Source organism: Bos mutus, chromosome 15 (genome assembly GCF_027580195.1).
Source record: "Bos mutus isolate GX-2022 chromosome 15, NWIPB_WYAK_1.1, whole genome shotgun sequence".
In the NCBI taxonomy this organism is placed as follows: domain Eukaryota; kingdom Metazoa; phylum Chordata; class Mammalia; order Artiodactyla; family Bovidae; genus Bos; species Bos mutus.
The window spans coordinates 34,017,258-34,161,436 of NC_091631.1; the positions used below are offsets into that span (position 1 = coordinate 34,017,258).

The 144,179-nt window shown below is 38.6% G+C and overlaps 6 protein-coding genes and 1 pseudogene across 9 annotated transcripts in view; 4 read left to right on the top strand and 3 right to left on the bottom strand.

Moving 5' to 3' along the window:
* The first annotated feature begins 4,420 nt into the window (after positions 1 to 4,420).
* Positions 4,421 to 5,368, top strand: OR10A4 (olfactory receptor family 10 subfamily A member 4). The gene has a single exon (XM_005887783.2). It carries the CDS (start codon positions 4,421 to 4,423, stop codon positions 5,366 to 5,368), a length of 948 nt encoding a protein of 315 aa, XP_005887845.2.
* Positions 5,369 to 6,728: 1,360 nt separating this feature from the next.
* On the bottom strand, positions 6,729 to 7,676 carry OR2D2 (olfactory receptor family 2 subfamily D member 2). Its single transcript, XM_005887795.2, has one exon. The coding sequence runs from the start codon at positions 7,674 to 7,676 to the stop codon at positions 6,729 to 6,731; it is 948 nt and encodes a 315-aa protein (XP_005887857.2).
* A 19,244-nt stretch (positions 7,677 to 26,920) lies between these two features.
* OR2D3 (olfactory receptor family 2 subfamily D member 3) lies at positions 26,921 to 27,907 on the top strand. Its single transcript, XM_005887784.2, has one exon. It carries the CDS (start codon positions 26,963 to 26,965, stop codon positions 27,905 to 27,907), a length of 945 nt encoding a protein of 314 aa, XP_005887846.2. The 5' UTR covers positions 26,921 to 26,962.
* A 5,673-nt stretch (positions 27,908 to 33,580) lies between these two features.
* On the top strand, positions 33,581 to 59,767 carry ZNF215 (zinc finger protein 215). Its single transcript, XM_070383859.1, has 6 exons — positions 33,581 to 33,743; positions 41,866 to 42,423; positions 47,639 to 47,727; positions 49,131 to 49,263; positions 49,806 to 49,901; positions 52,583 to 59,767. The coding sequence occupies exons 2-6, from the start codon at positions 42,024 to 42,026 to the stop codon at positions 53,449 to 53,451; spliced, it is 1,587 nt and encodes a 528-aa protein (XP_070239960.1). The 5' UTR covers positions 33,581 to 33,743; positions 41,866 to 42,023; the 3' UTR covers positions 53,452 to 59,767.
* An 8,691-nt stretch (positions 59,768 to 68,458) lies between these two features.
* On the bottom strand, positions 68,459 to 92,851 carry ZNF214 (zinc finger protein 214). 4 transcript variants are annotated; one of them, XM_070383855.1, is made up of 6 exons: positions 92,258 to 92,295; positions 91,570 to 91,658; positions 83,693 to 83,740; positions 77,381 to 77,541; positions 74,658 to 76,280; positions 68,459 to 70,385 (listed from the first exon to the last, which is right to left on the bottom strand). In XM_070383855.1, exons 4-6 carry the CDS (start codon positions 77,505 to 77,507, stop codon positions 70,330 to 70,332), a joined length of 1,806 nt encoding a protein of 601 aa, XP_070239956.1. In that variant the 5' UTR covers positions 77,508 to 77,541; positions 83,693 to 83,740; positions 91,570 to 91,658; positions 92,258 to 92,295; the 3' UTR covers positions 68,459 to 70,329. The 4 variants fall into 4 exon arrangements, with proteins under 4 accessions (XP_070239956.1, XP_070239957.1, XP_070239955.1 ...); XM_070383856.1 differs by lacking the exons at positions 68,459 to 70,385; positions 83,693 to 83,740 and adding an exon at positions 92,663 to 92,851 and having other exon boundaries at positions 72,336 to 76,280; positions 92,258 to 92,316; XM_070383854.1 differs by lacking the exon at positions 68,459 to 70,385 and having other exon boundaries at positions 72,336 to 76,280.
* Positions 92,852 to 99,280: 6,429 nt separating this feature from the next.
* NLRP14 (NLR family pyrin domain containing 14) overlaps positions 99,281 to 144,179 on the top strand; it is a 45,221-nt gene continuing 322 nt past the window's right edge. The window contains exons 1-11 of the mRNA XM_070383191.1: positions 99,281 to 99,504; positions 106,427 to 106,786; positions 108,038 to 108,109; positions 112,216 to 113,812; positions 116,127 to 116,297; positions 119,153 to 119,320; positions 129,479 to 129,649; positions 130,068 to 130,238; positions 132,579 to 132,749; positions 134,795 to 134,965; positions 143,363 to 143,533. Of these exons, the coding sequence (XP_070239292.1) occupies positions 106,495 to 106,786; positions 108,038 to 108,109; positions 112,216 to 113,812; positions 116,127 to 116,297; positions 119,153 to 119,320; positions 129,479 to 129,649; positions 130,068 to 130,238; positions 132,579 to 132,749; positions 134,795 to 134,965; positions 143,363 to 143,533 (3,155 nt within the window). The 5' untranslated portion in view covers positions 99,281 to 99,504; positions 106,427 to 106,494. The remainder of the gene's footprint in view (positions 99,505 to 106,426; positions 106,787 to 108,037; positions 108,110 to 112,215; positions 113,813 to 116,126; positions 116,298 to 119,152; positions 119,321 to 129,478; positions 129,650 to 130,067; positions 130,239 to 132,578; positions 132,750 to 134,794; positions 134,966 to 143,362; positions 143,534 to 144,179) is intronic.
* On the bottom strand, positions 101,336 to 102,191 carry LOC102286427 (large ribosomal subunit protein eL6 pseudogene; annotated as a pseudogene).

Here is a 144,179-nt window from a genome sequence, read left to right on the forward strand (position 1 = left end):
GAATCTCTAAGAATTTCATGACAAAAAACTCCATTAACTTTTTAAGATATTAGTGCACATGGACATGTTCAGTTGCTCAGTCTTCAGACTCTTTGCAAACTTATGGACTATAGCTTGCCAGGCTCCTCTGTCCATGGGATTCTCCAGGCAAGAACACTGGGAAGGGAAGAAGGGAAGGGAAGGGAAGATTCCCTTCTCCAGGGGATCTTGCCAACCCAGGAATTAAACTTGGGTCTCCCCATTGCAGGCAGATTCTTTACCATCTATTTACTGTTATTTTGTGGGTACTAGATAATGTAATGTGAATATAGCAATGAATACCTTTTGGTTTGTGGCTTAAAGAAGTGTACAGTTTGCAGGCAAGGGCACATATAAAGATAACTGTGACACAAAACCATTATTATAATAAGAGTATTTTAAAATCCTGGTGAAATACAGGGAAAGAGTAATTAGTTATATCCAGTTAGGGGTTGGGAATGATCAGAAAAAGTTTTATTAGGAACTTGACATTAGACTTTGGGTTAAAAAGTAAGTATTTATATGGTTTACATGTGTTTCACCTAAGGCATTTGATGAACTTTTTATGAGACCTTTGTTACTATTTTAAAGAGATGTATTCCAGATGAGAGTACATATAACTCTGTTTATTTATACCCAATAATGTCCAAAATGATTTAAGTTCGCTGATAAAAATATAAGGTAGCTTTGCTATTTGTCTAAAGAGTAAAGAACAAAAATTAGTTTCAAACCATTTGGGAATAAGCCTTAAGTTACATGCCTTAGAGTCTTGGCTCTGTCCTAAGAAATATTTTGATTAAATATGTGAGGGAACCAGACTTTAATGGCACACTGAGTAATGCAATGCTGTTAAAATGGAGTAAAGCCTTAAAAATGTCTTCTCAGTACACAGCAAAAATAAAAATAAACAAAACAAATATAACTTGGAAGATAAAATCTAATGTATCAGTTAGGATACACACACACACACACACACACACACAGGCCTTATATGACTATTGGTTCAACTAGAGATCCAATAGTATCATCAAACTGCTTTGAAAATAGTTAAACCTTAGGCTACATTAATTGTTAAGCACTTAGAGTTAAGCAATGGCAAACCACTCCAGTACTCTTGCCTGGAAAATCCCATGGACAGAGGAGCCTGGTAGGCTGCAGTCCATGGGTTGCTAAGAGTCGGATATGACTGAGCGACTTCACTTTCACTTTTCACTTTCATGCATTGGAGAAGGAAATGGCAACCCACTCTAGTGTTCTTGCCTGGAGAATCCCAGGGACACAGGAGCCTGGTGGGCTTCCGTCTATGGGGTCGCACAGAGTCAGACACGACTGCAGTAACTTAGCATAGGTTAAGCATTCTGCTAGTTGCAAAAGATACAGTGATGAATGAATACATTTGTCCTCATGATGTTAATAATTATATAACAAAACAGATGCACACATACACAATTATAAAGATGCTCTAATAGCAGTTTACATCAAGTGTTGAAAGAATAAAAGAATAATCCCTTGATCTGGCCAAGGGAGGACAGGGAAACTTCACAAAGAAAATTATGTGTCCACTGAGACTTGCAAAATTAGCAGAAAGTTATACATGGTTGTGAGAAGAGGTTCCCAGAGTAGAGAGCCACAGGCACAAAGGCAAGGAGGGGTGAGAGAGCACCATGTGTGCACAGAACAGAAAGTATTTTGGTGTGATTAGAGCATCAGCTCTGTAGGGGATTTCAAACTGGAAAAATAAGCAGAAATCAAAGAAAAAGACCTTTTAAGAATTTTACTTATTCCAAGAACAGTATGGAGTGACTGAAAGACAGTTAGCAAGTAAAGAACCTTGTTTGAGCCACTGTCAGATCACATCCAAGTCAAGAATGGATCGAAGAGAATGAGATAGAGTCGGATTCCTAGAAGATTCTAGGCCAAAGGAAATAAGAGCCAAAACCTAAAGCCATGGTGATAGAGATGGAGAAGGTGATGTTGAATCAGTGTTTAAGAAGAAAAATAATCAAGTTTGGGGGATGAATTAAGAATTTTTAAGCCAGTTCCTGGGGACACAGCCAGGTGGCATCATTTCCTGAAATGAGGTAGATGAAAGTGGGGAGGAGAGGATGACGGAGGTTGGGCAGGAGGGAGATATGACTCATCAATGATGTATGCAGTCTTTTGTGTCTAAATTCCTTATAAATGTGGCTCACTGTGCCTACACACTGCCTGTATAGGTATTTCCCTAATTATTTTCATATCTTCTTCATTCTTCAATTAATAATAAATTACTGCGTATCTGCCTTGCAAAGTGTTGGGATAAAAAGTTAAATAACACAATTTCTGCTCTCAAGGAATATACCCCCTAGAATATGAGATGGAGACATATATTCATGATTATTCTAAGAAAAGGATTGTGAAAGTGGTATTTCAGGTCTCCAGAGGTGCTAACACCTTGAAATATTCTGCCCTTCTAGAAGTAATCTTGCTTCTTTTCTCCTTTGCTACCATCCTATGCTGAGCACTCGAGCTTAGTCTCACCTGTGAGTTCAGATTCATTTCCGTTCTCAGAGAGGGGCTGAAAGTTCCACCTAACAGGCAAACCCATGGTTTGCAGTCAGATGCCAAAGCTTGCTGGCTGCCTAACTTTAGGAAAATGACGCCCTTCTCTGGGCCTCAGATTCCTTGGATGTAAAGTGAAGCTAGTAATAGTCCCTACATCTTCTGGTAGTTTTGAAACAACCACAACACTTGCAAACACTCGGAGTGCTGTCTAGTACTGACTTGGTGCTTGATAAATGTTCATTTTTACTATGAAAATAAATAAGATTCAAAAAGTTTCTACAAAGTAAGTAAGTGATGCCCAGCTTGAGATTTTTAAAATGAATAGGAATCAGGAAAAAAAAAAAAAAACTTTAAAAGACTCTTTCTCACTATTTTTGCTCTTTACCTCCCTCTTTCTTTCACCACCTTGACTTCATGCCTTGCACCTGCTCAGGACTTTACTCAAAAATCATCTTCTCAGTGAGACCTTCTGTGACACACCCCACACCCTAAATCCTGTCTTCTCCACTGCTTTATTCTTCTCATCATCTAACATAATAGACATTCTGTTCATATAACTTAATATAACTCACATTTCCTGTTAAAAAGTGAGTTATATGAGGGTGGAGATTTTGTTTGCTTTATTTACTAGTATATTATCTTCAATATCTAGAGCAGTGTCTGGCACACTAAAGATAATATTTATTGAATAAATTATTTTTTTCTCTTAGGGATTGAAAATAAAAGGCTACAGTGATTTGGGGCAATAGATTATATAAGAAGTAGGTTTTAGAAGGTAGATCTAGCTTTAAATCATCATAATTGTAATGATTAGCATTCACTGAGTGTGTATTGTAGGCCAGTCACCATGCTACATGCTTTAGATTTATTCCTTCATTTAAGTTTATAGTCATTGAAAAAACTTTCAGGGTTCCAATTTTGAAGCTTAGTTATTGATACAATGGTGAAACCTTCTGATTCTTTTTCACAGGATTTAACATTATTAGTCACACTTGCATATTTGATTTGGTCTTTATTAATGTGTAAAATTTGTTTCATATTTCCTGAGAGTCAAGACCCAAGATAACCAGTAGAAGCTGATGAAAGGGTTCATTCATAACATACCTGGCTGCTCTCTATGGTCTGACAGTATTTTGAGTCTATCTTCTCTTTGTCTGATCACATATAGCCACATGCAGGGTATTTAGTCCTGTGATCAAGAGAAGCCACAGTTCCTATATTATTCATCTTCTTGTTTAAACTACAATTGTCCAAGTTTAGAAATGTCTGAGTTTAGAATTGATTGAGTTTAGAAATGATTCTTCCAGTATACTGAACTCTTCCCATGTATGAGCTGCTCCAAACTGGGACACATTCAGGTTTCCTCCTCAGGGATCATTGGTAATGGCTGACTCACTTTCCTTGACTTTCTCCTTCCCTCTTTCATTTTGCAGAAAACACACCCTCGCCATCTTTCTGTGCATTAAGACCCTTCTCTTCAGAAATGGTTGGCCTGGCTTCTTTTTCAGCACTACTGACTGTTGAAGACAGATAGGATAGAAGCACAAAAATGAAGCTGTGTCTTTGACCATCCTCTATTGAGCAAAGAAAAATTAGGACATCTATAGATATATATGGTATGCCTCAGTTCAGTCTGAAAAAAAAGTTGGCATTCTTCAAAAAAACAAGTGACTCCCATAATCAGACTTGTTTTTACCATTGGAAAGTATAGCTGTTTGAGCTTCAACAATAATAACAAGAGGATGAAGAATGAGGCCATGGGAATTTCCCTTTCTAAGGGTGTAATAAAGTCTAAATAACATATGGAGACTGCCACCTTCCTGGGGTGTGAATCTCCAGTGAAATCCTGAGCAGAGGAATGATGCAGGGAAACTGGACAGTTGTCAATGAGTTTGTTCTTGTGAGCTTCTCATCCCTGTCCTCTCAGCTACAAGCTCTGTTGTTTCTCCTTTTTTTGACCATTTACCTTGTTACCCTGATGGGAAATGTCCTCATAATCCTGGTTACTACAGCTGACTCTGCCCTCCAAAGTCCTATGTACTTCTTCCTCAGGAACTTGTCTTTCCTGGAGATAGGTTTCAACTTGGTTATTGTGCCCAAGATGCTGGGGACCCTGATCATCCAGGACACAACCATCTCCTTCCTTGGCTGTGCTACCCAGATGTACTTCTTCTTCTTCTTCGGAGCTGCTGAGTGCTGCCTTCTGGCCACCATGGCGTATGACCGCTATGTGGCCATCTGTGACCCTTTGCGCTACCCAATCATCATGGGTCGCAGGGCCTGTGGCCAGCTGGCAGCTGCCTCCTGGTTCTCAGGATTCCCAGTGGCTACTGTGCAAACCACATGGATTTTCAGCTTCCCTTTTTGTGGCCCCAACAGGGTGAACCACTTCTTCTGTGACAGCCCCCCTGTCATCGCACTGGTCTGTGCTGATACCTCTCTGTTTGAACTGGAAGCTCTAACAGCTACTGTCCTATTCATCCTCTTCCCTTTCTTGTTGATCCTGGGATCCTATGTCCGCATCCTCTCCACTATCTTCGGGATGCCCTCAGCCGAGGGGAAGCGCAAGGCCTTCTCCACCTGCTCCTCCCACCTTCTGGTTGTCTCCCTCTTCTACAGCACTGCCATCCTCACATACTTCCGACCCCGGTCCAGCAACTCTCCTGAGAGCAAGAAGCTGTTGTCGCTCTCCTACACGGTGGTGACTCCCATGTTGAACCCCATCATCTACAGCTTGAGGAATAGTGAAGTAAAGGCTGCACTAAGGCGGGCCATCCGCAGGACCTTGGGCTTTCGGAAACTATGACTTAGATGGAAACTGAGGGGTTAGAACACATAGACAAAGGAAAGAAAAGCAAGGTCCCCAAATATGCCTTTGGTCTCTATTCTTTCCAAGAGCCACGGTATACACACTGGGACTTTGGACTTTTCCATTGGGATCCATTAATGAATGAAAGAACATGCGTGATGCAATAAAGAACTTCCGTAGGTCCAGTATTCTCTGGGACTAGGGTACCGATGTCTCTGAGGATGCTATATTGGTTTACACAGATTAGCAGTCTGGTGGTTGACAACTTCATTACTTTTTGTCATTTCTTATTTGCTTTAACTTTTCTTGAACTTCTTCATGTCATTTTATAATTTTCTGCTATATTTTCTTTTGTACATCCAAGAATTCCACCAGTAACTTTCAAAGATCTTTCTGTTTAGGGGATAAATTAATGATAATTGTGATAATAAACAGTAGAGTTTGCTTCATTCTTTCACTTTTTTTTTCAAAATCTTTGGGTTTAAAATCAAACTTTCAAAAATTTAAGAACTCAAAATGTCAACAGATTTTTATTCAGCATATGTCAGACCTTATTTAGACCCTGAAGACACATGGGTGAATAAAACAAATTTCTTCCCTCATGGAATTTATATTCTAGTGAGAACGAGAGAAAATAAAATGATACTTTAAATCCTCCATTTGCTTGTAAAGTACCCATGTTTAGAAGGGTATGATTTCAGGACTTCCTCTGCTACCATAATTGGTCTGTGCCTCATATGGGGAAAACTAATTCACTACATGGAAAACTGCCTTAATCTCAAACTATCCACCTTGGATATGGGAGTTGCTTGACAGAAAGGGTGTAAAAGAATCCCAAGTTAAGTAGATGTGGACAGATTATGGGAAACTACTGTGGATAACCCAAAGATTTTTTGTTTCTAGATTTTTGGGGGGTAATGTCATTATGATTGGATGGAATCAACTGTCCTTCTTAAGCTTGCATATCCCTCAGCAAATTTTGCTGCCCCTTTATGACTTTGTCAGTGAACATAGTTCACTTCTAGACTCTTGGCAAAGAGCAGACTTGGGACATGGGCATGGTAGCTTTGTGTAAAGTATTCATAAGAATTTATTGATAATTCATTGATATATTTATTGATATAAAATGGGAATGTTTCTCAGGTGATTTTTTTAAAAGACTGACCAGAAGGAAGCAGAGCATCCTTCCTGATACTCCATGAATTATTGTCTTTCTTCCTCTACAAAGGGAGTGCTGGATAAAGGATGGAGCGCGGGTCCACAGACAAGTACCAAGGATGAAAGTTACCATATTCCAGTCTTGCAGAGGCACCTACTCAGCCAGTCTTAGAAGTAAACAACCAGGAGGTTCTCGGTGTCAGTGGAAAACTCCAAACCTGCATGGGAAATTCCTTATGACTACTTTCCTCAGAGCTCCCTTCACATCCTTGTTCCTCAGGCTGTAGATGAGGGGATTAAGCATGGGGGTCACCATTGCATAGAACACAGATACCAGCTTTTTCTGTTCTTTGTAAGACTTTGGTGTCATGTAGGTGATAATTCCTGACCCATAAAAAAGGATGACCACCATGAGATGGGAGCCACAGGTTGAGAATGCCTTGAGCTTGCCCTCAGCTGACCTCATCCTGACCACAGTCACTATGATATGGCCATAAGACACCAGGATTAGAGAAACCGGTATGAGGAGAATCACAACCCCCATGAGGAAAATGGCCATCTCTGAAGTGTGGGTGTCTGTGGATGCCAGGATCAATATTGAAGGGGCCTCACAAAAGAAATGAGCAACATTATTGCTGCCTTGGTAGGGCAGCCTTAGTGTGAAGGTGGTGTCCACCGCAGACACCAGAATGCCACTGGTCCATGATCCTACAGCCAGCTGGATGCACACCCTCCAAGTCATGGTGCTAGGGTAATGCAGAGGGTTGCAGATAGCCACATATCGATCACAGGACATCACCGCCAAAAGGGCACACTGGGTACACCCAAAAATGAGGAAGAGTAGAAGCTGAGCTGCACAACGTGTGAATGAAATCACTTTCTTTCTGGATAGCAGGTGGACTAGGGCTTGAGGAACAATGTTGGTAGAGAAACAGAGGTCAGCCAGAGATAAATTGCAGAGAAAAAAATACATGGGTGTGTGAAGCTGAGAGTCAACCTGAATAAGGAACATGAGAAGCAGATTTCCAAGCACAGTGACCAGGTAGACACCTAGGAATAAGGTGAAAAGCAGTTTCTGGGTGTGTTGGTCATCAGAGAGTCCCAGAAGGAGGAATTCTGTCACCTGCGTTTGATTGGTCTGTCTCATGGTTTTATCAGTGTGAAGTCACTATACAGTATATATAGGTGGGTATAGCCTATACGATTATACAATTCAGAACTGGAAGGCTTAGAAATTGCCCCAAGTCATACCAACTATTTTAAGAATTCCCTTTATTAGGCTGTTAGAAGATGACTATACTGCTTTTTTGGAATGTTTTCAATGTTGCAAAATTTAATACTTCATAAGAAGGTACATTCATTTCTAGTGTCATCTGACAAGCATATGATAGATCAAAAGAATCATCTTCATCATCTTCTCTATCTGAACATCATACTTGTAATGATAAAAACAATAGGTTGAATTCACCTGTAAAGTCGTGAAATTTAATTTCTCTTTATTATCAGCAAAAATATGTGAGTCTTATTTTGCTCTTGTGACACCTCCCCCATCTCATGATGGTGTAGATATTTTTTTTAGTTTTTCAAACACTCAAATCTTCCTATTGTTTCTTCCCTGAAAAACAAAACAAAACAGTCACCCACCAAGGTATAAGTAAAAGAACCAAAGTACCTTGTAGAATTGATTTTTTTTTCTTGGACAAAATAGCCTATTTTGAAAGAGCTAGGAAACCAAGGGATAACTCTGCACGGTGTGCTATAATCTTTCTGACAGTCCTGTCCCCCACTTCAACTGGAGCTCCTGAATATAAATCTTAGCCATCAATGAACTTTCAAAACACCATTATAACATAATTTCCATTTTAAGCCAGCACCCTGTCTGGTTTTGTTCAGACTAAACAGCACTAATCTACCACTTCCAGCCCATCATCTCTTGCTTATTATTGCATTATCGTCTGTCTTGCATTATCTGTCTACTCTTCTCAGAGACTAAAAACTCCTTTGATAACTGTGTCTATGTTTTTTCATTTTTGTGTTCTTTAAAAGACATAGCATAGGACTGTATTCAATAAATTATGTTTCATGAAGTAAATAAAAATAATTTGACCGCATAGTTTTTAGTCGAGTTGTTTAGAAAGCCTAGAGAGACTTACAATAATGTGGGAACAATAATAAAATTTTTTGTGGAGCTGTTGCAAAAAAGAAAGGAAAGAAATTTACTGAAGACTAAACTTTAGAAGCCTATGCAAGTTTCGGTCTACAAGTCCTTTATGTGTTTGGTAAAGGTGATTCAAAGTATTTTTAAAAATATATCACATTAAAAATAAATTTAAAAATACATGCATCAAATAGAATGCATAAGATTACCAAGGAAACAGTTACCAAAATAGTTTTGGGGGAAAAAAACTATGTGATATAATAATACTTGTGGCTCTTTAACACATTAAAACTTAGGCAGATCTAATAATCACCTTAGTTTCAAAATGATGAGCTTAAATAAGATTTTGAGGTAACTTCAACAACTGCAATATTATTTTAAAATAGTTCCAATTTCTGTTGGTGATAAAGTCATGGATACTGCTACATCCAAACAAGAAAGAAATTTCAGTTAAAGTAAAACAAAGAAGTAGCATTTATATCTAAATTGAAGAACCCTCATGGAATTGAATTTCAAGTTAGGAAGTTATGGGCTAAAGGAATTCCCAGGAGTTTTCTCAAAAAGTCATAATTACATTCTATGTTATCAGATAATGTCTTAGGTTTCTGGATGGTTCTAGATGGGTCAATATGATGAAAGATTTCAATTCAACATTGAAATAATAAGTGAACAAATAAACATTAATAAGAACAATCTCATCTCTGCTTGATTTATGGCTTCCTTATCCGACCCCAAGTCACTTTTCTAGCTATTTTTCCTGCCACATACCAGGATACCCAGGACACTGTTGGTTTTTTTAAACCTCATTTGGATTTTGCTCAGTGTAGTCTCTCTATTAACAGGCAAGCACATGCTTAGTAAAGGGGATACAGATAGAAGACCCAAAGCAGAGGCCCTCAGAGGGATAACATTGTTTTCTCTAGTGCATTCAACACTCGTGGTTTAATGAATTGCAATATTCAATTACCTGATTTCAAGCATTATTGGCCTAAAGGGAAATATAGTCTTAGTAAAGGGGATAAAACAGATAGAAAGACTATGTTAAGATAGCAGAGGCCCTCAGATAGGAGGGACCAAACTATAGCCGTGTTTCATCTCTAGTGCCATAGTCATCCCTAGAACATAGATTCACAGCATAGTTCACTCAGACTCACATTCGAATGAATGAATGCACTGGGCCAATCCCTCCCAGCATTAGTCTTTGTATCACCTAACAATTCCTTTAGCATCATCAAACTGATATAGACTTGTCTTTGCAGTCCAAAGGGAATATAGTCTGTTGTCAAAACAGCTGATATAAAAATAAATTTTGAGAACACAAGCTATGTTAAGATAGATACTTTTAGAATTATCACCCATTTAGTGATTTTGGAGCCCAGAAAATAAAGTATTACTGTTTCATAGGTTCATCTATTTTAGTCTCCAGGATATGAGTTCAGTTTGGCCAACTTTTTCCTTTAGACACTTTTAAGGCTTTTTCTCTGACTTAACACATCCTTCCCATCCTCCCAGAATAGAAATTAGTGCAACTGTATCAATCATGTGACTAGATCTCAGGGAAAATTAAATGGTAAGCAAATATCTTTGTGTTTTGATGCAAAGAAGTAGAGAGCATAGAACTAAACACTTGTTGCAAAGTTCAAAGTGATGCCTACAATCAGTGGTTAACTTATTGAATGGGCAGTTACAGGATATTGGTAATTTCTATGCCTTCTTCATCTGCTACAGATTTTTCAAGATCCCGTTTGGGAAAAAATATTATTTTGGAACATTTTCTTTTCTGACCCACACATTTTCCCCACTCCTCATTCCCAGCCACTCCCAACAAAACAGATATAGACACACACACAAATACACACATTCTCAAACATCTAGTCTATCCTAGATACATAAGTGTACCTATAGCATCATAACTCTTAATGAATTATATTGAAATTATTTTCTTTCTCTGAGACTGTAAAATGTTTGGGGGCAGGGAGCTCAACTAAGTCATCCTTATTTAGAGTAAATAAGATAAATCCTGGTACAGTAATAATTAACTCAGCTTTTTCAAATTGATATGACCTGAGCCAGAGTAGCAGGAGACAGAGAGGGCAATGTGAGTCAGAGCTGAGTGTGAACTGTCAGTGGGCAGCAGCTCCCATGGACCCAGGGAGGCAGCATTAGAGGGCTACACTCTGACCTTGCTTGATTTATTTTTAAAAGCGTGTTATTCTCCCATGCAAGCATGGAGAAGAAAATGTTCCCCCAGGTGACTGCAAATGCGCCCCTAGGGTCAGGAAGCCTTTGTAAGAAAATGATGTTTATTGTCAATCTTTCTCTTGTGTTATTGTGCCTTTTCCTCAGATTCAACATAAGATTGTAAGTTCATTTCTCTAAAAATGACATGTGTTACTGGATATGGAACAGGACAATAGGGTCACAGAGCCAGCCATTGTCTAATCTGACATTTCTTTTAGGAAGAGGATACTGAGGAAATCCATAGGAACCAACAAAAGAATATACTAAATTTATTTTCTGAGGCCAAGATCTTTTGGGCTCAAAATCACCTAGTCCCTGTTTCCCATAGCTATTTACCGTCTTCCATGCCCAGCTCAACAGAAGCATGAGAAGTGTAACAATCCCCATGGAAGTCCTGCTTATGTTTCCGTCAGGTAAGAACCACAATTCCTCGTCACAAAGAATTTGACATTGTAATTGTGGTTTGATAAGGTAAATTCACTGAGGAAAAAACCTTGCCTAGATCTATGCCAGAAGATTTAGCAGTAAGAATCAGACTGTTGGGACAAAATTATTAATAGTTGAATTTTAAAAATCGAATCTATGAAGAGATTTAAACCAGTACACTCCCAATATATGGCAAGTTATCCCCTTTGTTCAACTCATACCTTCTCTTTTCCTTCCTCTAACAATCATATCAGCATTTTCTCATCCAGTGGAGAAAAAAAAAAAAATCACGTTAGCATGTTAAAGCCAGTAAAAACATCTCACTGTTGAGGGGGAAATTGCTGCAGGTGTATCGGTTGCAGAATTAGAAGAGTGGAGACTGGGGTATTGTGTTATCAAGTTAAATTGCTCAGTAAAATCTCTGAAGTCAAGATCAAGGACAAAGCAGGAAAGGGAATCCCCACATCTCCTGTGTCCTCCTGCTCTATCCAAAGCTCTTATTGATCTGGGGGCATATTGGCAACAATAGTTCCTTTTAAATGAGCTAAACACCAGGATACCAGGAGCAGCCTCTGGAGCAGCTGAAGTGCTCAGGAGAATTTGAACCATTAGGGTGGATCCTGAGCTGCATTCCTCTCAGAAGGTTCCCAAATGGTTATAAGGAGAACAGAAAATAACATTTAGTAGTAAGTACCCACATCTCCATTTACAAGCCACATTACCAGTTCTTCTAACATGTCTTTTCTTTGGAGAAGTGTTGTATTTTGTAATTAAGTATTTTCTGGGGATTCCCTGGTGGCTCAGATGGTAAAGCATCTGCCTGCAATTCGGGAGACCGGGGTTCAATCCCTGAGTCAGGAAGATCCCCTGGAGAAGGAAATGGCAACCCACTCCAGTACTCTTGCCTAGAAAATTCCATGGATGGAGGAGCCTGGTGGGCTACAGTCCATGGGGTCGCAACGAGTTGGACATGACTGAGCAACTTCACTCACTCACTCACTCATTGTTTTCTGGAGGAAAAATTATCAGGTTGCAACCCCAGGTCTATCACATAGTCTGTGTATGATTTTGAGGAATTTTATAATTTACTCCTTGGAAGGAAAGTTATGACCAACCTAGATAGCATATTCAAAAGCAGAGACATTACTTTGCCAACAAAGGTTCATCTAGTCAAGGCTATGGTTTTTCCTGTGGTCATGTATGGATGTGAGAGTTGGACTGTGAAGAAGGCTGAGTGCCGAAGAATTGATTCTTTTGAACTGTGATGTTGGAGAAGACTCTTGAGACTCCCTTGGACTGCAAGGACACCCAACCAGTCCATTCTGAAGGAGATCAGCCCTGGGATTTCTTTGGAAGGAATGATGCTAAAGCTGAAACTCCAGTACTTTGGCCACCTCATGCGAAGAGTTGACTCATTGGAAAAGACTCTGATGCTGGGAGGGATTGGGGGCAAGAGGAGAAGGGGCCGACAGAGGATGAGATGGCTGGATGGCATCACTGACTCGATGGACGTGAGTCTGAGTGAACTCCGGGAGTTGGTGATGGACAGGGAGGCCTGGCGTGCTGCGATTCATGGGGTCGCAAAGAGTCGGACACGACTGAGCGACTGATCTGATCTGATCTGATAATTTACAGAATGCAAATGTAGTATGTCTCAGAAAATAACTAGATCCTCTAATTAATAACATTTAATAACACTTTATTTTCACATACAGTATTTTAATAATTTAATAGTAAGCTATAGACATGATGCCCAGAATATATAAAGAACGTCTACAAATTGATTAGAAAAGTCAGACAATTCCAGTTTTTAAAATGGGTAAAAGACCTGAATATGTGCTTGCAATATAGAAAATTGTTCATAAGCACATGAACAGCATAATTAGACACCAGAGTGTATAAATTTAAACCATAGTGAAATCCCACTAACCCCTAATAAAAGTCCATAAAATGACTGAGGATGTGGAAAAATTTTTATTGCTGACTGGAGCATAAATTGGTACAATGAATTTTAAAAGTCCATTTGGAAGTATCTTTGAAAACTAACCTAAGCATATGTCTTCGCTCCAACAACCTAGTAAATTTTTTCCTGGATATATACCATATAGAGATGCATGTTTATATTTATTGCAAGATATGTACAAGGATGTCATAACTCTATTCATAATAGCTACAGGTGGAAACAATATAAATTTCCATAGACAACAGAAAAGATACACTATGGTACAATCAAGCACTGCAATACTATTAAATAATTTTAAAAGGAAGAACTACTGCTATATACAACCACACAGATGAAACTCACAGCATGATGTTCTGTAAAAGAAACCAGACATTCAAAGAAGTATGCACTGCATGGTTCCATTTATTTGAAGCACAAGAACAGAAAAACCTAATCTTTGCTTTTATTTTTTTATTTTTTTTAACTTTACAATATTGTATTGGTTTTGCCATATATCAACATGAATCTGCCACAGGTATACACATGTTCCCCATCCTGAACCCTCCTCCCTCCTCCCTCCCCGTACCATCCCTCTGGGTCATCCCAGTGCACCAGCCCCAAGCATCCAGTATCATGCATCGAACCTGGACTGGTGACTCGTTTCATACATGATATTATACATGTTTCAATGCCATTCTCCCAAATCATCCCACCCTCTCCCTCTCCCACAGAGTCCAAAAGACTGTTCTATACATCAGTGTCTCTTTTGCTGTCTCGTACACAGGGTTATTGTTACCATCTTTCTAAATTCCATATATATATGTTAGTATACTGTATTGGTGTTTTTCTTTCTGGCTTACTTCACTCTGTATAATAGGCTCCAGTTTCATCCACCTCATTAGAACTGATTCAAATGTATTCTTTTTAATGGCTGAGTAATACTCCATTGTGTATATGTACCACTGCTTTCTTATCCATTTGTCTGTTGATGGACATCTAGGTTGCTTCCATGTCCTGGCTATTATAAACAGTGCTGCGATGAACATTGGGGTACATGTGTCTCTTTCCCTTCTGGTTTCCTCGGTGTGTATGCCCAGCAGTGGGACTGCTGGGTCATAAGGCAGTTCTATTTCCAGTTTTTTTAAGGAATCTCCACACTGTTCTGCATAGTGGCTGTACTAGTTTGCATTCCCACCAACAGTGTAAGAGGATTCCCTTTTCTCCACACCCTCTCCAGCATTTATTGCTTGTAGACTTTTGGATCGCAGCCATTCTGACTGGCGTGAAATGGTACCTCATAGTGGTTTTGATTTGCATTTCTCTGATAATGAGTGATGTTGATCATCTTTTCATGTGTTTGTTAGCCATCTGTATGTCTTCTTTGGAGAAATGTCTATTTAGTTCCTTGGCCCATTTTTTGATTGGGTCATTTATTTTTCTGGAATTGACCTGTAGGAGTTGCTTGTATATTTTTGAGATTAGTTGTTTGTCCATTGCTTCATTTGCTATTATTTTCTCCCATTCTGAAGGCTGTCTTTTCACCTTGTTTATAAAGTTTACTTTGTTGTGCAGAAGCTTTTAAGGTTAATTAGGTCCCATTTGTTTATTTTTGCTTTTATTTCCAATATTCTGGGAGGTGGGTCATAGAGGATCCTGCTGTGATGTATGTCAGAGAGTGTTTTGCCTATGTTCTCCTCTAGGAGTTTTATAGTTTCTGGTCTTACGTTTAGATCTTTAATCCATTTTGAGTTTATTTTTGTGTATGGTGTTAGAAAGTGTTCTAGTTTCATTCTTAGAATTCCAAATAATGGTTACTGTTGAAGGAGTGTTGACTAGGTGCATTTTGATATGCTGTGAATCTTCTACGTTCCGACCTACACAATGGTTATGTAGGTATACATATATGTAAAAACTTCTTGAGCTATACTTAAGATTGGTTCACATTACTGTGTGTAAGTAACACCTCATTAAAAGAAAGAGAGGTGAGAGAGAGAGAGGAGACAGAGAGGAGAGAAATAATAAAATGATGCATTTAATTAAAGCTGCTGGGGGCAGAAGTGTGAAGTGGCAGAGCAAATTCAAATTCAAAAGAGGAGATCAATTAAATAGACAACAAAATATAAACATGATAAGATTATCAAAATACCAAACTGGTTCTCTGTAAAGATTACTAAGATAGTCAAAGTTCTGTCCAAAATTATTTTTAAGAGTGAAACAGTAAATAGAGGATCCCAAAGGGCCATCCCGCCAAAGAAATATAAAAGAAAAAATGACAAATACTGTCAGAAAAAAAAATCTTTATCTGGACTCTAGAAAACACCAGAAGCTTACAATAAACAGTTGCACGTTTAATCAAGAAAAAGACAACTGGAATCCAATTAGGAGAGCTTTGTGCTGTTTTAACCAAGAAACTGAAAAGGACAACCTATAGAATAGGAGAAAATATTTGCAAACCATATAGCTGATGACGGTTTAGTATCCAGAATGTATAAAGAACCCAGTCAACTTAAGACAAAAACAACCAACCTAATTTTAAAGTGGACTAAATCAATAAAGTAAAAATGCACAAAGCACTTAAAAGGCATGTCTCCAAAGAAAATGGCTAAGCAGAATATGAAAAATGCTCAACACCATTAGGCATTTGGGAAATGGAATTTAAAACCACAATGAGATATCACTTGACACCCACTAAGATAACTATAATAATAATAAAGACACGAAGGAAGGAAGACAAGAACCAGGATTGGTGAAGATGTGGAAAAATTGGAACCCTCATGCATTGCTGTTGGGAATGTAAATTTGTGCAGCTGTTGTGAAAAGTTTGGCAGGTCTTCAATAAGTTAAGTATAGAACTACCACACATCTCGGCAATTCCACTCCTTGGTAAACACCGAAGAGAACTGAAAACAAGAACTCAAACAAATACTTGTGCATAAATATTCATAGCAGCACTGGTCAAAATACCCTGAAGTTAGAGACAACCCAAATGTCCACCAACTGAAGACTGAAGAAGCAAAATATGTTATACTCATAGAAGGGAATTAAGTACTGATATTTGCGACAATATGGAAGGACTCTGAAAACATGTACAAGGCTCTCAATACCTTTATCAGCCTATGGTTTGCAAATATTCTTTCCCATTCTGTGACAAATTCATTTGAGGGAAAGAACTAAGAAGCCCCTATCCCACTCCTTACATCCAAATACATTCTGGATGGAGCAAGATATAAATGCAAGCAAAAATATGAAAATCTTAGAAGAAAGAAATTAATATTTTTAAAAAGCATAATGATTTTAAATATCAATAGAGACCTTTTAAATATTAAAAACTGATTTGGTTAAATTATAAAAACACGTGTGATATAAAAATCCATAAAGTAGGTCAACCAACAAAATGGAAAAATACTTATTTCTGAGGGAAAATCAAAGAGTCAATTTTTCAAAATATTCAAGGGTCTTACAAAGCAGTTAAAGAAAGTTGGGGTTTCCCTGGTGGCTTAGCAGTAAAGAATCCTGCCTATGCAGGAGATGCAGTTTTGATCCCTGCGTCAGGAAGATCCCCTGGAGAAGAAAATGGCAATCCTCTCCAGTATTCTTGCCTGAGAAACCCCATGGACAGAGGAGCCTGGCAGGCTACAGTCCCTGGGGTTGCAAAAGAGTCAGACAGTACTTACTGACTTGACAACAGAAAGAAAATTGAACAACCTAATAAGAGAAAATGAGTAAATAGTCCCTTTACAGAAAAGGAAATGAAAAGGATGAATAAACATATAAAATTATGCTCATCCTCATATATAATTGAAGATTATATAATAAAATAACAGTGAGGGTTTTTTCCCTAATGGATTAGCAAAATTGAAGAGCATGACATACCAACTGTAAGGAAAGATGTAATTAAATAGGAACTTGAATGCAATTAGGATGGAAGTATAAATTAATGAAACTGACAATATTTGTTAATATTTTAAAGAAATATACTTTTAGACCCTCAGGAAACTTACTCATCAAATATATTTGAAAAGGACACAAAGATGTGTATTCAAAAGTATTCATCATAGCACTGTGTTGATATCTAAAGATTGGAAATAACCCAAAAGTCCATTAACGTGAATATAGTTAAATAGATCACAGCATATTTATTCCACAAAACAAAATCCATTTATTTTTAATGAGTTACATTTATATGTTCTGTGAAACCTCAACTAAACTACCAATAATGCCTAAGCCACACCACAAAGCCAATAAAACTATAGAATTCAAATTAATAGCATTTCCTTAATGTGACAGATGATGTCTTGCTGAAACTAAATTGCCACTTGAACTATGATTGGAGAACTAACAGCTTCAGGACATTTTCTAGAATCTTATATGCCTACACTATCCTTTGATAACTCGATTCTTACATCATTTTTATCTTGCATTGCTTGGCCTTTAGATAATATGTATGCTTCATTTAGATACATTTACTTTTTTTTTTCTTTAGCTTGAGAGAACTGTAGCAGTAGTTCCATTTTCACATAGTCAAAACAGTCTTAATAGTTTAAGAAACAAAGCTAAAGTTTCATTCTACAAAACTGTCTTTTGATTGTAAATTTTCTTCACAAAAGAAAAGCTTTGACTTTGTGTTCAGTAAAAGTATACAATTTTAATACAACAGCATACCCTGTTCTCATGTGATATCAGACAGCTCTAACCAAATTAAACTCTACCACTTAAGGTGATCACACAGCACCTAAACCACCATAAATTGAAATGAAAATACAAGCCCTTCACCCAAGTTGCATAACTCAATTAGAAAGCTAGCATCTGCATAGTCCAGTATCTGCTCATTTTCATTTCTATTTAATTATCATATGAACGAAGACATAATTTTTGATGACTTATGAACCTCTAAGACTATATGTGCTGACATTATTTGAATAATATTATAAGGTTTAAAAGAGAGATGATTATGATTTGAAGGCTTTAGTCTGTGATTTCAAATATAACATGAAATGCACTAGGGTGCCTCAAAGGATGGAAAGTATTAAGATAATAAGGTAAAAAGGCTGAGGGTTCTTGGACTCCAGGGATTGCCCTGTTTACATCACTTTCAGGACCTCACCTTTAAATATTCCCTGGAAGGAAAATCATCTGTTCGGAACTGGGACATAGAGAATGGGAATTCGTACCTTGAATTAAGTGAGGCAGAGAAGCTTGGGTTGGAGTGACACTCACAGGATGACTCCAGTACGGACCTCGAGAGGCACTGCGTAAAAGCCTACCTACAGTTCTTCAAGAAGGGCTTTGCAGGCTACAGGAATCGCTCCTTCTGGCTCTTGATCCTCATTTCCTTTACCAATGACTCCTCAGCCTTTTTCTATTTTCTCTCTGCTCTCAGGTAAGAGTAGGAAAGTCTCTGATGGACCTCAGTCTACAGTTCTGCGATACAGGTTGGGGACTGGGTTGTGGGCATGGTGTTGGCAAAGATGAGCTTTGTCACTTCTCTTACCCATTAATTTTTTCCTTGCTAGGCTCCCAGAGACAATTCTATCTCCAGTCTTCTCCTCCAGAATCCCAGTCCCAAATCCTCTTCCAGAATTTCTCCTTCTGGGATGAGGTTGTTTCCAAAGATGTCACATGACTTCCCTTTTGCTGTTGACAAACAACTCTGTTTGATTCTCCCCTGCCCTCTGCTGTCAGCCCTTTGGTCTTCACTTTTCCCCCACCGTCTCCTCTTGAATAGGCAGGGAGCTGGAAGGATACTGGGAATCTTGCTTTGAGGAATTCCTTCAAGAGTTTCTTGTCTGTGAACATGCTCTGGGTGTAGGAGACGTGAAGGAACCTGGACTAGGAATACACTGTTCTAGGAATGCTAGCACTGCCGCCTCCAATCCCCTTGATGAGTCGGAGCAGATGGAGGAAAGCTACAGTCAGCACTGTCCTTCCAGGCTGGAGGAGGACACTAGCCCCCACTGCTGGGCCATCACACGTATACCACATATTCCAATACTCTTCTCATACGGTCAGGCACAGTGACTTCCCATATGACCCAGCCTTGGTCAGGATCCAGTTGGCCCAATACTTACTCTGCAACTCCTTTTGTTATGGTAAAGACTTGGGGGCTATGAGAGTAAGTATATAAGGATACAAAATACTCATGTGAGTCTATCTGTGATGTGGAGCTGTCTGTGTGTTTGTGTGAAGTTGACTGAGTAGGTATGCATAGCATCACTATCTGTGTATGACAAGGAGTCATTCCCAAGTTTGCAGTTGTGTGTACATAAGATTAAATCACTAAGAGAAGATATCTGGAAAGACCATACTGGTTATGATGTTATTAGGGCCTCAGAGATATAAAAGATTCACTGCCTGTCTTTTTTGTTTGGGAAAACAGCCAGACTTACAGATGTCCTCCCTTTGCTTTTCTCCACATCTCTGGCTTCCTGTCCTCTATGTTCAGCCTCCCCTCCCTACTTTCTTCTGACTTAAATTCCCATTAATATTTTTCCCATCCATTTTTGCTTCCTCATTTTCTATCTGTATTTAAGAGAATTATTTAGTCAAGTTGACAAAGTTATATGAAAATTTAGAGAGTAAAGGAATAATTTTCCCTGACCTTCCTTGGGATATAAAGGTACTACATTTCATCTTATTTGGCTCTTTTCTTCACTCATTTATTACTCTCTCTTTCTGCTTGGAGATTAAACCAAATTCTTCCCCAACCCACATATATACACGTATGTTAAATGTACAAATCCTAGCTTAGATAGAGAGATAACCATTCTTCATATATACAGTACAGTTTCTACCTGAATTCCTAGTTTTGTTGTGTGTTAAGTTTATCAATGTGATAAGGATGTTATTTAAAGGATTCATAGAGATACACACACACACACACATGTTATTTTGCAACCTACTTTTTGATGCAACAGTGTCACACATCTTCCTATGGAAAATATAAATCTACTTACCTTTTAATGGTTTATCGCATCATCATCACCCTAACGGTAGGCAGGTATTTCTTTAATGTAGTTGCCAGACATGAGCAAACCATTTTCCATTAAGTTCTTAATTTAATCTTGATAATCATACAGTGAATTTGTGTTATGTCCATTCTATGTTAGGAAACTGTCACATGCAAGCAAGAGATAAATTGTCCAGGGATACAGAGTTAAGAAATAAGGGGGAAAGGACCCATTACATCTGCGAGACTCAGACATCTTTACTCTTACCTGTTTCTCTTGCTATATTGATTACATTAAATAGTAAATCTAGAATTTACTTAACATATCACCTATTGTTAGACTTTAAGTGGTTTTTTTCTGGAAATAATTATATATGTGAATATCATTTGAGACAAAGATGTTGAATATCTATAATGATTTCCAAAATATAAAGATCTAAAATTAGCATTGTTCAGAAAAAAAGATAAGCTTATTTTAGAATTTTGTGATATTTTGAGATTACTTACCAGGGATATTTTGGTAAATGTACATGCTACATACTTCAAATCTGTTTGCCCCACTCTCCAATACACAGTGGGTGGCTTCAATCTATTTTCACTTTTGCTAATCTTCTTATACGGGATTATATTCTGAGTTGGCTATTGTCCAATGTCTGAAAAATGATTGTTCTATATTTTGTTTTATATTTGCTTCCAGCAAGATGACCAGTTCTATACCACTTATTTTATCAAGACTAAAAGTAGAAGCAATAAAATGACCTTAGTTTAAACATCCTCAGTTAAATACTGAGATTTTCCTATTTTCATATTTTTTCCTATACTGTAACTATGTGGCCTTTAAAGAACAACTTTAAAGCATCACAGTATTAGAAAAGAAGAAAAATAAGCCACCTACAATTCCAGTACCTGGAGTAAACTGCTCTCAACATTTTGGAAAATTTTGTTCAATATTTTCTATACATTTTGAATGTGCGTGTGTGTGTGTGTGTGTGTGCTCAGTTGCTCAGTTGTGTCTGACTCTTTGGCAACCCCATGTTCTGTAACACACCAGGCTCCTCTGCCCATGGAATTTTCCAGCCAAGAATACTGGAGTGGGTTGCATTTCCTACTCCAGGGGATCTTCCCCACCCAGGGATCGAACTTGCATCTCCTTCACTGACAGGCAGATTCTTTCCCATTAGCACCACCTGGGAGACATTATTTTTCTCTCTCACACCAACGGAAGATTATTGTCCTCATTACCATTATTGACACTCACTGTTTGTAGGGTGTAGAAGAAATGGTGCTCAGATAACACCTAGACGAGAGAACGGAGAAAAGAAAATGACAGGCTTGACTTTGAAGCTGAGCTGCTGAGAACAGGTGAGTTATTCCCTGTGGAATTTCAAAAATAACTGGAAAAGGAAATATTTCTTTGAATAACTACAAGAACTATGCTATACAGTACATCTCTAGGACTTATCTTGTCTAACTGAAACTTCGTATCATTTGACTAATACTTCCCCATTTCCTCCTCCCCACAGCCCCTGGCAACTCTCTGCTTCTATGAATTTGACTACTTTATATCCCTCATATAAGTGATATTACCTATTTGTACTCCTGTGTCTGGCTTATTTCACTTAGCATAATGTCTTCTCAGCTTATCCATGTCATCACAAATAGCAGGATTTCCTTCTTTTTAAGGGTGAATAATGTTCCACTGTGTGTATATCCAACACTTTCTTTATCCATTTTTTATTGAGGTATACTTGCTTTATGATATTATATTAGCTTCAGGTGTACAACACAGTGATTCAGTGTTTTTATATACAGATTATACTCTAAATTTACTATAAAATGTTGACTATATTCTCTGTGCTGTAAAATATACGCATGTAGCTTATTTACTTTATACACAGTATTTGGTTCCTTTTAATCTCCTACTTCTGTCCTGCCCCTCCCTCTGTCTTTATCCCCTTCAGCGACCACGAGTTTGTTCTCTGGATCCGTGAGTCTATTTCCGTTTTGTTATATTCCTTCATTTGTTTTATTTCTTGGATTCCACATGTAAGTGAAGTCATACAGTATTTGTCTTTCTCTGATATATTTCACATGATACCTTCTAGGTCCATCCATCTTGCTGCAAATGGCAGAATTTCATTATTTTTCTGGCTGAGTAATATTCCTTTGTGTGTATATACTACATCTTCTTTATCCATTCATTTGATGGATATTAAGATTGCTTCTCTATACTGATAAGTAATGCTGCTATGAACATCAGGGTGCACTTATCTTTTCAAATTAGTGTTTTTATTTTCCTTGGATATATACCCAGGAGTAAAATTGCTGGATTATAGGATAGTTCTATTTTCAGTTTTTTGAGAAACTTCCATGATGTTTCCTATAATGCCTACACCAATTTACATTCTCACAGTGTTGAAGTGTTCCCTTTTCTCTACATTTTTAAAAACAGTTACCATATCTGTTTTGTTTTTTTTAATAATAGCCATCCTAACAAGGATGAGGTAATCATTGTGGTTTTGATTTACATTTCGATGTTGATTAGTGATGTTGAGCACTTTTTCATATACCTGTTGGCCATTTGTATGTTTCTCGGAAAAACATCCATTCGGTTCCTTAGTCCATATTTTAATTGTGTTATTTGCTCTTTTGACATTGTGTGTATGATTTCCTTATATACTTTAAACATTAACCTTTTTTCTAATAGATGGTTTGCAAATATTTTCTCCCATTCCATAGGTTACCTTCTCATTTTGTTAACTGTTTCTTTTGGATGTAGAGGCTTCTTAAATGTAGTTTCACCTGTCTACTTTTGCTTTTGTTGCTTGCGCTTTTACTGTCATATTCAAGGAATCATTCAGTTCAGTCCAGTCGCTCAGTCGTATCCGAATCTTTGCAACCCCATGGACCACAGCACGTCAGGCCTCCCTGTCCATCACCAACTCCCAGAGTTTACCCAAACTCATGTCCAATGAGTCGGTGATGCCATCCAACCATCTCATCCTCTGTCATTCCCTTCTCCTCCTGCCTTAAATCTTTCCTAGCATCAGGGTCTTTTCAAATGAGTCAGCTCTTCACATCAGGTGGCCAAAGTACTGGAGTTTCAGCTTCAACCTCAGTCCTTCCAATAAACACTCAGGACTGATCTCCTTTAGGATGGACTGGTTGTATCTCCTTGCAGTCCAAGGGACACTCAAGAGTCTTCTCCAACACCACAGTTCAAAAGCATCAATTCTTCGGTGCTCAGCTTTCTTTATAGTCCAACTCTCACATTCATACATGACTACTGGAAAAACCATAGCCTTGACTAGATGGATCTTTGTTGGCAAAGTAATGTCTCTGCTTTTGAATATGCTATCTAAGTTGGTCATAACTTTCCTTCCAAGGAGTAAGCAACTTTTAATTACATGGCTGCAGTCACCACCTGCAGTGATTTTGGAGCCCAGAAAAATAAAGTCTGTCATTGTTTCCATTGCTTCCCCATCTATTTGCCATAAAGTGATGGGACCAGATGCCATGATCTTAGTTTTCTGAATGTTGAGTTTTAAGGCAACTTTTTCACTCTCCTCTTTCACTTTCATCAAGAGGTTCTTTAGTTCTTCTTCACTTTCTGCCATAAGGGTGGTGTCATCTGCATATCTGAGGTTATTGATATTTCTCCTGGCAATCTTGATTCTAGCTTGTGCTTCTTCCAGCCCAGTGTTTCTCATGATGTACTCTCCATATAAGTTAAATAAGCAGGGTGACAATATACAATCTTGATGTACTGCTTTTCCTATTTGGAACCAGTCTGTTGTTCCATGTCCAGTTCTAACTGTTGCTTCCTGACCTGCATACAGATTTCTCAAGAGGCAGGTCAGGTGGCCTGGTATTCCCATCTCTTTCAGAATTTTCCACAGTTTGTTGTGATCCCCACAGTCAAAGGCTTTGGCATAGTCAATAAGGCCGAAATAGATGTTTTTCTGGAACTCTCTTGTTTTTTCGATGATCCAGCGGATGTTGGCAGAGGTTTTCCCCCATATTTTCTTCTAGGAGTTAAGTCTTTATTTTGAGTTAATTTTTATATGATGTGATATAAAGGTCCAATTTCATTCCTTGGTGTGTAAGTATCCAGTTTTCCCAACAACATTTATTGAAGAGACTATCCTTTCCCCATTATATATTCTTGACACCTTATTAACCATATATGTGGGGGTTTATTTGGGGCTCTCATTATTACATTGCATTGGTCTGAATGTCTGTTTCTAACCATTATTTCACTATATGATATGAGAATGTACTTTCTTGTGAATATTTTCTGAAATTTAGAGTATTTATTTAGAATGGACTCTTAGAGTCGGATTTAGAAATTGGGATAATGTTTGGGGGAGTTAGAAGATATTAGGCTTAGGAGGCCTTAATACTACTCTATTCCTAATAAATCCTCCCCTTGCTGCTGCTGCTCAGTCACTTCAGTCATGTCCGACTCTGTGCGACCCCATAGACGGCAGCCCACCAGGCTCCCCCGTCCCTGGGATTCTCCAGGCAAGAACACTGGAGTGGGTTGCCATTTCCTTCTCCAATGCATGAAAGTGAAAAGGGAAAGTGAAGTAGCTCAGTCATGTCTGACTCTTAGCGACCCCATGGACTGCAGCCTTCCAGGCTCCTCCATCCATGGGATTTTCCAGGCAAGAGTACTGGAGTGGGGTGCCATTGCCTTCTCCGAATCCTCCCCTTAGAATTCTATAAAAGAAATACGAATTAATGAAAACTAAGATGCCACTTTTTATTAATCAGGCTAGTCCCTAATGCCACTGAAGTTCAGAGCTCTGAAGAGCATGGATTGGGCTACATGGTCTAGTCTAAAGTTCTTTAAAGTTCCCTTATGGCTTAAATCCATATTGTATCATAGTTTTGCTTTCTGGCTGGCAAAGTGATGATGAGTACACCAAGGAACTAGTCAAAAACGAGCAAATAGAGCAAGTAAACTTCTAAAGCACAACCTTGTTCAAGGTCCATTAAGGGACCTTAACAGTCCTCTCTTTGGAAGAAGAGAAAAAATAGAAATGAGCATGGCGTTTTAAAGCACAATAACTCTACTTAGTAGTAAACATGAACCAATCAACATCCTCAAGTTACAAATCAGATTTTACTCCTCCTGGGGAGAAAGGACTAGTAAAAAACTGTTTCTTCCTTACCCATACTACTGAAAACTGGGTCAAAGCATATGAGTATTTGAGTCATTTAATGTACTTAACAAAATTGCTTCTCAGAAATACAATATTAACTTTACTACTTACATTGTACAAAAATGCCTTTTTCTCTGCATTTTTGTTACACAGCTAATTAAATCTGACATTTATTAATTGGGTGATTTAACCTCTTTGTGCCTCAGTTTTCTCATTTGCAAAATAAGACAGTGTCTACTTCAAGATGCTATCAGGACAATTTTATCAAATAAAACACTTAAAGGAATGCCTGATATGTGTTAAATGCTCAATAAAATACTAGTTATTATTTTTTGTTGTGACTTTTTCTGTTAAAACCTTAGCTAATTTCCCAGGTAAAAGCTGTATCTCTCATTGTTGTAATTGTACTTAGTCATAATAATATTGAATTTTTTTCTTGTAGTTAGTATTCGCATTTTTTTCTTTGTAAAGAGTCTGTTCATGTCCTTGGCCCATTGTTTCCTAGACTCAACAATTTTCATAGTGTTTTATATAGAATCATAATGTAATAAAGTATTTTAAGTTTTTTTCTGATATCTCCCTCAAATATTTTTCTCAGTTTGTAGTTTAATTTTATTCATGATTTTATTCACTGAAGTCTTTCAATTTATGTTGTAAATTCTACACTTTTCCTTCAAGGTTTCTTAGAAGGCTTTTGTGATTTTCAAGTCTAATCCTAATCATATTTCACAGCTTTAGCCTATTTTTCCTTTTTTGTGTTGTTTACTTTTACTATTTTGTTCTTTAATCCAAACAGAACTGTCCTTAGTGCTGACATTCTAAGGCTTTATTTTTAAACCCAAGAAAGGTTTGCTGTTTTTTAAGAGGTCAAATTAAATTTGGTGCCTGAAACTGTTTCATGCTTTTCAAGCATATGTTATAATTTAACACATAGTGTTTTGAACAGTTAGGGTACAGTTGTTACACACAGTGATAATCCTAAGAGTACACACAGTCATTTCCTAATAATCTGTGTATAGCCATTTAGTAAAGTTCATATGAACTTTAATATCCTCATATCAGAACATACAAAACCCAAGAAGGTTTTAACAACATCATATTTTATCTGTAAATAAGTGGTACTGGGAAGGGAGATTTGGGGGAAAATAAAGTGAATTTAAATCATAGCCAACTAATAAGAATAAAATATTCTACTTAGTATCAATTAGAACAAGTTGGATAGCAGAAAGCTAGAAATATCCAATTAGGTCTTTAAACTGAGCTTTAAATGAGCCTTTTCTACAGGTTGTTGTTTTAAGTGAGTCCACCTCTTTGCAACCTCATGGATAATAGCCTGGCAGGCTCTTTCTGTCCATGGGATTTCCCAGGCAAGGATACTGGCGTGGGTTACCATTTCCTTCTCCAGGGCATCTTCCCCACTCAGGGATTGAAACTGTGTCTCCTGCATGGCAGGCAGATTCTTTACCACTGAGCTACCCAGGAAGCCTAATATCATAAAGCCAAAGTTTATTATTTCTGTTTGTGCCAAACAGGGAAACAAACATAAACTTCAATGGGAGAAGAAAACCACACTTCTGTGGCAGAATTTATCTTCCTTGGCCTTTCACAGGACTCACAGATCCAGATCCTGCTGTTTGTTCTTTTTCTCATCATTTATCTGTTAACTGTGCTTGGAAACCTGCTTATCATCATTCTCATCTTCATGGATTCTCGACTTCACACCCCCATGTACTTTTTTCTTAGAAACCTCTCTTTTGCAGATCTTTGTTTCTCTACTAGCATTGTCCCTCAAGTGTTGGTACACCTCCTGGTGAAGAATAAAACTATTTCTTTCATGGGGTGTATGACACAGGTCATTGTCTTCCTCCTGGTTGGGTGCACAGAATGTGCACTTCTGGCAGTGATGTCCTATGACCGGTATGTGGCGGTCTGCAAACCCCTGCACTACTCCACCATCATGACCCAACAAGTGTGTCTCCAGTTGGCCACAGGGTCCTGGGCCAGTGGTGCAGTAGTGTCTCTGGTAGATACCACCTTTACTTTTCAACTTCCTTATCAAGGACAAAACATTATCAATCACTACTTTTGTGAACCCCCTGCCCTCCTGAAGCTGGCTTCAGCAGATACTTACAGGACAGAAATGGCCATCTTTGCAATGGGTGTGGTCATCCTCCTAGCTCCTGTCTCCCTGATCCTGGCCTCCTACTGGAATATCATCTCCACTGTGATCCAGATGCAGGCTGGGGAGGGGCGGCTCAAGGCTTTTTCTACCTGTGGCTCCCACCTCATTGTTGTTGTCCTCTTCTATGGATCAGGAATATTCACCTACATGCGGCCAAATTCCAAGACCGTAAAAGAGCGGGATAAAATGATATCTGTGTTCTATACAGTGGTGACTCCAATGTTGAATCCCATAATTTATAGCCTGAGAAACAAGGATGTCAAAGGAGCTCTCAGGAAACTGGCTGGAAGAAAGTCCTTTTCTCAGAGACGGTGACCTTTAGGTTTGACTTTTGGAGGCATAGTAACATCCTTAAAAGAACAGTCAATAGTTATGAATTAGGTTATTTCAGGAAGAAGGATAAAATTAAGGGACACATTTCAGAAACTGTGACTATCAACAAAGGGAAGAAATAGAAGGATGAAAAGTTAGGTTACTTCTTGATTATGAAAAGGATTAAGTGCTATTTTGAAGGTGCTTTTGGTTAATTCAGTTAACATGGATGTGTTCGAAGCATAGTCACTGTTGAATCTACAAGGTTTAAACTGGATTATCCTGAGATAATATCTAATATGAGTTGAATACATTATTTTAACATCAAAGACATTTCAAATTTGGATGTCCCTGTCATACAAACCTACGAATAGTCTGATCAAAACAATCAACGTGTTTGGAAGAGTCTTTAATACTGGGATCATTCACGGCCCAGAGCATTCCAGTTGCAAAAACATTCCAGAGGCAACACTACTTCCTAGCTCATGATGTTCTTTTCTGAAAGCTCTAGAAAATTTACTTCATTACCCCAAAGTGCATCTAGCACAGATTATCAGAGTAAAAAGGGAATTCAGTCATCTAATCCAAACATATGTCTGAGGCTTAAACTACTCTATAATATTTCTATTAATTGTCCATCATCTGTCTAAACAAGAATGATACAGCTAGCTCCCTATGCTCTAGGATCATTCCCTTTCATATATAGACAGTTTTTTCCTATTAGAAAGATCTTCCTTCAGTTTTCCTATGTTTTCAACCAACTCTCACTAGTTTTACTCCTAGAATAATTTTTCATTATCCTTCTATACTAAAACTCACTGAAGTCAATTTCTATATCTACCCAAATTCATTTCTCACAGCCGATCACCCACTTGTTCTTTTAAAATTCCTTTATCTAACATTCTTTGGTACCTTATATTCATTCGGATCATCTTCCTTTGAATGATCCCAATTTACCCAATGAATATCTCTTCTGAAAGTAAAATAGAATTAGAATTTTAGAAATTGGAGTTTACCAACTCTAGGTTGGTACCTCCATAAGCTTAGCTGTCTCTAACTACATCTCACCGTGGCTCATCTTCTCTAGAATGGTCAATTCTGGAGTTCACTTCAGGTTCTCGTGAAATCTTAACCCAAATAAACTGGCTGACAACTGCTTGGCTCTCTTACCCAAACTTTAATCAGTTACACATTTAGAGGAGATTCCATGGTAACCATTCCACAGTTACCATAAACATGGGTCAGGAACAATATGCCTCAGATTGATTTTGCAGAAGAATATCTCCCCAGTGAAGAGATATCTAGCAGCTAAAGTTCTTATTTCTTTCATTCATGTATCCATGCAATCATTTTAAAACCATTTATTGAGCTCTTAGTTCATTTTATCTTATCCAACTCTGAGTGTATGCAATACACCCAAAGAAATGACTGACATGTAATATGTTTTCATACACATTTTTTGCATTTGTCACTATCCTTTTAAAATTACTAGAACTGCACTACAATAGACAAACTCTAACTGGAGAATAAGGATCAGAGAAAACCCCTATTCAAGCTTGTGATAATTGAGGTGATACAGAAAAGGACAAAAAATTAATAGTTGAAGTTTGTGACTTGGCTTTGTGATGATCCAGATGAAATCTAATTCAGTAACTGGAGAAAAAAGAAAAAAACAGAAAGTGTACGCAGAAAATGCAGACACTAATTTGGACAAGTTTCGCCATGAAGGCGAAGGAAGAAATAAGATATGACTGAGAAAGTGGGATTGTAGACTTTTAATTTTCCTTTTTTTTCTTTTATTTATTTTTTTAAATAATAAATAAATAAAAGATATGACTGTGAAAGTGGGATTGTGGATTTTTTTTTATTTTTTTTAATTTTATTTTATTTTTAAACTTTTTATTTATTTATTTTCAAAATTTTAGATGTCTAGGCCCATCCTTCCCTTTTCCTTCAGACTTTAACATCCGTTTCATTATATTTTCACATGTTTGCCACTTTCCTAACACACTGCTCTTTTAAAAGCTCTTCCATACATCAGTGTTACTTTAATTTTTACACAGAGAATTAAATATCTTTCAGATATTTTGCATTCTCAGTATATTCTTTGATTTTCATTTCTTCAATGATTTCAACTGTGGTTCAAATATCTTAAATATTGTCATAGCTTTTAAAAGCTCTTGGTTACTTTAACAGAATTAAATATTCATCCTTTGATCTTCATTCCTTCAATGATTTCAACTGTGGTCATATCTTAAATATTGTCGTTGCCAACAGTTGTCATTTCCAAATTGTGAAGCCGCAGAATCCTGAGCAAATAAAATGCTGCTTTAAGGCACAAAGTTTTGAGATGGCTTGTTATGCAGCAATGGATAACTAAAGCTCGAGAGAATCATGCTCCATCCCATTCAAATAGATGTCTGCGGGGCTTTTTCACATTACCAATGAAAACTACTACCTCTCCTGCTATGGAGGGAGATGGGGATAAAGGACCAAGAAGCTTCCAAAGAATTATAACAAAGATGATGTATCAGTCAGGGTTTTTAGTTGCAAGTAACAGAAACTGACTATGTATGAGTTAAGCTAAAATGAAAAATTACTGAATAATATTAATTCCTATCTTCAGCCAGAACCACAGGTCTAATTCATTTATCACAGAATGGGTCAGAATCCCATGCACAGAGGAGCCTGGTGGGCTACAGTCCACAGGGTCACAGAAAGTCAGACACGACTGATAACTGCACGCACGCATGCACACACTGGTCAGCTGAGGACATTACTGCCATTCAGCACTAGGTGGCGCAGTTTACACAGTTCAGGCTGGCGCAGCAATTCGCTGAACCTGGAAATCGGAATATTGCAGCTTCCTCTACCGCTGATAGAAAAAAAGAAATTGCTGACGACACAACCTCAACCAAGTGATCAAGGTTAACATCAGATCAGGTTAACATAAATAGTGTTAAATCCTGTTAACAGTATGTTCCCTTGAGATGATGTGATGGAAAAAGCACTTTATGATCGGAAGCTCTTCAAATCCATAACCTCAGTCTCATCAGGAGAAAATTATCAAATTCTCATACATGGGCTTCCTGTAAAATGTATAACCTTTACTCTTCAAAACTTTAAAGGCCCTCAAAAACAAATCCAAGAAACTGTAACACCCAGGAGGAGCCCAAGGAGACATGACAACTTAATGTAATATGGTATCCTGAGTAGAATCCTGGATCAGAAAATAAGGATAAAAAACAAAACTTAAGGAAATCCAAGCAAAGTGTAAAGTTTAGTTAATAATAAGGTATCATTCTTATATTCTTAATTGTAGTAGATGTGCCATAATAATGTAAATAATAACAATGGACTGTGGATTGTGACTGAAGCCATGAAATTAAAAGACTCTTGATCCTTGGAAGAAAAGCTATGGCAAACCTAGACAGCATATAAAAAAAGCAGAGACATCACTTTGCCGACAAAGATCCATATAGTTAAAGCTATATTTTTTCCAGTAGTCATGTACGAATGTGAGAGTTGGACCATAAAGAAGGCTGAGCACCAAAGAATTGATGCTTCCATACTGTGGTGCTGGAGAAGACTCTTGAGAGTCCCTTGGACAGCAAGGAGATCCAACCAGTCAATCTGCAAGGAAATCTGTCCTGAATATTCATTAGAAGGACTAATGCTGAGGTTGAAGCTCCAACACCACAGTTCAAAAGCATCAATTCTTCAGCACTCAGCTTTCTTTATACTCCAACTCTCATATCCATACATGACTACTGGAAAAACTATAGCCTTGACTAGACGGATCTTTGTTGGCAAAGTAATGTCTCTGCTTTTTAATATGCTGTCTAGGCTGGTCATAACTTTCTTTCCAAGGAGTAAGCGTCTTTTAATTTCATGGCTGCAGTCATTGCTGCTGCTGCTAAGTCACTTCAGTTGTGTCCGACTCTGTGCGACCCCATAGACGGCAGCCAACCAGGTTCCCCATCCCTGGGGTTCTCCAGGCAAGAGTACGAGAGTGGGGTGCCATTGCATTCTCTGGCTGCAATCACTATCTGCAGTGATTCTGGAGCCCAAAAATATAAAGTCTGACACTGTTTCCATTGTTTCCCCATCTATTTGCCATGAAATGATGGAATGATCTTAGTTTTCTTACTGTTGAGCTTTAAACCAGCTTTTTCACTCTCCTCTTTCACTTTCTTCAAGAGGCTTTTTAGTTCCTCTTCACTTTCTGCCATAAGGGTGGTGTCATCTGCATATCTGAGGTTATTGATATTTCACCCAGAAATCTGGATTCCAGCTTCCTCCAGCCCAGCGTTTCTCATGATGTACTCTGCATATAAGTTAAATAAGCAGGGTGACAATATACAGCCTTGACGTACTCCTTTTCCTATTTGGAACCAAATATAAATTAAATAAGCAGGGTGACAACATACAGCCTTGACGTATTACTTTCCTGATTTGGAACCAGTCTGTTGTTCCATGTCTAGTTCTAAGTGTTGCTTCTTGACCTGCATACAGATTTCTCAGGAGGCAGGTCAGATGGTCTGGTATTCCCATCTCTTTCAGAATTTTCCACAGTTTATTGTGATCTCCACAGTCAAAGGCTTTGGCATAGTCAATAAAACAGAAGTAGATATTTTCTGGAACTCTCTTGCTTTTTTGGTGATCCAGCGGATGTTGGCAATTTGATCTCTGGTTCCTCTGCCTTTCTAAATCCAGCTTGAACATCTGGAAGTTCACGGTTCATGTACGCTGTACTATAGCTTCTCATTTTTTCATTAACTCTAAATCTGACCTAAAAAATAAAGTCTGTTTTTTAAAAAGCAAAGGAACTGATGCTCTTCCTTTTTAATGTCACTAGCTCTTAATTTACAGTCTAGAATGGGTATATCTAATTGATTAAGTCCTAACTCCAATGCAGACCAAGGCATTTAATATCAGATGTATTCAATTTCTATGGACAGAGACAGACTCTAACTTTCCACAACACTCAACAGAAGACTATAATTATAGAAAGGTTATTCAAATGATCAGACGCCTAAAACTAACAAATATCCATGACACATACATAGCCCATGAAACTACCCCTTCTCGTATCTTGACAATCTACAAATTCCTGACTGCTTTTTGATTCCAGAAGAAAGGGGAGATGAGTAGGTGGGGCAGTGAAAACGTGTAAGAAAGATATCCGCCAGTTTTAGATGTAGATGGAGGAAGCCACATAAGTTTGATAAGCCGTTTTCCCACCTACCCTAAGGGCGGCCCTCGGTTCTAGGCCCTAGAGTTGGACTCAAGTCTACAAAGTGGGAGGGGCCTGGGAAAGGGGCGGGTCTGGGAGAGGCCCCACCCCCTGATCAACGTTACAAATAGGTCGCGGGTGCTGCGGGGGGCTTCAGCTAAGCCCGGTGAGCATGTGCAGGTGTGCCGGCCTGCTCCTGGAATTTAAGAGGTACGGAACCGGCGCCGGCGAGTAACGGTCAAGTGTGACCCACGGTACTTCAGTTCTGGAGTGTTTACCAACGCAAGCTCCCTTCCCCGACCGGGCGGGCGACTTGTGCGGCTCCTCTGAAGTGGCTCCTGGGTGTGACTGAACCCAGCCCTGGCTGGGAGCGGTACTTGGAGGTATCACGCGGCTCAGCGGGCAGTGAGGAGGCGGGTGAGTGGAATTGGGAATCTCGCTAGAGGGCATCCAGGAGGAACGCACGGGCCTCCGGTTTGTTTGCAGTTGCTCGGATTCCAGCTCTGCAGTTTCTGCTAGAGACGCTGGAGGAGGGCGCGACCAGACAGGGGTGGAGGCCTGGGCTGTGGAAGGAAGTCAGCGCGTGGGAGAGAAGTAAGCAAGGTATGGGTGGGCAAGGCTAGGTTCCACGTCCAGATCCCCTGTCTCCCCTTCAGTTCTGCGATGCGGGCGGTCTCCAGGCGCTTACCCTGGTAAATATATCTTGCGCACGCGCACCTTGATTTTGGAGTGAGTCTTGGATTCCAGATCAATGGAGGAAAATTCATTCCAACTTGCCTTGCTTTCTCAGTCATTCCTGGCCACGCGCTGAAAGTAACTTAGTAATTTTATATTTAGTAGTAAATATAATGAGTAATTTATTAAATTTTAATCTATAAATCCCTATTTTTTGTTTTTTTTCTCACTTTAGAGTTGAATGTGTAATTCATCTCATTCTTGTTTGTTTATATACGTAAGGCTTCGCCATTGCCTAACAGTAGAACTGGAGCTGTGCTATATAGATTTTGAAGTGCAATGTTTGAAGTGTTTTTAATTTGAGTTGTGTTTTAGAAGCAAAAGTTAAATTTCAAAGTAGTTGAGATTGTTTTTTCTATTTCTACTTGGTGTTAAGATCTAGTCTTCATTCTGGTAATAAACGTGGTTTGTACAACTTTTATTTACTTTTTGTTTATTGAAGAATTTTTTTGTACCTTAATAAAATAGCGGCTTTTGTAAGCATTCTCTTTATTCAAATGCTTATTGACACACTGCTTTATGCTCCTTTTTACAAGCTAATCTCGGAAGATAAGATTCTCCTTACCTCGGGGTATTGCTCTGCCTATGACGTATTGGATTAAAAACAACCCTTCTTACAGATACTACCTATTCCTCATAATTAGCGTCTGTTCCAGTTCCTTGACGCTGTAAAATCATTTGAACTTGTGTCAGCTGGCTATTTAATCTAACTCCCAGATTCCTGTCACCTGCGCCTTACTGCGCCCTTCCTTTAGAGTTACTGGCTTAGCGCCTTAACTCTTCATCCTGAGTTAACCATCGTCCCTAAAGGTGTCTGTTTAGTACTTTAGAGTTTAAACTTAAACAGTTCATGACTATTCCATTGCTCGTCCCTTAAACAGACCACTTAAGCTATTTGCAGTCATGGCGGTACCTTGGTCCGTTTATCATCCAGACTGTTCCCTCCTTTGAAATCTTTAAGAGCCAGCATGTCATCCTGAGCATCTCTAACCTGCCCTCTTAGCTCTATAATTATTTATACTGAGTAATTTATTAATTTTTAATCTATAAATCCCTAGCGTATTTTGATGCTTTTTCTTTGAGTTGAATGTGTAGTTCATCTCATTCTTGTTTAATTATATATGTAAAGCTTCACTATTTCCTAACAGTAGAACTTGACCTGTGCTATATAGATTTTGAAGTGCGGTGTTTGAAGTGTTTTTTAATTAATTTGAGTTGTGTTTTAGAAGCAAACGTTAAATTTCAAAGTAGTTGAAATTGTTTTTTCTATTTCTACATGGTGTTAAGAGCTAGTTTTCATTCTGATAATAAATTTGGTTTGTACAACTTTTGTTTACCTTTTGTTTATTGAAGAGTTTTGGTACCTTAATAAGTAGCGGCTTTTTTAAGCATTCTCATAAGAGCTTGAATAGAAATTACATTCTATCTGGTTTTATATATCAAAGTAAGCGTATTCATGTCCACTGTGCTGTTAATTTTAGTTTATTTGCTAAGGACTGAAAAAGTTGTCTTAGTCTCCTATTTATATTGTGCTATTATTGATCGCCTCTCTTATCTGAAAGTTTTGCTATAAATATATTTCAGTTATGTGATTTGATACAGATAGTAGTAGTCATAATGTCATGAGTTGTGCCTTCAATCATTTAAAAGTTTCCTCCTTGTCTAATTTCATTCATTTGAGCTTTCAGTTCAATATATATCTTAATTCAGTTTATCCCTGCATATTTTATTGTTTACATTTGCTTGTTATTTTTGTAATCATCCCTTTAAGCTTTGGAGTTCTATTGGATGTCTCTTGAGTTTTTATGTAATTGAGTTAAATTTTTACTCAGTGCATTTATCATTACAATGGATATTTTTGTTTGTTAAATTTACTTTTTTTTTTTTAATGCTCCCTTGGTTTTTGTTTTTAACATGTGATCTGTGAACTGTTTCTTCTTTTTTCTCCTTGTATATTATTAATTCTTAAAGTGTCTGGGCCCATAGTTCATTCTTCTGCTGAAACTCAGTGAGTGGTACCTCTTCAGCACTTGGAACTTTTTTTTTTTAATAAACCCGTACATTCCTAAAGTTTTGGAGAAGGTTTGTGTTGGATCAAAGAATCTTTCCTTAGTTGATCCACTTTGCCCTGTGTCCCCATTTAATGGGGATCTTAATGAGTATATAAATGGTTTCAAATATTTCTACAAGACAGTGAAAATATGGTTTAAAGAAACAGTTTAGCAAAGGCTACCACCACAGTGAAGGTGGAAACTCATCTGCCTGTGTGAATCCTAAACTTTCAACAGAGCAGGCAGGCCGAGTCAAAAAGAAGATAGGGATTGAGTGAAGGGTTACATGTGAAACATCTATTCCAGTTATCTCCCCAACTCCCAGCCCTCTTTTCACATGCATAGAGAAGCAGTTTAGCTCCAGCACCTTCTTCCCACAAAAGGTTCTTTGCTAAATAAATTGAATAAACCATCTGAGGATAACAAAAACTTTTAGCTTTGGTGTTGACATTTTTTATAGTAAAATCTTTTCACTCTGTTGTGTAGGGAGCCCATAGCTTGACAGCCAGCTCCTCCTCTCACCCTAAATCAAAGCCTGCCAATGTGTATGTCTCACTGATATTCATATCAGTTCAGTTCAGTCGCGTCCAACTCTTTGCAACCCCATGGACTGCAGCACACCAGGCCTCCCTCAAACTCATGTCCATTGAGTCAGTGATGCCATACAACCATCTCATCCTCTGTCGTCCCATTCTCCTCCTGCCTTCAGTCTTTCCCAGCATCAGGGTCTTTTCAAAGGAGTTAGTTCTTTGCATCAGGTGGCCAAAGTATTGGAGTGTCAGCTTCAGCATCAGTCCAATTCAGCAACCAGTCTAATTCAGGACTGGTTTCCTTGCAGATTGACTGGTTGGATCTCCTTGCTGTCCAAGGGACTCTCAAGAGTCTTCTCCAGCACCACAGTACGGAAGCATCAATTCTTTGGTGCTCAGCCTTCTTTATGGTCCAACTCACATCCGTACATGACTACTGGAAAAAACATAGCTTTGTCTATATGGATCTTTGTTGGCAAAGTGATGTCTCTGCTTTTTTATATGCCGCCTGGATTGGTCATAGATTTTTTTCCAAAGACCAAGCGTCTTTTAATTTCAAGGCTGCAGTCACCATCTGCAGTGATTTTGGAGCCCCCCAAAAATAAAGTCTGTCATTGTTTCCATTGCTTCCCCATCTATTTGCCATGAAGTGATGGGAACAGATGTCATGATCTTCGTTTTCTGAATGTTGAGTTTTAAGCCAGCTTTTTCAGTCTCCTCTTTCACTTTCATCAAGAGGCTCTTTAGTTCTTCTTCACTTTCTGTCGTAAGGGCGATGTCATCTGCATATCTGAGGTTATTGATATTTCTGCTGTCAATCTTGATTCCAGCTTGTACTTCATCCAGCCCAGCATTTCTCATGATATACTCTGCATTTAGGTTAAATAAGCAGGGTGACAAGATATTCACATAGCTCTTGGTAAGTCTCCCATTCAGGGCAAATACCCATTAGGAAACCAGTCTATTGATACAGAAGAAGTAGAAATTCATATGACAATCTAGAATAATCAACCTAAAGCTTTATTCTTAAATATGAGCAGAAAACTGGGGAACACTAGATGTCTAAAAACCATGATGATTAAAAACCTTGATCACAGAATCAAAGGGAATTTAGGAAACAGGAAAATCTTCAGAGAAATTTGAAATGATATTGTAACTGTACAAGCACAATGCTATGGGAAGAGAACCATCAGTAAGGAATAATTTATAAATTTAAAGTGACTAGCAGAAACATTTTTTGTTTCTTCATAAAAATAAATTCTTCAAAGTGAAAGAAATCCCCCGTAACTCAAAGAAAAAAACATAAAAGCTTTCATCAGTTAAAAAAAAAAAAAAAACAAAAACCACTTCTGTGGAGTAAATCTGGACATAGAAATTAAGGTAAGATGGAAATGGTTGATTTTTATCATAAAAGTTCTCATGCGCCATTTGATTGTTTTCCTTTTGCCATGTGCATGGATCACTTTGATTTGAAATTTTTTTCTCCTGTTTTACTTTTTACCGTAAATTTTTTTTCTCCCTTTTCCTCCATATTTTGGGAGACATTTTTAGGCTTTTCTGTCGTATCATTGGTTCGATGAAGTGTCACTTCTGCTTTCTACTGCTTCCAGTCAAGATTTTGAGTCTGCTAAGCTACTTTGATACTTACTTTCATCTCATTCCTGTTTTACCAACAGGATTTTTAATTCTCTTTTGTTACAATACATCCTTTTGAATCTGTAGACATCAGGCAAGTGTCTTCTTATTTTTTTAAGTAAAGATTGTGTTTTAGAACAATTTTACATTTACAGGAAAGTACAGTTTCATATACCCAAACCATTTCCTCTATTAGTGACAAATTAGTATGGTACACCTGTTTCAATTAATGAGATAATGAAATACTATTTATTATATTTCAATTAATGAAATAATATTGATACATTAACTGAAGCCCATACTCTATTCATATTTCTTTAGTTTTTACCTAATATCTTTTTTCTCATCCGTGGTCCCAGCCAGGATGCCATATTTTGTTTATTTGTTTTATATCGTTAAGCTCCTTGGCTATAACAGTTTCTCAAACTTGCCTTTAATGACCTTTACAATTTTGAGGAGTATAAGTCAGGTATTTTAAAGGAAGCCCATCTATTAGAATTTGTCTGATTATTTTTCTCATGATTAGATTGGAGTTATTGGTTTAGAGAAGGGAGATCACAGAGAGAAAAGTGCTATTTCCACCACATTGTCTCAAGGAAACATACTGTTAATGTGACTTACCACTATTGATGTTACCCTTCGTCACCTGGTTGAAATAGCGTTTGTGAGGTTTCTCCTGTGTGTGTGTGTTAGTTGCTCGGTCATGTCTGATTGTTTGCAACCCCAGAGACTATAGCCCACCAGGCTCCTCTGTCCATGGAATTCTCCAGGCAAGAATGGAGTGGGTAGCTATTCCCTTCTCCAGGGGATTTTTCTAACCTAGGGATTGAACACAGGTTGCCTGCATTGCAGGCAGATTCTTTGCTGTCTGAGCCACCAGGGAAGCCCTTTCTCCACTATAAATGCACTTTTCTCCCTCTCCATAGTGTACTCTTTTGGAAGGAAATCACTACAAAGAGCCCACACTCAATGGAGAGTTATGCGCTACCTCCTGGAGGGCTGAGTACGTAAATATTTGGAATTCTTCTCGTGGGAGATTTGTGTATTCTTCCACACTTATTGGTTGATTCAGTCATGTATATTAGTGTGGCTTAAGGGTATTTATTTTATAGTTTGCGTTATAATCCAGTATTACTTCATTCACTTGTTCATGCTGCTCCAGCTTTGGCCATTGGGAGCTCTTTCACTTAGCTTCTGTGTGCCTTTGACATGCCCCAGTAAATGTGTTTTGTTTTGTTTCTGAGCATTTCTTTTCTTTCTGGCACTTTAAGATGTGCCAGACTCATCTTATATATTTCCTACTGAGAGGGTAACAGGCAGGAAGGCCAGGGGTCTCCAAATGGAGGAAATAGGCTGCAAGTGTAAGACGTTTTTATCTCTCTTAAGCGGCAGGAGGAAACAAACTAGTGTATTTTTTCCTTCTCTATACAAATTTAAAAGGAGGTTTCTCTTAAAATAATGTGTTGCCATAATGACATCTGGTTTCACCTGAAGTTAACTATTCTCACACCGTGAGTTAACCAATGCGTTTTTCTTATGGAAATGTTTCTCTTAAGCTATGCTAATATACTATGCATTTACCCCAGACGCTGTCCTCAAGTCCTTTCCGCCTAAAGGCTCAGAACCTACTTGACAAACCAGTATGTTATACTCAGATATTGTTCCCCTAATCTATGTAAACGAAACTATTTGTATGGTAATCTGCCCATCCACAAGGTTCAAGTCAATCGTTTTATGGCCTGGGATGAATCATCTGGTGCCAAGATTATCCCAAAATGCATTTTATGGATGAGGGGCCTGGTGCCATTCTGAGTTTTAAGACATTCCTTTCTTTCGTTAACAGACTGCTAGTGACTATATAACATCCAGCTGAAGACTAGCAGGGGGGGTACTCTTTCTACCCCCTTCTGATGTCTGTGTCAGAAGCTTTCTCTATCTCCTTTAGACTTTAGTAAAACTTACACAAAAGCTCTGAGAGATCAAGCCTTGTCTCTGGCCCTGGATTGAATTCTCCTCCAGAGGCCAAGAACCCCCAGGTCTTTCAGCAACAACCTTTCACTACCCCAGTCCTCAAAGCATCCATTTGTCCATGGAACTCTGGTTCCTCTTATTGAAGAATGGTTTTAGAAACCAAGATCTGGGAGTTAAGGGTTCTTCTATGCCTACTCTGCTGACAGAGCAAGGAAATATATGTGTGTATACTAACCCCTATATAGTCATATATCTGTAAATATTTCTATATGTAACCTTCTTTAACTGTATTAAGCTAAACATAAGTTCATACTGATATCTCCAGCTCTAATTCATTACCACATGGATCATTTGGCCTCCTTCCCTTGGTTGTCTGAAAACTCCCACTCAAACATTGAGAAACCTGGCTCTCAGAAACTGCACTCCATTTACTTATTATTCAGTTCCAGCACAGTGTATATCAGTATCAGAATTGTTCATTTCTGCCTTTGTGGAAAATAACTATCAACTGGAGCATGTTTTCTTATGCCTTAAGTCTTATGGATTCTGCTTATTTCCAAACTCCTTTTCTTTTCCCCCCTGGAATGTCGTATTCTAAAATGTTTTCTTGTCCTCTTTCGCATTGTGTATTTTTCCTTCTATTGCACCATCATTTCAAAGGCCTTCATATATCCTTCTCCTACTTTGTTTATTAATCCTTACTTGAATGTTGATTGATCTATTCAGGTGGACATTGCCAGTAGATGAGGTCAGGAAATACTTTTATACATAAACTTTTGGCCAGATTGTAAGGTATACTTATAGGCAGACATATCTGTGTTGTATATGATAGTATATGATAATCTATTGAATGCTTACTATCTGCTGAGAAGTGAGGTGAGTGTTCTTTTAATCCCTATAATTCAATCAGACAGATTTTGTTACATTCATTTACAGTTGAGAAAACTCAGACTTTGGCGAAACAATTTGCTCAGGTTCATACATGTAGTAACTAGTACAGTCTGGATTTAACCTCATGTCTACGACTCCAAAGTGTGTACTCTTAACTACTATATATTGACTATATCAGGGTTTCTTAACTTCAGAAGTATTGACATTGGGGGCTGGATAATTATTTTTTATAAGGGGATGTATGTGCACTGCAGGGTGTTTAGCAGCTTCCCTGCTATACCCACTAGATGCCAGTAACAGCCCCCACTTGTGACAATCAGAACTGTCTCCAGGCATTGCCAGATTTTCTGTGTTGGCAGAATTGCACCTGAGAACCACTAGCCTAGTGGCTTACAATAAACATGACTCCTGAATGGTAAATTGCATCTGGACTGGGAGAACTGTAAACCAGATGGAAAGTTGGATCTGAACTTCTCTGACTGTAGTGACTCTTATAATCAGGCATGCTCTTTTGGGGAGCTCTGAGAGCTTCACTTGTAGAGTTGTTAGATATTGGTCCTGTGGAAGGAACCTTTCAGTCAAGGTGCTTTCTGCCCAACCTGCATGGGCCACATTGCCTTGCACTTGAGCTATACTCTGTGAGAACTCCCACTGAAGAAAAATTCTAGTTCCTCAGTCCTCTGCTAGCAAGCTTTGTTTTCTGTCTAGTAGCCTTCTTAGTAGCTGGCGCCAAATATGATGTGTGGTAGACTTATAAGTCTTGAATGCTGGGTTGAGCCTAAGATCTCCCTGTTGCACATTGCAGACTGGTTCATAGCAAATCCTAACAAATGAAAACTTTTAATTATTATAGTCTGGGAATATACTTTTTGGCCTAGATCTCATTTATGTCTTTTTTTTTTTTCCCCCCAGTTTCTCAGTTACCTGAATATTGGCTGTGTGTCTGAAGCTCCTGGAACTTTTCTCACTGCATATATACATTGTACACAAGTGCTTAGCCCCAGCCTGAGAATTATTAGAATCTTCTGGTAAGACAAATTTGAACTGCAGTGGGAGTTCTGTGGAGGAGGATGCAGCCTTTGAGCAAGCTGATGACTATCTCAAAGCCTCATAACCTGACTCCTCATGAACAAAGTGAGGTCCTGAGAGCAGATACGTCTTGGCAGCAGGAAACCATCGCAGTCATGGAGACAGATGACTGTGAGGCCTCTCGTCAGAAATTCAGGCATTTCCAGTATTTGGAAGTGTCTGGGCCACGTGAAGCCCTGAGCCAACTTTGGGAGCTCAGTCTTCAGTGGCTGAGACCAGAAATTCATACAAAGAAGCAGATTCTAGAGCTATTGGTGCTGGAGCAGTTCCTGACAATTCTCCCTGAAGAAGTCAGGACTTGGGTGAATTTACAACATCCGAAGAATAGCAAAGAAGTGGTGAGCCTCATACAGGATGTGATTGATATGCTTGAAGATGAAGGTGAGAATATAGAAAATTGGAGGTAGAATAGTTGACCCTCTCCCATATGAGGAAAAATTATCTTAAAAATTTTTTTATTTGTATATAGTTGATGTACAATATTATATAAGTGGGAGATTTATGATATGTTATTGTTTAGTCCCTAAGTTGTGTCTGACTCTTTGCAACCCTGTGGACTGCAGCATGCCAGGCTCCCCTGACCTTTAACAGTCTCCCAGAGTTTGCTATACTATCCAGCCATCTCATTCTCTCTCACTCCCTTCTCTTCCTGCCCTCAATCTTTGCCAGCATCAGGGTCTTTTCCAGTGAATTCACTTTTTGCATCAGGTGGCCAGAGTACTGGATCTTCAACTTCAGTATCAGTCCTTCCAATATAGTGATTCACAATTTTATAAGATTATACTCCATTTATAGTCATTATAAAATATTGGCTATATTCCTTCTGTTGTATAATATATCATTGTAGCTTATTTTATACATAATAATTTTTACCTATTAATTCTCTACCCCTTTACTCCCCTATTCCCTCTTCCCACTGGTAACCACTAGTTTGTGAGTCTGTTTCTCTTTTGTTATATTCAGTAGTTTGTTGTATTTTTTAGATTCCACATGTAAGTGATATCATAGAGTATTTGTGTTCCTCAGTCTGACTTATTTCACTTAGCATAGTAACTTTTTCTGAAGCTGAATGGTGTCAAGGGCCAGATCATAAAGAACTTTACTATACTAGGAAGGCTGAACTGAGAACTCAGAGATTGAGTAGGGGAGTAAAACAATTTGATTTGCCTTTCAAAAACACTCTGTTGGTTTCATTGTAGAGCAGGGGTCAGCAGACCATGACCACAGGCCAGCTGTTTTTGGAAATAAATTTTTATTGGAACACGGGTACATCCCATTTGTTTACATTTTGTCTATAGCTGCTTTCCTGCTATGACTAGAGTTGATTGTTATAGCAGAGACTGTATGGCCTGCAAAGCCAAAATAAAATATTTATAATCTGGATCTTTATAGGAATAGTTTATTAACATCTGCAATAAAGGACAGCACTGAGAGCTCTGAAAATAGGAAAACCAGTTAGGAGCTATTGTAGTAGATCAAGTGTTAGAGAATAAGGAAGCATTGGGAAAACAGGAGACTGAACCTGAAGGATTTACATATTATCTGTGAATGGGATAAATGTTCTGGCTTGCATGAATGGGGTGTTAAATAACAGATTTTGTTGGAAGAGAGATTGATATATTAATTATGTGACACATTGAATTTGAGGTCTTTGTGCGACAGCCACAATGAACCATCTAATATGTAATTAACAATTTGGCTTTAATGTTGAAGCCATTTTAGTAGAAGTTTAGTAGTTTTTGTTGCTGCTATAACATGTTACCATTAATTTTATTACTTAAAACAATATGAATTATAGTCCTAAATGTCTGTAAATTAGTGGGTCTTTTTGCACTAAAATCAAGAAGGAAAAATATGTAAACTTATAGGTATGAACAGGAGTAGAAGAAATACAGATTCTTAGGAAGACCCAGTATTTAAGAGTTGGTATAGATATAACTCCCTGGAGGAAGAAATGGCAACCCACTCCAGTATTCTTGCCTGTAAAATCTCCTGGACAGAGGAGCCTGGTGGGCTACATCCCATGGGATTACAGAGTCAGACATGACTGAGCGACTGAGCACACACATAGCTTCAACTACCATTAGAGAAAACATAGATCGAGGATAGAGGAACGTGTTAAACTATACCATGGGAGTGCCATTAGTAAAATCTAATTTGTCACAAACTGCAAGACAATCCAGTTTCTAGAACAAAATTCTAAGGAAGTAGGGAGGGGCCTGGAAGAGGGATTTAGAGATTAAAAGAAACATGAAAGATATGTAACTGATCATGTGAATGTGTGGACCTTATAACAAACATGTGAGGCAATTGACTGGATATTTGACTAAGAATTATTAATTAGAAACAGTGATGATATAGGTGTTGGAGTTATATTTAGTCTTTATCTAAAAAGTAAATAAAATGAAGGACTGAGAAAAATAAGAAAACTCAAAATAAGGTAAGCAGGCTAGAAAGGTAATCCAGAAAGTCAAAGAACCAGGCAAGATTGGTGTCTTGAGCTAAGAAAGAAGAAATCTGAAAGAAGGGATTGTTGAACACTGTTGCAACCAAAAAAAGTCTTATAAAAATGAGTACTGAAAATAATTGACTGAAATTGTTGGTTAGATCAGTGGTCCAGCGTGGGTCTGTCTGGGCTAAAATCAAGGCTTCAGCAGTTCTTAGTTTCTTTTTGGGTCTCCTGCTCCCTTTCCCCCATCTTCAAACTGGCCATGGTGAACTGGGTTCTTTACACACTGCCATCTCTCTGACACTCCATTCTGTTGTCACGGTGTGTGCTGGCACACATGCAGTTGCTCACACTCATTCTTTCACTTTCTCTGTTTCACTGACCACAGCTGGGAAAGGTTCTCTGCTTTTCAAGAACTATGTGATTTGATTGAGACCACCCAGATAATCCAGAATCATTTCTTCATCTCAAAGATCTTTAATGTTACAGAATCCCTTTTCCCATACTATCCAAGGGTTTGGGCATGAATATTTCAAGGGGCCTATTATTCTGCCTATCACATGGGTAAAAAAAAAATGAAATATGAGGTGAGAGTGTGATAATGATTATAGACTATTCCTGAGAAGTTTAGTTGGGAAGGAAATAAGAGGTTGCAGGGTAATACAGGACTGGGAAAGGCTTTTGGTTTCTTATAACGTGCTGTGGATCCCTGAAGAATCCACTTAAAGGGTTTGCCTTTATTTTTACTTAACTTAGATCTCTCAGGAGGGCTTCCATAGTGGTTCAGACAGTAAAGAATCTGTCTGCAATGCAGGAGACCTGGGTTCAATCCCTGTGTTGGGAAGATCCTCTGGAGGAGGAAATGGCAACCCACTCCAGGATTCTTGCCTGGAGAATCCCATGGACTGAGCCTGGCAGCTACAGTCCATGGGGTTGCAAAGAGTTGGACAGGACTGAGTGACTAAGCATACACAGACCTCTCAGGGCTGAGAGGCTACTGGCTAGCATTTGTTGAAAACATTTAATGAAAACTGTATTAACTACTGCCACCTAGAACAGCAAATAAACAGTTGGGACAAACAAAAAGATTGGGAGGAAAGGTGCTTTAGGGAGTAAAGGATTTGAAAGCTCCTACAAATTCTTAGAGATCTAGGAGGCTGGGTATGTGTTCTAAAAGACCTGAGGATTCCCTGATTCTCACCTCTGTCCAGTCTTCAGGCTCCGCTCAAGCAGAGGTGATAACTATCTGGCTAAATGTTGAAGGCGTTCCCTGTGCAGACAGCCCATCTACAAAGGCTAGGGAATGGTTTTGAGGTTTTCCCCCCTCCACAGTTCAGTTCAGTCGCTCAGTCATGTCTAATTCTTTGCAACCTCATGGACTGCAGCACGCCAGGCTTCCTCTCCCTGTTTCAAGCATTTAAGGGAATCTCTGTGGAATCGCTAGCTAACCACTAAGCTGATGAAAGACACTTAAGTGGACACAGAAAACAAAGAATATAGGCTTTATAAAATTTTTTAAAAGTTGAAGATTAGCAATATTGATAAAAGTTTAGCTACAATGATCAAGAAAAAAAAAAGACTAAAATCACTGAGATCAGGAATAAAGGTAGGGGGATTATTATTAAACTTGCATAAATCAAAGAGGACACTGTGAAAACTTAGATGAAATAGAAAATTTTCCAAAACGACCCAAACTGATTCTGAACCCATAGCTGAAGAGATTGAATCAGTAATTTTAAAAATGTCAAGCAAGTAAAAAATCTTTTTGAGGAAGTGGGGATGGAGAAAGTATGACTATATCTAAGCAACTACCAAGACCATAGTAGTGGAGAATGAGAAGAGGTGTGTTTGGTGGGCAAGATCCATTTTAAATTAAAAGGGAGAAAGAATATAAAAAGAGCTTGGGAATGTATTCATTTGTGAATTTTTCTTTGAATGGCATAAGAGTTTCAGAGAACACAGTTGTAAAGGTTTAGAAAGGCGGTCAGGAGGGAAAAGAGTTATGGAAAGGAAACAGTACTCAGTGAGAGTGATAAAATGGAGGATGGTTGATTTAAGGCTTTTGCATCTTTTCAAGATATATCTTGCATATTTCTAAGAATGACAAGACTAAAAAATGCAGTAGTCACTGTCTGAAGAATTATGGGACCGGGGTTTCACAAAGTGTTATAGGCCTGAATAAAGTTAACAGAGTATAATCTCACTGGCAACATTCAAATGGCATGTTGCTGAAATTTTGGGGTTTTTTCCCCTCAATTTTGCCTTTATTTACAAAACGGTCTCATAAATATTTCTTGCATTGTTTTTGTTTTTTCTTATTTCACCCTGAATCAATAAGGGTGAAATAGTTACAGACCAGTATTGGTCCATAGACTGACATTTGAGGATTAGTGGTGTAAGTAATGAATCTTGGAGTAACATTAGAAACTAGCCCTTGGGTGTATGTATGTATATGTATGTATGTATATATATATGTATATATGTCTCACCAAAGGGCTGGAGAACAGAATTGGTTGCCGCAAAGATTTTTATGTCTTTAAGAGTCATTAAGTCTGTGTGTAGTATACACAAAGCAACTTAGAGGAAAAGAATCCTTGCGCAAAGTAATCCCCAATGTCTTTGAGGAAGTGATTGGTTAGGTAAAATATCATTAGCTCCCAGTAGAATTACAGCCTGTGGTGGCTCAGCCTTAATTAGGATTTAGTTTTGACAAGATTATAGTTATTATTTTTTTGATCTGCTATAACCACAGATGAGGCATTAAAGTACTATTTTCCCTCTTCTCTCTGATCTAGTAGTTCTCCACCCCTAATAGAATATCAGAATCACTTTTAGACCTTTTTAAAACTATAAGATCAGGGACTTCCCTAGTGGTCCAGTGGTTTAGACTCCTCGCTTCTACTGCAGGGGTTGTGGTTTCCATCCCTGGTTCAGTGAACTAAGATCCTGCATGCTGCATGGTGCAGTCAAAAAGTAAATCATAATAAAGAATTAAATAAAAATCTGGGCCCCACCCCTGGAGATTCTGGTTGCTGGTAGAACTTGACATTTTTTTCAAGCTTCTGAAGTAGCATGGTGAAACTGCTGTAATTATTAGAAGTTTCTCTGGGGAAAAATATTTCTCCCTAATGTTTTCTTCATCTTCAGGTATAACCTGCAAGGATTCTGTCCTACATCAGAAAGGGAGCTTCAAGAAAGAGAAAATGGAAGCTGACTTAATAACAGGCAAATCCCAGGTAAATTAGGATTCCAGTCTTTATTGAAACATCCTGCCTTTTCTCTCTTGGTCTTTGAACTTTTGCCAAACATAAGGGCATGACTGTTACTCTGCCACAGGACACTGGACCCATTTTAGTTGATGATACACTTTTTGGAAAATATTTAATTTTGTATATTCTCTGTGCATCTATGCCCTCAAGATTGTAGATGATAACTGAAACTGTAGGCATAGGGCCTCCCCAGGGAATGCTTAGAATTCAAAGTGAAGAAAGCCAAGGGCAGAATCCTGAGCAATGTCAGTTAATAGGCAAGAGCAGAAGAAACCTCAAAGGATACTGAAATGAAGGGACCAAAGTTGTAGAGGAAAACCAGGTCAATATGATGTCACCTTGAAAGCAAAGGATGAGCATTTTCAAGTACATTTCATATTTCAGTTCTTCAAAAGTTCAGGAAAGTACAGCTGAGTAGTGTCTGTTCTCTTAGCGTCAAGGAGATATACGCATGCATGGGAACAGAGGCCAGATTGTTGAGGGTTGAGGAGAGGAAAAGTGAGGAAGTAGGCAGAACACATGTAGACAGCTTATTCACAAAGACTGGCTCTGAGGTAGAGGACGGTTTGTGTGATTTGTATTTCAGTGTGATTGGTGGTGCCTAGAAGGACAAGGTTAAGAGTGCTGAACAGAGAAGTGCAACAACTAATGGGATGAGGACCTTTATAATAAGTATTTTTGCAGTACCTAACATTTCTAAGGGCTGGGAATATGACAGAAAACAAAACACCTGCCTTCATGGAGATTATATTCTAGTAGAAGTAGACAGACAAATACAAGCAAATAAGATAATTGCAGATAGTAATAATTATTACAGAGAAAAATAAACATAACCCAGTAGACTGATTAGGAAGAAGGCCACTTTGTTGGGTAATCAGAGGAAAAAAAAAAACGTATTTAACAGAGTGACACTGGGCTCTGAGACCTGAAGGATGAGGCATCAAAAGGTTGCATTTCCTAATTAGAGATGCTCCCTCTTCTAGCAGAGCCTACATCTTCATTACAAATTTCCTACAATTCTACCTTAAACTCTTCCTGTTCTGAACTCTTTGTGTAAGTTATTTGTACTCTATAGTAATTTTTTGTTCCACAGTTATTCCAACTGTTTTTTCTCTTCAATTAAAATATAAGCTCATCTAGAGTTAGGACGGCCCTTCATTTTCCTTTTGCAGCCCTCACAGAGTACCAAGTTGATAGGCCCTCATGTAACTTGATTTTTACCACTTAGAACTCCCAACACTGTCCTATCAATTATTTTTGTATATTTGTATATATTGTGACCACCTACCCTATTCTTTCCAAATTCATTTCTTCTCTAGTAATACTGATATTTTGGAGACCTTTATTTAAATAGGAACTTAATGTTTTAGGAACCAGTGAAATTAGAAGATGTGGTTGTGGAATTCAGCAAAGAAGAGTGGGGGCAACTGGACCCTGCTGTAAAGAACCTGTACAGGCATGTGATGCTGGAGAACTATAGGAACCTGAATTCACTGCATAAAGGTAGTATCTGTGTATTTACCTAATCTGCCCTTTAGTAGTCTCTTCATGCATGCGTGCTCAGTTGCTTCAGTCGTGTCCAACTCTTTGCAACCCTACGGACTGTATGTAGCCTGCCAGGCTCTTCTGTTTATGGGGATTCTCCAGGCAAGAATATTGGAGTGAGTTGCCATGCCTTCCTCCAGGGGATCTTCCTGACCCAGGGATCCAAGCCTCATCTCTTATGTCTCCTGCATTTTTGGGTGGGTTCTTTACCACTAGCGCCACCTGGGAAGCCCAGTAGTCTCTTCAACTTCTGTTAAAAACTAGGACTGCTGAAGTGGTTGAGGATATTTGAGTTTGGGTTTAGATTTTCTAATAACTTTTGGGAACAAGAGCAGATGCTCTTGCTGAATGTGATTCAGAGTCCTTTCTGACGCAGAGCTAGAAATGCACAGGTTCACTGGCCTTACCTTTTAGCAGCTCAGAGACTACTACTTTGGGATTGAATTCTCTTCCCTGTAAAAATGTCTGAAATGTCTTTGTTTCCTTTTCCCCATGAAAAGAGCATCTACTTTCCAAACCAGTTGAGACCTCCAAGTTGGAGAGTAAGAAAGAAAGTTGGATAATGGAGCAAGAAATCCCAAGAACAGCTGTTTTTGGTAAGAATCAGGCAGATCTGAGGCATTTGTAAGAAGCTTCTGTTCATTAAATACACAGATAATGTATGACCCAGTTTGAGTTGGGTTTGAGTTGATAGTTAGGAGGTGACAACAAACCAGCTAAACTTTGAAGAAAAAAAGTCATTGCTTTTCATTCACAGACTTTTTTTTTTCTTATGTGAACAGGCAAAACAGTGGTGTGGGTTAGAAACACAGACTCCTTATTTTTTTTTTAATTGGTGTGTAGTTGATTTACAATGTTGTGTTAGTTTCTGGTGTACTGAAAAGTAATGCAGCTAGGCATCACTTATATTTATCAAAATATATCCTCAGTATCAAAATTATTATATCTGTTAAGGATTTTGTACGATGGCCAGATATAAAAATATATTAGTAGGTTTTCTACATCTTAGAACTAAGTGCACTGAAAATAACAAAATACATTAAAGTGATTTTTTAAATAGGAGTAAAAAATGTGAGAAATTTATGTGAAAAATGAGTTGTACAAATGTAAGGAGAACATATTTATTAGGGAAATACAACCAGGAAATTTGCTGTTCAGTAAATACTGCTAGAACAATTATGGTTTTGATCATCTATTACTTCTTACAGATCATCCTAAAACTTAGTGACTTAAAACAGTTATCTTAGTAATTCTCACAATTTTGTGAGTTGACTTAGGAATTCTTACATTCCATATGATGTTGGCTGAGGATGCGGTGTTCTGGCCACTTGACTGGGATGGAATGGCCAAGATGACTCATCACGTAGCCGGAGGTTGATGCAGGCTGTCATGGGAATTTTGCTGGTCCTGTGGACCAGAATACCTGTACCTGGCCTCCTGAGGCAAGGGCTCCTCACAGCACAGCAGCCATGCTCTGAGAGGAAACTTCCTGAGAGGAGTTGGAAGCTGTCAGTCTTCTGAAGGCCAGGCCTAGAAGTAGCCTAGTATCACTTCTGCTACATTCTGTCGGCTAAGCAGGGACAGGACCAGCCCAAATTCCCCGGGAAGGAAAAAAAAACACTAAAAAACCCTGCACTTCTCTCTGAAGAGCATATCAGAGAACGTGCCATAATTTTGATCTGCTGTAGTTTGTCCTCTGACCACAAATTGACTTCATTTTCCTCGTTAATTACATTTACTCTCTCCCCAGATGTCATCTCATTATGGCATCAAGTTTGAAGTCCAGAAACTCATTCTGTGAATTAAGTCCAGGTTTGGAAGAGATTCCTCTTGCTCTGAAAACCTGTGACTTCAAGGAACAGGTTATCTGCTCCCACAGATCCAACATACACTGGTGAGGTGGAGACAGGAAGACTGCAGTCAGGATTCCCAGTATATGCCTGGGCTCCACCCTGGGACACTCTGATTTAATAGTCTATGTTCTAGCATGGGCATTGTATAGACAAATGATGATTGCGCCTAGAAATTAGACTAAAGGAGGCTGAATTGATATATACTTGACAAAGTTGGATGTATCAGTGGGAGCTGCTTTGAGGTAAAAGTCATTTCATCAAGTAAAACAGTATTACCTAAGGACAGATTAGATGTGAGAGATGAAGAGCCGTGGTTATTCAAGTTTTCTTTATAAACTCCAGTGTAAATGTTAAAAGACCAGTGACTCATTGAACAAAAATGAGGATGTCAAGGGAAGCTGTTTCCACATGGAGGGAGATAGTCTCTCATTTGTTGAGTTTTGGAAGAGAGTAGGAATGGTCAAGCGGAGATGTCCTAGAAACTGTGTGAAACTGCAAAGCTGAAGATCTTACTTAGCTACTGATAAATCATGGAAGACAGCAGTGTTAGACATATCTGAAATTATGTGGAAAAAGAGAAAGAAAGTTCATTTAAATTTAAAGAAATGCTAGAATGCACAGTTTACTGGGTGTGTGTATGTGTGTGTGTGTATATATACACACACAGAAACTAAGTGAAAGGGAATTTGGAGAAGGGAAGTGAAACTTTATCAAAAGAAATACAGAAACTTAAAGAGAGGTGAAAAGAGAAAAACCCAACCTGAATCAGGTAAAGTTTTGAGTCCTAAGAAACACATAGAAAAATGTTTGAGCACTTTTAGAATCAGGAGTGATTTTTGCACCCAGAATAAGAATAGTTTCCTGCTATCATATATTTCAGTTCTTTCTGCCTCTGTTAAATACAGGGAATAACTGCTGCCATAAAGATAATAGGGGCACTATGATTGCAGGTTTGCTTTCAGATGGTTAAGGTACAGGGCCTATAAATTTAGACATGTTCCTAAAGAAATGATTAAATTGGTATTTTAGAAGGGCTTATTTTTTCAAACAGCTTGGGTTAAAAGAGACAAGTTATTGGAGAAAGCAAGATTAGGTATAACTCTTACAGACTAGTTATGAACCAGTGATGGCTTGAAATGTGATATGCCATGCCATCTCTGTATATACTGATATTCTGCCAAGTTCTGTGTATTCTCCTTAGTATTCCTAAATAGCTCTCCTCATATTTTATGATCTCATCCTCTTTTTAATATTTTTATCTCATTTATTTCTTCTATAGTCCTTGTTTTCTAACCCCACCTCACATTTCAATTCTGTATTTAAAGATCCATAAGATATGTGTATACCATTATGTGGCTTAGCATTCCTTTCCTAATTAAGCAATTTTCCTTCCAGTTCATGGCATTTTTTTTATTTATTTCTAGACAGAGAGAGAATTTCAGAAAATCAGGAATTAGTCCCAAAACAGAGAATTTCTGGAGAAGAATCATCCCATGCAGTGATTAGGACAAGATTGACCGAAGGTGAACATTTTCCTGTAGATGCCTGGAACAGTGATGACTGGTTATATAGGAATCAGGAACCCTGGGACACAAATTTGCCACAAGAAGTTTTCATTCCTAATATAATGTACACTGAGGAGGGAGACTTTGAATATAGTGAAAATAAGGTAAGCGCTGATGTTAAGTCAGTTAAGTCAATTTTTGATACACAACAGGAAATTCCTATGAGAAAGGATTCCCCAAAGTGTGATCAGCTTAAAACTAACTTTGAATTTAATTTAGACTCAATAGGTAAGCAGCATTCAGAATATAAGTGTGGGAGTGCCTTGAGCCTGAGTACAGATATTCAGCACCCCAAAAGTCATACCACCGTGAATTTCTATAAATGTTATCAGTGTGGAAAGGCCTTCAGCCGCAGTTCATCACTCATTCGACATCAGATCATTCACACAGGAGAGAGACCCTATCAATGCAGTGAATGTGGAAGATGCTTCAACCGACGTTCAAACCTTACAAAGCATCAAAAAATTCACGCTGCAACAAAAGCCTGGGAAGGCAATCAATGTGGAAAAGCCCTCAGTGAGCATGAAGACAGTAATAAAAATCCAGGACTCCATTCTGCAAATAATCTCTATGAATGTGTTAAGTGTGGAAAATCCTTCACCCGTGGCTCCTCACTTACTCGACATCAAACAATTCATACAGGAGAGAAACCATTCAAATGTAAGCAATGTAAGAAAACCTTTAACAGAAGTTCAAACCTGCTTAAACACCAAAAAATTCATACTTGAGAGAAGTCCTGTGATAGCAACAATGTGGGATTCCTTCAGTCAGAGTGCAAAACTCATTCAAAGTCTGTGAATTTCTTCTGGAAGGAATCCTGTGCATATAGTAAATGGAAGAAAATATTTGTCAGAGAGTATTCTTTAATTGATATGAATGAATTAATACTGGAGATAAATTGGATAGAAATCTGAGGGAGCTTTTCCAGGTTTCATATGAAGCCATAAGGGTTCGGAATTAAACACAGCAACGTGGTAGTGTTTGTCGTCATTCTGATGTCCATTTACCAATGAGAGAGTCATTTCCTAGGCAGGTTGATAAGGAGTCTAGGAGTCCCCAAGGAGAGAGGGGTCTGGAATTCTCAAGGAGGAAGGAAGGACAAACTTTTTTTCTTTCTCCACATTCCTTAGGATTATATAACAATAATGTATCCTGCCTAAGGACAGTCTCTGGATTAAACCTTCTGGCTAATTCTGTTATCTTAAAATGTAAATTATGGGAGTAGGTCAGGTGAGGTCTTTACAAGCTCCAGACATTCTTTGGATTCATTGGAGAGTATATAACTTCATTGCTAACACTAGCAAGCGGGTACTCTTTCTGCCCCCTTCTGATGCCTATGTCAGAAGCTTTCTCTATCTCCTTTATACTTTAAAAAAACTTTATTACACAAAAGCTCTGAGCGATAAAGCCTCGTCTCTGGCCCCAGATTGAATTCTTCTCCTCCGGGGGCCAAGAATCCCAGTGTATTCCCGTGATTCAACAACAACCTTTCATCTTGGGGGCTCGTCCGGGATCCTTCAGGACAGGGTAAGGATGCTTGGAGCTTTAGTTCTTTGTTCTCTTAGTGAACACGTTTTCTGCCATGCTTTACTAACTCTACCGTGTGCTTGTGTGAATGAATGGCATGCCCTGCATGAAGCAAGTAAGGAGCCATGCTCTGCGGTTCCACGGTGATCTCATACAGCTTATGGCAGAAACCTGTCGGGGTGTTATACCGACCTGCCAATGCCAAGAGGCGCCCAATGTCTCCTTCAGGAACCGACCAGAAATGGGCAAAGCGTGTGGACCGAACTCTCCTTTCTCGGTCAAACTTTTCGGTCTCTGACCATTTCATAACTCTTTGGGAATTAGAAGTATGAACCTAATCTATTGGATCATAGACTTTCAAGGGACTTGTGATCTATACTGTTATTGTGTACGGTGGCTTAGGTCCCAAACTTGGATTGGTGGCCAATAACGCGCCTAGCCTCGCTAGGAATTGAAAGTTCGGAAGCTAGATGGAGCTCTAGCTCCCAGAACATCTCTGAGGTTAAAGGTTACTCAGATTGGGACTGCACTGGGTTTTTTTTCTTTGGTAATGCCGGCTCTTAGTGGATCAGAGGAGGCTGTTATAATGGTGTGGTGATGCTAGAAAAGAACATCTCAGTTTTATGTTCGTGTCAGTCTTATTGTGGTCAGGAAATACTCAGGGTCGTGCACAGGCACTCAGGTGACGAATGTTTCCCACAGCGGTCTTAGCTTGGGAGGCATTCCGGAAGGTTACTCTGATTCACCCCGGGTGACATCAGAGGCAAACAAGGTTAAAGGGGAAGAGCTGGACGTCAAGTAGGGATGCTATCAAGTCTACCCCTGGTACATCCCCACCCCATCTCGGTGGTAGAACCGGGAGGGACGAGTACAGCGCCTGCATTGGTAAGGGACAGACTAAGTCCGACCAGGAAGGAAAAGCTTTTGGTGTAACGTCTGTCTACACCCCCCATCTACAGCAGGGAGGGACGCCTCCGGTAGAAAAAATGGCGCTGGTCGCTTTTTTTTCTCTCTTACAGATGGGAGCTAACAATACCAGCCTCACTCCTTTGAACTGTATCCTGAAAAACTGGGATAGATTTGATCCCCAAGCTCCCTCCTGTCCTCTTACTTTGCCCCCGTACCGGGGACTCCAAACTGGGATTCAAACTGCCCACATGGAGGTCCAAACAACTCCTGTCTCAGTACGACCTCAGACTACTCTGGTTTCAGTAGAAACTTAGACCATCGAAGTAAGAGATGAGATGGAGGACAGGAGGCAGAGAGAAAAAGAAAAACAGGTTTCTCCAATCTATCCCTGGGATCATATGCGCAGAGCAGCCAGAGAGACTGAGGAATAGCCACACAAGCTGTTGCCTCTTTATGAAACACCCACTGGGAAGAATAATCAGTCTGTGAGAGTTAATAAGCCTTTCTCTTATCAAAAAATACAAAGAATCAAGGAGGATCTGAGAGACTATTTAGATGACCCAGAAAAATATATTAGAGCTTTTAAAGGTGTTACTCTGCTTTATGACCTCACTTGGAAGGATGTGATGTATATCTTGGGACAAACGCTGACTCCCAAGTCAAAGATTCGAGTTTTGGGAAAAGCGGTTGCTTATGGAGATGAATGGCTTGGTAATAAATCAGTAGGGAAGAGGGAGAACGAGATAGTGGCCCTCCTCACTGGGAGTCAGGCGGTCCCAACTATAGAACCAGACTGGGACTACAACACAGCTAAAGAAAGATGGGATCAGAGTCATTTTGTTAGATGTATTCTTGAAGGACTTAGGCAGGCGCGTTCTAAGCCTTTAAACTATGGCAAATTGGCAGACATAGAATAGGAGGAGAAGGAAGCTCCTGGTAAATTCCTAGATAGACTGAGAGAAGCCTTTCGCAGATTCACTGAGATTGATCCCGAAAGTGAAGAGGAAAAAGTGATCTTAAAGAATAGATTTCTCACTCAGTCGGCTCCAGATATCCGCAGTAAGCTATTAAAACAGGCCTATGGACCAAATCAGTCTTTAGATTCTCTGTTACAACTGGCTCAGACAGTCTTATTATGGTAGGGAATATGAGGAAAAGAAAAAAAGGCAAAAAAAAAAGACAAAGGAAAAGGCGGAAGCCTTCGCCATGGCTATGAAAAACGTTCTTAAACAGCCTGAGAAAAATGCCCAGAGGGGCCCAGGTGAAAAGGGATGGGCTTACTATTACTGTGCAAAGGAGGGGCACCAGAAGTGGGATTGTTCTGTGCTGTTTTCACACGAGTTTCTGATCCTGCCAAAATCTCCCTCACCCCTTTTGGGAAGGGATATACTGAGCAAGGTCCATGCCTCTGTTTTCATGAATATGGAGCCCTTCCTTTCTCTCCCTTTAGTTGAACAAAATGTAAATCCTAGAGTATGGGCTGATGGAAAATCTGTGGGTCAAGCACAAAATGCTATTCCTGTAGTTGTTAAGCTCAAAGACCCACACGTATTTCCGCATAACAAGCAGTATCCACTGAAACCTGAAGTTAAGAAAGGGTTAAAACCCATCATCAAAAATTTAAAGGAGCAGGGACTATTAATTCCCTGTAACAGTCCTTGCAACACTCCTATTTTGGGTATAAAAAAATCAAATGGTCAATGGAGACTAGTTCAAGATTTACAAATAATAAATGAGGCTGTAGTTCCTTTACACCCCGTGGTGGCTAATCCTTATACTCTATTGTCTGAAATTGCTGAACGGGCCAAATATATCTCAGTAAGTCTTTGAAGACCCTACGCAGCCAGCTTCTCAGTTAACCTGGACAGTTTTGCCCCCAGAGATTTCGTGACAGTCCTCACTTATTCGGACAAAGTTTGTCACGGGATCTACAAAACTTTAATAGCTCTGAAGCGGTGGTGTTACAATATGTAGATGATATTTTGCTCTGTGCTGAGACAGAGGAAGCTTGTTCGCAAGCCTCAGAAGATTTCTTAAACTTTCTGGCAGGCTGTGGTTACAAGACATCAATAAAAAAGGCTCAGTTTTGTCAACAATCTGTTAGATATCTGGACCTAATCATATCAGAAGGGACTAGGGCCATAGGCCCTGAGAGAATTAAACCTATACTGAATCACCTCCTACCTATGACTTTAAGACAGTTGAGAAGATTTTTGGGAATCACAGGTTACTGTCACATTTGGATCCCGGGTTATGGGGAACTTGCCCGGCCTTTATATAAACTTATAGCTGAAACTCAGCAGGCCCAAACCAACAAACTGGTTTGGTCTCCAGAAACTCAAAAGACTTTTAAGGTTCTTCAGACTGCTGTCCTGCAAGCTCCAGCTCTGAGCTTGCCCACAGGGTCAAAATTTAATTTGTTTGTCACTGAAAGAAAAGGTGTGGCATTGGGAGTTTTGACACAACCCCGAGGGCCTCACCAGCAACCTATTGCTTATCTAAACAGAGAATTAGATGTAGTTTCACATGGGTGGCCCCACTGCCTAAGAGTAATTGGGGCAGCGGCTTTATTAGCACCTGAAGCTTTAAAAACAGTTAATGGACAAAACCTTACTGTACTGACTTCTCATGATGTGAGTGGAATCTTAAATTCTAAGGTTAATATTTGGATGACAGACAGTAGGCTTCTTAAATATCAGTTATTGTTGTTAGAAGGACCAGTAACTAAGCTTAAAGTTTGTGGAAATCTAAATCCTGCCACTTTCCTTCCTGAAAAGGAAAATGAAACACCTGATCACGATTGTTCTCAATTCCTAACTTTATGCAGCTCGGGAAGATCTAAAGGATACCCCATTAGACAATCCTGACATGGAAATATTTACAGATGGCAGTTCTTTTGTTCAGGATGAAAAGCGTAAAGCAGGTTACGCCGTGGTGACTGCTGAACAGGTTTTGGAAGCAAAATCTCTCCCCTAGGAAACCAGTGCTCAGTTAGTGGAGCTTGTGGCCCTGACCTGAGCCCTAGAGTTAAGCAAAGGGCAGCGGGTAAATATCTACACAGATTCTAAGTATACTTATTTGACTTTACATGCTCATGCTGCAATATGGGAAGAGAGACACTTTAAAACAGCAACAGGAGAACCTATTAAGCATTTCAGAGAGATTGAGAGACTTTTAACTGCTATATATTGTCCTAAAGAAGTAGCTGTTATGCACTGCAAAGGGCACAGCAGGGATGGGAGTAAAATAGCCGAAGGTAATCATCTGGCTGACTGTCAAGCCAGAAAAGTGGCCTTTGATCTGGACAGGTCCTGTGGAACAGGAAAAACCCCAATATACTGAGAAAAAATTAAAAGGATATGAGAAACGAGGAACAAAGATTACTGATAAAGGATGGTTACAGTCCGAGGATGGACGATTAATAATTCCTAAAAATGCTCAGTGGAAAATTCTTAAGGGTTTACATCAGAGTTTTCATTTGGGTGCCGAGAGTACTTACCAGATGGTTTCTCGTTTGTTTAAAGATAAAAATGTAAATGAAAACTTTAAAGAATATTATCAAAAGGTGTGAGATTTGTCAAAAAAATAACCTAAAGACTGAAAAGCTAACAAAATCTGGATTACAACGAAGTGAGAAGTATCCTAGAGAGGATTGGGAAATCGATTTTACTCATGTGCCAAAAGCTAATGGATATTCTTGCTTACAAGTTTGGGTAAATACCTTTACTGGATGGATTGAGGCTTTTCCCTGTCGTAGGCTAAAGAAGTTATAAAGATTTTAATCCATAAAATTATCCCCAGGTTTGGGCTGCCACGGAGCCTTTAGAGTGACAATGGCTCCGCCTTTAAAGCTGCTGTAACTCAGGGGGTATCTAAAGCTCTAGAAATAAAATATCACTTACACTGTTCCTGGAGACCCCAATCCTCCGAAAAAGTTGAAAAAGCTAATGACATTATCAAAAGACATCTGCGCAAATTAACTCAAGAGACGCAGGACAAATGGATTAAAGTCCTACCATAGCTTTAATGAGGGCTCGAACTACCCCCAAAAAGGAGGGACTGTCCCCCTTTGAATGTATTTATGGAAGGCCTTACTCACAGACATTGTTATAGACCCTGAAGCCTTGGAATTAACTAATTATGTAGCTCAGCTCTCAGCTCTTCAACAGGCGTTAACAGAACTCTGGGAGACGACTCCTGCCTGACCCAGCCTCCGAGACAAGCAAGCCTCTATTTGAGCCAAGAACCGAGGTCCTTATAAGAACATTGGGATCTGGGGGCCCATCCCTCGAGCCTCTCTGGGAAGGTCCTTACCAGGTTATTCTTTCTTCTCTCACAGCTGTCAAAGTGCCAGAAATTGATTCATGGGTACATCATCCTCGAGTTAAGAGGTGGCACCCTGACCAAAATTAAGTGACTTCATTTTATGTCTTTACTTTCTGTGCTCTGACTTTGTACCTCTTAGATGGACCTGATATGATAACCTATGTGAGCTTACTTCTGCTGACTCCAAATATCCTGAGTCTGCCGTTGGCTCCTCAAGACAATGTCTTCCTGTCCTGGGCTCACTCCTATGCTGCATTCCACAGTCGGTCTAACTGCTGGGTCTGCAGAGCGCTCCCCTCTTCGTCAGTAGAAGGCGTCCCGTGGTAGACATCCCCACTTCAAGGAAAAGACTTTCTCCAAGTCTGTGAATACCTTCAACAACAATCACATGCGATGCCTCTTCTTCATCTGATGACATCTACCAACCCTAAAATGGACTGGTGCAACACTTTACACTTTAACTATGGACATAATGTGACTTTTAATTTCTATTTTAACTTGTTTTAATGACTATGTTGCTTGCATCTATAATTGTATAACTGGATTTGTTTCTAGCCACATGAAAGCTTTTAAGTTACAAATGGTTGCTCAAACTCCTGCCACTGCTGTAGCTTCCTCCAACTACTATTTGGGGCCCCTGGATAAGATATCCTCAATATGAGGATTAGGAGAATATGTTGCCTCACCAATTTAGGGACAACACCCCTTGTCAGCTCAAAAGTAGTTATGGAACGAGAACGACGCCCCTTTTCCCTAGACAACATAATTCTCCTAAAAGAAAAGGGGGGAATGAGAGAGTCATTTCCTAGGCAGGTTGATAAGGAGTCTAGGGGTCCCCAAGGAGAGAGGGGTCTGGAATTCTCAAAGAGAAAAAAAGGACAAACTTTTTCTTTCTCCACATTCCTTAGGATTATATAACAATAATGTATCCTGCTTAAAGACAATCTCTAGATTAAACCTTCTGGCTAATTCTGTTATCTTAAAATGTAAATTATGGGAATAGGTCTGGTGAGGTCTTTACAACCTCCAGACATTCTTTAGATTGATTAGAGAGTATATAATTTCATTGCTAACACTAGCAAGTGGGTACTCTTTCTGCCCCCTTCTAATGCCTATGTCAGAAGCTTTCTCTATCTCCTTTATACTTTAATAAAACTTTATTACACAAAAGCTCTGAGTAATCAAGCCTCGTCTCTGGCCCCAGATTGAATTCTTCTCCTCCGGGGGCCAAGAATCCCAGTGTATTCGCGTGATTCAACAACCTTTCACCATCATTTCTCCCTAGTTCATAAATGAAACCTATGGAATACTTACATTCACCTGATCTATTGATGAAGTAGATATTAGGGCGGAGCCAAGCAATACCCTTGGAGTTGACATCTAATAAAACTCAAACTTTCAGTCCTTATAAGAAGATCACAAGCAACCAGGAGCTCATGAGAATATAGAAGGACACTTCTAAGGACTGACTCTGAATTAATGCAAAGACCACAGAGACCGCCAGTTACCCCACCCGTGGTGATGTCTTTGGGTGTCCTGGTGCTGAGTGGGGCCTGGAACTGAAAGAGTATTATCAGCTGCAATGGTGGGTAGATATGTTATTAATCTACATGTATTCTCAATATCTGCATTTGTTTAAGTACTCTGGGATCTAGGCTTGAGAGACATCCATAACCCTAAGGCTGTCATTTATCCCAAACATTAAAAGGTCAACAGAGTCCTAATCCTCTGTGTACCAGAACTGCCTTTCTTCTGTAAGCTGCCTCGGGATCCCAGAGGATTCTTGAACCAATATGCTTATGTTAGTTTGCCCCCAAAGAAACACACTGGAGACATGCCCAATGAATGTTGATGGTGGCTTTTGTCAGGGTTCATACCTTATCCAAAGGTGGAAAATGTATTCTGAAGGGAACCACTCCCTGCTGCTGCTGCTGCTACTAAGTCGCTTCAGTCATGTCCAACTCTGCGACCCCATAGATGGCAGCCTAGCAGGCTCCTGCATCCCTGGGATTCTCCAGGCAAGAATACTGGAGTGGGTTGCCATTTCCTTTTCCAATGCATGAAAGCAAAAAGTGAAAATGAAGTCACTCAGTCATGTCTGACTCTTCGTGACCCCATGGACTGCAGCCCACCAGGTTCCTCCATCCCTGGGATTTTCCAGGCAAGAGTACTGGAGTGGGGTGCCATCGCCTTCTCCGGAACCCCTCCCTACAATGAGTTAATAAATGTGAAAAATTATTGTGTGCTCATTTGTTCATCCTTTATACCACAAAACTTAAGACAAATCCCTACAGAAGTAATTGATAGGATTCTCCACAAGTTGTCCTTTATTTATATGAATTTCCCGAACAAAAGCAAAACACTCCAAATATAAATTCTTGAGGTACATAGTTCAGTCATTCATCAAAGCAATGATATGTTTAATATAATGGATTACAACATTCTCATTTTAGGCATTCTGAGTCTAATAGTTTACCTTTTTTATAAGCTATTTTATTTTGGGTAATTGAAAGATAAAAGTACTATTTTCATTTTTTATCTTTTTTTCTCAGGAAAATGCTTATTTTACCTCCTAGATCTCTAAGCTTTCCAAAAAATAAAAGATATGTATACTAAGTTAAACATACTTAGCTTCAAAGAAAACCATAGATTTAATAAGTGAATTTAGATACACTATATACATCCCACTTCCCTCAAAAAAATACCTTGAACAAGTGGGAATATGTTTCTAGATGAGAAGATTATTGTAGAGATGTTGAATCTCCCCACATTAAACTATTAAATTTTAACTAAACATTTCATTGGGAAGATTTCTTTCACAAAGTGATGTAAGGTTCATTTTGTAGAAGTAACACGTTAAAATAACTATGAACTTTTTATTAAAGAGAAGTGATAATAGGAACCTTAGTATATCATAAATTATCACTTCACATTGGTGTGGGGAAAAAAAACTAGTTAATATTACATAGTATGGTACTAACCTAGGAATTGAAATCTCTGGAACAGAACTGTAACTAGACCTAGATGTTTGTAAGAATTTAGTATATCATAAATTATCACTTCACATTGGTGTGGGGAAAAAAACTAATATTACATTTATATCATGCAGGTACATTCATTAGATGAATTTATAATGTAGGTTGATATTTATTAAAAGCAAAAATTAAAAGTTGAACATCAGTGAAAGCTGGTCTAAAAAGTGAACTGTCAATTCATGAAAAAAGGATAACCAGTAAACAGGGGATATACTGTTTTTACTAATAATAAAAACAGCATTTGGTGCTCATAACATATGAAAGGAATAGTAAAGCTTAATTTTAACAGAATTGTCAAGAAATGGCAACTATAACCATTGGCATAATGGTTAACCAAATGGCAACTAATAACCACTGACTTACTAGCTTTTCTGGATAGCCAATTTGACAACATGTATGAAGAACCTTTACAAAGAATACATTGAAGGGAACAGGTCAGGAGTTAAGGATTCAGGAACCTCAAGAATTCATGACTTTCCCTAGAGGGCAGGCAGCACAGGATCACAATCTACAACAGGAAAGCACAGAAGAGTTGCAGAAAGGACCAGGCATCCATCCTATAAAGTAAGGGAGTAAGCAGAGCTCAACCTGAAATAGCAAAAAAACAAGCATGATTCAAGAACCACCTGACTCAGCAACAATCAGTGAGGGACTAGGTCAGAGATGAGCTGGGGGTGAGCACATCACACGGGTTCTCTGGTATCTAATTAAATGTAACAGTAATCACTTAAATATTTGTCCATCTGCTTCATATTTAGGGAGCTGTGGTCAAGTTTTCATTGGCACAGATTCCTCTGGATCAGAACACTGATAACTCCTACCTTCCCATAACTTATTTCAGTAATTATGATCTTTTGTCTCTAACACATGCCCACTATCTGTCATCTGCCTCTCTTGAATTATATGATTACCATTAAGATCAAGAAACCCATTTCCTTTGCAGCAGTTTTCACCATGATCTCTAGCTTAGACTGCAAAACTCTTCAAGAATGTCTTTACACCTTTTTCAAAACATCTCTTATCTTTGGAGAAGAGAGTAATAATCCATTACAACATTCCATCACCCTGTACCTCTGAACACTGTTCCCTATGGTGTTTGAGAAGTTATTAGAAGTAGGCCCAGTTTGATTCCAGGTTTTAATTAACCAGTTTAACAGAATAGGTTGTTTTCTTGTGTTTAAAGTAACACATTAAACTCCAGGCCCCAGATGTTTGCACCCATGACAGTGAATTCATTCCAAATGTAATTTACATTTGGTCCATCTTAGAATCTATTCCCACCATTTCTCTCATGGCTTTTGCTAAAACAGAGATCTTGCAGTTTTTACAGTGCTAACAACAGGTATCTCTAGGATCTGGGAATGCTCGCATTTTTTTCTATCAGGGCTAAGTTGAGATCTAAGTCTCATTATGGGCCTGGAGCCTGTGACAGTGGTGGGGGTGAGTAGTGGAGAGGTGTGGTATCAGCTTGTGAGGCAAATGCTCCAGGTGTAGTCAGGAGTAAGCTTGAATCGTCTGGAGGTGTGACATGCTCAAATAAGTAGATAAAGGATACTGTTTCATCCGAAGAGAGGTTCTGAGGAATGGGGTGGCCGTGTTAGCCTCATTGGTGTCTACCCAAGTGCTTTCCATTGTTCTTCACCAGTTTTCTTAACCGTATCTCATACCAAGTTCTGAATTTAATTGGTACTGCAATTCTGCAACCATTTCAATCAGAGTGGGGTTCAATCCTTAGTCATATTTGCCTTGCAATTGTTGAAAATCAGAACTACTTCAAAATTTCCATAGGGTCCTTCTGGTGATCCTCTTCTGGGTCTGAATTGTATGCTCACAGCTCTTGGTTGTTCCTGTTCTCTGTGTTTATTCTCTAAGGTGACTGAAAATCCAGACGGCTCCACATCTTTAAAATCATTATTTTCACCATAGCAACTAAATGCTATGGCCACTTGATCTCTTAACATCTTGCCCTCACCTGCACTTTTATTCACTTCTACCACTAGTATAATTGGAGAAATCTCTATGCCCTAAAATTATTTTCCTCCCAGCAAGGAGGTTATCTCTGTGCTGCTCCTAGCAGCCCAATGAACCCCATTTAAAGGATCTGTTTTGTATGTCCACATTGGTCCCAGTAAATATTTCAGTCTGGGTCCTAGCCAGAAACAGATTCTAATTTTAGAATAATTTGATGACAGTTTGACAATATAGGACTATTTAGGAGGTATGGACAGAGTTTAGGGAAACCCCAAGAAATAGGGGAATATTCCAGGGGTAGTAACAAGGGGATATCTTATCGCTAGGCCTGCCTGAAGAGGCAATAGCAAGGAGAAGCTAGAAGGAGGTCATGTAAAGAAGGCACTTTGGTAAGAAATGTGACTTCAGATCTAGAAAAGTAGCCTGTCAAAATCAACCCTCCAGTCTGTCAGGGCTCCCCACTGGCCAAGCCTAGTCAAAGCTGGAGTCCTAGGGGAACCATTTAGGTCAGTCTTCTCATGTTAGAGAAGGATAAAGAGTGGATTTAGAAAGATTAAGCTAGAGATGATGGTGAAAAGTGCTGCAAAGGAAATGGGTTTCTTGATCTTAATGGTAATCATATAATTCAAGAGAGGCAGATGACAGATAGTGGGCGTGTGTTAGAGACAAATGAAGACATCCTGGCAATGGACAGGATCCAAAATGACCTGATGAGAGACTTTTAGTGGACCTCAGTCTTTTCTTGATATATCTGTGATATCCATAGGGTGACCAGATCTCCTTGGAGTGGCTTCTGTACCCAATTAGATTATCTGTAGCATAAATAGAAGTGTTTTTGTTTTTGAGATACAGTTGACGTATAACAGCTTCAGGTGTACAACATGATGGTTCATTATTTGTATATATTGTGATGACCACAAGCAGACTAGTTAACGTTTGTCACTGCACGTAACACATTTTTTTTTTCTTATAATAAGGATTTTTAAAATTTACTCCTAGAAACCTTGAAATACACAATACAGTATTATTAACTATAGTCTGTTCATACTGTACATTATATCCCCAAGACTTATTTATAACTGGAAGTTTGTGCCTTTTAACCACATTCATTCATTGCATCCGTTCCCTGCTCCCTGACTCCTAATAACCACCAATCTGTTCTCTGTATCTGTGAGTTTGTGGAGTTTTGTTGTTGTTTAGGGGTGGTTAAATTTTTTTTTTTTTTTTTAGGATTCCATATATATGAGTGACATCATACAGTATTTGTCTTTCTGTGTCTAACTTACTTTACTTACCTTATCATAATGCCATCAAGACTTCCCAGGTGGTGCTGGTGGTAAAGAACCCCTCTGCCAGTGCAGATGATATAAGAGACATGGGTTCAGTCTCTGGGTTGGGAAGATCCCCTGGAGAAGGAAATGGCAACCTGCTCCAATATTCTTGCCTGGAAAATTCCACGGCTAGGGAAGCCTGGTGGGCTATAGTCAGTGGGGTTGCAAAGAGTTGGACACGACTGAGCGCTCACACACAATGCCATCAAGATCCATCTGTGTGGTTGCAAATGGGAAGATTTTCTTCTTTATGGCCGAATAATATTCCATTATGTATAAATATACATACCACATTGGACACTTAGGTTGCTTCCATGTCTTGAGTATTGTAAGTAAAGCTGCTGTGAATATGGGAGTGCAGGTATCTTTCTGATTTAGTGTTTTGTTTTTTGGCTAAATACCCAGAAGTGGAATTGCTGAATCATACAGTAGTTCTATTTGTAATTTTTTGAGGAACCTCCATATTGTTGTCCAACAGTAATGGCTGTACCTATTTACATTCCCACCAGCAGTGCACAAGGGCTCCCTTTTGTCCACATCCTTGCTAATTCTTGTTATTTCTTGTCTTTTAGATAGCCATTCTAATAGATGTGAGGTGGTATCTCATTGTGGTTTTGAGGACATTTCCTTGATGATTAGTGATGTTAAGCACCTTTTCATGTACCTTTTAGCCATCCATTTGTCATCTTTGGAAAAACATCTGTTCCAATCCTGTTTTTTCATTAGATTGTTTTTTGCTACTGAGTTGTGTTTATGTATTTTTGATATTAACCCCTTATCAGATATACATTTTTGTTTTTTTTTTTTTTACAATTATTGTCTCCCATTTGGTAGGTTGCCTTTTCATTTTGTTGATGGTTTCCTTGGCTGGGCAGAAGCTTTTTTAGTTTGATGTAGTCTCACTTGTTTATTTCTGCTTTTGCTGCCTCTGTTTCTAGTGTCAAATCCAAAAAATCATCTTTCAATAAGTCAGATAAAACTGTGAGATGCTTAAAGTATACATCCTGGTGATTTGCTACCTGTACATTGTGAAAGGATTCCTCCCATCTAGTTAGTTAACACATCATCTTCAGGCCAGCCAAACTGCTTGAAGGTGTTGTCCATACTGGCTCTGGACTGATGATTCCACTAACATACACCAGTATTTTTTTCAAGTTTATATGTTTCTTTGAATTTAAAAAAAAGTATTTCTATTGTTCACACTAAATTATGACTGGATTATGAACAGTGGTCCTGGTATCTTCATGAGTGAGTGTGAAAGTTGCTCAGTTGTGTCTGACTCTTTGCGACCCCATGGACTATACAGTTGATGGAATTCTCCAGGCCAGAATACTGGAGTGGGTAGCCTTCCCCTTCTCCAGGGGATCTTCCCAACCCAGGGATTGAACCCAGGTCTCCCACATTGCAGGCAGATTCTTTACCAGCTGAGCCACAAGGGAAGCCCAATTATCTTCATAGATGTGATCTTTAAAGTTAGTGATTTACCAATACCAGTTGTGCTCTGTCAATTTTCTCTTAGAACTCTTTGATATCCAAGTTGATTTCTCTTGCTCTTATTACTTCATTTTGATGCAGTAATGGCTGAAATTGGTTATTTCTTACAAGAAAGATTTACTTTTGTTTGTCAGAGATAACTAGGTTACCGTTCTAGCAAGTGAAGAAAATCATAAGCGATACCACTTAGTAAATATATCTGACAATGAGTTTAGTGACTAAAAAAAAGTTTCTGAGGAAAATATGTAGGATTTGTATTTTGATACTCACTTTTCAATGAAAATTTTTATAAAACACCTACATCTCCTAATATAGTCTTAAGAGATGGAAAGTCAAACTTCTAGGTTTTAACTCTCAATTTGCCACTTCGTTGTTGACTGAGCCACTTCAGTTGCTCAGTCATGTCTGACTCTCCGTGACCTCATGGACTGCAGCACACCAGGCATCCCTGTCCTTCACCATATCCCGGAGTTTGCGCAAACTGACGTCCTTTGAGTCGGTGATGCCGTCCAACCATCTTGTCCTCTGTTGTCTTCCTTTCCTTCTGCCTTCAGTCTTTGCCAGCATCAAAGTCTTTTCCAATGAGTTGGCTCTTCACATCAAGTGGCCAAAGTATTAGAACTTTTTGTCCCATAACCAGTTATTTAACTTGGGATTCTAATTTTTATTTGAAAAGGGATAGTGGGCCCACATTTTGATTGTTAAATAGCTCAAATGGAATAATATTATTATGTATTATGTAAGTACAGGAATTACAAATAAAATGCAGATATATGATTTTTAGCAGTGTTTGACTCATTGTAAATGCTAAAAAGTCACAGCCATTATAGATGTTAATCATTGACCAAAGAAGCAACAGCCTGGCTCAGAAATTGTTTAACAGTCAACCCTCTAAAATATCAAATGCAATAAACAATAAATTCTAGCTCCAGGGATGAAGGATTCCTCAACTTATGTGTTCAGATTTTCTAAGAGTGAAATTTATTCTTCTCTGGGAGAACCTTTAGCCCTAGAATTCATCACTGATACAGCAATTCACTTTTGACAGGGATAGATCCCACTCTGCCCCCACTATTTACTTTAGTATATTTTCAGCTGTGAAATGGTTTTTTTTTTTTTTTTTTCAGAAGGACAGAGGCTTACCTTTACTTTTCCTATCTATCACTGAACTAGAAAAGGAAGGTAACAACTCTTGGAGACCTATTCAGAGATGAATATCAACTATGGAAAAATCCATTCAAAAATCCTATGCCTGTGGCAGTACTCTCAATAAAGTGTGTCTGTGTTTACACATTCAGACTTTATTTTTGGGGCTCCAAAATCACTGCATATGGTGACTACAGCCATGAAATTAAAAGATGCTTACTCCTTGGAAGGAAAGTTATGACCAACCTAAATAGCATATTAAAAAGCAGAGATACTACTTTGCCAACAAAGGTCCGTCTAGTCAAGGCTATGGTTTTTCCAGTGGTCATATATGGATGTGAGAGAAAGCTGAGTGCCGAAGAATTGATGCTTTTGAACTGTGGTGTTGGAGAAGACTCTTGAGAGTCCCTTGGACTGCAAGGAGATCCAACCAATCCATTCTAAAGGAGACCAGTCCTGGGTGTTCATTGGAAGGACTGATGCTGAGGCTGAAACTCCAATACTTTGGCCACCTCATGCGAAGAGTTGACTCATTGGAAAAGACTCTGATGCTGAGAGGGATTGGGGGCAGGAGGAGAAGGGGATGACAGAGGATGAGATGACTGGATGGCATCACCGACTAGATGCACATGAGTTTGGGTGGACTCCGGGAGTTGGTGATGGACAGGGAGGCCTGGCGTGCTGCGATTCATGGGGTCGCAGAGTCGGATACGACTGAGCAACTAAACTGAACTGAATGTTTACACATGTGAATCCAGGCTTACCAAGGATAGCAGATACTGACTAGATCAAAGAAATTGTTTTAAAAATAAGAAAAACCAGCAGAAACTAACACATGGGAGCATACTCATCTGTTGTCTGACAATCGGAAAGTTGGCGTTGATAAGGATCTGCCCAGGTGGAAGACAACAGGAAAGCAAAGAGGCCTTTTGCCCACTGGAAGATAAAACCAGCTATCTGGTCTAATACTAAAATACAGGCATACCTTGGAGATACTGTGGGTTCGGTTTCAGATCACCTCAATAAAGCAAAAACTGTGGTAAAGCAAGTCATTTTTTATTTTTTGGTTTCTCAGTTCATACAGAAGTCATGTTTACACTGTACTATAGTCTATTAAGCGTACAACAGCATTATTTCTTAAAAAAATGTATATAACCTTAATTTAAAAATAGTTTATTGCTGAAAAATGCTAACCATCATCTTACAATGCAGGGTTGCCACAAACCTTCAATTTGTAAACAATTAAAAAAAACCCAAACCTCAACGTATGTGAAGAACAGTTAAGGGAGGTATGCCTGTATGCACGTCATAGAGGAAATCGTAACTAAAAAGCACAAGAGATAAAAGGGTTGAGGGAAGAAAAGGAAGAGGCTATTAGATTAAACTTCCCAGAATAACAGGATTTTCCTTTGTGTTTTCATGGATACAAAATGGTAATATCTCAGTGGTTTTGATTTCTGAATGAAAATGTGTAATCCCTTGGAATTAAAAAAATCTAAATCAATATTCTGCATCAGCTACTATGTGATTCTTTGATCCTAAAATAATTCCTTCATGTTCACTATTTAGTGGATAATACAAAAGTGGAGAGAGAAAGCGGACATGAGGACAACCTGCACAGTGATTTGCTTGATGCTGTTTTAAAGTTTTATTTCTTCTCAATTGCATTATGAATATAAAAAATGCTGTAATTTAAAGAAGAGGGGAGTTTTTAAGTCAGGTTTTTCTTCCTATGACTCAGTTTTCATACAAAAGGAACTGGAAATACAGGCTTCCTTGGTGGTTTAGACAATAAAGAATCTACCTGCAATGCAGGAAACCTGGGTTTGATCTCTGGGTGGGAAAGATCCCCTGGAGAAAGGAATGGCTATCCACTCCAGTATTCTTGCCTGGAGAATTCCACGGACAGAGCAGCCTGGTGGCCTGTGGGGTCACAAAGAGTCAGATGTGACTGTGCAACCAACATTTTAACTTTTTGTGGGGCACCTGTAAAGACTTTAATGGATTCTTGGCTCCTAAACCCCCAAAATTCTTTTCCTCTCAATAGACTTGAAATCATTCAAAGATGTGAAGTTAATTAAGATAATGTCTCTTTAACAGTATCCACCCCTAAAACATTTATAGTATGTCAACACTGTGCTAGAAGTTGGAGACCCTCCAGGAACTCATGATACCTATATAGAAGGTACTGTACAAATGATGTGACAGCACAGGATTCCAGAGACCAGATTTGGCTAAGTTTAAGCCTCCACCTTGGGGACAAGATCTTTGAGATGACTCTGAAACTGCATTTCAGCATGAAGAAAAGCTAAACTCATTTTTTAGTGACTGTGTTTTCCAGTTTTACTCTGGTAGGCATACTAATGAAGTGAAAAATAAATTCAACTTTTATAAAAGGAAACTGCTTCCTATTATAAAAACTCATTGACACCTCCTGGTTGTCATGTCTACTATATGGCCTCATGACCTCCATGCTTGCTCCTTCTTTGATAGCAGCTGGCTGTATACATCATGTAATTTCATTATTCCATTTCTTTACCAAATTATATTTCTGCTTCCTATCTTTTAACCCAATAACTGAATATATAAAATCATTATAGAAATTACCTAAATAGAAAACTTGATACATGAGCACATTTATGGTAGTTCAATTCATGATATAAAAATTAAAAATGTAAATCCCTGATAATATAATTACGTATTATGACACAGTCACACAATGGGATATGTAGCCATTATTTACATTTTAAATTTTATGTAAAAAAGTTTATATGAATCTAAGACACCAATAAAAATATAAAAGATACAGAAAAACATGAAGAACATTAAGAACCACAATTCAGCCTATCAAACTAATAACATTTTATATATTTCCAATATTCTCTCCATGAAAATATAAATATATATTTATATATAAATAGAATCTTATCCTATATAGAGTTCTATATGTATCTTGTACTTTTTCTCTTAATACCATAAGTATATCCTTATCCTTACAACATTCTTGGAAAATATAAGTTTTAATGACTGCATAATATTACATCATGTAGATGCATCATAATTTGACCTTTCATCTATTTTGGGGGGGGAGGACAGCATAAAAATATTTTTGTGAATATCTTGAACACTTATCTGTGTGTGTGTTCTAATGTAGTTCAGAATGCTTGGCCCAGACTCACCACTTTCTGGAGAAACCTAATTGAACATCAGTGCTAATCACAATTATATACCTTATCAGTTCTTCCCTGGGCATGTTTGAAAACACCAGAGTTAACATCTGAACAAAGCTAGCCAAACCAAAGGCTTACCTACTAGCCTATGGTTTGGCCCAGACTAAAAGACTTGCAGAAGGTAGTAATTATAAGTTGAGCCAATCATCTCCCTGCCACTCAGAAATCTGGAGACCAGAAAGAAGTTATAAGTTAGTGGTGGGCAAAAAAATTGAAAAAATATATGTATATTCAAGGGTGTGGTGCGATTATAAGCATGCACAGGGTGAGTAAACAGGAAGTCAGTCTGTAGAGGAGTGGATAACCAAAGAGAAACAAAAAGAAGTTCTTGAAAGAGTAGCCTCATTGTCTAATGGCTTTCTAGAGCAAGTTCTCACATTTAAGCTTCTGTCCCTGTGGGTTTTGTTGTTTTGGTGAGATTCAGAAACATAATGTTATATAACACTTTTTGTATGAAATAAGTAGAGCTTTGCTCTTTGCAAATAGGATTTCCCTAATAGTAGGTAACTATTTCCATAGAATATATGCCTAGATATGAAATCACTGTAGGAGAATGAGTAATAATGATTTTAAGGCTTATGATTCACCAAATAGCTTTTCCAAAGTCTATCAATTTACTCTCAACATAAGCAGTATATAAGTATCAATCATTCTGTACTCACTGAAAATAGCTTTTATAATTTTTTTTAATTTAAAAAATGGTATTTCATTGCTTTAAGGGGCTTCCCAGATGGCGCTAATGGTAAAGAATCCACCTGCCAATGCAGGAGACAAAAAGAGACATGGGTTTGATCTCTGGGTTGGGAAGATCTCCTGGAAAAGGAAATGGCAACCTGCTCCAGTAATCTTGCCTGGAAAATTCCATGGACAGAAGAGCCTGGTGGGCTACAGTCCATGGGGTTGCAAAACGCTGGAGATGACTGACTGCACATATACACATTGCTTTAATCTGTTAATGTCCTGTGCCATTTTTTAAGCTAGCTGTCCATCTCTTATATTAATTTTATAAATTAAGCTTATAACTACCATAATCATAGCAAATATTTTCCCTGTTGTTTTAACTCCTGTATGTTCTTAACCTACAGTTTAAAATTTGTTAATGTGGTCAGATTTCTGAGTTCCATTTCATCAAAGTTTAAAAAAGTGTGTGTTTTCAACTATATAAAACACACTTCAGTGAATTATAAATAGTTTATGTTTAAAGTGATAGGAAAGTGAAAGTGAAGTCACTCAGTCGTGTCCGACTCTTTGCAGCCCCATGAACTGTAGGCTTCTCCGTCCATGGGATTTTCCAGGCAAGAAGACTGGAGTGGGTTGCCATTTCCTTCTCCAGGGGATCTTCCCAACCCAGGGATCAAACCCGGGTCTCCTGCATTGTAGACAGACGCTTTACCGTCTGAGCCACCAGGGAAGTCTCAAAAGTGGTAGAACCTCCTCTAAAAAAAAGAGAAAGTGAAATCTTGGTCTAATATTGAATACAAATCAGAAGAAACGGATGGGGTTAACTTGTGATTCGTTTTTGATGAAGCAGACTTCATGAAACCATATACAGTTTCATGGAACACAGTTTGAAAACTTGTGCTTTAATCAATACATATTAGATCAACATCTATATGATGTTGGCCATGAGACGAAAGCCTAATTTTATTCTTCTCCAAAGAGTTAAATAATTTTCTCAGCACCACTTACCAAATAATCCTATTCATAAATCTTTTATCATATGTAAAGCATCTAAGCATTGTTATATACACATATGTAATCCACACAGATTTGTTTTTTAGTTAATAATAACTGAGCATTCTAAACATTTTTTTCAAATGTATCATCAAGTTCTCAATATTTTAACTTCAATATATCATTTATTATGCATTTTCGTCTCTAGTGGCTCAGATGGTAAAGAATCTGCCTGCAATGTGGGAGACCCAGGTTCGATCTCTGGGTTGGGAAGATCCCCTGGAGAAGGAAATGGCAATCCACTCCAGTATTCTTGCCTGGAGAATCCCATGGACAGAGGAGCCTGGCGGGCTACAGTCCATGGGGTTGCAGAGAGTCAGACATGACTGAGCGACCAACACACACACATATCATTTACTATATGTTAGGGCAATCTCATTAATCTTTCTTATAATTGTCTTTGCTCTTCTCAATACCTATTTTTCTTAAACTTTTTTTCAGGAAAAAGAATACCTTTTTCAATTTCAAATCTCATTAGGATTTTGATAAGATCTGAAATAAATCTGTACATTAACATTCCAAGAAAATTATGACTTCTCTATTCAAGTCCCCTTTTATTTTCAATTAAATGTTTTTTCATTATTTTCATTCTACATTTTTGCTATTTGTTCCTTTTAAAGAAAACTTAGTATTACAAGGGCTTTCCTTGTGGCTCAGCTGGTAAAGAATCTGCCTTCAATGTAGAAAAAGAAAGGGAGAAGGAAATGGCAACCCACTCCAGTATTCTTGCCTAGAGAATCCCGTGGACAGAGGAGCCTGGTGGGCTGCTGTCCATGGGGTCACACACAGTCGGACAAGACTGAAGCGACTTAGCATGCATGCATGCACTGGAGAAGGAAATGGCAACCCACTCCAGTGTTCTTGCCTGGGGAATCCCAGGGACAGGGGAGCCTGATGGGCTGCCATCTATGGGGTCACACAGAGTCGGACACGACTGAAGTGACTTAGCAGCAGCAGCTTAGCAGCAGCAGCAAAAAAAGAAAATACTTTAAAATACTGTCCTAAGCATCTCTTCTTAAAGCAAATGATTCTTAGTAGGAATTAGAGGAAATTTTAAATGATGCTTGGGATTATTTGGGTTATTTATAGCACTTTTTTCCAGCAGCATTTACTAGGCTTAAAGAGAAGCTTTGATTAAAGCTGTTACAACAAAATGAACAGAATTACAAGGTTTCTCTTCTGCAGTTATTGTAAAGATGTGAATTCTGATTGAACCCCTTGTAATACTCACGGCATTTATAAGTTTTCTCTCCTGTGTGGACTCTCTGATGAATTCGAAGAGCTGAGCTGTGGCTGAAACCCTTACCACACTTAGCACATTGATAAGGCTTCTCTCCTGTGTGGATCCTCTGGTGAATATGAAGATTTGAGCTGTGACTAAAGCCCTTTCCACAGTCATCACATCTATAGGGTTTTTCTCCAGTATGGACTCTCTGATGAATGAGAAGATGTGAACGCTGACTGAACCCTTTACCACACTGTTCACATTTATAGGGTTTCTCTCCAGTATGCACTCTTTGATGAGTGTGAAGTTTTGAACTCTTGCTGAAGCCCTTCCCACATTCATGACAAATATAGGGTTTCTCCCCCGTATGGACCCTCTGATGAATGCGAAGATCTGAGCTGTGACTAAAGTCCTTCCCGCAGTTGTCACATTTGTAAGGCTTCTCTCCTGTATGCACTCTCTGATGGATTTGAAGATTTGACCGCTGGGTAAAGCCCTTACCACAGTCACCACATTTATAGGACTTTTCTCCTGTGTGGACTAACTGATGAATTCGAAGATTTGAGCTCTGACTGAAGCCTTTACCACACTCATCACACTTATATGGTTTCTCTCCGGTGTGGACTCTCTGATGAACATGAAGTACTGAACTCCGACTAAAACTCTTACCACACTGATCACACTTAAAAGGCTTCTCTCCTATGTGAAGTCTCTGGTGAATGTGAAGCAATGAATTTCTACCAAGGTCCTTATCACACTGCAACTTATAGAGTTTCTCTTCCAGGTGGATTCTTTGATCATGGTGAAGCCTGGGGATCTGACTGAAGCTATTACTACACAGGTTACATATATAAGGTGCCTCCCCTGGGTGGGCTCTCTGATGAAAGTGAACACCAAAGCTCTGACTAAGGTTACTGGCAACTTCGTCACATCTGTACAGCTGCTTACCTGTGTGGATTCTTGGATGTCTGTATAGGTCTGATCTCTGAGGGAACCATGTGGGGCTGATGGAGCATGGATAGAACTTTTCTCCAAGTTGATTTCTCTTGTGGAGAACACACTGTGAGTTCCAGTAATAAATTTCTTTACATTTTTTACATCCACAGTATTTCTCTTCCATAGAGCCTTTCAGTAGGTCATTTTGGCATATCTCCCCAATGTACTCTGGAAAGGCTTCCTGTCCTGGGATAGAATGCTGACGTATGAGCTTCTGTTCTTTTTCCAGAGAGAGATTTTTCCTGGATATGCCAACAGGGTATCTGAGTCCTTGAAAACCACATGAATCACTCACATAGGTTTTTCTACCATCATCTTCAGAGTGTTTCCTTTCTAAGGACTGACAAGGTATACACTTGGTATATTTTAAGTTCCTGGGACTTTTGCTTTCAAAAGTCAGTTCATAGTTCCCATACCCTGCTACTTGTGTGGGGAGTGTCGACCATTCTTGGTAGTGAGAAAGGTGTTGCTGCTTTAGGGCTTTGGAATCTATACCTTGAACCATTTCCACATAGTTTTTATTTTCATATATCGGAGTGCGGGCAGTCGTCCAGCCTTGCCAGCAGGAAAGATTTTCATGGTCTAAATATCTGAATCTTTCTTCCTGGAGTTTGCAGCTCTCTTTCCAATTTCCTAAAATATAAGCAGATAATCCAGTGGTAAGATGAGAGCTATGTTTAAAAATTTCCAAGTATCTCAGTCAACAAGCCCCAGAATTATAGGAATATATAATTTCTCACAAGTGAGAAAGAAGGGTTATGACTTAGACTGCTCCATATTTGGATGTGAAATTCATTTGTTTATTCATTCATAGATGTATTAATTTCACTCATTCATTCAATAAACGTATCTTGAGCATCTACTACTTACCAAGTACTGTTAGAAATAAAAAAGAAAGTGATTGGCTGCATGGAAATCATCTTAAAGACTGAGATTCAATTCGATTACTCTATTTGGGAAATTATTATAAGAAATAAAATACCTGTTTCTCTTTTTTGCTCTAAAATAGTGTAGTAGATTGTGTTTAAAAAAAAAACTCTCTGCTCATTTACATTTTTGGGTGTTCCTCTTACACACTGACTCTATAATTTGCTTTGGCCACTGGGACAAAAGTGAGACAAACAGAAATCTGTAAAGTACTTGTACGTTGGGGTTGGTCTCTTTTGCTGGTTTTAATAGTCCTGTGATCACAAAATGAGCCTGGGCTGACCTCCTTGAAGAGAGACATATGGTCAACACATGGCCATTATAACACTGATACTGACCAACTGCCAGACATGTGAGTCAGGCTATTCAGCTTTATTTTAGACCATTTAGCCCCAATGAAGTCACTCCTGATAGAAGATCCATGTAACCAATTGGAATCATGAAACATAACAAAGTTTTAAGTTACTAAATTTAGGGTAGTTTGTTATATAGCAAAAGCTAACTCCTACAAATAGAACATGAAGCGAGAACAAATTTAGGATTGCACAAAATTATAGGTGGAAATCTGTGCTTTATGTGTAATCCAGAAAATATTCACAAATAATCATAGACACCTATTAATTACATAGCTAAAATGTTTTGGAAGATACCTTGTTTTCTTTATCTGTTATTTTTCATGTGATTTAAGACTCATTTTTGAGAATCTCTTTTACCTCAATACAGCAATCAGAAAGAACCAAAATACTCAACAAAACAGGTCCCAGAAAAAAACTAACCTTATTCCCTAAGAGTTGGGAAAACTTTACCTACTAACATGACATTTGTGTAATTCTCCCACATGACCTCTCTGTAGAGCTTTTTCTGAGAAGAATCCAAGAATTTCCACTCCTCCCAAGTAAAAATAACAGTCACATCTTCAAATGTTACTGCCATCTGGTTGAAGATTAGCTTTCCAGGAAGAAGCAATCTAAATAAGAAGATGGACAAGGAAAAAACATTCAGCATGTAACATAGTGGTAAACCAAAAAGAAGTAACTCTAATAATGAAGAAAAGCAAGAAGAGACATAGGTCAAGTGGTTAAATAATGTATACAATCACTGAATACCATCACCATCATAAGAAACATTTATATATATATACCATTCGTCTGCTAACCACTGGGCCAGGTAAGTGCTTCACATATATCTCAAGTAATCCTCACAGTGATCCTTTCTTGCAGATACTATTATTACCCCCATTTACACATTAGTAAATAATGGTTGAAAAAGATTAATTCCCAAGATCATGAACCTGGAGGTATTGCAGCTAGGATCCAGGTCTACACACTTTGAAAAAGAACTGTGTGCCAACTGTAACAATATCGCTTCATGATTGGTCATTTTAGACATTATCTATTTACTTCCTACCTCTACTTTTCATCCTCCTATAGCATTATTGCTAATTTTCTGGTTAAATCAGTAAGCAGCACTTGTATAATTTTGAATATGATTATACACTTTTGGGGGGATTACCTGTTTAATTTTCACTTGATAAGTTTACTGTCCTCAGATTCTTGATTTATTTAAAAGGCTTTATATACTCTGTTTTTTCAGGTGTCTCATTCCCTTACCCACCCCTTTTATTTTGGAAAGTCTATCTTCCTGCCCCAGTCAGGGCCTGCTACTCTTTAGTGCTCCATTATCAAAATCACACGACTCTTCCTCTTTTGTGACTTACTCCATTAATTGGGAGGCACATAACAACGTGAGTTCAATCAAGCCTGTGAACATTACACTTTTTAGCCACAGAAAAAAGCAAAGGTGAGAAACAGGTGAGGTTTTCTTTAAAGGAGAATCTCCAAACATAGTTACTAGGAAAGATACTCAAGAATCATTTGAATCACTGTATACCTGAAGTCTTTCTGTCCCTCACAAGTGGCTGAGTATAGAATTCTAGAGTGAAAATATTTTTCCTTAAAACTGTTTCACTGTTTTATAAGCTTTTACTGTTGCCAAGACTGATTTAAAAAAAAATAATAATAAACTGTAATTCCTTTGTAGGCAACTTTTTCTTTCCTCTCTGGAAATATTTTAGGGTGGTCTTTAATGGCTGGCCTTCTGCCCCAAATGATGTATGGATTTGAGCTTCTCCAAAGTTCACAGGGCTCATCAGTTCCTTTCTTGTCTGTATTACTCTGCTGTACTCTGGGATGTAACATCTTTAGCCCTAAATGGCTCTTATCACTATTCCTGTTGCCATCCAGGTTTTTGTTGAAATTTCTCATTTGCTGATGGCTCTTCAGTTTCATCATTGTAAGTTCATAAATTTTTTGGTTTATTATTATTATACAGTTTTAGAAAGTTGAAGGATAAATGCATGTTTTCTGTCTAAAAATAATTACTTTAGTAGAACAGATCATAAGTTGGTTATGTAACAAATTCATTTTATTTCTTTGATGACATATTCTTAATTGTAAAGTTAAATTTAAAATGTTCAATAAATATTAAGAATAAAAGAAATAGATACTTTTAAGGAGATTACAATAAAATGAAGAAAATTAAACTGTCATCATCATAAAATTATAATCATAGCAGCAGCTAAATATTATCTAGCAGTTAGAGGCAGTTATGTGAAATAGGCTACGTTATCTCATTTATCATCACAACAATCCGGTAAGGTATTATTATCAACACTAAAGGAAAGAGGAATCTAAAATTCAGCAAGATTAAGTAACTATTACAAGGTCCTGTAGTTACAAAGTAGTGGTTTTTTAACACAGGCCTACTGCTGCTTTACCTCCTAAGCAAAAGTGAGAGAAGTTAAAAACAACTTGTGAAGGGTGGTAAATCAAGATTTCCACAAATAACCATATGATGTTAATATAGAAGGACAAAAGGAAGATATACTGAAATATTGAAGGATTCAAAATATACCACCCAGATACCATTTTCCAAATAAACTAAATAAAAACCCATGCCTCAAAAGTGAAACATTAATCACAAATATGAATTCAAGAATGAAAAAATACAGTGCTTTTTATTTTTTAAATGTTTATAAATGCTAAAAATTTTAAAGACAGCAAGTCTACTTAACACATACAAATTGGGATTCTCAGAAACTGACAAACTGGTGTCAGTATGAAAAATAAATGAACTCATTGGTCCTTCACTTCTTAAAAAGTACAGCATATAAAAACCAGTCTGCTGTTACTGGTTTTGATTGTCATTTTAAGAAAGATTTAAGAATTTATTTTTAACATAAAGTAATGTAAGTAAAAATTAAGTCTACCCTCCATAAATAACTTATGAAATAACCAGTATTATTTTCATTGTGTCCCTTCTGACCTTATTTTCATACATACCCCACTAATGTTTTTTTCATAACAAAGAAATCATAATTCTGCAGTTGGCTTTTTCAGGTAATGTGTAGTGTACAACTTCCCATTTCAGAACATATAGGCCTGTGTTATTTGTGGTGATTTTTAAGTATGTCCAAAATTATTTGATTTTGTCCAAAAATTATTTGCTATGCTTCCCTTGAAAAGGTGGAGCCTAAATCCCCACCTCCTTGAATGTGTCCTGGTCTTAGGGACTTAGTTCTGATGAATAGAAAAAAACGCAGAAGGGGAAGCCATGGTGTACAACTTTTAAGACTAGCCCATAAAAGGCACTACATCTTCCTCCTTGTGCATCCCTGATAGCTCAGGTGGTAAAGAATCCGCCTGCAGTGCAGGAGACCCCGGCTCAGTTCCTGGATTGGGAAGATTCCCTGGAGAAGAGAAAGGCTATCCACTCCAGGATTCTGGCCTAGAGAATTCCATGGACTGTATAGTCCATGGGGTCGCAGAGTTGGACATGACTGAGTGACTTTCACTTTTCTTCCTCCTTGTTTTTTTCTTGGATCAATTACTCCGGGAGAAGCTACCTAAAATACCGTGAGAATACTTAGGCAGTCCTGTGGAGAGGCCCATGTGGTGAGGAATTGAGGCCTTCTGTCCTCAGTGAGAAATGAGGTATCTGCCAATAGCTATGTGAGAACCATCTTAGAATTGGATCCTCCAGCCCCAGTGAAGGCTTCCAATGAACTGTAGTCCTGCTGCCGGCTTGACTGCAAGCTCATGAGAAACCCTGAGCCAGAACCACATTGCTATGCTCCCAGATTCCTGACTCAGAAACTGAGTAAGATAATAAATGTTTGTCATTTTAAAAAGCTTCTACATATAATTTGTTATGCACAAATACATGGTTAATGCATTGTTGTAAAAGTTGCATAGCATTTCATGTTATAATGTTCTTTTTTTTAAAATATAAGTTTATTTATTTTAATTGGAGGTTAATTACTTTACAATATTGTATTGGTTTTGCCATACATCAACATGAATCCACCACGGGTATACACGTGTTCCCCATCCTGAACCTAAAATTTAACTGTTCCCATACTAATGGACATTGAGATAATTTCCACTTTTCTGGCTATCATAATATGGTAGTAAACAACTCTCTTAAATACATCATGGAACACTCACTTGAACCACAAGGCATGTGTATTTCAGTTTACCAAAAACAGTATAAGACTCCTCTTGAAAATACTTTAAAAAATATGTTGAAACACTTTCCTCCACTAGAAAAGTTAAAAGCTGAATACCTACATTCAAAATTAGTAGGTAGAAGTCTATAGAGGAAAAAAATGAATTATATAAAGGATAAATTAAGATGGCAAGTAAAATTCTTAATAGACAAAAGGATACTAAAATAGTTTTAAAATATAGAGGCATACGGCGTAGAAGAGACACACTCCAAATTACTGAATCCTAAAAGATTAAACATGAAAAGACAGGATAATCTAACAGAAAATTGTAGACCAAAATAAAGTAGGCTTTGCAATATTAATATTACATGAAGTAAAATCAAAGGGAAAAGATTACATTAAAGTCATTTAATGAGAAATGAAATGACTGCCCTTCGAGTACCATCAACCAGAATTAAAATTTTGTCAGAATTTCTCCAACTTTATATTGGTAACAACTGAGTATAGAAAATTTCAAACAGTCATGAGTAATAAAGAGGACAATAAAATGACGTCCCATATAACCACTCAATAATTACCAACATTTTATGAATCTTGTTTTAATCCTCTGCTTCCCCTATTACTATTATTGTTGTTATTATTATTGGCTGGAGTATTTTAAAGAAAATCCCAAATATAAGGTCATTTCACATGTAATTATTTCAGGAATAGTCCAATATGTATCTTTCATTAACTGATAGGGACTTTAAAAAATGTAATTGCCTAACAAGATTACTATTCTATTACATAATATCATCTAACACTCACTTCATATTTAATTTTTCTAATGTAAAAGTATTTGTTAGTTGAATTGTCTAAGTCAGGATCCAAAAATGGTCAATCTGTATTTGGTTACTGTGTTTCTTAAATCTTTCTTGTTCTGTAAGTCACCTCCTACCTTTTAAAAAAAATTTATCACACCATTGATTTGTTAAAGAAACCCAGACATTTATCCTGTAAAACAATGGTTTTCAAACTTTATTAAGCATCGGAATCACCTGGAGAACTTGCTAAAACACAGTTTCCTGGGTATCATCCTCAGAGATTCTGATTTATTAGGTCCTAGATAGGAGTCAAGATTCATTTGTAATAAATTCCCATGTGATGACAATGCTGCTGTTCCAGGGACCACAGTTTATAAATAGCACTTCTACAGAACATCCACATGTTTGGCTAATTTGGCTAATTGTTTCCTTGTGGTGTTTGAACTTGTTCTTTATTCCATTCCTGGTACTTGGTCCTTTTCTTCCAGAAGCCTGTGAAGACTAAAGTTCTTTTTTTTTTCTTTCTAGAAAGAATACACTTTCCAGAAGTATATTCTGGAAAGTGTATTCTGTAGTGTATTTCTGTTATACACTTCCTGTTACAATACTTGAGGGCTGCTAAATTTACTAAGCAGTGGGTTCAGGTGCTTTCAAGTTCCGACCTTCATTCTAATGTTTCCCATCAATCTTTCACTTAAAGTTTTGCAAGTAAATGATGATCATTTCTTAGATATGTCATTAAACATTGTAAATTGATTTCCTAATTCTATCACTTGTACACATATAAGCTATAATTCTTCTAAAGAAGTCCCCATCACAAATTTTCTGGTTACCCTGAAATGTAGTCCAATCAAAAAAGTCAGGATAAATATTTATTTCCCAAACTATCCCCTTAAGAAAATTAATTTGCAGAGTAGTTAGATGGTAGATTGGGGCAAAGTAACCACCAAACATGACTAGTATGATTTGAATTGTTTTGCTTTTAAGCATTTTTATGAATTCATTAATTTTTACATATTTGATGTGTTTCGGTCAAATTGCAGTCATTTTACTTTTAGATATTCAAACCTCTCTTATCTTAGGCTAGTGGGAATTCTTTCAGGTTGGCCTCAAGTTCTTGTGACAGGACCATTTCTAGTGTTTGAAAACATCCTTACTTTCTTGCACAAGTGTCCTAGATTGAGTTTTGTTGCTTTTCCGGTACCAACCAAGATTCACCATTTCTCCAAAGTGTTTGAAAATTTCAGTTTTTTCTTTTCTATATAAATGAACCTCCCCAACAATATGTAAACTTGACAGCCCTCTTGTCTTCCCATCCATAATCATAGTTATCTCTCCAATAATTAAATTTTTCTTTAAAGGTCCTTTTCAAGATGTTAAAATTATTCTCTAAGTATTTGAAATTTTGATTCCTTATAATTTTGTCAGGTTTTGCTATATATAATTTGAAACACATTCTTAGCTACATGTTTTGTTCATGATTAATACATCTAACCTTTTTCATGGCATTACTTTAGCTAGGTCTCCAGTAAATAGCACAGAGCAAGATCATGTTTTTCATCAACTCTCTATGACTCAGTTTTTTTATAGGTAAGTTTTATCCATGTTCATTTATTGTGATTACTAATATATTTGGACTTATTTCTAAAATCTTATTATTTAAAAAATTCTTCCATCCATTCCTGTCTTTAGTTTTTATTTTTTCATTTCCTCCCATTTTGTCCTCTATGATTTTGATTCCATACATATATTAGTAATTTATATTCTTTAAGAGTCAACCTAAATATGCTTTAAACATATACACTTACCTATTTTTCTAGTAAGTCATTTAAGAAAAGAAACAAATCCAGGAAAGGCTGCATGAGATATAATAAGGAAAGATGATCAAATGCCTTGGTAAAGTTTATTGTTATCATAAAACAAGTAAAAACCATAAAACAAAATCTAAGAACAAAAAAGGAAAAAGAGAGGACATCTACACCTACCCTACAGTTCTTGACAATACGAGCACTGATGAGTGGGAGATAAGAGAAAAGGGACGTGGTGGTGGGGGTTTAATCACTCAGTTGTGTCCAACTCTTTGCGACCCATGGACTGCAGCCCGCCAGGCTCCTCTGTCCATGGGATTCTCCAGGCAAAAACACTGGAGTGGGCTGCCGTTTCCTTCTCCAAAAGGGACATGAGAGTGTGCCAAAGTACTTGTCTGTTTAGAAAAATGACTTAGATATAAGTTTAAGAAGTCAATAGGAGTAAATAAAAGTCAACATGGGTTTTAAGAGCAATTACCAGAAGAACCATAGTAGAATCTATAAAAAATAAAGCAAGAACAGAAGACAACCTGTTTCAAAGGAAAACAGAAAAGAGGAAAGGCATACGATAGTAAAAATAATAGTATAGCTCAATCTCACAGATTAAAAGACACAGATTTGTAGGTTAAAAAAAATAAAATTCAATATGTGGTTTAGAAGAGATACACTAAAAAGAAAAACATGGGAATAAAAGGATGGAAAAACATATTCCACACAAATATGAACCAAAAGAAAGTTGTAATAACTAATTTCAGCTGAGATAAAATTTATAGCAAAAAATTTGTAACTGTGTATGGCAATAGATGTTAACTAGACATTGTGATCATTTTACAACATATACAAATGTAGAATCATTATGTTGTATACCTGAAACTAATATAAAGTTATATGTAAACTATATCACAATAAAAAAATGTATGGCAAAAATACCATAAGGAACAGAAATATAGGTTTTTATATATTAGTAACCCTGGAGAAGGGAACAGCTACCCACTCCAGTATTCTGGCCTTGAGAATTCCAGGGACTGTATAGTTCATGGGGTCACAAAGAGTCAGACACGACTGAGCGATTTTCACTTTCACTTTCACTTTCAAATAAATAGTAAGAAAATATCCAAAATAGTTAAATTGCATCCACAAATAAAATTTCAAAATGTATGAAGTAACAATTATCGTAAGTTCAAGGAGATATATACATCATTGATGGTAATTATGGATATTAATACACTCCTCAGAAAATGATAGATCAAGCAAAACCAAAGAACTCAATATAAAGACTAGACAGTACACTACGCTAGTTATTTTATCTGTGTTGAACTCTACTTCTGAAACACTAAAAACACATTTTCATGCACCTACAATACTGTTACAAGATTGGCCATGTAGTGGTCCATTAAAGAAATCTAAATAAACTCCAAAGGATTAATATAATGCAAAATACATTCTTTACATAGAATGTAATAAAATTAGGAACTATTAACAATAAAAAACCAAGTAACATATTAAATAGCCCTTAAAAGGAAAACATAATGATAAGAAAAATTTGAATTGAATAATAATAATTACATATCAACTTTTCAAGATTCAAATAAAAAAGTACTTAAAGGAAATAAGAATGGCTACATATAATCAACCTAAGCATTCAACTCAAAAACTTAGAAAACAGAAACCCTCCCACTTTAAAAAAATAAGCAAACTTTAGAAATGGAGAATAAAGCTGAGAGTCAAAGGTGCAATAAACAGATGATGAGAAAATGCATAAAGTCAAAAGATACTCTTAAAAATTTAAGCAGTCAATTCTTTATGTCTGTTTCTCCACTGCTGCTTTGCTTTGTTATGGACATGGGGAGAGGGCAGCAGAGGGTGAGATGTATGGAGACAGTAACACTGAAACTTACATTACCATATGTAAAATAGATAACCAAAGGGAATTTGCTGTGTGGCTTAGGAAACTCAAACAGGGGCTCTGTGTCAACCTAGAGGGGTGGGATGGGGAGGGAGATGGGGAGGCTCGAAAGGGAGCCTGTGGCTCCCTTGTGGCTGTGGCTGATTCATGCTGAGGTTTGACAGAAAACAACAAAATTCTGTAAAGCAATTATCCTTCAATTAAAAAAATAAATTTTTAAAAATTTAAGAAGTCAGATCTCTGCAAGTTTGATTTTCTTAAAAAGATGATTACAAACAAAATAAAAGACAAAATGAGGAAATAACCACAGGTATAAGCTTTTAAATAAGACAAGGGCATTATGAACTGTCTGCAAATACACTTGAACATCTATATAAAAGGACAAATTCCTAGTAAAGTACACAATGCCAATATAAAATGCCAAAATAGATTTTAAGAGTAATATATAATTATAGACCAGTAAGTATTAAGGAAACTGAAATGGCAGCCAGGGTTCTTTCTCTCTTCCCAAAAATCACAGGCCCAAAGAGTTTTATAGTTGAGTTCTAGCAAATGTTTAAATAAACATTTGATTAAATGTTTAATTACTATTACAATCAAATTATTTTAGAAAATAGAAAGTGAAAATTATTGACTCATTATATGGTCAGTGTAATCTTGATTACAAGACCTGATAAGAACAATACAAAAGAATAAAACTATAGGCCCATTTTTAAGTTTGATAAATATGTAGAAAGTCCTAAATAGATATTAGCTAACTTAATTCAGAAATATATGAAAACTGTGCATCATGATAAAGCATAATTTATAACAGGAATGGAGAACAGTTCAACATGAAAAATTAATCAACATAATTCACTCTAGTAATAGACTACATAAGAAAACCATGATTATCTCAACTGATGCAGAAAAATTGTGTACTAAAGATAATAATTTTTACCACCTATATGTCCTAAAAAAACTTTTAGCTAACTAGAAATAAAAAGAAACTACCTAAATCCGTAAAGATTATATACTAAGAATCCACATCAAACAATAAGCTTAATGGAGAAATTGTATATGTATTCCTTTTATGATGGTACAAGATAAGGATATACACCATCACCACTGCTTTCAAAATAGTAAGGGTTCTGACAAATACTAGAAGAAAAGGAAAAGAGATAAGCATAAGGATTAGAAGAAAAAACATAAAATGTCATTATCTGCATATATTATGGTCATTTACCTAGGAAAACAAAAGTATATGGATAAACCATAAATTAATGAGCAAGCTCAGCAAAATTACCAGACAAGATAAAGCAAAAGCATCATGATAGCAGCAATCAATTACCAGGAAATAAGATATCATTCACAACAGCCAAAAAAAAAGCTATCTTATAAAAGTTTTATCTTTGACGACAACTTTCAGATTCCAATGAAGTAGTAAAAAGATTATCTGAATAAAAGAAGAAGCATGCCTGCATATTCTTGGATGTGATGACTCAAATTCATATACCTCCAGTCAAATTTCTAGCTGGATTTTTTGAGGAATATACTTTTCCCCCTAAAATTTATAGGGAGGGAAAATAAGTCTATAAAGACTTAAGTAAACCAAGGAACACTTGTCCTCCTTGATATGATATCCACATATCAACAAACAGCAGCAGTAAAATCAGAATAGGCCAGTAGAATGGAATTGAGGATTCAGAGAGTAAGGAATGTACTTGTTTATATATGAAAACTTATTAACAATAAAGATGGTATTAAAAAGCAAATAAGGAAGAATAGATTACTTATATTAGATAGTGGTAAAACTGATTATATGAGAATAAAGTTGGATTCCAACTTGATAGCATATACAATGAGAACACTAGATGGGTTAAACATTTAAATTTTAACGTTACAAAGTCAGTAAAATAAAGTGTTGGAATTGAGAAACATTTACCACTGTTAAATGAATCCAAGGGCCAGTTCTTTGTGAGAAAAATATTAACAAGAAAATATATCAATCTCTGACTAGCAACAAAAAAAAAAGCAAAAGGGGTGGGCATAAACAAAAAAGTTAGAAATGAGATTAGTGAAAAAACAATAGATAAAAGTTTAACTGAATATTAGGTGGGCACTTTCCATAATTCTATAGAAAATAAATCTGAAAATCTGGATGGGAATTTATCTTCTCCTGGAAACCTTTTGATATGGCCCCAAGAAAAGGGAAAAGCCATGAACAGATCAGATATTTTGAAATAAATTGGTTAAGTTATTGAAGACATGTGACTTTCACAATAACAACCCAAAAGTTTCCTTAAATAAATTCTTTCAAATTTTCAAAGAGCAGATTATATGATTCTATTAAATTATTCCAAGGCATACAAAAAATTAGCAAAATTTTAATAAACTCAAGAAAAGAGATGGCAAAAGTCACAAGACTATAGATTTATATTACTAATGAATACGGACAAGCTTCAGAAGTAAATAAAGTAAAATATAAGGTCAATAAAATTCAGCAACACCTGTATTTATAATCTACTGCCACATAACTAGTTACTTCAAAATTGAGTGGCTTAAAACAGTGATTATTATCTTTCATGGTTTCTCTAGGTCAGACATTCAAGGGAGGCTTGGCTGGGTAGTTCTGATTTGGACCTCTCAGGAGATTCTGTGGAGTTGTCAGCTAGCTCTGCAGTCATCTATAGGCTTGAAGGATTCATTCTCAGAGTGGCTGTCTCAGTTTCTTTCTACTTGGTCCTTTCTTGTGGCCTGAGCTACCTCTCAACATGGTGGCAAGTTTCTTGAGTGAGACGGGCAAGCAAAAGTTGCATCCTTTTAATGACTTAGCATGGGAAGTCACATAGCATCACTTCTGCTGTTGTGGTTTTCTCCATTGTTCTGCAGTGTTCTCCAATTGTTCTCCAATGTTGTTCTCCATTGGCTGAGGCACACACTCACCCCAGCCAGATTTGAGAGGAGGGGTCATAGATCCCATCTTTTGGTCAGAAGCGTGAAAGTCATATTGTAGAAAGAGCATGAAGGATAGGATAAATTATAGGTATGGCCATCTTTGGAAAATGTAATCTGGTACAGTACCAAAGTATATTATAGCATGATGAAATGGTGGCTCATTCAAAAAAAGCAAAGGAAGGTTCGTAAGAGAAAATCTATTAGTTATAAGCCATAATCATAATGTCAAATAAGAAAAGCCATATAATTATTTTAATCAATGCCCAAAGGGTATCTCTTAAAGTTCAACATTGGTCCTTCATTTAAAGCTACAAACAAAGCAAGTTACCAAAACAAAGACGTGCAAAAACAGTTCAAATCCAAAGGTAAAACAATAAAGGCATTCCCATTAAAATTGGAAACAAGGATACTACAAATTCACTATTTTACAGCCATTAATATGAAAGCATTTGCTAGTGCAAGCAGACAAAATTATCTGTAGAGGGTGTGATTGTTTTTTTCTGGGAAGTCCAAGAAAATCAACTGAAAATTATGAGCAATTGTAAGCGAGTTCAACATCCCAGGAATTCCACTACAAGGTTTGTATCCTAAAGAAACTTACATATGAATACCAGAGGATATGTGTAAGAGCATTTAGAGTATGACTGCTGTAGTAGCAAAAACACTGGAAATAATCCAGAAGGCACAATTTATGTTGGATAAATAAGCTGTTTTTTATACTGTGAAATAGTACACAGCAGTGAAAATAAACTACAGTTACATGAATCAACATGGTTGCACTGTAAAAATCTAACGTTATGCTAAAGTAGCCATTCACAAAATATATACAGTGATTCCATTTATCTAATGTTAAAAATAGGCAAAACTAAACAGTTTTGTTTAGCGATACAGACATAGGTAGTTAAAACTACACACACACACACAAAAGCTGGGGAATGCCAAACACAACATTTAAGATATCAGTTGCCTCTAGGAGAAGGAAGAGTGAAGTTGCGGGCTTATCAGGGGGCTTTTAAAAGTATTTGCTGATCTATATGGTGGGTACCCATGCTATCATTGTATTTTAAATTGCACATATATGTTTCCATATATTCTTTGTATTTTTTTCTCACACCAAAATAAATACCTGATAGGTTTAAGAGTTAAACTGTAAAAATACTTGAAACCATAAGAAATAATTGAGGAAAAGTAATTATGTACTATTAGACTTGGAATGAAGAACTTTCAAAGTATAAAACTATATATATAAATAAAAAGAAATAAGATTCACTTTATGCAAATTTAAGTTATATAAACAAAGTCCTTAAAAGTAAAAGACAGATAACTTAGAGTAATGCTTATAGCATACAACAAATGGTTGCTGCATTTTACATACAAAGTACACCTTTTATTATATGGAAAAAAAAATCAGTAGGAAAAAAGGTAATGTATGTCCAGTCGTTTTATCAAAGAAGGAATCCAAATGATCAAGAAGTATATGTTTAAAATGATCAATCTTAATAAAGACTGAAAAGATGCAATTCAAGGCTAAATTTTAAAAATAATATTCAATGCTGGTAAAGGTTCAACAACACAAGATCTTTCATTATATGGTTGTACCAGTTAGTTTATGCAATATTTCTAAAAAAGAACTTAGGTTTTTTAAAAGCCTAAAACATGTTTGTATTCTTTGACTCTATTATCTTATTTCCTAGAACATATCCTGAAGAAATAGAAATACACTTGATAAATTATAAGAATATTTATTGGAAGTTGCTTATAATAGCAAAATATTGGGAAATACTTAAGTTTTTCCCAATAAAAGAAAATTTAAATAAAGCATGGTATACACTTGGAATGAAAGATTATATAGCCATTAAAACTCATGCTACCAAAACATACTTGGAAAAATGTCCACTTCATATGTTAAATGAAAAAATGAAACATATAACAGCCATTCACATATTCAACAGCTATTCATTGAGTGCTTACTATATGCCAGGCATTGTTCTAGATACTGGGAACATTCTCTGCCCTCATGGAGCCTATCTATCATGATTCGAACTTTTTTATATATACTTATCTTTCCATGTGCATGTGTGCTAAGTCACTTCAGTCGTGTCTATTCGTGACGCTATGGACTGATCCTGCCAAACTCCTCTGTCCATGGGATTCTCCTGGCAAGAATACTGGAATAGTTTGCCATTTACCCCTCCAGGGGATCATCCTGACGCAGGGATCAAAACTGCAGTTCCTGCAGCTCCTGTATTTCAGGTGAATTCTTTACCGCTGAGCCACCAGGGAAGCCCCTCATATTCTGCCAGAGACTAAATGATGGTCTTCCTGCTGGAATGATATCTTCCAATTCATAATAATAATTCAAATTTGAGTACCTGCTCCTGTCTTTTACTTAAAATTGCCACTCATTCCAGCACGGTTTAACATATGGTAACTTTAGAAATTCTTGTTAACCTCATGTGGTTTATTTGCCCAAAGTTAAGGAAATACCCGAGAAGGCGATGGCACCCCACTCCAGTACTTTTGCCTGGAAAATCCCATGGACGAGGAGCCTGGTGGGCTGCAGTCCATGGGGTCGCTAAGAGTTGGACACACTGAGCGACTTCACTTTCACTTTTCACTTTCATGCATTGGAGAAGGAAATGGCAACCCACTCCAGTGTTCTTGCCTGGAGAATCCCAGGGACGGGGGAGCCTGGTGGGCTGCCGTCTATGGGGTCGCACAGAGTCGGACAGGACTGAAGCGACTTAGCAGTAGCAAGGAAATACATTCTGACATTTATTTATCTCAGAGTATCAAAGGCAGTATGAATTATATAGTAGACCTGAATGGTTGGCTGGCTCAATGAGTAAATGTTAAGAAAAGACCCTGGGCGGGAGGCAGGGGCTTGCCGTGTAGGAGGCTTGAAAGCTTCCCAGGCGAACGAGGAACATGTTCTACTCAGTCTGCTCCGTCCGTCCCTGCTGCCACTTCTACTCCTGCTATCCACGGAAAAGTCAGGGGCATTTTATAAATAAGAGAAGACAGTCCTACTCACCCAGGATCAGACTGTGAGGGAAAGAGTGACCATTCTTTCCTCCTTTGTGCTCCTTTTCTAGGGAAGGGTGGAGTGTTGAGAAGGCTGAGCTGAGAGAGGAGAGAGGAGGAATGAAAGACTGGCATGACTTGAAATTCCCAAACTCACTACAATCCCCACGCACTAAGATTTGAGTGTGACCCCCAAAACTCCCAGAAAGATGTCAGAAAGAGCCCAAGAACAGAAAGGAGACTTATATTAACTTACACTCAGGACCTCATTTATGAATATCTAGAAGAGTACAGTTCTAGCCTGGGCATGAAAACATAGAATTTGATCTCAAAGTTTAGTCTCTCCAGGAATACAGATGCTTTCCATGTAATTTAACCTGAGCATCAAAATTTGCCGAGTTTATGATTAACAAGAAAAATAAAAACAATTGGAATAACAGCACACTTAAAAAGCTTCTTTCTAAAAGTATTTTTAAAATTTTGTTCAGTCAGTTAAGTAGAAAGGTTAATTCCATCACCCTCTCCCGCCCCACTTCTTACACCATAAATATTGGATTTACTATTAGATCAGAGTAGAGAGTCTCAGCAGAAGATCCCAGATCTAGGGCTTCCACGATGTGATGATAATCCCACCAACCACTTGTAGAACTCTGAAAAAGACCAAACTTCTAAACCTTCTAGGACCTCACTTTCCTCACCTGTAAAATGGGGGCATTAGTCTTTGACACTCTGGTCCTCCCTTGCTGATCACAGGTCCCTGGAGAAAATGATAAACAGTTAAGAGCCCTCCTTCTCTAGAGAGAAAACTGATTCATGGTGTTCCAGGAGCAGGACAGGTTTGCACTCCCCTCTAGGCACCAAAGGCCGCCAGAGTTTGTAAATCTGAAGCTCCGGGTTCAGACATACAAACTGTTCTTGCAGAGCAGGATCCACAGGGCCTCTGCTCCTGCCGCGGAGACACGGGCGGCCTCCGTTCCGCATCCAGACCTCCGTCTCAGCACTCGCAGCCCCGAACACCCCGGCCCGAGGATCCAAGTTGCCTCTGCCTCCTCTCTCCTTCCCCTTCAGTTTTAACGTGGGGAGGGCGGTTGTGAAGGACCCACCTTCACTGGAGTCCGAGATTTCTAAGCCTGAACGACTTCTCGACACCTGGCCCTCTCTCTTCCGCCACAGCTCTTCTCGTCCTTGTCTGCTTCTGGTTCGGTGCTCCTGAGAGTCCGCGTCACCTACGGAGCCTCTGGAGAGGAACAGGAACCAACTCAAATACTCCGTCCAAACAACGTCTGCCACCCTGTTCGATCAAAACCGAAGCCTCAGGCCTGGGACTGGACACTCAGAACGTTCCCATGGAGACGGGAGGGGGCGGGGCAGGAAAGGAGCGCGCCGGAGGACGTGTCTCCTGATTGGCCAGAAAGATCGGAGCGGCGGCATAGTCTTAAACCACCAGTGTTCTAGGGCGGGAGGACAGTGCACTACTGAATGCACTTTGAACCGAGGATGGGCTTGAGCCATCTAAGATATTACTAACGTTAATGGACAATTCTAGGTTTTTTTTTTTAGGACCCCTGGGAAGCGGGGCAGGGCTGAGGATTCTGGGAAATAGTCACCCTGGGGGGCGAGGGGTGGTAGCGCCTGCTGTCCGCGCATTCAGCGAAATGGGCACCCCACTAGCCTTGGTTGTAGCATCCTCCCCAAATTCTAGTTACAGAGCCGCGAAGAGGGCTTTTCAATTTTCTGTTTATGGTTGCCGGAACCCGCTTCTCTCCTGCTAACTCGTTGGTCGGGTTGGGCTTTTCTCCCTCTTCTCTTCCTGCTAAGTCTTAGGCTTCTCTGGTATCATCGTGTTCTCTCACCTGGATTCAGTCATTTTACTGCCTCAGTCGTGTCCGATTCTTTGCGACCCCGTGGACTGCAGCACGCCAGGCTCCCCTGTCCATCACCAACCCCTGGAACCTGCTTAAACACATGTCTATCGAGTCTGTGATGCCATCCATCCAACCATCTCATCCCCTGTCCTCCCTTTTCCCTCCTGCCTTCAATCTTTCTCAGCATCAGGGTCTTTTCCAGTCAGTCAGATTTTTTGCATCAGGTGGCCAAAGTACTGGAATTCCAGCTTCAGCATCAGTCCTTCGAATGAATATTCAGGACTAATTTCCTTTAGGATTGACTGGTTTGATCTCCTTGCATCCAAGGGACTCTCAAGAGTCTTCTCCATCAGTGTGGAGATTCCTTAAAAAACTGAACATAGAACTGCCATACGACCCAGCAATCCCACAGCTGGGCATACACACCGAGGAAACCAGAATTGAAAGAGACATGTGTACCCCAAAGTTCATTGCAGCACTGTTTACAATAGCTAGGACGTGGAAGCAACCTAGATGTCCATCGGCAGACAAATGGATAAGAAAGCTGTGGTACATATACACGATGGAATATTACTCAGCTATTAAAAAGAATGCATTTGAATCAGTTCTAATGAGGTGGATGAAACTGGAGCCTATTATACAGAGTGAAGTAAGCCAAAAAGAAAAACACCAATACAGTATATTAACGCATATATATGGAATTTAGAAAGATGGTAATGATGACCCTATATGCAAGATAGCAAAAGAGACACAGATATAAAGAACAGACTGTTGCACTCTGGAAGAAGGCGAGGATGGGATGATTTGAGAGAATAGCATTGAAACATGTTTATTACCATATGTGAAATAAATTGCCAATCCAGTGTTGATGCATGAGTCAGGGCACTTAGGGCCACTGTACTGAGATGACCCTGAGGGATGGGATAGGGAGGAAGGTGGGAGGGGGTTTCAGGATGGGGAACACATATACACCTGTGGCTGATTCGTGTAAATGTATGGCTAAAGCCACTACAATATTGTAAAGTAATTGGCCTCCAACTAAAATAAATAAATTAATTAATTTTTAAAAAAGAGCCTTTTCCAATACCACAGGTCAAAAGCATCAATTCCTTGGTGCTAAGCTTTCGTTTAGTCCAACTCTCACATCCATACATGACTACTGGAAAAACCATAGCTTTGACTAGATGGACTTTTGTTGGCAAAGTAATGTCTCTGCTTTTTAGTATGCTGTCTAGGTTGACCATAGCTTTTCTTCCAAGGAGCAAGTGTCTTTTAATTTCATGGCTGCAGTCACCATCTGCAGTGATTTTGGAGCCCCCCAAAATAAAGTCTGTCATTGTTTCCATTGTTTCCCCATCTATTTGCCATGAAGTGATGGGACCGGAAGCCATGATCTTAGTTTTCTGAATGTTGAGTTTTAAGGCAACTTTTTCACTCTTCTCTTTCACTTTCATCAAGAGGCTCTTTAGTTCCTCTTTGCTTTCTGCCATAAGGGTGGTGTCATCTGCATATCTGAGGTTACTGATATTTTTCCCGGCAATCTTGATTCCAGCTTGTGCTTCTTCCAGCCCAGCATTTCTCATGATGTACTCTGCATATAAGTTAAATAAGCAGAGTGACAATAAACAGCCTTGACATACTCCTTTCCCGATTTGGAACCAGTCTGTTATTCCATGTCCAGTTCGAACTGTTGCTACTTGACCTGCATACAGATTTCTCAGGAGGCCCGTCAGGCAGTCTGGTATTCCCGTCTCTTGACAAATTTTCCGCAGTTTGTTGTGATCCACACAGTCAATGGCTTTGGCATAGTCAATAAAGCAGAAGTAGATGTTTTTCTGGAACTCTCTTGCTTTTTTGAGGATCCAACGGATATTGGCAATTTGATCTCTGGTTCCTCTGCCTTTTCTAAATCCAGCTTGAACATCTGGAAGTTCACAGTTCACATACTGTTGAAGCCTGGCTTGGAGAATTTTGAGCATTACTTTGCTAGTGTGTGAGATGAGTTCAATTGTGCATTCTTTGGTATTGCCTTTCTTTGGGATTGGAATGAAAAGTGACCTTTTCCAGTCCTGTGGCCACTGCTGAGTTTTCCAAATTACTGTGGGCAAGAATACCTTAGAAGAAATGGACTAGCCATCATAGTCAAAAAAAAGAGTCTGAAATGCAGTACTTGGATGCAATCTCAAAAATGGCAGAACGATCTCTGTTCATTTCCAAGGCAAACCATTCAATATCACAGTAATCTAAGTCTATGCCCTGGCCAGTAATGCTGAAGAAGCTGAAGTTGAACAGTTCTATGAAGACCTACAAGGCCTTCTAGAACTAACACCCCAAAAAGATGTCCTTTTCATTATAGGGGACTGGAATGCAAAAGTAGGAAGTCAAGAAATACCTGGAATAACAGGCAAATTTGGCTTTGGAGTACAGAATGAAGCAGGGCAAAGGCTAACAGAGTTTTGCCAAGAGAATGCACTGGTCATAGCAAACACCCTCTTCCAACAACGCAAGAAAAGGCTTTACACATGGACATCACCAGATGGTCAATACCGAAATCCGATTGATTGTACTCTTTGCAGTCAAAGATGGAGAAGCTCTATACAGTCAGCAAAAACAAAACTGGGAGCTGACTATGGCTCAGATCATGAACTCCTTATTGCCAGATTCAGACTTAAATTGAAACAAGTAGGGAAAACCAGTAGACCATTCAGGTATGACCTAAATCAAATCCCTTACAATTATACAGTGGAAGTGAGAAATTGATTCAAGGGATTAGATCTGATAGAGTGCCCGAAGAACTATGGATGGAGGTTCGTGACATTATACAGGAGGCTGTGATCAAAACCACGCCCAAGAAAAAGAAATGGAAAAAGGCAAAATGTTTGTCTGAGAAGGTCTTACAAATAGCTGAGGAAAGGAGAGAAGCGAAAGGTAAAGGATAAAATGAAAGATATACCTGTTTGAATGCAGAGTTCCAAAGAATAGCAAGGAAAAATAAGAAAGCCTTCCTCAGTGATCAATGCAAAGGAATAGAGGAAAACAATAGAATAGGAAAGACTAGAGATCTCTTCAAGAAAATTAGAGATACCAAGGGAACATTTCATGCAATGATGGGCACAATAAAGGACAGAAATGGTATGGACCTAACAGAAGCAAAAGATATTAAGAAGAGGTGGCAAGAATACACAGAAGAACTGTACACATAAGATCTTTACAACCCAGATAATCACAATGATGTGATCACTCACCCGGAGCCAGACATAAAGGTTGTGCATTTATGTAAACTCAAATATGGCCAGATATTTGTAAATTAAATAAAAATGCAGATGTCTAATTCATTTTTACTAATGTACAGTTCTGGGATCCTCAGTTTCTAAAACTTTGTTTCTTTAACAGTTTCCTTTTTAAATTTTTCATGAAATAAATGTTCTATTTCATGATTTTATGAGCATGTTAGAAATGGTTTCAGAACCAAAACTTCTAACATACATAGCTTCTCTTAAGATGTATGGACTTGTGAATATAATATTTAGCACATTACTTGGATAGCTGTTATATAGCCAATACATATAGTAAGCTGGAGTCAAACCAAGAGAAGGTACTTTGTTTTCTCTCACCCTCACACTATTGGTTATCCTTTTGAATTAATTTTTATATGAATCTTTACAATCTAGGACTCTCGTCTCTCAGTGCGATTGAGGTTGTTGGATCCATCTTGCTAACCAGCATGGCTGAACCCTTAGTATCAGTTGTCTAGAGTTGTATATTTACTTAATGACAATGAATGCTGGCTCCTACTTTGCCAATAAGGTTTAAAACTCTCCATGAAGATTCCAGCTGGAGAAATACTACCTTAAATGAGATTATGGACAATTCTAGAATCTCCCAAATCTTTCTGCTGTGTCAACCAGAAAAGGTCTTTAGAATGGTTAATCCTGAGAAAAAGGAAGCCATCCTAAAGGGACACATGTTTGCCTTTTTGATTTAAGGTCTCCCATCCAAGAATTTGATGATTCTAATTCCATTTATTAGGGTGGAAGTCAACTTTGAAGGACCAAGGCCATATTCATACAAGAGCAGTTCTAGTCATGTGGGATTTGGATGAAATTGCACTATCTATATATCAACATGGAGTCATGGCGACCATGATGTTTGATTTAACTCAAATGTTCCTCATATCTATCAGTCAGGCTCTTGCTGGAGGGGTTCCCTGGCTGCTCCATCATCAGGATATCTTATCTGCATGGCCCATGCCCTTTCTGCAAATGTTACCTTAGCAGAGTGTCTTCCCTTTACACCATAAGAGAATAGGACCCTCACTATCCCCCACCTACCAGGACTAGGTCCCTTACTCCACTGTTTTTCTCCTTAGCAAAGATAACATATGATATACTACAGTTCTGATAGATCTCTGCTGCTGCTAAGTCACCTCAGTCGTGTCGGACTCTGTGTGACCCCATAGACGGCAGCCCACCAGGCTCGCCTGTCCCTGGGATTCTCCAGGCAAGAACACTGGAGTGGGTTGCCATTTCCTTCTCCAATGCATGAAAGTGAAAAGTGAAAGGGAAGTCGCTCAGTCGTGTCCTACTCTTAGCTACCCCATGGACTGCAGCCTACCAGGCTCCTCTGTCCATGGGATTTTACAGGCAAGAGTACTGGAGTGGGGTGCCATTGCCTTCTCCGATAGATCTCTACTTCTTCAATAGACTGTAAACTCCATGGGAGGGGTGGGAGTAAGGGGGATGGGAGAAAAATTTGGATATTTTATTCCCTTCAAGAGAAGACCAAGAAAACGGTCAGACAGGAAACAGATGCTCAAAAATTACAGGAATTATTGGATGGATGAATAAAGGTACGCGGTTTATTAGGAATCCGCCAGTCTAGGAAAGGTCAGATGAGCTAGGGCCCAACTCCCAGACTCTCTCTTCCCCACGTTATTTATAATCTGGAAAGAAAGGAGGCCGTGTGCCTCCAAGGTGTGCTGCACACAGAGGATCCTATAATGAACAATGTATCTTTTCCTAGCAGCAATGTGTCATAAAGCTGTTCGGAGACTCAGGCAGGGAGCGGAAGGGTGAGAGCAGCCCCTTGCCCCGCTAACTAATGGGAAGACTCTCTGGGCCCGGCCTTGCGTGTCCAACCGCCCCAGGCGGTCCACGCTGCCCTCGGCGCGCTTTTGCAGCACTAGCAGCTCCGGAGGGAGTTTTAGTGTAACGATCTAAGAATGAGTTTCCCCTTCGCATTAGAGGGTACCCCTTCTCTTTTTCCTTTCTCTCTTTGGTTCGGGTTTTCAGAGCTGGAATTGAATCTTCGCCACCAATGTCCACCGTGTGACACAAGGTATGGAATTCTCGGCGTGTGTTTTGCCCGCTCTAAAATACAAAGTTAACATCCCGTGAGAGTCTTGCCAGAACCCGCATTCTGTGTGGAAGACAAGGAAGGGCAGGCCGACCCCAGCCCGAGGCCCAGGAGGGGAGCTGCTAGGACCCCCAGAGTGGAGAACGCAGCCGGCTGGAGGGCGCGGGAGACGACCCGGCGGGAGAGGCCACTTCCCAGGTTCCAGTCCGCCAGACCTGGGGAGGCGGGGAGCCCAGGACGAGGTGCGCACGTGGGTAAGGAGTCCAGATTGGTCGAAGACCTAGTGGCCTTTAACTCGAGTGCAGCGCCCGCTTCGTAACGGTCAGGTGGTATGATTTTTCCCCCTTGCGTGAATCCTAATAGATTCAGGCACTCCTCGGGCTCTCTGCCCCCGCAGGTGTTTGCCCTTCAATCCCAGAGTCTTCCCTCCACCTGTGCTTCGCCTTTATTCCTCCACCCCGTGCAGCCTCCGCCCCGTTCTCGCCGCACTGAAAACAAAACTGTCAGCTCTGCAGTCTCTGGGCTCCTCGCTGAAGTTCTGTTTCCCCCAGTAAGTAGCAAAGTTCTGAAAAGAATAGCGCGTATTTGCTCACTGCATCAGTCAACCTCTACCCCCATAGTATTGAGAGTTTATCACTCACACTCCTTCTCCCCCAGCAGAGACCTAAAGTTGCTCTCTTCACAGAAGTTTCCCTTGAACTCCCACTGGCCAAATTCAAGTACAGGTATTCATTTCTGTCTTTTTTAACATTTGACAAATATATTGCCTTTCACCTTTTTATTTTTTTCACTTAAGTAATGTAATCTGATTAAAGAAAGTTGTCACAAATTGTCCGAAGCCCAAAACACAACTGTGGTTGACACTTTGCTGTATTTGGTTTTTTTTGTTTAATGCAGGGGTTTCAGTTCTTTGGCTGTAATCTTTACACTCTTGCCATTTGCTTTTAACCATGCATGTGTTGCATATTGCTGAATGAAGAGATCATTTTAATAGCTGAAAAAGTGTTTCATTTTTTATGCATTCATTAATCATCTTTAAATTTTAATCAGTTGACAATTATTTATGTTATGCACAAAAAATTATTCTGTTTTGCCCAATACTTTCTTTTCTGTATTTGTAATTCTTCCCATTGGTTAATTTCCCAGAGAGAGGTTACTGATTGAAAAGTCATGCATGTTTTTGAAGTGCTGCATAGTTGTGTTAAACATGCAGCTTTCCAAGAGTGTAGCAAATAACATTTACACTAACAATGTTCCATCCCATTCTCATTGTCAATGTGGTGTTGTTTTTAAAGTTTATTTTTGCAATTTTAATAAGTGTGGAGTGGTATCACCTGGTTTGTGTTAGTTTGGTATCTGCTTAAGTTTGACCATTTTCTGAAATATTTATTATCCATTTTCCCCTCTATCTGGAGCGGTTATTTGCAATAATTTTATTTCAGTGCTTTTCTAATATATTTGTCTTATTTCTTTCTGGTCATATGAACTAAAATCGTTGTTTTAGAGGACACTATAACTCATATAGAAGACAGTATTCAAAATAAATGTGCATTTAGTGAGTGAAAACTGAATGATTACCCATGTAAACCATCACCAGATCAAGGAATAGAACATTACTGTTACTATACTACACTATATTAACTTATTACCATTACTATAGAGTGCCCAAGAGCCCAGGGGATCTTTCCTGATTACAAATTCCTCCCTCCCTGCAGAGGTAACAATAAACCAGTTTTTATGGTAGCTACTTCCTTACCACTAGCCCATTTTTTAAATATGGCTTTAACACTTATACATATATCTGTAAACAGTATACCAGTTTCATTTTTTTTTACTTTTTTAGTTTTGATATTTTTTATAAATTGAATTATATGGTATATAATCTTTGGGGGGTTGACTTCTTTCATGGGTTATGTTTGTGTGGTTCATCCTAATGGCATGTAGCTACAGGTCATATATTTTCTTTGCTGTCTAGGATTTTGATGTATGAATTTATTGCAGTTTGTTTATTGGTTCTACTTATAGGTTTACTCTGGATCTTTTCCAGTGCTTACGAATTGGCAAACAATGCTGATGTGGCTATTTTTGTATGTCTCTTGGCATATACTTGCACACACACATTTCTGCGAGGTATATTCTGAGGACTGTAATTGCTAAGCCATAGGGTATACATAAATTCAACTAAAAATAACCATTTTGTTTTAGAATAGTTTTAGATTTACGGAAAGAGTTCTCATGCACCCATCACCCTATTTTCCTTATTTTTAACATCTTGTATTACTGTAGTATGTTTGTAACAGCAAAGATATGAACTAAAACAATTAATTCCCACTTAGTTCAGCTTTCACAATATTTTTCCTGGTATTCTTTCTGCTCTTGAATCCTTTCCAAGACACCATATTGCCTTTAGGCATCTTGTCTCCTTAGTCTTCTCTGGTCTGTAACAGTTTCTCAGTCTTTCCTTGTTTTTTTTTCAGTTTTGTGGTTTTTATGGGGAGGGGCAGGGTGGGGGCTCCAGGATGTACAAGTTACTTAATTAGGTTCTTTGTAAGAAGTTCAGAACACTACTTAGCAAGGATAAATTCCATTTGTGAAAGCAAAGACAGAGTGGGGGTAGCCCTGGAGCTGAGGAACAGCTTTGATTTCTTTGCAGAATTTGTGAGTCCACACCCTTTCTGATGAGCCTTGTGCTGCTCTGTAGTCTTCTATTTCTCCCTCTGTGGGTCAGAGATCTCACCTTCCTGTTGCCTGGACTTACACAGCTGCTTCTTGAAGTAAGTATCAGTGAGATGTTCTGGGATTTTCACTCCACTGATATCAATTTTAGAGGAGGTGGTAATGACAGATTTCTGGTGTGTTCTGTGCAGAGAAACTTGATTGAGGGACAGAGGCCCAGTCACAAGTAGCAAGCTGCTACTCGGCTTGCTTCAGGAAACTGCCCCTCTTGCCTCTGTGGCGCCCAGTGAGGGTGATCTGTATGGCCCCTGGAGTGATGCTGGTGCCCTGCTTTCTCACAGGCTTACTGAAGGGTTTTCTGCCATGACTCAGCAGCTTTCCAGGCACATCTTCAGTACAATAATACCTAAGCATTTTGCGCAGTTTGACCACTCAGGTACCACCATTCTTGTCACCACCAACTGGTTTTGTGACAGTAGCAAGAACCTGCATCTTCTTTTTCTTTTCAACCTTGGATTTTGCCACTGAGTACTTCCTCTTGTACAAGGCCTTTCTGCAACACATAGCCGATTGGGAATATCTACCAATTCCTCTGATCTGGACAGGGTTTCAGCTGCAGTGGGGTTTCCCCTTCTTAACCTTCTTCACTTTTCAAATTTTCTCACCAGCATCAGCCTTCTTGGCTTTAGATTTTCTTACCCTTAGTATCTGGCTTCTCAGCCTTTTCACCCGCCATCTTGCAAGATAGAAAAGAGCTCAGTCTTTCCTTATTTCCTTATTTTTGATCTTGATAGTTTTGAGAAGTACTGGCCAGGTATTTTGTAGCATTTTATTTAAGTCTGTCTAATATTTTCCTCATGGTTAGACTGGATTACAGATTTAGGAGAAGAATATCACAGTGGTTATAAGCCTTTCTCATCAGTCACATCAGTGGTATATACTGTCAGTGGTGACTTATGGTTGATGATATTAACCTTCATCACCAGTGTTTGCCAGGTTTCTTCACGGTTCACACTCCTAGGTGGTAGTGGGTTGGGGTTAGATCTACCTCCTGGAGGAGGAAACTGCTACGTAAAGTATTTGAAATTCTTTTGTAAGATTTGTCTCTCCCCACCCCACCCTCATTAATTTATTTTTTCAGTCCTTTATCTATCAGTTTGGACTTATAGACACTTAGCCTTTAGGTTATAATCCAATACAATGTTATTTACTTTTGCCACTGGGAGCTCTTTTGGGTTTGTTCTTGTGTATTTCTGATGTTCCTAATCCTTTTCCTTTCCTTACTTTCTGTCATAACAAGAAGCTCTAGACTCAGCTCATATACTCCCAGCCTCAGCTCTAGAATCAACAGTTTCTCCAAGGAGCCCTCATTAATAGTTAATGCCAACAGCTCTAAAGTGGTTTTACTAATTTAAACTTCAGCCCTTTACTTGTCAAATTTCCTATAAATATTAGCTGTTTTCAGTTTACTTTTTGCATTTGAATTCCTATGGACAAGAAGTTTTATTTTCAACATATTTAACAATGTATCTCCTGATAGTTATCCTGATTCTTGATCATTTCCCTTAATTTTCCCAAGCTGCCAAGTTCCTGATCTCCTAAGGTGTAATGAATATGCTCTGCTTTATCCCAGTCTGCTTTGAAGTATTAACAATGTACTGATTTATGTATCTGAGATTTATTATGTGAGGATAAGAATTTTTGTCTGAATGGTTTACAAGTTGTCCTAATAATCTTCACTGAATGTTTCCCTTCACAGTTATATTTCTTGTCTTACATGCTGCCTTTTCCTGAGCTGTCTACTCTGTTTCTTTGATTTGTTACAGTAATGACATAGAGAAGGGCTGATGAGTTGTATATACAGCAGTGGAGGTTAAAGCTTTGAAATTGGTTTCAACTGGGGCAATATGCTCCCCTGGGGACATAGGGCAATGTCCAAAGACATATCGTCACAGCTGTGGGAGATTGAGGTTCTAATGGCATGTGGTGGGCAGAGTCCAGGAAGGCCACTGAACATCATACAGTGCACTTACAGTGTCCCCCAAATAAAGAATCATCTGGCAAAAGATGTTAATGGTGGTGAGGTTGAGAAACTGTTACAGGAGATTCAAGTGGCCCTATAAAGGAAGTCAGGCAGAAACACATGAAAAGGGTAGGAATATCCTGTTTCTTACATAGAATGCAACTTTTCCAAGACCTTGTCATCTCTACCCTCTTTGGAAAAGAATCCCTCCTTCCTTTATGTTCTGCCATTATATATTTAGAAGTCTTCCCTTTCCCCTAGCCCAGTGTTGAGCAAAAGTCAGGTATCAGAGCATAGTCATGCAGATTTCATTAAATCAGAATTTCCAGTCCCTGAAAAATAAAGTAAAATTAAAAGGCAAGTGGTTGATAGTAGAAAGAAAATGAGCTTTGTAGCCTGATAAGTTCCTTGTCAACTCTGTAACCTGGGCAAACTTATTAAGTTCTAAGTCCATGTATCTGTAAAATGTAGATAAAACCAAGCTTTGGGGACTAGAGAACATTTTCATAAACTATCTCAGTAGGTTCTCAAGAAATATGATAATTATTAATACATGCTGAGAGAATAACTTATTTTGAGCAAATATTCTTTAATTATCATAGGTGGTAAAAATTTCCATCAATAAATTTGCAAATTGAAATAGATCCTCTTAGGCCATGGGTTTCTATTCTAGTTCAGAACATTTTGGAATTTATGAATGCCTTTCCAGAAACAAGAGTCACACCAGATAACATCTGCTTTCTTCTTCCCAAAAATACAAGCAAAGGATGATCACAAAACAGGAAAAAAAGAAAAATCCTTAAAGAACAACATAAAATCTTTGGAAAAGAGGCCAAGGCATATTGTACTCTATCAGAGTTGTAGATATCATTCTGTAGAAACCCAAAGGATTCAGAAGTTACAAATCTTGGCTCAAAGGAACACCTAGAAAGACAGGAGGAAGATGAAGTATGAGGTATTATAAGAGCCAAAGAGGACATCAAGAATTAAGACACTGTTAAAATTGTAATATTATATATATGGGACCCTATAAATTAGGGGCATGTATTATCTTCTAATCCTTGCAGAGGTAGGTACTGTTATTTTTATTACTTAAAAATATAAAAATTGAATCCCCCAAATGCCTACCTATTGGGTTTTATAACAGTGATCATTGGTATGAGTTTTCCAGGTGAAAATGGGGTAGCAAAAGTTAGATTGCAAGGGACTGAGGAGGTATAGTAGGTAAAGTATAGAAGACGGAGGATGTTTGAAGATGAAGGAGATGTGGAGTAAAGGAAATATTTGTAAAATACTAAGGTGGACTTGGGCATGTTTAAATGCTGGTGAGAAGGACCTAGAGGACAGGGAGAAATTGAGGCTCGAGAAGGGAAGAGAATTTTTGATGGACTAAGTCCCTTAATTCCTGATGCTGATAAGATTCAGATCACAGGTGAAGGAATGAGCTGTAGAAAAGGAGCTAGCGCTCACATCTTTTGTTACAGGAAAAGAAGGAACAGATAAGCCCCCCTGCAGTGATAACTGTACATTTCTGGGCAGGAAGTTGAGGGTGTGGTATTCTATATCGCATTTTCCCTCACCTACCATATTTTGTATGTTCTGGAGAAATTGTAGTGTTCCTTTGAAATTTCCTCAAATTGCCTCCTTTTTGCTTCTTTTAAAAAATTATTGTAGAACCTGTTTTGGTTGGATTCTATCGATAATGTAGAGTATTTCTACAGTGCCATTAAAACAAACAAAAATAATCCTGAAACAGCTGATAACTCACCAATTACTATATGAGAAAGTCCTAATTTACCTTGTAATTTTGAGATAATTCACCTTCTGTTTAAGAAGTAAAATTTCCCTCTGTACATTTTTTTCTTCCCCTATTCATCTTTTCCAGTTCCACTGGCAAGAGTAGCAGGTGGCCTATGAAAGGCTGGAAAGGAGAGGAGGGCTTGAAGAAAGATCTAGGATGAGTTCCAGGTGTATCACTTACTAGCTCTGTCTCTTTAGGCAAATCACTGAAGAGGTAATGGGGAACTTGAACTTAAGATTTAAATGATTAACTGGAGTTCCTGTGCTAAATGAGAAATTGAATAAGGCTCTTAAGATGGCTGATAAATAAGGAAAACACAGGGCTCAGAAGACTAAGATTTAATAGCATCTGAAGAACTGTCATGGGAGTGAGGGGATGAAACCGTTCAGTTAACTAGAAAGTATTAGTTTAAGAGTTTAAAAGATTCTACAGAGTTTGAGTAGTTGTTGATGATAAAGTCTGAGTGAGAACATTGGAGTGAAGTGCTGGAGTGGAATGAGGTCATGAGAGTCGAGGTCAGGGATGGGTGAGAATGCTCTTTTGGAAGGGCTTTACATTTGAATTCACCTATAATAATTTTGGTATTGAATAGATGTGAAAGGAGCTTGTGAGCTCGGGAACACAGATTATCAGGAGCTGGTATGGATTTATGACTAGAGTTGACATGACCAGACTAGGAAAAAGATGACATATGCCAATTGCATGTCATGCTTTAAGAGTAATGGTGGAGGTACAATAATAACATTTTATAGTTTGAGATGTATGCTGGGTGTTGGTAGGGGAAAGAGTGAATGAAGAAATTTGCCAGTACTTAGTAGGAGCCTATTCTGAGCCAGGTGATACATGAACTCTACCTCATTTAATCCAGACCATAGTCCTCTGAAATTGGTTCTGATGTCCTTGCTTTGCAGAAGAGTAATGAGAGATGGATTGCCTTCCTTGATTTCTTACAGCTCATAAGCATGGGGCTGGGAGAAACTCTGGGGAAGGTGAAAGAAACATAATTAGAGAAATGCTTTTATGATAGAAAATATATTACAGTAGACAGGAGGTTAGTACTGAGCCTGAAACAGTGGGCTTCAATAAGTTTGTTGAATTAGTCTGTGTTTTTAGAGGTATTTCATTCTCTAATCTTACTTTTCCACAGGTCCCAGTTATCCCATGTTCTTTGGATTATCTTCCCCACTGAAGCTTGAATATTAATCCATAGACAAGATGACGCATTTGTCGTCTTCCTCCTTCTTTTCTGATTTTGGGCTGCTATTGTATTTGGAGGAGCTAAACAAAGAGGAATTAATTAGATTCAAGTCATTTCTAAAGAATGAGACCCTGGAACCCAGGTCCTGCAGGATACCCTGGTCTGAAGTGAAGAAAGCCAAGCGGAAGGATTTGGCTGACTTGATGAGCAAGTATTATCCAGGAGAGCAAGCCTGGGAGGTGGCTCTCAGTATCTTTGGCAAGATGAACCTGAAGGATCTGTGTCAGAGAGCAAAAGCAGAGATCAACTGTGAGTGATGTTGGAGACATACCTAGGGGTGGGGAGAAGGGGGTGCTTCCTGGAGCCCATTGATTCTGTGAAAGGGATTTGGGAATGAAGTCCAGGCCATTCTCTGGTACACAAGTTCCATGGTGGTCAGGTATATAATGGGAGTTTGTTAGATCATTTGAGGAGCACTAAAAGGCTGAAGAGTTTTGAGTACTGTTGTTCAGTATGGCTCCTTAGGATATGCTATGCTAAGTCGCTTCAGTCGTGTCCGACTCTGTGCAACCCCATGGACTGTAGCCTGCCAGGCTCCTCTGTCCATGGGGTTCTCCAGGCAAGAATTCTGGAGTGGGTTGCCATGCCCTTCTCCAGAGTATGGCTCCTTAATTGGCAGTAATTCATCCATCTGGTACCGATTAAAATGATTAAAAGAATAGAATGATTAGAAAGAATTACCCCACCTAGTGTTCTTTTGCCTAAACTACAGATAAAGTAATTGCTGCTGCTGCGAAGTCGCTTCAGTCGTGTCCGACTCTGTGCGACCCCATAGATGGCAGCCCACCAGGATCCCCTGTCCCTGGGATTCTCCAGGCAAGAACACTGGAGTGGGTTGCCATTTCCTTCTCCAGTGTATGAAAATGAGAAGTCAAAGTGAAGTCGCTCAGTCGTGGCTGACTCTTAGCGACCCCATGGACTGCAGCCTACCAGGCTCCTCCATCCATGGGATTTTCCAGGCAACAGTACTGGAGTGGGTTGCCATTACCTTCTCCAAATAAAGTAATTAGGCTGGCCTAAATTTTAAGAATACTCAAATATGACCTTAAATTTTTGCTGAAATATGAGGAATGGGCAAAAAAAAATATTAAGGGACATAAAAACTATTTTTTGTCATTCCTAGGTGTGAAATACTGTAGACATCTAAAATTCCTTACTCACATTTAAGGCTTTACAGCTCCAAAATGTATATCCATTGTTTCTTTTGAGCCTCACCACATCCCTATGAGGTCAGTACAGACCCTTACTTAGGCTTAGACTAGACCACTTGCCTTAGAGTTACAGGGTGGGAGGCATGGCGAGAAGTGTCCTGCTTCAGTGTTCTCACCATATCACTTTTCCGTCAGCTAAGCTGGTGGAGTCTGGGGCTCTGTTGGCTGTAGTTTCTTAAATCCAGGTGATCATAGAATTGGACCACTGAGGAAAATTCTGGCCCCTGTGTGGCTGTCAGCAAATTCTTGTGTTTGGTAAATCTCATGTTCCTTTTGGAATCTGTTGCAGGGACTGCCCAGACCATGAGAACAGAGGACACCGAGGCCAGAGAGGTACAGGGTGATCAGGAAGCAGTGCTGGGTAAGTAGGTGGGCTTTTTGTCAGATTTGGGAGGTTTGAGCTTTTGAAGCATAATGGGGGAAGATTATCTCTCAGGAGACTTTTGTTCAACTCCTGCTAATTTCTTACGATATACAACCTGCTCAGTGATTATCATGGAGAAGGCAATGGCACCCCAATTCAGTACTCTTGCCTGGAAAATCCCATGGTCGGAGGAGCCTGGAAGGCTGCAGTCCATGGGGTCGATGAGGGTCGGACACGACTGAGTGACTTCCCTTTCACTTTTCACTTTCATGCATTGGAGAAGGAAATGGCAACCTACTCCAGTGTTCTTGCCTGGAGAATCCCAGGGATGGGGGAGCCTGGTGGGCTGCCGTCTATGGGGTTGCACAGAGTCGGACACGACTGATGCGACTTAGCAGCAGCAGCAGTGATTATCATTCAGAAAGAATTGACAAAACCAGCTCTCTGGACAAAATCAGACACAGGACCGTGTTAATTCAGAGTCTTTAGAAATGACCCTGTCACTTGATAGTCTGATGAACAAAGGTATCTTAATATCTTGTTTTATGGACTGAAGAGTTCATAAGAGTTCGTAAGAGTTGGCAGGGAAAATCTGGCTTGTTGCATCTCTTCTGTTCAAAATGATACTGTAATTGAGTTCCAGGATGGTGACCAACTAATCTACATAAAATGTAATTTCTAGGACCAGGTTTTCTTAGTCCTAATTCAATACCATTTCCAGTCGCCCTGCTTTGTTTTGAATTCTATATTAGCTGAATCCCAGTTTCTATAAATTGAAATATAATACACAGAAAATGGGACCATATGAGAAGCCTTTGTTCTTAACTCAGCTATGCTGCTTTTTAATGGGCTACATTATTTCATTCAAGAAATAATTGAGAGTCTACTTTGTTCCAAGAACTAATAAATAAAAATTTCCTATTGTATCAAATGATTCTGAAGATAAGTTCCTGCTTGGGCCGTGATTTCTGATACAATATAAGGAGCTGTAAATTTAGGAAACCAAGATTCTACCTCCATAGAAATTTACTTTGTAAAATTTGGAAGATAGATAAAGTATTACAAAGAAAGTAGATTATCCTTATAACCCTGATTTTTATAAAGTGCAGCAACGTGTGAGATGTTATACCATAAAAAGGAGTATCTGACTTCTAATACCATACCTTCTCCTGAGGGAGAAATAAGGATAATTTAGTGGGATCTGAACTTTGTTAGATGTTTGTACTGAAGGCCTTAGTAGAACAAAGAAAAGAATGATATACTTTAAAAAAATTAAAGTAATTCCAGCTTGAGATGTGTGCTGTGAATGAAAAATATACTATGTTCTGAGAGAATGTATGGAGGAAGGAATCCCATTAGTATTCAGATGGGGATTGCATTGAATCTGTAGGTTGCCTTGGGTGATATGGTCATCTTCACTTTCTGGAGAGTTTTTATCCTAAATGGATATGAATTTTGTCAGAAGCTTTTTTGGCATCTATTTAAATAATTGTATGATTTTTGTTATTTGTTAATGCAGTCTCACACTTATTGATTTGCAGATACTGAACTCTCCTTGGGGATAAATCCCACTTGATCATGGTGTATGATCCTTTTAATGTGTTGTTGAATTTGGATTGCTGTGTTTTGTTGTGGGTTTTTACGTCTACGTTCAATGGTGATATTGGCCTGTAATTTTCTCTGGGATCTTTGTCTGATTTTGGTATCAAGGTTATGGTGGCCTCATAGAATGGATTTGGAAGTATTACTTCCCCTGAAATTTTTTGGAATTGTTTCAGAAGGTTAGATTTTAAGTCTTCTCTAAATGTTTGATGGAAGTCACCTGTGAAGCCATGGTCCTAGACCTTTGTTATGGTCCACAGTTTCAACTTCAGTACTTGCGATTCATCTGTTCATGTATTTTATTTATTCATGGTTCAATCTTGGGAGATTGTATCTTTCTAAGAATTTGTCCATTTCTTCCAAGTTGTCCATTTTATTGGTATATAGTTTCTTGTGGTAGTCTCTGCTTATCCTTTCTATTTCCGTGGTGTCCCATGTAATTTCTTCTTTTTCATTTCTAATTTTATTGATTTGAGCCTGCTCCCTTTTTTTCTTGGTGAGTCTGTCTAAATGTTTATCAATTTTGTGTATCTTTTCAAAGAACCAGCTTTTAGTTTCATTGATCTTTGCTATAGTTTTCTTTATCTCTGTTTCATTTATTTCTGCTCTAATCTTTGTAATTTATTTCCTTCTCCTATTTTTAGGTTTGTTTGTTCTTCTTTCTCTAGTTTTAGATGTTAGGTTGTTTGTTTGTGATTTTTCTTGTTTCCTGAGGTAAGATTTTATTGCTATCAACTTCCCTCTTAGAACTGCTTTTGCTGGATCCTGTAGGATTTGGATCATTGTGGTTTCATTTTCATTTATCTCTGGGTATTTTTTGATTTCCTCTTTGATTTCTTCAGTGATCCATTGGCTGTTTAGTAGCATATTGTCTAGCCTCCTCGTGTTTGTGTCTGTGTCTATGTATTAGGTAGGTCTGTCCTACGAGGCCCAGCAGCACACTTCCCCCTGATCAGCAGAGCCCTATGGTCTGGGGGTGGCCCGTGTGCAGGCCCCATGGGCCCTTCTGTTGTGGCAGGGCTGGCTACTGTGGACGCACTGGTAGGCATGGCTGGCCCCTGGTCCAGTTGGTTGTTAGGCCCTGCCTCATGCAGAGGCTACTGGCTGCTGGTGGAACTGATCTCAGAGGAGCTGGCGGCATGGCCTGGGGGGTCCTTGTCCTGGTGCTGTCCCACTGGTGAGGGGGGCTGGGTTGTGGCTGGCTTGAAGCCCAGGTTTGCTAGAGCTGATGTTGACCTGCCACTGGGTGGGGTTGGGGCATGTTGTGACTGGTTAGAGTCTGGGATGACCTGGTAGTGGGTAGGGCCAGATCACAAGTGCCTGGCTTTGGGAGTACAGGGGTGCCAGGACTAGCTGGTCTGTTGTTGGGTGGAGCCAGATCCCGATGTGACCAGCTGTGGAGCTCTGCGGGGTTCCAGGGCTGGTGCTGACCCACTGATGGGCGGATCTAGGTTTGGCTATGGCCTGGGGGTCCTACAGGTGGTAGATGAGACCAGATTCCAGGGCCGTTGCTGGCCCACTGGTGGTTGGGGCTGGATTCCGGGGAAGCTGACTGAGGAGCCTAAGATATCTTAGAGCTGGTGTTTCCCTGCTGGTAGGTAGGGCCCCAGGGACTAGTGCTGACTAGCTGGTGGACATGGCTGGGTCCTGGTGCTAGTGAACTAGGGGAAGGATTCCAAAATGACTCTTGCCAGCACCCGTGTTTTCCTGGTAAAATCAACTCCCAAAGTGGCTGCTGTCAGTGTTGTGAGGGTAAGTCTCCGGTGTCTTCTGCCTCCCTGGGAGGCTCTCCAAGATCAGCTACTTACTCAAGTTCCTTTCATATCACTGCTTCTACTCTGGGTCTCAACATGTGAGATTTTGTGTGTGCCCTTTAAGAGCAGAGTCTGTGTTTCTCACAGCCTTCCAGGCTCTCCTGAAAGTAAGCCCTGCTGTCTTCAAAGCTAAATGTTCCATGGGCTCATCTTCCTAGGGCAGGACCCCAGGGCTGAGAAGCTCAGTGTGGGGCTCAACTCTTGCTCCTTGAGAAACATGTTTGCAACTGTTCATGCCCATTAATGTTTTATCTGTATAAAGCAGATTACTTTGATCTATAGTTCAGATCTGTCTTCAGATCCTGTCTGGCTGTTAGTGTTAATTGTTGCCTTTGTTCTCTTTTTATCTGGAGAATGGCTCTGTTCTCCATACATACCATTTTTTTTTTTTTTCTCTATAGAAGTACAAAGAAGAAACAATACTTCTGGAATGAATCTAATTTTTATTTTCCATCATAAATTTCTGCATTGTCAATTATTTTTTCCACAATTTATAATGTGAGTTTTAAACCCACAGGAATATTTTTGTTTTATTTACATTCTTTTCTCATCTAAACCAGCTGTGCTTTGATTTCAGCCTGTATCACTCCTACTCTATGTCCAATATTCTTAACATTGCAAATCATAGAATTAATTTTGATCATGTGTATCTTTTTTTTTTTTCAATCTCCCTTCTAACTGACTTAGGTGATGGAGCAGAATACAGAATTCAAATAAGGGAAAAATTTCGCATCATGTTAGATAAGAACCATTTGCTTGGGAAATCTGGAGATTTCTGTCATGAAATTGCTCAGGAAGGCCGAGAACTGTTGGAACGTTTGTTTGGTGAAGAAGTTGGAACCGAAGAGCAGCCACAGACGGTGGTCCTTCAAGGGGCTGCTGGAATAGGCAAAACAACGTTGGTGAGAATGATGATGTTAGATTGGGCACAGGGCAACCTCTACCAGCAGAAATTTACCTATGTTTTTTATCTCAATGCAAGAGAAATCAACCAGTTGAGAGAGAGAAGCTTTGTTCAGTTGCTGTCAAAGGACTGGCCCAGCACAGAAGGTCCCATTGAAAGGATTATGTCCCAGCCAAGTCGTCTCCTTTTTATTATTGATAGTTTTGATGAACTGAACTTTGCCTTTGAGGAGCCTGAGTTTGTGCTGTGTGCAGACTGGACCCAAGTACATCCTGTGTCCTTCCTCATGAGTAGTTTGCTGAGAAAAGTGATGCTCCCTGAGTCATCCTTGTTGGTGACGACAAAACTCACAGCTTGGAGGAAACTAAAGCCTTTGTTGAAGAATCGGCATTCTATACAGTTACTAGGTATGTCTGAGGATGCAAGACAGGAATATATTTACCAGTTTTTTGAAGACCAGAGTTGGGCCCTGCAAGTATTCAGTTGCCTAAGAAACAGTGTGATGCTTTTTAACATGTGCAAAGTCCCCGCAGTGTGCTGGGTCGTTTGTAATTGTCTGGAGCAGCAAATGGAAAAGGGTGCTGATATCACGCTGACTTGCAAGACAACCACTTCTCTGTTTGCCTGCTGTATCTCTAGCTTGTTGACACAAGTAGATAGAAGCTTTCCTGGTCTACCCAGCCAAACCCAACTGAGGAGCCTGTGCCACTTGGCTGCCAAAGGAGTATGGACTATGACATACGTATTTTACAAGGAAAATCTCAGAAGACATGGGTTAGTGAAATCTGATGTTTCAATTTTCCTAGACACAAATATTCTTCAAAAGGACACAGAATATGAAAACTGCTACGTGTTCACCCACCTACACATTCAGGAGTTTTTTGCAGCAATGTTCTATGTGTTGGAAGGCAATTGGGACGCCAGGGACGATTCCCTTCAGTCTTTTGAAAATTTGGAGCTGGTGCTTGAAAGCAGCAGTTATAAAGACCCCCATTTGTCACAGATGAAATGCTTTTTGTTTGGCCTTTTGAATGAAGATCGAATGAAACAACTGGAGGAAACTTTTAACTGTACAATGTCACTGGAGGTGAAATGGACAATACTTCAGTGGATGGAAACACTGGGTAGCAGTGAACAGCTTCCATCACACCTGGTTTTTCTGGAGTTGTTTTTCCACTTGTATGAGACTCAAGATGAAGTATTTGTAAGCCAGGCAATGAGATATTTCCAAAAGGTTGTCATTAATATTTGTGAGGAAATCCATTTGCTTTTGTCTTCATTCTGCCTGAAGCACTGCCAGTGTTTACGGACCATGAAGCTGATGGTAACTGGGGTATTTGAGAAGAAGATGTTAAACTCAAGCTTCCCACCTGAAACTTGGTAAGTGGGTTAGGTCAGTTCCCTGGAAGTGCCCTGAAAGGGAATGAAGGACGTAGATGTTGTCAGAGGGAGGGGAGGAGTTGTTTAACTGAGGTCCCAGAGCCAGGATAACCTTTCAGAATTGTCCCACCTTGAGACAAGGAGGCCAGGCACTGAAACCCCCTATTGACCAGTCACAGCTACTGGTGAGGAATGGGCAAAATGTGCCTGCAGTTGCTGTCTTGGCCTGAGGGCAATCCCCAGAGAAGCACTTGGCTGAGAGCTTCCAGCAACTAGGGAATGAGTGTTTCAGTTCTCAAGGAGGGAGGCAGCACAGTGCTAACTTCCGTCCACTATAATATATTCTTTTTAAAAAAATAGAGACCAGGAATTTCTTGCTGAACCCAGAGTACATAGCTCATTTGTCTGGGCTGTTTCACTTTACTGACCTCACTCACCTTCCCTATTACCTTGATATAGTTTGGCCTTTGCATGAAAGATTTAGCCCTTTAACACCATAAATAGTGAGATAAGAAATAGTAGGTGCTGAAGGAGTGTTTTGAAAGACTAAATGCACCTTCAGCATTTTATGCATATTATTTTACCCTCTCTCCTTTCTCAAGTTACTTTTTCTAACTCTCTTGAACTATGGTATCAGTTCCAGATTTAATTGATTAAGGGCTTGGGGCTTCCCTGGTGGCTCAGAGGGTAAAGCGTCTGCTTGCATTGCAGGAGACCTGGGTTTGATCCCTGGGTCGGGAAGATCCCCTGGAGAAGGGAATGGCAACCCATTCCAGTATTCTTGCCTGGGAAATCCCATGGACGGAGAATCCTGGTAGGCTACAGTCCATGGGGTCACAAAGAGTCGGACACGACTGAGCAACTTCACTTCACTTCATGTGGCACACAGCTATATAATCACAGAATATTTAACATGTTATCCAAGCTAATGCTGGTCAAAACCATATCTCAATTTATTTTTAAGATTATAAAACTGAAACTCAGAGAAGTTCACCCAGAAAGTTACAGTTATCAGTTATTGATTCAAGCACAGATCAAATAATAGCTAACATTTGCTTAACACATACCCAGTATCCCTCTAAGTACCAGCTCGTTTAGTCTCCAATAATCCTACGTAGGTGCTGTTATTTCCATTTTACTTATAAAAAACTGAGGTACCAAGAAAGAACATAACTTGATTGAGGTTACACATCTGATTATAGGTATTTGGTTTTCCAACTTTACCCAAGTTTTCTCATTGCCATTACATACAAATGTATTCCTCTTATAAGAACATACATTTCATTTCTCTTGGAACTGTGGAAGTAGGAATTGTAGGCTGGGATGCTATGACCTTTCCTGTCCTTAGGGAGTTGTGAGTAATCACCTGCAGTCAATTTTCTTAATTCTGACTTCATAGTTCTACTTATAGAAGACATGATTGAACCCAGAACATTAGAATGTATTTTATGCCTAATAATAAGTATTAGGAAGGAATTCTAGCAACTGTATTGCTAGTCTTTGTGCTACTTTTCCCTCATCTATGTTATAGTGTTATCTGATACTAGAGTTGCCATTGTTGTGAAAATAAGAGACCGAGAATCCTGTGTTTTTTTAAGAGACATTATAGGTGACCTTAGCCTATTTTATGACATAACTACATTGTAAACCTCACAAGAGCGGGATCTCTTGTTCACCATTTTATACATCGTATGCAGTAAGTACTTGAATGTCTGAATGAATGACTTACCACCTCAATCTCAAATTTAAGACCCTGAGTGATGTAGAGACCACCCCTCTGCAATGTCATTCATCCCAATTTAAGCAAGGCATGGGGGAACCAATATTTATTGAGTAGTGAAGTGGATCACTATATTGCCATTTCAAACTATGCAGTTTTTACATACGAATTATTTTGAATTAAAGGCATCTGAGTTCTCAAAATTCCTTATTTGCCTAAAAGCAGAGCCTTCCAAAAGATCTCAGCTTTTTAAATTAGCTGTCATAAATCCCCTCCCCAGAGTAACTCTAATCTTGTCTTTGTGAAGGCAGCAGTTGGCACCACACTCAGACATTATTATCACCATGATATCTTCAGGCTCTCCTCTAAGGGGCCCATTTACCTTACCAAAAAGCCATTTGTTTTCCTGTAAGTGCCCTTTCTCCCTCTGCCTTTCCTCTAGTAATTGAGGTATGTAGACTCCAAATTCCAACCACTCCTTTGAGTTACTCCTAACTGAGTAGCAAAGGACACTTGTTTTCACTCAGCACCATCTTCTGAGAGTTGCCTGAGCGGAAACAGATTTGTTGGTCTTTTCTTTTTCTAATCATTTAGGCAAAGGGCTGGCAGTCACATTTTTCATTGGTGGCAAGACCTCTGTTCTGTGCTTCATACAAACAAACACTTGAGAGAAGTGATCTTGTGTCACAGCAACCTTGATGAATTAGCAATGAAGATTTTTAATCTAGAGCTAAGGCACCCAAACTGTAAACTACAAAAACTACGGTAAGTCTGGCATGAGAACATGGAGTTCTTCTTCTTTCTTTCTTTATCCCACCTCCCACTCCTACTCATTAGGGGGAACTAGTAGTAAACAGAAATTAAAATCTACTGCATAAAATACTCTTAAGAACACCACCTATGGAAACGTCTGGAGTTGTGGGAACATAAGTAACTTTTTCTGGGGAAAACTGCACAGAGCATAGAAGTGGTTGACCTGGTTTTTGAGGCTTGATTAGGAATTTTCTAGATAAAAAGGAACATAGAACTAAGGCATTCTACTCAGGTCAACAAAGCATTTTCAAAGATAAGTTCTGTTTTTTCCCCATTCAATACAATGCACAGATGTTAAGTGTTTAGTTCATTAGGTTTTGACAGTTGTATACACCTTTGTAACAAATACCCAAAACAAGATAGAGAGTAATTCCCTCCCCTCGTAAAGTTTCCATGTAATCTTTTCTCTATTTACTTCTCTCACTCTGTCCTGTCGTAAAGGCAACCACTTTCTGACCTCTATGACTGTACATTAGCTTTGTCTATTCTTGGAACTCATTTAGATTGATTCATGTGTTCATCTTATTTTGCTCAACAAAAGGTTTTTTGAAATTCATGTTATTGCATGTTTCAGTCATTCGTTTAATTACTGATTAGCATTCCCTTGTAATGATATACTACAACTTGCTTACTTATTTTCTTATTAATGGATCTTTGGGTTATTTCCAGTTTATGGCTGTTATGAATAAGGCTTCTATGAATATTTTGTACCAACCTTTTTTTATGACATGTTCTTATCTCTTGGGCTAATACCTAAGGATGGAATTATTAGCTCATAGATATATATTTAACTTTTTAAAAAATTCCCAACCAGTTCTTCAAAGTGGTTTTACCATTTTATAATCTTGCCTGCATCGTGTATACGTTCCAGCTGCTCCTCATCCTTGCCAACATTTGCTATTTCCTTTTCAAAATTTTTATATCTTCATTTTATTTTAGATACCCTACCACTTTTTTACATTTGCTTGTTCACATCTCTCTCTCTTGTCTGTTGGCTCCACCAGGAGCTGGAACCTATCCTATTTGTCTCTGTATTCGATGCCCATCAGTGTGCCCAATGCCTGATTGGTGCTCAGTAATATGTAGTGAATGCTGAACAAATAATTGAGACTTGTTGTTTCCATTAGCACTGGAGATGAATGTTCTTTTTTCAGGAAACAGGCTTCTCTTTAAATATTTCCCTTAGAATCTCAAGTAAGTAGATGAAGTCTGGTCTTGCATATATTTATAAATGTTGTTGACATATGCCCATATGTGATGATGACGTAGTCAAGTCCTTTTCACTTACCCGCCTTCATCTCCCCCACAGTGACCCTTCACTGGATGCCACCAACTCAAATTTCAACAACAGCTGATACTGGGGCTTCCCAGGTGGCGCCAGTGGTAAAGAACCTGCCTACCAATGCAGGAGATATAAGAGACGTGGGTTTGATTCCTGGGTCGGGAAGATCCCCTGGAGGAGGGCATGGCAACCCATTCCAGTATTCTTGCCTGGAGAATCCCATGGACAGAGGAGCCTGCTGGGCTACAGTCCAAGGGGTAGCAAAGAGTTAGACACAACTGAGGCAACGCAGCATGCAGTGTCTTCTCTGGGCTTAAATGGCTCCCTCTTTTAGAATGCGAGAGTCTCTTATGGGGGATAACACCATGAAGACGGCTCTCAGTCTTTCTCACCTTAGTATCACCTTACTCAAATCCCTTTTCCCTGACAAGGGATTTCAACTTACGTTTAGTGAGTGCATTAGGCACCTTTACTATATGATGATACCTAGCACTCTAAATGGATATAAAGCTTTATTCTTTTGGTGTGCTTGGCTGGATGAGGGGTGAGGGTGAAAGGTGCTGCTGAGTCACTTCGGTCGTGTCCGACTCTGTGCGACCCCATAGACGGCAGCCCACCAGGCTCCCCCGTCCCTGGGATTCTCCAGGCAAGAACACTGGAGTGGGTTGCCATTTCCTTCTCCAATGCATGAAAGTGAAAAGGGAAAGTGAAGTCGCTCAGTCGTGGCTGACTCTTGGCGACCCCATGGACTGCAGCCTACCAGGCTCCTCTGTCCATGGGATTTTCCAGGCAAGAGTACTGGAGTGGGGTGCCATTGCCTTCTGCTAAAGTGAAGGGAGATGATATCACAGGTTTCTGAACGGTTAGAAATATGACTATACTGGGCATTTGGGGCCAGCAGTGGCACTGGAGGACCCAGGCTTAAGTCTCTGACAAAGTTAGATGGAAACTTAAAAATTGGCCGATTTAACTTACTTCATATTTTGCTTTCCGTTGTCTCTCTCTCTACACCTAACAAAGCCCATGAGGTGACAGGAAATATTTTGAAAAAATGTGTTTTGCTAATTATGCATATCAAATAGTTGATATTAACTGTGAACTCACGTTGGCTTATTTAAAGGATTAATGTTGTGAATTAATGTTGTCATGCAGTATTTGGAATAGCCCCAATAATATTTGGTCATTGTTCCTAAAACTAAAGAGTTTAAAAAAAAACAAACAAAAAAGAACCCTCTTCTGCTTTCCTTATGTTACACCTTCTTTTCCTTCAAGGTTGAAAAACAAATTGAGAGTATTGGTTGTCAGGATATAATGGACATCTAAGTCATAACTCAGTCTTTTTCCTAGGCAGCATGCTGAATCCTGAGTATATGATCTTGACCTGGAATATGAGAAACCTAGTGTCAAATAAGAGATGGCAGAAATAGTTAGACAGTGTCTAAGAGCTGGGCTTGAAAAGAAAAGGATGTTGTAATCAGGGACAGAGATGATGATGTAATCTCTCCTGTGTATTTTTCTTCTGAAGGTTGAGATTTACTTCTTTCCCTGACCTTTGTCAGGGTATCTCTGGTTCTTTGACTCACAATCAGAATCTGATACATCTTGACCTGAAAGGGAGTGATATAGGGGATGATGGAGTGAAGTCATTATGTGAAGCCTTGAAACACCCAGACTGTAAACTACAGAGTCTAAGGTAAGTCATGAGTTTTGTGCGTGTGTGTGTGTGTGTGTTTATAATTGAGACTTTTGTCTGTCCAAATAGACTCTTACAGCCTGGACTTGCTATTCTTTGGGCTAACTTAAATTTACTTTCCTGATACAAAATAGCAGGGATTAATAGATTCAGGCTTCTTTCCTCCCAATAGGACCTACAACTCCTCCCACCTCCCCCACTGAAGAACTCCATTGTATAGTTCTCTGTGTCTCTATCTTCTAAGTCTGGGGGAAAAAATGGGAGCAGACCCAGAATTTGTAAGTTTTTCATATTTAAATGCAGGCATACTCACTGTATCTTTGAACTCTCACAGAAAAGAATGCACCACAGGTGGGTGGGGTGTGCAATGCTGTGGTGGACTAAACTTTTTTAACTTAATTTTGGATAATGAATCCCCCTTACCTTGTAATTGCAACACAGTGACCAGGTCAGAAAGTTGAGGAATATCAGTGCAGCAGCTGTCAAGACACTTGCTAGCTCTCACACACTACTGACAGGCCTGACCTTCTTTACAAAAGTGAGAAGGTTAGCAATCATACTTGCTCTCCACATTGTGTAACAGGTTTCAAGAAAGATCTTATTTTCCAAGGAAAGGCACTTAAATCAACTTCTCACAAAATAAAAACAAGCAAAAAAGAAAAACAAAAAATCATTACAGTAAGTTTTACCTTAGAAGTTTTTGAAATCCTTAGGTTCAGTTCAGGGGAGCAAGACTGAACCTTGATACATGAAGGGCCAAGGTAAGGCTGTATTTGTGGGGAGCAAATTATAATCTCTATGTGGACAAAAACCAGTGAAATCTGAAACAAGACCTTCTTTTTAACAATAGGCAAAAGTATCATTGGGATTTTTTAAAGTCTCACCAGTTTTTACGGGATGAAATTCACAGGATATCTGCAAAAGTTTTTGGTTAATTCTTAATCATGTGTAGAGTTCAATTGTCAGCAGGCCAGCCTAGGGTATTGGTTTTACCAACTACAAGGACATTTTAGGTCACTTTGAGGAAATTTCTCCTCTGTCCAAGCATAAAACATATTAGCAGCAAAGGGTTGTTAAATGGAGGGAAAGATGTTTTCTTGTAGTAGGAGCCATGGAGCCAAGAAAAATGCCTTGGCACTTGACAGATCAGCAGGCTGTGATAAGATTGCTTTCATCAGTTGAGATTTGAATAAGGCATTCCACTGATGAACCTTGATGTAGGCCCAAGTATTAGACTTTCAAATAGGAAACCATTTCTCCAAGTCAACTATTACAGGGCTGTTGCACCAGTGCGTAGAATGTTTGGAGGCAGAAGTCATCAGAGTTTTGTATATTGTCTAACACTCTATTCTGTAGGACTGGATGTTTTCTCAGTGTGGGTGGCCACTGGGGAGTAATCAGTCTCATAAACATTTCATATCATGAAATATTCCTAGGAAAAACTCCAGTTCTGTGTTTGCTTTAGGCCTCCTGTTATGAGAGTTAGAAACAGCCTGAGTGGCCACGATTGCCTTGTTCAGGCATAGATCATGCTGAGCTTAACATTTTAGAATTGCATTTTGATATTTCACTCCCCCTGCTGAATGTAGATGATGCGGGCAGCGAAAGTGTTGATAAATTAGTGGGTCTTTGCCAGTTTGTTTCACCAAATATGATCCCCAATTGCTACAGGGACTTAGCAAATTTAGAAATAGTGTTTTAAAACGATTTAAATTGTAAAGAGACTCATATCAGCCCTTGCAAATGAACATATTGGAAAGGTACACACAATCACTAATTTTCGTGTGAATATTTCACGATGATATTTACCAAAGGTTTTCCCCCACAAGAGGAGAAAGATCTTGTCTCCCTGTCTTAATAACTTCTTCCACATTGTGATAACAGGGTAGCTCTTAAAATATGTTGAACACATGGGAGGGGGGATGTTGGACATGCATTTACTGCCTAATTGTGCCCGGAATCCTGTCTTAGTTTGCCTGTACTCTGCTGTTGTGGTTACAAGCAAGGTGAGGGAGCAATCATTGGTTCCACCAAACAGCCACCTGAAGAATGCCAAAATGGTATAAATGCAAAACACCCCTTAGATCCTCAAAGGTTTTGAGTTAGGACTAACATTCTAGAAAGAGAGCATCTAAAATGGTTGCTAGAAGAAACTGACTAGTTGCCAAATATAAACAGAAGGTACTTGAGAATGTCAGATATCCACTCTAATATCACATAGAGTCACAATCTTGGCTCTATTATTAAGTAGAATAGAATACTTTATAATATTAATAGGTAGAGTGCATATGGTCCAGTAGAAATGTTTGCTTTTCCAGGCTTGAAGAACTTGCAGTTTATTACACTTGTTTACAGTCCTTAAGAGCCCGAAGCATAATGAGCCATGATAAACATGCACAGACTTTGGCAAAGTGAGAGTATACACTTTGAAACTGAAAGTTCTGCCATCTGCATAGGTGATACAGCAGGCAGAGACTTGAAAACTGAACTGCCAATCCTCTCTTCTCTCTCACAGAAATCTTTCATTCATCAGATTTAATAAACCTTCATATGTATATTTATACAGCTTCATAATCACCCCAAATAAGGTTTAAATGAAGTATCATTTAAACATTTAAGCCCTAACTTTTAAAATGCATATAATATGGGACATAAGACAATTCATTGATTTGGGGGAATTATTTGATCTATAAGGGAACTGTAAGATTTTGCTACTATAATTTGAGTAATATGAACAAGAAATGGTAACAGAGTATTGTTAAGAAAGTAATTTATTTTCTGTCTTTGAAGTTTAATTTCTGTATATGCATTTAGATAAGCACACATAACTAATTCTTAAAATGTTACATTACTCTGAGCCTCCAAAATCAATGAGTAGGTTTAGCAAATATATTTGACATTCAGTTCAGTTCAGTCGCTCAGTCGTGTCCGACTCTTTGCGACCCCATGAATCGCAGCACGCCAGGCCTCCCTGTCCATCACCAACTCCCGGAGTTCACTCAAAATCACGTCCATCGAGTCAGTGATGCCATCCAGCCATCTCATCCTCTGTCGTCCCCTTCTCCTCCTGCCCCCAGTCCCTCCCAGCATCAGAGTCTTTTCCAATGAGTCAACTCTTCGCATGAGGTGGCCAAAGTACTGGAGTTTCAGCTTTAGCATCATTCCTTCCAAAGAAATCCCAGGGCTGATCTCTTTCAGAATGGACTGGTTGGATCTTCTTGCAGTCCAAGGGACTCTCAAAAGTCTTCTCCAGCACCACAGTTCAAAAGCATCAATTCTTCGGTGCTCAGCCTTCTTCACAGTCCAACTCTCACATCCATACATGACCACAGGAAAAACCATAGCCTTGACTAGACGAACCTTTGTTGGCAAAGTAATATCTCTGCTTTTGAATATGCTATCTAGGTTGGTCATAACTTTCCTTCCAAGGAGTAAGCATCTTTTAATTTCATGGCTGCAGTCACCATCTGTAGTGATTTTGGAGCACAAAAAAATAAAGTCTGACACTGTTTCCATTGTTTCCCCATCTATTTCCCATGAAGTGATGGGACCAGATGCCATGATCTTCGTTTTCTGAATGTTGAGCTTTAAGGCAACTTTTTCACTCTCCACTTTGAATTTCATCAAGAGGCTTTTTAGTTCCTCTTCACTTTCTGCCATAAGGGTGGTGTCATCTGCATATCTGAGGTGATTGATATTTCTCCTGACAATCTTGATTCCAGCTTGTGCTTCTTCCAGCCCAGAGTTTCTCATGATGTATTCTGCATATAAGTTAAATAAGCAGGGTGACAATATACAGCCTTGATGTACTCCTTTTCCTATTCGGAACCAGTCTGTTGTTCCATGTCCAGTTCTAACTGTTGCTTCCTGACCTGCATACAGATTTCTCAAGAGGCAGGTCAGATGGTCTGGTATTCCCATCTCTTTCAGAATTTTCCACAGTTTATTGTGATTAACACAGTCAAAGGCTTTGGCATAGTCAATAAAGCAGAAATAGATGTTTTTCTGGAACTCTTGCTTTTTTGATGATCCAGCGGATGTTGGCAATTTGGTCTCTGGTTCCTCTGCCTTTTCTAAAACCAGCTTGAACATCTGGAAGTTCACGGTTCGTGTATTGCTGAAGCCTGGCTTGGAGAATTTTGAGCATTACTTTACTAGCATGTGAGATGAGTGCAATTGTGCGGTAGTTTGAGCATTCTTTGACATTGTCTTTCTTTGGGATTGGAATGAAAACTGACCTTTTCCAGTCCTGTGGCCACTGCTGAGTTTTCCAAATTTGCTGGCATATTGAGTGCAGCACTTTCACAGCATCATCTTTCAGGATTTGAAAGAGCTCAACTGGAATTCCATCACCTCCACTAGCTTTGTTTGTAGTGATGCTTTCTAAGGCCCACTTGACTTCACATTCCAGGATGTCTGGCTCTAGGTGAGTGATCACACCATCGTGATTATCTGGGTCATGAAGATCTTTTTTGTACAGTTCTTCTGTGTATTCTTGCCACCTCTTCTTAGTATCTTCTGCTTCTGTTAGGTCCATACCATGTCTGTCCTTTATTGAGTGCATGAAATATTCTGTGCATGAAATCTGTGCATGAAATATTCCTTTGGTATGTCTAATTTTCTTGAAGAGATCTCTAGTCTTTCCCATTCTGTTGTTTTCCTCTATTTTTTGCATTGATTGCTGAGGAAGGCTTTCTTATCTCTCCTTGCTATTCTTTGGAACTCTGCATTCAGATGTTTATATCTTTCCTTTTCTCCTTTGCTTTTCGCTTCTCTTCTTTTCACAGCTATTTGTAAGGCCTCCCCAGACAGCCATTTTGCTTTTTTGCATTTCTTTTCCATGGGGATGGTCTTGCTCCCTGTCTCCTGTACAATGTCACGAACCTCCGTCCATAGTTCATCAGGTACTCTATCAAATCTAGTCCCTTAAATCTATTTCTTACTTCCACTGTATAATCATAAGGGATTTGATTTAGGTCATACCTGATGATAGTATAATCACTGTTGGTAACTACGAATTTAGCAAAACAGTTTTATATCTCAAAGCTTGACCCAGATATCATGATGTTTATAATATTATCTGATTCCAAGATTTATAAAATTATAATTTATAAAGATGTCATTTATTTAACTCATTTAAATTATACACACAGATTTACATTTATATTCTTTTAAATATTAGCATAATAATTTGATCTATAAGAGAACTGTAAGAGATTTAAGTTCTTTAATTTAGATTTATTGTTAAAGAGATGGAAAACCTTGTGTGATCTAAAAAACCATGTGTGCATTTTTATTTCTCACTTTCATAAAATCAGGGAGAAGTCCCATAGACATTTTAAGTCTCAAATTTTGGACCAAATTAACTTATCCCATGATTTATCTTGTTTGTGGTGCAGACGGTAAAGCGTCTGTCTACAATGTGGGAGACCTGGGTTCAATCCCTGGGTCGGGAAGATTCCCTGGAGAAGGAAATGGCAACCCAGTCCAGTATTCTTGCTAGAAAATCCCATGCTCGGAGGAGCCTGGTGCAGGCTACTGTCCACGGGGTCGCAAAGAGTCGGACATGACTGAGCGACTTCACTTTCTTTCACTTTAGAACAGGCCCATGAAGCCTATCCCACTAATGGAAAGGCCCTTTCTCTCGTGAGCATCATTTCCCTGGCACCTGTGGTGCATTCAGCCCCTACGTGGATAACAGACAACTTCTGCAACCATTCTGCTTTGGCAACAACTCCATTCTGCTGTATCTCAATTTCTAGTTCATATCAGAAAACTCATCTCGTACTCAGCAACAAAAAGAAATAACCTGCAAATAAAACACGCATTTTTAGAAAAGATAAATACACTCATACAGCTGTTCTGAGCTCCCCAAGAGTTCATGCTCTAGGACAGCAGGTCCTCCTCACCGAGGAATGGTGGCTTTCTTGGGTGATGCCTTTTGAGTGGCAGTTTTCTTACTGTAATCCTGTAGCACAGGAGAGCTTAACTCCACTGGGTCTCAACTCATGAATGAAGCTGTAGCAGCTTCCATCAGATAAAATTCGACCCTGACCACCTCTTGAACTGAGATAACTTATTCTAGGAGTGTAGATTCCTTCCTGTCAGTCCCATTGCCTAAGGACCATTTTATGGACCAGTGTCCCATGACAACTCATAAGAGCCACAGACAGCAATCAATAAGAACAACAAAAAAATAAAAATTCTAATGTGTCTACTTTAAAGAGGCTTTGGAAGTTTTCAGCCAAGGGCCTCATTTTAGTGGCAGCATTAAGAGACTGGTTCTCCAGCAAGACCTAAAAGTAAGTTAGTGCATCTTCTCTGTTTTGCTAGTTCATTATTTAGGGGTTAAGTATGGAGTCAGAAACCTCAGCTCTCACCTTCCCTTTGAGTCACTGGTGATTGAGTCACTGGTGATTGATATTACATATTAATAATAAGACAGGGCCTTCAAACTCTAGAAAAAGATTATACATTTTTATTATCGTAATGTGAGATGAGAATACTGATAAATCTTTTTTCTGATTTAACAAAATTCTTTCAATATTTGTAACATTTAGGAATTCCAAAATATCAATTTGAGTATTGAAAGAAAGACGTTATTATACAGGGCAATCAAAATTACAGACTTAAAAGCACTTAAAGGTTGATCTCACAAGACATAGCAACAATTGGTAAGGTTCAGGTACCCTATAAGATTCCCTTGTTATGATAAAACAATAAAACACAGCAAAAATGTTCTTACAAAATATTTTCTGATTTATGATACCATCTACTTTTCTTTGCAGATGCAAGGGAATGAGGGATCATTTTCTTTTTATGAGGCTGATATTTCATTCATCAAGCATTAGGAGGTCCATAGCTTAAATTCTATTAATTGGCACAAAGAAAAGAGATTGAGAAACTCAAACTTATAATATGGAAAAGATAAGAGCGAAATAGATTATGAACAAAGGGACTCTGGGTCATGTACTGTTTATATCTCCAGTCAGAAGCATTTTTTAACGTTTCAGTGCCGCTTCTATTTCTTGATTCATAAATGAGCTGCATTTTGTCTCATGTCCAGCAAGTTATAGTGCCTGCTTTTAATTGGTAATTATTAGTTATTACTCTTCAGGGTTCCCGCTCATATGTATGCTTGATCAAATTCAACAGGATTACAGCATTTAAAATACCCTATGTAAAGCAATACATTTAGTATACCTCTGTCATATAATTTCCAGTATGTTCATTTAATCTAGGATTACAAGGGCTAGATATTCTACCTTTTGAACTCTTCTAAAACTTTCTATCATGGCAACACACATGATTCCAGAAATTATTTATACTTAATTCTTTAAATTTAATTTTTAATCAGTGTGTACTGCTAGTTTTTTGGTTTTGTTTTCTTAAACTCACCTTTCTCACTGTATAAGATCTTAATTTTGATTCATTGCACCATTGGCTAGTACAATTTTAAACTAATGTTTTCATGCAGTGTGTGTGAATGATACATTTGCCAACTTCCTTTATATACTTGGATTGCCTTCATAGATGAATTACAGCATATCTGGGTCTCAGGCCTCCACTCTCTTCTGCACACTTTGACTTAGCTATATTACTTTCTAACATCTAGGTTTCTAAAGAGAAGTCTGAGAATAATCTGCCACTTCAGCTGTACCTTCCCAGACTTTCTCACTCGTGTTCTCAGAATTTTTTAAAATTAGCTTTACATTTTGTTACTTTTGACCCTGATGCTAGGAAAGATTGAAGGCAGGAGGCGAAGGGGATCACAGAGGACCAGATGGTTGGATGGCATCACTGACTCAATGGACATGAGTTTGAGCAAGCTCCAGGAGTTGGTGATGGACAGGCAAGGCTGGCATGCTTTAGTCCATGGGGTTTGCAAAGAGTTGGTCACAACAGAGCAACTGAGCAACTGAACTGAACTTTTGAACTGCTGGAAACCTTTGTTTTTTCCCTGTCAGAAATGATTTCTTTAAATTTTTTAAAATGACTTCAGGGCTCACTCTCTTGCACGTGCTGTCTCTGTGTCTCTTTTTTAAGAGCATCTGATAGTCTTGAGAGTCCCTTGGACTGCAAGGAGATCCAACCATTCTAAAGGAGATCAGTCCTGGGTGTTCATTGGAAGGACTGATGCTAAAGCTGAAACTCCAGTACTTTGGCCACCTCATGTGAAGAGCTGACTCATTGGAAAAGACCCTGATGCTGGGAGGGATTGAGGGCAGGAGGAGGAGGGGACGACAGAGGATGAGATGGCTGGATGGCATCACCAACTCGATGGACATGAGTCTGAGTGAACTCCGGGAGTTGGTGATGGACAGGGAGGCCTGGCGTGCTGTGATTCATAGGGTCGCAAAGAGTCAGACATGACTGAGCAACTGAACTGAACTGATAGTCAATGGCTGTAGCTTTCTTCCTATATAATTCTTACTTTTGTCCTCTTAATCTTTTATCCTCTCCTACTAGGGGAGTTTCTTAGATTTATTTATGTTGATTTTTCTCTATTGTGTCAAATACAGATTTCAGTTCTCTGTTTTTGTTTTTCCTTCATTTTTGTTTTTTTGGTTGATTGAACCCATGTGAAGCATTCTCACTTCTGATGTGCTATTCTTGTTTCACAGAGTCTGCATTGTCCTATACATTTAAAATGTAAAAGAAGCCTTTCTAAACATTTTCTTCTGTTTACTAGTTTTGTTTTTTATATGTGTCCTTATTTTCTGTCCCTTGGTATAATGTATCTTTTTCTGTTAAGCTTTAATATTTTATCCACAGATCCCATAATATTGGAATATCTTTTCTGTCTGGAACAGCTCTATCTATACCTAGTTTATAAGATTTCCCTTGTTTCCCTAACTGCCTGGTTGGCTGCTGATATAATATCTTTTTGCATTAATCTACTCAGGATCCCATAATAAAATACCCAAAATAGCACAGACTGGCAAGCTTAGAAAACACAAATTTATTTATTACAGTTCTGGAAGCTGGAAGGTCGAGATCAAATGCTGGCAGTGTTGGTTTCTGGTGAGGCCTCTCTCCCTTGCTTATAGGTGGCTGCCTTCTTGTTTTGTCTTCACATGGCCTTTTTGGGCATGTACTCACTCCTGGTGTCTCTTCCTCCTCTTATGAGGACACCAGTTCTATTGAATTAGGGAGTCTACTCCTATGACCTCATTAACCTTAATTACCTCCTTAGAGGTCCCATCTCCAAATACTGTCATCCTGGATAGGGAACATACAAATTTGGGGAGTGCAATTCAGTCCATAACAACTTTTCAGAACAAACTAAGGTTTTTCAGCTTTAGGTCATGTTCTAGGTCATCCACTAAGGACTAATTCTGGACTGAGGAGGGAGCTGCTCCTGTTCCTACCGCTCTGTACCCTGATTTTGATGTAGAGATCCAATTCTCAAGGGACTCAAGTTGATAAGTCCTTGATTAAAGGGAATAAGTAGAACAAGTACAAGTTCCAGGAATGTTACTGCCTGACTCTGCTTACAAATAGCTGATATTACTCTCAGCCATGTTTAAAGCCCAAGTTGTATGTAAATACGAGTCTCTAAAAATAAGTGCTCTACATGCACTTCTTACTTTCTTGTTGTTTCCCTTCCTCTTTTAAGAAATACTTAATTTTATTTCTAATTTACTTCTTATTTTCACTGTTAAGGACAGGGTTACTCAGAAAACACAGGTTGGCTGCCATGAATAAATGAAATCTTGACAGTAGTTTATGGTTGCTTCAGCTTTCGCCCCTGGTTTCCTGCCCATCTCAGTTCTGTTTCAGAAGTCAAAGTGTGCAAGGAGGATAAGGAGGATACAGCCATCCTTCCGTCTACCTTCTTCATGTTGTTGTTAAAAGAAATTCCTCCCAGATAAAAAAACAGATTATTATTTAAAAATACTCTTTTGAATGCTTTCATACATATTTTGTAAGGAATTGGGGAGGTAGGGATGGGAGAGACAAGCTTCCTCCCCTCCCCTTCCTAACTGTCTGTCAGAGCCCTGTGCTTCAGATGAATCACTCTCATTCTGTGTAGGGAAGCTGGGTTTTCAGAACAGGTCCCAAAGACTGGGAAACCACACCCTGTGGCTGAGTGAGTTGGGGTTATAATTCTTCTCTGAGGAATGGTCATTTCTATTTTTCTGTATCGTTTTCCAGCTTGGAATCCTGCGACCTAACTACGGTTTGTTGTCTGAATATCTCTAAGGCTCTCGTGAGAAGCCAGAGCCTGTTATCTCTGAATCTGTCAACTAATAATCTATTGGATGATGGAGTGAAGCTGTTGTGCGAGGGCTTAATGCATCCAAAGTGTAACCTGGAGAAACTGTCGTGAGTCTTTCTGTACTGTTTTCTACAGAGACATTTTGTTCAGTTTTTTTTGTAACTTATAATTATGAACTGAGTGGGGAAACTGGGTCTTGACATTAATCGGCTCATTTGTCAATCCTGGATGACTTCCTCCTTCTACCTCCTTCCCCCTTTCACTTGACTTTTAGACGTTTCTTTTGTTTATGATAGAGGTCTTATTTTCATTCTTTTCCAGGCTCTTCTCTGTCCTCTTATATTTTGTTTCACCATACCTTGTCCATGGCTGCAATGAAATTCATGATTTAAGTAGGTTTGATGAGGTTGCTTCTATAGTAGAGATTTAGGGGTTGTTGGTACCAGCTAACTTCCCTCTAAAAGGGGAGAGAAGCATGCACTTTGGGACTTGACTGACCCCTCTTCATCTGTGTTTCTGCTTCAGCTTAGAAAGCTGTGGCCTCACAGTAGCTTGTTGTGAGGATCTGTCTTTGGTTCTCATCAGCAACAAAAGGCTGACACATTTATGCTTGGCGGACAACATGTTGGGAGATGGTGGAGTAAAGTTTATGAGCGAGGCCTTGAAACATCCACAGTGCATTCTACAGAGCCTAGTGTAAGTGTCTACTAGTTTTTAAAATATATATATATTTATTGTTATTTACTTGGCCATGCTGGGTCTTAGTTGTGGCATTCGGGATCTTCGATCCTCATTGCAGTGTGTGAACTCTCAGTTGCAGCTTGTGGGATCTAGTTCCCTGACCAGGGATCAAACCCAGGCTCCCTGCGTTGGCAGTGCAGAGTCGTAGCCCGTGGACCACTAGGGAAGTCCTAGTGTCTACTAGTTTTCATCATTCCCATGTAATAACATTTTGAAATATATTTAAACTAGGAAAATATTATGGACATGTTATGTCCCTTGCTTTTTCCCTGTTGTCTACAATGATGAGGATGATGAAGATGATGATATTAATAATTGCCATTTATGGTGACCCTACTCTGTGCTGGGCCCTGTGCAAAATTTGTTTAACCTGCACAGAAGTACCCGTTGGTGTCAAATTGGTCACCTGAGTTCTAAGTGCCTCACTGAATAGGTGAGGATTGTGAGGCTTAGAAAGGTTATGCAACTTGCATAATGCTTACAAGAAAATGATGTATTTAATTAAAGTCCACCCATCCAACTCCATATTCTGGATTCCAAACAGTTAAATATGTATCACTACCATTAAACAAAGACAGTATTCCATGGTGTGGCTGGGTTATGATGTGACTATACTGTTCATTGCTGTTAGGTAATGTGAGAAGTATGTGAGTTCTTGTTGCTGCATAGGATGAGAGAAGACAACACCAAAACAATGATTTTATTTGGTTTTTGGTCAGCTCACAAGGCACCCACTTATTGAGCTTTTTCACCTTTCCAATTTGCTTCAAATGCTGAATGACCATAGAATGGTCGACATTGAGTTCTTGGGCAAATTCTCACATAGTTGTAAGAGGATCAGCTTCGATGATTGCCAGCCACTGTGTTCCTCATCTTCAAGGCTCTTGTCGCCTTTGCACAAACTTCTTGAACCACCACTGCACTGTACATTCATTAGCAATTCCTGGGCCAAACATGTTGTTGATGTTGTGAGTTGTCTCTACTGCTTTATGATCCATTTTGAACTTAAATAAGAAAATTGCTTGAATTTGCTTTTTGTCTAACATCAATTCCATAGTCTAAAATAAGTATAAAATAACCAGCAATTAATAAGTCATTAGCAAAAAAACATAAAGTGAGAAATGTGCATTAAAATGATGTATAACATAATCACATTTATTTAAGAATCTATTCTGATATCAAATGGCAAATTTCAACACTGCAAAACCCACAATTACTTTTGCATCAACCTATACAAGATTCTTTATCAATATTAATTAGTTGAAAATAACTTTAAAAATGATTTGTGTTGAACATCTTTTCAAATTTTTTGGTTTCTACTATTCTGGAAATTTCCTCTTCCTAGGCTTAGCTTTCCCCTGATTTTTTTTTGTTATATCTATTATGGTTATTAATGTCACATATACATTATCACTATTATTTTTATATATTATAAATAACTTACCTGTTGTATTTCTTTCTTTATGGTTATTTTTAGAATATAGAAGTTTAAAGCTTTCGTGATGTTGAATTATCTTCCCCTTCATGACTTAAGAATTGTTTAATACATTAAAAAAAACCCCACTTCTGTCATCTTTCTCATACTCATTATGTCTTGTGAAAGTCAGCCTGCCAGGCTCCTCTGTCCATGGAATTCTCCAGGCCAGAATGCTGGAGTGGGTAGCCATTCTCTTCTCCGGGGGATCTTCCCAACCCAAGGATCGAACATAGGTCTCCCACATTGCAGGCGGATTCTTTACCATTTGAGCCACCATGGCTTAATTTTTAACATTTATTCCAAATTAATTTTGTCATAAGATTTAAATTTACTTTGCCTTACATATTAGGGGACATTAAATGTCCCCTACATAAAGTAAAGGACATTAAATGTCCCTAAATCATTTATGGCATAATGTATCTTTTCCCTTCTGATTGAAAATGCCACATTTAATATGTACAGAAAGTCCTCATTTAATTATGATTCCTCCCTTTCTACTCCATTTGCCTGCTCCTCTGCTCCACAGAGCTACTTCTGTAATAGGATACTATATTTATGTACAAGATAGGGAAGTTAGCATGGTCTTTTTAGTAAGAAAAATTCTGAAGAACAAGAATCCAGTTTGAAGCCAAATTTGGCACAAACTTCAGGATCCCAAGTGAGACAGCCAAAGAGGCAATGAGGAAGGGGAGGGTATTTGATCTGAGATAGATGGAGGGTTGGCGAGAAAGATAGGGGATTAGAAACCTCTTCAAAGATGTATAAATCTAAGTAGTAGAGCGGTGATTCCATCTTTCCTCACATTGTCCTTCCCGCAGGCTGAGGCGCTGCCATTTCACTTCACTCAGCAGTGAATCTCTCTCTGCCTCTCTCCTGCACAACAAGAGCCTGATGCACCTGGATCTGGGGTCAAACTGCCTGCAAGATGATGGAGTAAAGCTTCTGTGTGATGCCTTTCGGCATCCAAGTTGCAGTCTTCAAGACCTGGAGTAGGTGTTCTGTGACCTTATTTTTGTGTAGCTTTAAGTACAGTGAGGGCAGGGAAGATGGAAAAAGAAAGTCTGAGAGCAGAGTACCTGTCAGACAAGAATACACAGCCAATTCTCTCTCATTCTGCATGAGAAAAGCTGGAGGAGTCTATTCATCAGATTTTTGTTAAACAATTATTACAGTAGTTACAGTCAGCTTCTCTCATTCCCTCGGTTAAGGAAGGTCAGAGACATCAGGTTGATCTGCGTGTAGCCATTTCATTTTTGCCTTGGTTGTGCTTCAGGGAGTCTGTTGTGTGTCTTCTACCCAAATCCAGGAAGCTGAATTGTGCTTTACTAGTTTTTCTTTCTTAAACTCGGGTTTATACTTAGGTCAACTTTGAAAGAAACTGGGAATGAAGTTTTCAAGAATATCCAAGAATCCAATCATTCTTGAGCAGCAACCATTTTTAATTCCATTATAGCCTGTCTTACTCTGGGAGTGGGTACACAAACATTTGCGTTATATGTGTATGTATAATTGGGATTACATGACTTTGAGGTTTCCTTTTTACATGATCGTATTTCAGATAAATGTATTTCATTTAAATACTTACATATAATTATTTATTTTAATGGCTACATAATACTTAGTATTTCATTAGGTAAATATTGTGGCTCAAGTGAAGCAAGATAAGAGATGTCACTTAGAAATCTCACTTTCCTACTAGGGCCTCCCATGGGACTAGTAGCCTGGGTGAGTCATTAAGGGTCTAAGCCCAACACTGTTTTCCTAGAACTATAAACTGAAGATCAATGGTATACCTAGAAGTGTTTGGCCAGATTGGATTGACTTACGATAACCAAATTTTCAAATGAGTTTAATAGTTGATTGTCATTTCTATAAACCCTGAGGTGACTGAACTCTTGGATTCAATAAGTACCTGTACTTCCTGTGAGAAAATGTATATGATATGGGTTACGATGTGATTTTCTGGTTTCTTTGATTATTATTCACCTGGAAGGCAGAAATTTACTTCATGGAGTTTATCATTAAATCCAGTGCCTTCATTTCAGCTACAGAGATATAATTTCTATGTGGCCTATGCACACAAGATGTTTGCTTAGCCTGCTTTTTTCTCCTAAGCATTGCTGTAAACACATAGACAAATTTGTGCTTCCTTAGCCACTTTCAAAGCCTCTGCAGGCATGCCTATTCTCTCAACCAATCTTAACAACAGATATGAGCTAGATGCTCAGGGGACTAAAGGCTTTCTCTAAGGTTATGCTCTTGTCCTAAGGAATTTACAAAGTGCTGACAGCAGGGAAATAAATATAAAGCCAATTATAATAGATTCCATATGTTGTTATAAGGATGTGGCCAAAGTCCCAAGGAGCAAGGAATGGGACAAAGGAAATTTATTTAATTTAGGCTTGAAAGATAAAGAGGATTTTGTTATGTGCAGATATTCTAGGCAGAGAGAAAAGATGGAGAATGCAGATAGATGTGATATATTTAGGGTAGGTTAAATGGATGTGTATGGTTGGAAAATAGGGTGGGGACAAAATATGGAAAGAGAAAGAAAGGCCAGATTGTGAATGCTCTTGAATGTCCAAAGGACTTGAAGGAAGTACCTTTTTGTATGTAGCTTGCTTCTTTCTTCTTTGGAAACAGTACTTTTAGATTCCTTAACCACATTTTAATTTGAAAAATATATTGGAAACCGAAGACATAGAGATCTGTGGATTCCTCAGGGAAGTTATATCCGATCCTTTTTTTTTTTTTTTGGCAGAGGTAGAAATAAGTGTTTATACCCTTGACTTGGGAAGCTTACTAGAAAACAGCCTATTTGTGGGAGAAAGCAGTTTTACCTTTTGGTTTTTTCTTGCTTACTAAGCAATCCCATCTGTTTTTAGTGGTTTAACATTAGACCTTCCCGTGTGCATCCTAGGTTATAGATAGAAAAGGCTTAGGGAAAAAAAGGCTCCCCTGGGCGTGCCTTCCAGGAATAAACTAATAAAGCCTCACAACTGAAAATCTCACTTCTCTTTTTTATTTCTCACAGATTGATGGGCTGTGTTCTCACTAGTGCATGCTGCCTGGATCTGGCTTCTGCTATTTTGAACAACCCAAACTTGCAGAGCCTGGACCTCGGGAACAATGACTTGCAGGATGATGGAGTGAAATTTCTGTTTGAGGCTTTGAGACATCCAAACTGCAATATTCAGAGGCTTGGGTGAGTTTGGTTTTCCTTAGGAAAATGATACGTATTTGGTGGCTTGTATACCTAGAAGAAATTTAGATATGCAGAGAGGATGAAAAATTAATGGGGCTAGAAGGTAAATTATTCTCAAAAATGAAAATCTGAATTTCATATATATAAATCGGTGTATTACATGTTATTACTATAGAAGCCACACTTCACATTTCTTTGTGTCCCCCTTAGTGCTTTGGACACGGTATGCTGCTAAGTCGCTTCAGTCGTGTGTGACCCCAAAGACAGCAGCCCACAAGGCTCCCCCGTCCCTGGGATTCTCCAGGCATATATTAAGTAAATAGTGCTTAATTTAAGTCTTCTATGTTCTATTATCCTTCAGATATTCCATCTGTCCTTGAATTAATTTTTCTTAGTAACTCAAAGGTTTTACTAATCATTTTCTACCTGGAAAAAGGCTGTCTGTGGTCTCAAGGAGCTTGTAATCTAACAAAATCTCATCCTATGTTCTGAGTACTTTTTATGTTGAATAATGTTTAAATTTTTATTTTCTTTAAATCTTGAACGGATTGCTATTGGCTAGTATATTTTTACTTACACAGCATGAATTATTGACCTCTGGGTCAAGAAATTTGCTCTACGTGTGGAAACTAGACACTATGATATATCTTCCTGGCTCTTCTAAGAAAGTGTTGCTTTTTCTATGTTTCCATTGACAATTTACAAATACACACACACATACAAATACATATAAATTATATATATATATTTCACAATAATTATGATATTACTTCTGGGTCTGACTTTTGATTTTATTCTGCCTGTTTTAGCCAGTCACTGTTTACTGCATCCTGCCGGGAGAGTGGGGTCCTATCAGAGACAGAGGACTTGATTACTCAGAGGATAGCCACATAAGCATCGGGCATGTTTGTTGGCAGTCTCCCTTGCGTCCCAGATCCCACAGGGTCGATGTGGAGGACTCGATGGATGCCTGCGCAGGCAGGTGTTGCATTCCAGGAGAGGAGCGTTGAGTTTGGGGGACCCATCATTTCATAGTAAGCAAGGAGCAAGCCTGCCCTTTGTCCTGGAGGGAGACATTTCTTCATCCCTCCAGGTTGCTCACTGCACACACATCCCAGGAAACGATCAGGTAAAGTGTTGTCAGGACCTTGCATTTTTGTCAGTAAAACATGTAGGAGGGTGACATAGCCATAGAAGAATGTCTCCCAACAATTTCCAACAATTTTTCTACACAACAGAAAAAGTTTTCTACAGAAGTCTTGGCTTCTGGTGAATTTTCGCACAGATATGCCACTCCTGTGGCCACTCTGATTAGTCAGACCAACAAAGGCTGGGCCCAAATTTGTTCAGTTTGCCTCTATGCCATTTAAGGTCACTATCAACTGGACTCCCAAGCACAGGATGAGGCCAATTTGCAGTATTGATTTAAAACATGCCCCAGGGCCCTGGGCTTTGCCAGCTGAGTAACAATAAAAGGAACAATGTGTCCAATTTTTGATTATAATTCAAGAAAGGGAATTTAGAATGACTGCTGCTCCTGGTCTCATTGGCAATAAATAAAGGAGGCAAAAGATGGGCCAGAAGCAATGCTTTCACCATTAAAGAGCCATTCAGTGGTCTGCACTCCCCGCATGCAAACGTGTAGCCTGAAGGTGCACAGGTGGCTCCAGTGTGGGGTCTGTTGTTATATTTGATTTGGGTCACCATTGCCTTGCTTTGGTTGTATCGGGCAGGCACTGCCACTGAGGAGTTACAACTGCTTTGTTTGCCATATGTGGCATAATCCAGGCTGTTCCAGCATTAAGAGAATCTTAGTGAATTTGCATCAGACAGATTGAAACAAGTTTATACCAGTCGCCCTGTGAAAGGGATCTTAAATTTGGGATCTGCCTTTGACGGCCACAGGCATAACAGAATAGTTGAGGATCTGCCGTGTCCATATGAGATTTTCTGTTTTCATAGCACGTAGACAGGCATGACAACTGGGCAGTGGGTCCAGGTGCCAGCTGCTGCTTGACTCAAGCAAACCACGTAATTATTTGTCAGGTGGCGGTGTTGCATCCAGGGTGACAGAGAACCGTGGTGGTTCTTCCCACTTCCTGAACCTCTCAGGTTCTAAGGTGTTCCTTCCCCAGGTATTAGTGTTAGTCTTCCTCCCAGTCATGAACTCAGTGTGCCCCATCCCAGTGTCTATAACTTCACTTTTTCTCTAATCATCCCCCACCAGCACCAGGCCTTCAGTCCAGAGGGATCAGGCAGGAGAGGAACAAAAGAAATCTTACAGTATTTATAGAAACCCGTATATCTCACATCTTGGCTTGTTGGGGAGTTGTCCAGCATTGTACTCAACCAAACGACTGTTATTTTCACGAGCTATGGCCTTGTCAGTCCAAAAGAGAATCCAGGTATCTGATCTAAATTAAGTTTGAATCCCAAAGTCCTTTTTTGACTGACCTGCCACCTGGAGGGTGTACCAGTCAGGGTCGCCTGGAGTTGCTTTAAGGGCGAGAAAAGCATCATGACCAAGAATGACCAGAATACAATCCTGAAACTTCAAAATAGTTTTTTATAGAAGCTGCCATCCCTTTCATCTAATCATTACCCAAGAGGTAGCCCAAGAGAGATGAGCATTTCAGGGGATTGTCACATTTAGTGACTAAACTGCCCCTCTAAGGAATGTAGACTAGGAGTTAGTGAGGGATGTTGAGTCAGTAATCTTTCTTATTTAATTTTGAGGGGAAGTCCAGAGATATTTTTTTTTTTTTGCATATCTGAAAATATCTTAGTTTTCTGTGAACTTGAATGAACACATTTGGTTTTCTTCATAATATTTTGGTTATCCTCTTAGAGTTCTGAAGAGTCCACTGCCTGCTAGCATTGAATCTGGTTGTAGAAAAGTCTGAAATCAGTTGGTTCTTCCCCTTTAATATCCTTACTGTTCTAAAAAAAAAATGGGGGAGGGGGACTATATATCCTTCGAATTTTTCCTTTGGCCTTTGTTGGATTTTCTTTAATAATATTTTTCTGGGGAAACGGTGTGCCATTAAGAATGTAGATTGTGCTTTTTTTTTTTTTGGTAGGCTTTCCTATCTTTATCTATTTGACTTAATTTTTTTTCAGGATTACTAATTATGCTTATGTTGGATCTGTTTTGTTTTTCTGTAATTATGGATAATTCTTTATCTATATTCTTTAATCTTTTAAAACTCACTCTTCTTTTGCTGGATCTTTCTAACTCATGCTACATATTCCTAAGTGTATTTTTAGCAGTTGTGACTTATTTTAATGTGGGCTTCATTCTATAATTTTTTTCTTCTGTTACTTTTAAGCTCTGTATATTTTAAAATATACAGAAAAGTAAATAAAACTAATGTTTTTTAAAAAGGATATATGTAACAATCATGGTCAGGTTCACATATTGAATTTTCCCAGTAAACTAAACTCCTCTCAGTTACCCCTCCCAAATCACAACAACAACTCTCCTGTTCAAGAAGTAAACATTGTCTTGACTTTTATAGCAGTAATTTGTGTTTTCCTTTGTAGATTTATATAATATATATAATCATAAACAATATATTTGAATTTTGCTTGATTTTGAACTTCTATACAGGGAATTATACTTTATTCTTTTGTGTAATGATTTTTTTTTTTTTTTTTTGCTTAATGTTATGATTGTAAGAGTCATCTAGTTGTTTCATGCAGCTGTTTTTACTCATTTTTATTGCTATGAAAGATTCCAATGAATGACCGTACTACCAACTATTGCTAACCTGAAACAAACAGACTGCCAGATATTTCTCTGGCAAAAATGGATTTGTTCAGGATCCGCAGAGAATTGTAATTTGGGCTGTGCAACCAGGATGAGCCATGTGCAAGTCTCCACATGGCAGGGAAAGGAGACCGTGTTTACGGAGAGGAAAAGGAAGCTGGAGGGCTACAGCGAACTAGGAGTCTGGCTTTTCACTGGCTGAGTCCTTACCAGGAAAGAAGTTCTTGTTGGGCTGCGCTGTCTTTGCAGGGTGTGAGAGCTCCCCCTTCTGGTCTCCCAACTCTATTTAATTGAGGTTTGTGTTTATCATAGGTTTCTTCTGTACTGTGCTGGGCTTAATTGCTCAGTCTATTTTGTTGGTGGACTTTTGGATTGTTTTCTTTAATGATTAGCGCTGCTATGAGTATTTTAAAACATGAATTGTAAGATATGTGTTTACACATTTATCTCCACTAAATAATGTCCGACTCTTTGCGACCCCATGGACTGTAGCCCGCCAGGGTCCTCTGTCCATGGGATTCTCCAGGCAAGAATACTGGAATGGGTTGCCATTTCCTTCTCCACAGGATCTTCCTGACCTAGGGATCTAACTCGGGTCTCCTGCATTGCCAGAGGAGTTCAAAGGCTACCCACTCCAGTATTCTGGCCTGGAGAATTCCATGGACTGTATAGTCCATGGGGTCTTAGCGTCAGACATGACTAAGCAACTTTCAATTTCACTTTCTTTACCACTAGCACCATCTGGGAAGCCCATTTAAATACACGGATTGTAAGACAGGTGTGTACACATTTATCTACAGTAAATAATTAGGAGTGGAATTATTATATTATTGGGAATATCTCCAAGGATTACACCCATTATGCTACCACGGGCAGCGTGTAAGAGTTCTTGTTACTCTATTCTTGTCAATTTTGTCAGACTTAATTTTTAAAATTTTAGCCAATCAAGTATGGTTTTAGCATAAGACTGTGTAGAACTAGAATTATTTCTTCCTTGAACTTGGCAGAAATTTCTGGTGAACTTCTGGCAAGTGATGTTAGCCATTTCATCTGAAATTTAAAACTTACTGGCAAGGGTCTGTTATTATCTGCTTAATTTCTAAGTCATATTTAGTGTTTAGATAGCCATGTTTCATTAATTACTATATTTTTCTATTTTTGTTGAGTTAATTTTGCCATTATTTTTTATTTGGATGTTTATCTCATAAATATTTCCTTCTTTTCCAATAGACTTCATTAAGTCATTAAGTTCAAAATTTGATATTATATGTGATATTTTTACTTTTGAGTTTAAAATATTTATGATTTTTTTCCTCAACATATGGATTATTCTAAAGTGTACTACTTTATCTTCAAACATAAGAAGGGTTTCTTATTATCTTCTTATATTTAACCTCTGGCACTGTAGTCTGAGAATATACTGTACATGATTTCAGTGTTTAAAAAGTTGTTGACACTTGTTTCATGGCCCTTATATAGTCAGCTTTTAATGTGTGTTCCATAGTGCACTTGGAAAGATTAAGAAGAGTTGTGGGTTGCAGTATTTTGTATCGGTTAAGATTGTGAGTTCTGTTGTTTAAATCATTTGGTATTTTTAATGATTTTTTCCAGATAATTCTATTATTGTGAAAAATGTTAAAATCTCTGCTATAGTTACAGATCTGTGTATTTAACTTTGTAGTTCTGTTTTTATTTTCTATATTTGAGACTTTTATTAGTGACCACACATTTAGAATGATTATTTCCTAATGAATTCTTGATAGTGTTTTGTATCTCATAATGCTTTTATTCTTATAATGCTTTTATGTCTTATGTCTTATATGCTTTTACTATAAGGTTTGTTTTGTGTGATATTTAGGTACCTTGTGTCATAATTATTGGGACTGTTGCCCCACCACACTTAATGTGTGTTTCATGTAGACAGTAACTGAAAAACATTATATACCCAGCACCTATATAGGCATTCAAATGTTGAATAGCTAGATGAACAGAAGGTGAAAATTAAAATTAGTTGGTAGAGGGTGATCATCAGTTCCAGAAGGTTGAGTTTAACATACTTCATCAGTTCATGGTATTATATATATTTTTTCTTTTTCTTTTACAAATTTTGTATTGAAGTATAGTTGATTTACAGTGTTAATTTCTGCAGTATAGCAAAATGACTCAGTTATACACATTTATGTATTTCTTTTTATATTCTTTTCCATTATAGTTTATCCCAGAATATTGAATATAGTTCCCTGTGCTATAGAGTGGGACCTTGTTTATCCATTCTGTATGTAGTAATTTGTATCTACCAACCCCAAACTCCCAGTGCATCCCCTCTGCACAGCCTCCCTGTGGTAACCACAAGTCTGTTCTCTGTCTGTGAGTCTGTTTCATAGATAGGTTCATTTGTGCCATATTTTAGATTCTGCATATAAGTGATACCAGAAAGTGTCCTCTTTGACTTACTTCACTTAGTATGATAATCTCTGGGTCCATCTGTGTTGCTGCAAATGGCATTATTTCATTCTCTCTTATGACTGAGTAGTGTTCCATTGTGTATATATACCACCTCTTCTTTATCCATTCATCTGTTGGTGGACATCTGGGTTACTTCCATGTCTTGACTATTGTAAAAAGCGCTATTATGAATAAAGGGGTACATGTATCTTTTCAAATTATAATTTTGTCTGTATATATGGCTGGGAGCAGGATTGCTAGATCATATGGTAATTCTATTTTTAGTTTTCTGAGGAACCTCTCTACTCTTTTCCATAGTGGCTGTACCAATTTACATTCCCACCAACAAGGCAGGAGGGTTCTCTTTTCTTCACACTCTCTCCAGCATCTATTATTTGTAGAGTTTTAAATGATGGCCATTCTTCTGTTGTCAGGTGGTACCTCCTTGTAGTTTTGATTTGCATTTCTCTAACAATTAGCCATGTTGAGTATCTTTTCAGGTGCCTGTTGGCCATCTGTATGTCTTTGGAGAAACGTCCATTTAGGTCTCCTGCCATTTTTTGATTGGGTTGTCTTGTTGTTGAGTTGTATGAGCTATCCGTATATTTTGGAAATTAAGTCCTTGTTGGTCACATCATGTGCAAATATTTTCTCCCATTCTGTAGCTTGTCTTTATATATATACATACATATATATATATACACACATATACATACATACACACACACACACACACACACACACACATATATATATATAGTTTCCTTTGCTGTGTAAGAGCTTGTAAGTTTAAGTCCCATTTATTTTTATTTCTATTGACTGAAGAGGTTGACCAAAAAAACATTGGTACAATTTATGTCAAAGAACATTTTGTTTATGATCTCTTCTAGGAATTTTATGGTGTCTTGTCTTATATTCAAGTTTTTAAGCCATTTGATGTTTATCTTTGAGTATAGTGTGAGGGTGTGTTCTAATCTCATTGATTTACATGCAGCTGTCCAACTATCCCAGCATCACTTGCTGAAGAGACCATTTTTTTTTCTTATTTTGTATTTTTGCCTCCTTTGTTGAAGATTAATTGACTCTAGGCGTGTGGATTTATTTCTGGGTTCTCTATTCTGTTCAATTGATCCAGTTCGTGGTATTTTATTATCCTTGTTTTATGCAAGGGCCCTGGTTGGTTGATTAGTTGGTTAATTTATCTCCATTAACTATCTCTTTTCCATTTATAGGCAGTTTACCTAGTGTTTTTGAAATATGCCATAGAATTGTATTACCTTATAGAAGATGTAATGTTTTGGGGCTTCCCTGGTGTTTTTAGGTGTATACATTTTTTTGCATAACTGGCATGGTGCCATTTATTTACCTTACCCATTTTCCATAATTTCTTTAACATACACATGACATTTTTAAAAATATTAAAAAATTCTTTTTCATTATGGTTTATCACAGGATATTGAATATAGTTTTCTGTGCTATACAGTAGGTCCTTGTTGTTTATCCATTCAATATAGAATAGTTTGCATCTGCTAGTCCCAAATTCCAAATCCAACCCTTCCCCACCTCCACTCCTCCTTGGCAACCGCAAGATTGTTCTCTATGTCTGGAGTCTGTTTTATAGATAAGTTCATTTGTATCATATTTTAGATTCCACTTGTAAGTGATATCATATGGTGTTTGTCTGACTTCACAGTATGATAATCTCTAGGTCCATCTGTATTGTTGCAAATGGCATTATTTCATTCCTTTTATGGCCGAATAATATTCCATTGTATATATGTACCACATCTTGTTTATCCATTCCTCTGTCCATGGACATTTAGTTTGTTTCCCTGTGTTGTATACTTGGACTTTAACACTCAATATCATGTTTCTAAAATCTACTTACGTTGCTGTGTTTTTAATTCTAAGCATTCAGTTGCTTCAGTTTTCCTTGGTGTGCTTCCACATTTTATTTATTCCTGGACCATAATTATGAACCTGTAATTCATGATTAAGGAAGGGATATATTCAACCCCAAAATATCTGGAAATAATGAATATTATATACCTTGATTTTACCCTATTTGTGCTCATTTTTTGAACTTCTGGAGTTACCCTACACTCCCAGATCACAGATCGCTTGTGTGCATGCTCTCTATCATGAGATAAAGTTCATTTATCTTTAGTCTCTCTTCCCTGCAGGTTGGAACACTGTGGTTTGACTTCTCTCTGTTGTCAGGATCTCTCTTCTACTCTTAGCAGCAACCAAGGCCTGATAAAAATAAGCCTGACACTGAATACCTTAGAGCGTGAAGAAATTATGAAGTTAAGTGAAGTCTTGAGGTCTACTGAATGTAAACTACAGGTTCTAGGGTAAGTCTTCATTGGCTTCTCAGGGGAGAAGTTTCCTGGAATGAGGCATTTGGGGAGCCATTCATTAATGGCAAGCCTCAGCATCAACCTGATTGTGAATCCTTGGGTATTTTGCAGGCCCTTATTTGTTTTTCTCACATAGAAGAGTGAATTTCAAGAGGTGCAATGTAGCATAGTAATTAAGAGCCGAGTTTGAACTTTGGGCCTGCCACTTACTAGATATTTGAACTTGTACTAGTCCCCAGATTCTCTGTGTTTTGGTTTCCTTTGTCTGTAAAATTGATGAAATGACAATATTTACTCATAGGGTTACTGTGAGCATGGATCACCTGAGTCCATACAGGCGGTGTTTAGAACAGTGACTAGCGCATAATAAACAGTGTATGTGTTGGCTGTTTTCATAATCATGAATAGAGCTATTTTGCTTGAATAGGAAAAGTCTCTTGACGGATCCTTTAAAAATCTTAATGTATCTTCCCTCTACCTTTTGTACTCTATTTTCCTTCAACTGCTATGTCTCTCTCTTTTTCCTTACCTGCTGCCCGGCCATGTTAATATTCTCTAACAGGTTTTTTCTTTCCCTGAAATAAATTCTCCAGAGAAAGTAAAGGGCTATGGGAAAATTGAGAGGTGTTTTTGTGGCAAG

Excerpts from the sequence above, each read along its gene's own strand:
- ZNF215 (XM_070383859.1), top strand. The coding sequence starts at position 42,024 with ATGCAGCCTTTGAGCAAGCTGATGACTATCTCAAAGCCTCATAACCTG. Across the intron at positions 49,264-49,805 it reads CCTGAATTCACTGCATAAAG|AGCATCTACTTTCCAAACCA; the intron begins GTAGTATCTGTG and ends CCCCATGAAAAG. Across the intron at positions 49,902-52,582 it reads CCCAAGAACAGCTGTTTTTG|ACAGAGAGAGAATTTCAGAA; the intron begins GTAAGAATCAGG and ends ATTTATTTCTAG.
- ZNF214 (XM_070383856.1), bottom strand. The coding sequence starts at position 77,507 with ATGGCAGTAACATTTGAAGATGTGACTGTTATTTTTACTTGGGAGGAG. Across the intron at positions 76,281-77,380 it reads CACAAATGTCATGTTAGTAG|GAAATTGGAAAGAGAGCTGC; the intron begins GTAAAGTTTTCC and ends CTTATATTTTAG.
- OR2D2 (XM_005887795.2), bottom strand. The coding sequence starts at position 7,676 with ATGAGACAGACCAATCAAACGCAGGTGACAGAATTCCTCCTTCTGGGA.
- OR10A4 (XM_005887783.2), top strand. The coding sequence starts at position 4,421 with ATGATGCAGGGAAACTGGACAGTTGTCAATGAGTTTGTTCTTGTGAGC.
- OR2D3 (XM_005887784.2), top strand. The coding sequence starts at position 26,963 with ATGGGAGAAGAAAACCACACTTCTGTGGCAGAATTTATCTTCCTTGGC.